The sequence below is a fragment of the Haliotis asinina genome, chromosome 10, assembly GCF_037392515.1.
Source record: "Haliotis asinina isolate JCU_RB_2024 chromosome 10, JCU_Hal_asi_v2, whole genome shotgun sequence".
Lineage (NCBI taxonomy): Eukaryota > Metazoa > Mollusca > Gastropoda > Lepetellida > Haliotidae > Haliotis > Haliotis asinina.
The window spans coordinates 27,846,824-27,991,002 of record NC_090289.1 but is presented as its reverse complement, the minus strand read 5'-3'; the positions used below and the strand labels follow the sequence as shown (position 1 = coordinate 27,991,002).

At 39.3% G+C, this 144,179-nt stretch overlaps 1 protein-coding gene across 2 annotated transcripts; it reads left to right on the top strand.

The window, feature by feature from the left end:
- Positions 1 to 23,267: 23,267 nt before the first annotated feature.
- LOC137298100 (dual 3',5'-cyclic-AMP and -GMP phosphodiesterase 11A-like) lies at positions 23,268 to 106,251 on the top strand. 2 transcript variants are annotated; one of them, XM_067830178.1, is made up of 20 exons: positions 23,268 to 24,147; positions 74,622 to 74,780; positions 76,705 to 76,794; positions 78,128 to 78,277; positions 81,276 to 81,337; positions 83,799 to 83,855; positions 85,484 to 85,598; positions 87,676 to 87,751; positions 88,254 to 88,321; positions 89,291 to 89,383; positions 90,289 to 90,339; positions 90,734 to 90,880; positions 93,334 to 93,441; positions 94,989 to 95,098; positions 95,708 to 95,798; positions 96,140 to 96,240; positions 98,731 to 98,875; positions 102,301 to 102,375; positions 102,690 to 102,773; positions 103,291 to 106,251. In XM_067830178.1, exons 1-20 carry the CDS (start codon positions 23,338 to 23,340, stop codon positions 103,414 to 103,416), a joined length of 2,718 nt encoding a protein of 905 aa, XP_067686279.1. In that variant the 5' UTR covers positions 23,268 to 23,337; the 3' UTR covers positions 103,417 to 106,251. The 2 variants fall into 2 exon arrangements, with proteins under 2 accessions (XP_067686279.1, XP_067686280.1); XM_067830179.1 differs by lacking the exon at positions 83,799 to 83,855.
- The last annotated feature ends 37,928 nt before the right edge of the window (positions 106,252 to 144,179 follow it).

Here is a 144,179-nt window from a genome sequence, read left to right as displayed (position 1 = left end):
TTCCCCTATTTCACAATAAAGGCGTGAAGACCCTGGGCCCCTTTGCACAAAACGATCTTAAGATCGCCGTCGCGCTAAGATCGCTTAGTGCAAGTGGGCCCTGAGGCACTTCCTGTGCCACTCCTACATTAATCTCTTACGCGGAGATATAACTGAAATCCACTTTAAAGGCGAGAAAATGAAATGTCGTATTCCTGTGTTCTCGCCATTTCGTGCTTATGGCCAAAGAAAGAGATTGCGAGATAACGAGATTATCGCAGTCTTTGGATAAAATGTGTCGACTTTGGACATTTGGAATTTGCTTTGTACCAAAAAACACGAGAATGCGTGATCGCGTGAAAGCGAGATTGTCGCGACATCCCGCGTTATAGCCATCTCGCATTCTCTCACTTTCAGTATTTTTGGCAAAGGTCGAGATGGCGAGAATGCGAGATCGCGAGAATGTCCCTTACAGTATATCCATAGAAGAGGCCTTGAACGCAACTGATCTAATGAACGCTACTGAAATCATGCCATGACCAGCAACGAGAGTTCTAAACCAACTGGCCAACATAAGTGAGTGAGTTTAGCTTTACGCCGCACTCAGCTATACTTCGACGGTCTGTACATAACCACATACCAAAACATAAGTCTCATCAACCTATTCAGACACTGACCTACTTTTCAGCTGATCCGAATTTTCTCGTGTGAAAGTGTAAACCGACACTTCAAACAATTCTAGTTAAACTGAATTTCAATTCCTTGTTTCATAAGAAAATGATATTTATAAATGAATTGTAATTATAAACTTTAACAACACCGTCTTTCTATACTTCATGTCGAGGTTCAGGCAGTATATCTTAACTATGGAATCGCAGACTGTATGATGAGGTCGTAAAATGAGTCACAATGCATCTGGCTCACTGGTTAAACCTGTTATGTATTTTTTGCGCTTATTCACCGTAGTCCTGTGACGCACAACGAGGTTGATGTAATATCAGTTCCGTCAGAGACCGCCCAACTTTTCTAACGGCAGAGCCTCGTTTTGAGATTTCCACGATTTCTAGGTTTCCGTTTGTCAGAGCTCGCTGTACGACAGAGCACGCCGTACAACGTGTTTGCTAGGATTAGAAGGAGCTTAGTGTTGCAATATTCAAGTGCACAGACTTATCAAATCATACTGATGAATATTTAAGCATTCAGTTAACTGACATAGTTTAAAAATTCTGGACTGGTTATCGCACTAAGTTGTGCAATAGGACGGAACCAAGTAGACAGGAAACGACACTGTTCTCTAGTCAATGTTTTGACATGGGCTGTACAAGTCAGCGAGCATGACCCCCCACCCCTGACTCTGATGATTGGATGAGTGGCCAAATTACGCAGATCAATGCTTAGAATGTCTTGTCACTCCATGGCAAGCTCTTTATTCTTTAGAAAAGAACACCCACCATGCTACAAGAGCATTTTCTATAGAATATAACATTAAAGGCAGACACATAAATACCTGGCATTATATACACATTTATACGTTGCCGACTTACTGGATTCTGTACGGATCCAAATAGGTGGACTCTATGTGTAGTCCGCCTTAAATAGCAGTCATGTCTAATTGAAAGCGACCCATGAAGATCCGGGTTAGAACTGATCTTCAGTCACACATGCTTGTTGTAAGAGGCGACTAATGGGATCGGATGCTCATCCTGGCTGACATGGTTTATACATGTCACCGAATGCAAAATACACAGATAGATGCTATTAACCACTTGATTGTGGAGCGTATAACTAAACTCACACACTCGTTACGACCTTCGTCGTCGTGGAACAATGCTCAGTAATGCAGTTGTAATGGGAAGCTATCTTATAAGCCTCTGTTGTACTGGGACGGTTTTTAAACGATTCTATTACTAACACCTCAAAAAAATGATCATGGTGAATGAACGGAGAATTGAATATTTCTGGAATGTGCTGCATTGACATAAATATTTCAACCTGAATTCGATTCGTGATTTAAACTTTACAACCAAGTCATATACTGATAGTTATTATGGCACCAGGGAAAAATTGGTGATCTTTACTTTGCTAATATGCGTCATACATTATAATCCCAGCTGTTTGCGTGGATTAAAACCTGCTTCTGAACCTTTGAACCTTTGAACAATGATAACTTCCTGCATGTATACCACTAAGATTCATAGCACGCTCTCATCCAAACAACATTTGACGATTTCACCATCAAATTCAACTGTGAAATCCGTTACAAATTACTCGCCAGTTGATATCAGACTTTTAACTAAAGCATGTAGCAAGCCTAATACTTTGATGATGTCACAGTTAATGGGGAATAGTATTTTCATAACTGATGACAGGAAACTGTCATGCAAACTCCAGCTGCACTAAGGTCTAAACTTCTGGGTGAACATCGTAGAAAACCTAAGATCCTAATGCCATTAGTGAAACAATCGCTTGAAGCATAATAGATGTTCAGTGGGGTAATAGAACTCAAATGATGTGCTTGAAAATTGCAGTCTTTAATATGAGTCTTGTTGCTTGTCTCTGGTGCATCTGTTCGTACTGGGGTGGGTGGGTGATGGGGGGGTGGGGGTGGGGGTGATATGTGTTTCATTTTGGGGATACTTCAGCAGTACATCGAACAAGATGACGCTTTTTTAGCTTCCAATTTCATGTTGTCATGTCAGGATATGACCCGTGAAGGTCCGGGTTAGAATAGCTATTCAACAACCCATGCTTGCCATATTTGCGACTAGGCTTGTCGTTAGAGGTGGCTGACGGGATAGGTTGGTCAGGCTCGCTGACTTGGTTGACACGTCATCGGTTCCCAATTGCCCAGATCGATGCTCATGTTGTTGATCACTGCGTTGTCTGGTCCAGACTCAATTATTTACAGACCACCGCCATACAGCTGTAACATTTCTCAGTGCTGTGTAAAACTAAACTCGTTTACTCGCATGGGGTCGATCATACTCAATCATTAATATGATAGGAAAGTGTTCCAAGTAATCGTGGCGACAGGCTTGTCATGCCTCAGGAAAGTTCTGTTGCTTTAAACCATGGTGTGACAGCATTCAGATTTTCACAAGAAATGCCAACTCTGAGGAAAATAGTCGGTACACAGATGAATAAACCACATCCAGATGTATGATTCAGGAATTAACAATCGTGTGATATATACCTTATGACATCAACGCTTGAACTGTCGTGGAAATCAATATACACATACAATACAGTGACCATGGGAACCGTTTTGTAACTCATGAAGATTTAGTTTCACCACGTAAACAGTGAACATTTCAATGAGTCAGTTCTCTTTGAATCATTTTCACTTATGTTTAATAAAAGGAAAAGTAAAAAGTAAATGTAACACCATCTGCAAGAAATGAAGACAAACATAATTGTAGTTTTGTTACAAGAATGTTGTACTTTATTTATTAGAATTAAAATGAATAAAGATGCCAACGAGGACAGAGGTGATAATCAAGGAGTAAGGACATTGCCAATGTCTTCATCACAACAAGAAAACAGGAGAATTCTTGTGCAGAGGTTACTTGAATATGATATTTCTCTTTTAATTGTCATGACAGTACAAAAGAGGGAAACAATAAAGAAGAAAAGGAAGCCCGAAAGGAATACTTGTGTATTAAAAACAAAATCAACGATGACAAGGAATGAACATGCAGTGGGGGATCTTGAGATATATTTGCAATTGTGTCCTTGGCATGAAGCCATCGGAGACACGTGGGTGTGCTATTTGTGAATAGCTGGCATTTTGTTTCTTGAAAGATGATACTTGTTGGAGAAAGAAGGACTTTAAACTGAGATATAGAATACATGGGGATAATGAAACTGCCAGTCACAATAGACAGAATGACAATTTGGAAGGAATTTATGGAATATGTAGGTAACAAAAATCAGCTCGGCTGCGTTTTCTTGATGCATTTTAATGTCAGCGCGTATATCTTTGTGCATGTGTTTCCCACGCGTACCACCGCTGGGCACGATACGCTCACCTATGGGTTTATAAAATACCTAGTCTCATCAATATTTGATCGGTATCCAAAAACAATGCTATCATACTCTAGACTTCTGAATCCTAGAACTAACGTCGATTTTACTGACATATATATACTACAAGAAAAAGTATGGGAACACCCTAAAATTTTGTGGTCATATATAACCTTACATGTGGTTAAGTCATTGATACTCTAGGGTTAATGCAACTGTTTGTGTGCTTAATAAGCACTATGAACAACGTGCAATAAAGCAATTGATTCAATATTCGTTGAGTAAGGGTGAAATGTGAAAAACAAGGGTGCAGAAATACAGCTGCACCATGTTTGATTCAAACAACGAAACACAACAGCCTAGTGCATATGGAATACACACTTCCAATACAGCTTGTGGCAACGTTTCCTTTGAAAGAAGCCACAGACTGTATTGATGCCTCACAACTTCTTCACCACGCCACACCGCAGACTGTTAAGCGCCCATGTCAGAAGTCGTTCCACAGCATGGTTTACAGGATTGTAAATCCTTTTAAAATGTTGCTGGCCGTCTTCGTGTGCCTCCTTCTGTAATTTACACACCGCGGGACAGGTCCAGGACACTGGTAGAGTGCAAGATAGTCCTCGTTCTGGAAGCATCAAGTTCAGATGATCGATATGTTGAGCTCCAAGCCCTTCGGAACCGATTCACTATTAACAGTGTCTAGTTGCTACAAGTTGCATATGAAGTCTGACTTCCATATGCACTGGGCTGTTGTGCTTGGGCGACTGAATCATGTTTTAGCACGTTCTTCATAGTACCTATTAAGCACACAAAAGTTGCATCAACCTTAGGGTATAAATGACCTCACCACATTTAGGTTTATATATGACTATCACATTTTAGACTGTTCCCATACTTTAAGTTTCCGACGTATAAGTTTATGAATGACTATCAAATTTGAGAGTGTTCCCAGACTTTTTGTTTGCAGTATATATATTTTTTTGTGTCGGTTGCATTTATACGTCAGTTTGCTTAGCCTAAAAGTTTGACTTGAGCATACATCGTAACTTGTCTCCGATTAAAGGCTAATGAATAAAAAAATGTTTTGAATTGTGTCCGGAATGGACAGGCGTAAAATGAACATGACAGTTTCAAGTTATTTCTGATATTAATCGATTTTGTATTCATAATGTGATGGGTGTTCTGAAGACTCTATGTTACTCTTTCACACAAAAGACCTAACATATTTAAAAGTTTAGATTCGTGTAATGATAATGCAAAAGCTTTCTGGGCAGAAGTGAAATCTCATATAAGAAAGCCACTAGTAACATTTTCAACTATTAGTGTTGCACAATGGATTAACTATTTTAAGTTTGTGCTGAATATTACTGAAAATGTAATAGATGAGGACTTTGTTGCATTTTGTAACAGTGTCGTCACAGAACATGAAACTGTGAATTGTAATGTGTGTAATGATGTTAATATCAACAGTTTGTTGAACAGTGATTTTACCGCAGATGAAATAAATGAATTATGATTATTACACAAAAGACCTCAACATAGATAATCGTGCATGTATATTATTAAGGTCTATAACAACACATATAATAGTATTCTTTGTCATTTTGCTGACCATCATATATACAATAGCAATCTGATCGTGTTTAGAGTGATTAAACACCGTGATGAACTGTGTTTAAACTATCCCATATAGAGAGCGAGTAAACTGTCATGAGCAGACTTAAGCTAGTTCAACTTTACACGAATACATATTTTGCAAGAATTAGATTCGAGATGGTTGCAAGGCATTCTGAAACATTAAGCGGATTCTACAGTCTCGAGAAAAGCATGCAAGCATATATTTCTTCAGCATTTTACACCTTCTCAAATACAGAACAATGACTTTTTTCATTGTGCTAACTTGGAATTCGGATTCCACTTAATTATAGCGGATGAGAGAAACTGAGTCGACGCTCCCTAAGAAACGAACGATTACAGATTTTATCAGGCCAAGTGTTTTTCCACTTAAAACATTACGTCAGATTGAAAAGGTCAACACTGATGTAGTTAAGAGTTTTCTTAATCCCAACAAATGCTATAATGTCACACAGATTTTATCTTTAGTTTTAAGGAGACGCTATTATTGCAAAACAGAGAATGACCGAGTTCTATAAAGGGGCAGGAATAATTCATGGACTCCTTCCGCCGATAACACTATGTAAAGGTCAGCTTTGATTTGTAATATGTTCGGTTTGACGTCAGAATGGTTCCAAAGATTGCTCTGTCACGTGTCAAAGAGTTGTTTAGATTTACCCAAGTAAGCTAACGTATTTACAACGGCCTATACCTCATCTTCAATTGCCATCAGTGACGCCCATAAATAAAAAGCAGCAAGAAACTGAGATTGTATACATGTATGACTAGCATGTGTAATATTATTCAAAAGTAGACCAATGTAAAGATTAGAAATCTGTACACATGTCGCCATTAGAAACCCGGACCTTTGTACAGATTAGAAATCTGGACCGATGATAAGAAAAGAAACCTCTAGGCCTCGCACAGACAAAACAAATGGGTGAGCCAGTCGTCTTTGACGTCATAATTGGCTGACTGTACAGATTTACGTCCCTTGGGTGCGCCTGAGGGCCATGACAGTAAATTTGAATCCAGTTTCCTGGGTATGTTTCTAGGTTTGTTGGAACCATTACCATGTTCATAGGTTTCACAAAAGCGATAAATACCAAGCCTTGCATCACTTGCAACAGAAATACTGTTCAATCGGTTACTATTCCCAATTCACGAACTATCGAATTCAAAAACGTTGTGTCAGCAATCTACATAGAAATCTCTTATGTCAGAAACACTGCAATAAAACTGAATTAATATCATTGACCATGCGCGTACCAATAATGCAATATTTCGGAAATATATACGACTTTTAAAATTTTTTTTACTAATCTTACTTAAGTGCTCAGACGATAATGACTGATGATTGTTATACGGTAGCAGTTTGCATTTAAGGTCAAAGCCATAACGCCTAGCCAACGATGTGAACACGACTAGCAAAATTGTTATACCAAATTAATATTGTAGACTGCAGTTTTGTCATCCGCTTTCTTACTGAGTCTGTCTGGATGTCTGATCAAGACTATGGATGGATCTATCACACTGCATTTAGTTAATAATGGGTTCTATAAAACAGTGGTTCTTCAGAAATGATGTCCCTGGGATATCCATAAATATATCGATTAGAATTGGTCGTAAAGCGACCAACGGGATCGGATGGTCAGGCTTGGTTGACACATATAACCGTATCCCAATTGCGTAGGCCGATGATCATAATGTTGACCATTGGATTATGTGGTTCAGACTCGATTATCTACTGACAGAAGACATATGGCTGGAACATCACTGAGTGAGGCAGCAAATAACAATAACAGACAAACAAAACGAGAGCTAAATACGTTCTTAGAAGAAGGCAGCACATTTATATTGTATCCATGCATGGAACCGACCATTCCTTATTCGCAGCATAGGTGGCTGAAACAAATAACATGTGAAATCCCTTTGAGACAAAACGATACCGATGAAGTGCAATCTAACACAAATGTAACTAATAAGCATCAAGCTAAAAACAGACCAACTGTAGAAAAAATGGAATAAATTATGTCACAAGAATAAACAGGTTAACTGTCATCATCTATTTGTGCATTTTCCCATTTTGGTACAAGGGCGCACTGACAACAAAAGAACAGTGCGGTAAACCAGATGAACGCGCGTTAAGGAGTTCTCAACCATTTATGGCGAGATGGCACCCCAGCTGCACATTGTATGCACTTAGTAATTGCATTCTTGGGCCCTCCCCCTGTTCATCCTTGAAGAAATCATAGACTTTGTAAATTATTTAGAGGTAATTTCATTTTTTCTCACTTTGTCAAAATCAGCAGTAATCGTATGTTTCTGATGTCTCTAATGAATGTGCATCTCGCTTTTCGCGCGGTTCCATCAGTTTGAACGGCGCCTTTAATGGGGGATTGAGTTTAGTTTTAAGCCGTTTTTAGCAATATTCCAGCAGTATCACGGCTTGGGACACCAGAAATGGGCTTCTGGATAAAATATATAGGTGCAGCTCCATATCAAAATTTTATAACAATTATTCAATCAGTACCATTACAGTCTCACAAATGACCTGAAAGATTGCTTAATATTTAGCTGAACAGTAACTGCTTCATACCTCCGTTCTGACTCTTCATGATTCTACAAAACAATTTTGGAAGATATGGCTAATCACAATATGTAGCTCTCTGACGGGAAATATCTTCTCGCCCAAACAACAAGAACAAACTAAGGCCAGAGTATTATTCACGAACACCGTTTTCATCAAAATCTTCTCTGGTACGGTATTTAGAGAGTTCCATAAAGTTAGTGAGAAGTCGTACAGAGAAACCTCTGAAGTCAACTACAGAGTGATCTACGAGATCGATAAATGTCTGGCGGGCACAATAGACTTCATTTATCACCACTATATCCTTACCACAGACAAAACATCTTCTGTGTCTGAGGTCGTGTCCTATATTGGCGACACCGGAAATGCAGTGTGTTAACGTCATTTGTTATAGTGCGTAAAGTGAATCTCACCCAGGGTCTTTAACATGAAATATATTGACACGAGTCGATAAATGTTTCAAACCCAACTGATTGTCTGAACCTTGATGTAATTATTATGCTCGCACGCACGTACGCATGACCGCACGCATACACGCACCTTATTACAAAAACGCGTACATAAAATAAGCCCTATTGTATATCAATTTAAAACGACGTCAATCTGTCGGTCTTTCGTGGGATCAGCTTGCTTCGTATTTGCTACGTTTAGAGGTGAGTGAGTGAGTTTTGTTTTACGCCGCACTCAGCAATATTCCAGTTATATGGCGGCGCAATTGGAACCGATGACATGGGGCAACCAAGCCAGCGAGCCTGACCACCCGATCCCGTTAGTCGCCTCTTACAAGCACAAGCACCTTTCCATTTTTATACTAACCGTAGCGTTGCATGGGGGTTAAAGTATTGCAAAATTATTGTCCTCCTGAGAGGGTACGTAAGTCCCGAAACATTCACAGAAAATTTGAATCTAAAAGATTTTTCAGCATTTTGTCATTTATGATTTTGACTAAATTTGACTACAATTGCCAGCTGCTGAGGGGTTTATATAAATTCGTCTAGGGCCCATGCAGGTAGCAAAGGTACCTTAAGTCCCCTGCTATGAACGTCAGCCTGCAGCATGGTGACAGCCCGTGTTTATATTGTACTGTTATTAATAGTGACATACGTTTCTGATAACGTATTAGTTTTAAATTATGACCTGTGATACTCTTATAGTTGTACTGTCCTTCGTTCTAAAGTTATTGATTATAATATTGATATAGATTAAATTATTCTCGTCAATCCTGAGAGGGCACGTAAGTCGAAAACATTTTATGTAAATTTAGTACGACCAAACTTTTAATCGTAATATATTTGTTGTTTTTAATAATGGTTAAATTTCAGTATAATCGTCAATGGCTGAGGTAGTGGTGTAAATCTGTCTGAGGTCCATGCAGGTAGCAAAGGTACTGTAATCTGTAATACTGTAATACTGTAATCTCCCGGAAGTCAACAAATAGAAAACCAAGGGCAAATAACTTCAAAGTACTGCCTTAGAGGCGTACCCCTTAAATAATTCTCTGTAGGAAATTTGACCCATAATAATTAACACTAAAACCTTAAATATTGTGGCCCAATTACAGCTACCGCAATAATAATTAATAACAACTCAAATCACGGAAAATACACTCTCGTAACAGTGTATATTAAGCCTACCTTACCGAAATTGTCTCCAGTGACTGTAATCATGTTGAAAACCCTTATCTGGGCCATAACACAGTTACGAGGGGATGACAATAAGTTTTGAGCCTTGCATAGAAAAACACAAAATATTGGTATGAACCACATTTATTTTTCAACATAGTCCCTTTGTGAGTCAAGACACAATCGTGATGCCATCTCTGTAGAAGGAGCCATTTTGGTCCTCAAACCAAGCCTCAGTAGCAGCAATAAGCTCATTATCATCCCGAAATCTACGACCACGCAAGTGTTTCTTGAGATTTGGGAACAGATCGTAATCACTTGGTGCCAGGTCTGGAGAGTAGTGGGGATGCGGCAAGATTTCGTACCCGCATTCCTGAACAGCAGCGGCTGCAACACGAGACGTGTGTACTGGAGCATTGTCTTGATGTAGAAGAATACCACGTCTGATCTTGCCCCGGCGCTTCTCCGTGATTGACTGTCGCACTTGCCTCAACAAGTTAGCGTAATATTCCCCATTCATTGTTCTTCCTTTTGGTAAGTAATCTATGTGGATGACACCTTTGCTATCCCAGAAGACTGTCGCCATTACCTTCTGCACTGATCTGGAGGCTTTGAACTTTTTGGTCCTGGGAGAAGTGACATGTTTCCATTCCATGGATTCTTGTTTGCTCTCAGGATCATAGTATTGGATCCAGGTTTCATCACAGGTTACTAGTCTAAAGTGAAAATCTTCTGGATTCTTGTTGTATCTGGTTAGCATGGAGTTGCTTATGGTGACCCTTGTTTGCTTCATTTCATCTGTAAGCATTCTTGGCACCCATCTTGCACACACCTTAGGCATGACGAGACGTTTCATGAAGAATTGTCTCGATGGATCCGTGTGAAATGCCTGTGGTTTCCTCTAACTCGTGGGGTTTGATTCGACGATTCTCCAGCACAAGTCTATGCACTCTGTCAATGTTTTCCTGACTAGTGCTTGTTGTTGGGCGACCTAGACGGGGGTCATCTTCAAGACTCTCTCTACCATGCTTAAATTCATTGACCCATCGTTTGATGGTAGCAGATGAAGGGGAGGACTTCCCATACACTGCTGAAAGCCTTTCTTCAATGTTCTTCGCCGAGTTTCCTTCAAGAACTAAAAACATAATTACTGCTCTATACTCAATTTCATTCATTTTCACTGCCGTAAGGGGGGTCTCTTTCTGTCAATGTGAGCTGTTCAATAACTTCTGAGAGTAGGATACCAAAACTTATATATCACATCAGCTACACCCCCAAGGTTCAATCTCGTACCATAGGCTGTGACACATGGGTATGAAAAATGTTCAAGGCTTAAAACTTATTGACATCCCCTCGTAGTTATTTTGTTGTTAGCAATGTTTGTGCAGATTGTATCTATAAGCTACTTGTAAGTTATTTCACATCCCTTTAAGCAATATTCCGACAAGGGACACCAGAAATGGGCTTCACACGTTGTACCCATGTGTGGAATCGAACTCGGGTGTTCGGCGTGAAGAACGGACGCTTTAACCACTAGGCCACCCCACCTATCCCTTGTCATCTGAAAAAAAATGAAACGAAGGAACGGCATCTTGGCATGTATAAATTTCATCGTAAGACGTCACTGTTTGGTGTTATTCTACAGGTGAGATACCGTGGTCATGACACTATTTTATAATAAATCAAGGGTCTTGTCAGCCATTTAAGTCATGATGTTCTTGTTGAATTTTATTTTTTTTAAAACAACGAACATGTAAATACTATGTATATCTTACAAGTGATTTTTACAATGTCTTCCTTTTTCAACACGATTAAGTATTACTTTTCATCTGAACAAATTACCGTGCTGACTATGGCTGGTGTGGGTTTGAGGCTGACGAGTGGGATTGAGTTTTCAAACATATTATGATAATGTCTAATGAGATCGTATACGACACGACTGCCACTTTGTAGGATCCCACGCGGACGTGTTTGTAGCTGATAATCCCAAAATGATATCACAGGTTTCTGGCGTGTCCAAGGGAGGCAACTGTGCTCGCCTCATTACACCTCAGGATCCCCACTGGTTGCTGCGTAGAATGTAGCTGTCAGAAGATACCAGCCAACGAGTATGTTTCATACTATTTAGAAAAATTTAAAAATTAATGTTTTTGACAATGCAACAGTTACATATAAGTGATGCAAGTACACAGATCTACCTAATCGATTTATCAAACCCTATATATTCATTAAAGGTTTTGGGTGGTTTGTTTGTTTGCCACACAGCAATATTCCAGTTATATGGCGGTGGTCTGTAAAAATCGAGTCTTGACGATAACACCCAGTAATGATGAGCATGCGCGTCGATCTGCGCAACTGGGACCGGTAACGTGTCAACCAAGTCAGCGAGTCTGACCACCCGATCCCGTAAGTCGCCTCCTACGACAAGCATAGTCGCATTTTGTGGCTAGCATGGATTGCTGAAGACCTATCCTACCCCTGATCTTCACGGATCTTAGCTGGTATGAACACCCGTTAGTTGCATCATATGAATTCATGGATTTTCTAACTTGGAGTCTTCAAAGGGCATTCGTGACCTTTGAAAACGATATTTAAAATCATGTTTTTCAAACTTCTCAAGACACGTTTCGTTTAGCTTGAAGCGAGATAATACGAATGACAGGTGAACTGAGTAAATTTCTCATTTCTGCTGGCGTATCAAGAACAAATGCGTATTTGATCGTCGATACATACCTATTCATTGTCACAGGCAATCCGTTCGCTCTTTTGTGTGACAGACAGAGTCGTGAAAAGGGCACTATTAAGTAACGAGACCAGATCCATATGTAAGCATTGTTCCAAGTGTACTTGCTTCATACATGAAGTGATAAGTGTCGGGTGATATTATTGAAAGAGTTCACGTAATGGGTGAGAAATAGTGGTAAATGGTCGTCGCCTTTCTAGGAAATGCTAAGTTTGGTCTTATTAAGAAATGTGATAATTCTGTCGTGATGCTCATAGAATGGAACGTAGTGGACGAGGGAATGTTGGGATTAGCAGATGTGTGGCGTTGGCAGATTAGCAGATTGTACGTGATTGGCAGTGGTGGGATTTAAAAATGATTCGATGGTAGAGATTAGCAGTGCTGGGGATTGGTGTTGAGGGAACTGTTAGTGATGAGGCGGTGGCAAGAATTTGTAGTGCTGGGGACTGGTGTTGAGGGAACTGTTAGTGATGAGGCGGTGGCAAGAATTTGTAGTGCTGGGGACTGGTGTTGAGGGAACTGTTAGTGATGAGGCGGTGGCAAGAATTTGTAGTGCTGGGGACTGGTGTTGAGGGAACTGTTAGTGATGAGGCGGTGGCAAGAATTTGTAGTGCTGGGGACTGGTGTTGAGGGAACTGTTAGTGATGAGGCGGTGGCAAGAATTTGTAGTGCTGGGGACTGGTGTTGAGGGAACTGGCAAGAATGTGTAGTGCTGGGGACTGGTGTTGAGGGAACTGTTAGAGATGATGTGGTGGTAGATAGTGGCAGTGCTGGGAGTGAACGAGATGGTTTCTCGGAACTGTTAGAGGGGAGACTGTGGTAGACATTGGCAGTGCTGGGAGTGAACGAGGTGGTTTCTCGGAACTGTCAGAGGGGAGACTGTGGTAGACATTGGCAGTGCTGGGGATTGGTAGAGGTGGGTTGTGGTTACTGTTAGAGAGGAGACTGTGGTAGACATTGGCAGTGCTGGGGATTGGTAGAGGTGGGTTGTGGTTACTGTTAGAGAGGAGGCAGTTGTAGACATTGGCAGTGCTGGGGATTGGTAGAGGTGGGTTGTGGTTACTGTTAGAGAGGAGGCAGTTGTAGACATTGGCAGTGCTGGGGATTGGTAGAGGTGGGTTGTGGTTACTGTTAGAGAGGAAACTGTGGTAGACATTGGCAGTGCGGGGGATTGGTGGTGGTGAGTTGTTGAAACTGTTAGAGATAAGACGTGGCAGAGATTGGCAGTGATGGTGGGTTGGTAGGAACTGTTAGAGATGAGACTTTTTGTAGAGACGAGCAGTGCTTGGGATTGGTGGATATGGTGGGAACCCTTCGCCATTTGATTGTTCTCTTCTACATCTTATCATCTTTGGTGTTCCGATGTTTCGTAACAGTCATGTGTCATATATGTTGCTGTGTGGTCCGTACAAAGAGACATGTGACATCTAAAAGTCTTGTTATGCATACCATACACCTATACTAACACCCACACATCGTACTGAATGCCTGCACGTCACACACAGGTGGGATTAGCAGTGCCAACCATCATGGAAATGTCAACATATCACGAGTTTCCTATCAGTGATTTGAATCCCGATGTTCCCTGATTTCATGGTTTGTCACCACCATACACGTACTTTCACATGAAGCTGACACATCGGGAAGTGATCAACTCAAATATCAGATGTTGGATGATTAAGATATTTTGCTTGATCCAAATATCACATTTTGCATCTCATCCATTTTCGTTACATTCAAGAGAGGTCATAATGTTTTAGTTTAGCATATTGTTGAAATAGCGTATTGTTGAAATAATGTTAAGATTGATTTTAAAAACTGATGAAAAATAATCTCCATCCTACCTTGAGCAAAATATGCTCAGGTTCTAATGAATGCGCTTTCATCAGGTATTACGATAACGCCAGTGGCAATCTCAGAGACCCAAGAAAAATGCACGTTGACATCGCCACACTTGAAACTATGACTAACAGCGTCCACAATTCAGGAATACGCGAAAGCCTCTTCAGAGCAAATCGATACGGATTTTTCTTTATAAAATCGAGTTCAGTTATCTTTCTCATTAAGTTGTCATTTCCTTGATAGTGCATACACTATATTTTTCTACGTTAAACGTGCAGTATGTGATGATTCACTGAATGATAACCTGTGAAAAGACTTCAGGTGGCATACATTGCCTTTGGTATGTGAATAACGACGCATAATGTTCTCTTATTCGTTTTGTATTAAGCAATAATTATTTTCTTACAATTCATAAGTTGCAAATATCGGCATACCGTGTAGACACTGTCGTTGATCATGAATTGTCCTTCAGATTTCTACTTTAAATAATGAGTTGAAATGTCTCATGATTTTTTTCATTTAGTATTATGTTCGTTCTTCTTTCCATCGTATAAGGCAAATAGAGGTTTCACTATTCCGGGTTCAATATTGTGCTCAAGGTTTGAATTCAATATGTGAGTGAGCGAATATGGTTTTACACCGCTTTTAGGAATATTCCAGCAATATCGCGACGGAGACATCGGAAATGGGTTGCACACATTGTACCCATGTGGGGAATCAAATACGGGTATTCAGCGTGACGAGTGGACTCTTTGATCATTTGGCTACCCGACAAATTAAGCACTTTCCCAGCAGAGAAAGATGGGAGCAAGCGACATGCCGTCTCTTCCATGGACAACAACAAGTGCGATGGGATTGAATGTTTGTTTTCGAGGGTTCAGATACTGAGATGAAAAAACTATAACGATCCGATCCAGCGAAAACATCAGACAAGGATAGGACACAAATATCATGTATGTAAACAAATATCAACGACTGGACGCATGTGAGACATGACTTAATCCGCAGTTACTATCCCTACGCTTTGACCCGGAAGCAAAATAGGAGAATATAAAAAACAAAACAATTCACAGTGCAATTATTATTCTTATTTCAGAAAATGTACCTTTGTAATGTTGTTTTAAATATTTATTGTTATTATTTTATATTTTGTATCTGAATATTGTATTGACTCCGTCCTTCTATGTTGTGACCTCAAGTGTAGGCTGCTTTGTGTGTTTTTCAGTTTGAAACTTCCGGTGACGATTTGTGACAGTGGATCCACCCCGACATTTTGCGGTTAAAGTGACAAATGGCAGGGTACTTAGGATGTAACAGGAGAACAACCTACGATATATTTTTATAACGATGTACTGGCAGATAGCAAGGGAGGAAAATAATTTAACTCTGGAGCTAGTATTATATCTCGGACTAAGTCCATGTATCTCAATTCCGCTGACCATGGCGTCCACATCCACGGTAAAATGGACAGAGCCTGTCCGGAGAACGAAAGTGTGGTGCATGTGTTTCGGTCTTTGGCCATACTGTGTCTGACTGGGGTATCTGTTAAGCTTCGGCATGCTATCTCAACGGGTTGGCAAAATAAATCCCGCATACATCCGGTCAAGAGCAAACAGCCATAGCTCTAGATGCACATGTAAACTAATCAAGAACTTGACGGTAAACCACATTTGATCTTTCATCACCCGTTCAAGGATTTGCAGTTAATCCTTTCTTACTCTTTATGCCAAATGACCTTCAAATATACAACGGTAGACAGATCATAGAAGTTGCAATGTAGAATTGTATCTTTCTCACAAGAAAGGTATAAAAGCATTCTTTTTTTAAATAACAACTAAACAATTGGAAAACCTTTTGCAAAAGATATCCAGCAATTTGATTCGCTAACGTATAGTGAAAATCCGAACATGTCACTTACTTATCACGTTACCATGCATCTGTTCGCATTTTCGGTCACCAGATTTTGATTATCAGATAAATACATTTGCCGCGTACAAACATTTCACAAATGATTGTAAGTTGTGAAATCCTTTGGTAAGCAAAGATCTGGTAGAGGACAACACCATTATGTTTCAAAATCACGGCACACCACACGACATAACACCGGACGCAGCATGCATCTATAACAAGAAACCTTCAGGTGTTATGACGAGTTCCTTTAAATAAATAATTATGCTATTGAATATCGAAAGATATTGTGTTAAATTAGATAACGTCCATTTCATTCTTGCAAATTAATGTGTCACTTGCTTGATGTGTGCCAAAAGTAATTGGTTCAAAGCAGAAGGGACCAAAAATGAATTTGCAACGACATGATCCCCGAACATATCAAAATCTATGGAGAAAAGACACTCAAAATTGTTACATATTACATACTCATTTGAGGTTTGTATTATTTTTTGAAAAAGAAAATATGTGTTAGCTTTTAAACAATTAAGTAAATTATAAAAGAATTACATGTCACAAAGAAGTGGTTAGTAACAGCCGGTACAGTTAAGATTTCATGTGCTCGCTCACTTATTATATCTTCAACTGAAAGTAACGTGATACAACCAAGAGAAAGGTAGTATCAGCTTTATTCTCCCGGATTTGAACACTCAAAGAGTGAGTGAGTTTAGTTTTTCGCCGCTTTTTAGCAATATTCCATCAATATCACGGCGGAAATGGGTTTCACACATTGTACCCATGTTAGGGGAATCGAACTCGTGTCTTCGGCGTGACGAGCGAACGCTTTAACCACTAGGCTACCCCACCGCCCCTAAAACGCTCAAAGGCTAAGAAACTCATTATTACCTGTAATCAAAACCTTTCTCAGAATGTCCTTTTCAATATCGGCCGTAAACAGAAATGTCATGTTTAATAACAAGTTTTATTCTTGGTACCTTCCGTTTCATTATATAGTAAACCACACCGTCAGTGGCCAAACATCGTAGCAACTGATTAAGGTTGACGGCAGCTGAACTGAATATTTTTCAAAAGTTATTTCACGTATATATTTTTCTTTAAGGCCAAATGGATCACACACTTGCCAGATACAATTAGCTCTAATACCACAGCACGAACCGAATGTATATGTGTGCGCCATCACGCATTTGAATATATTTTCGTCTGCTGATCTTTTTATTACGGTACGACCACACGTCACAACACCAAAGTCTGTGTCAAGCTTTGGTTTAACATTTATTCTCAGTTTGTGTTTGTGCATTTTCCCTGTGGATTAACTGGTACCCGGATGTAACATCGAGTAATACTGTTCTAAATTGTTCGGGAAGTCTGTGCCCAAGGCACGATATCTGGCTTAACGAGATGCTCCTATATGCTATTATAATTTTGCCGGACATCATCGGCTACATTAAATATCCTCTCTTGTACGATGATATTGGAATCACTGACTGATGCTCAAGTGAGTGTGTCAGTCTTAAAGGGAGATAAGAATAGTGATTGTGAAAGACTCGCAGTAGTTCAGGGCGAGACTCTACTCGAAAACAGGTTCACGATTCTCCCACGCAGTGCCAGAGATCAGCAACGCACCAGTGCATAACCTGGCAAGGAAATACAAATGTTTTAAGGTATGGGAACGATCAGCAGTCCACTAACATACGAACAGCGTCCCTGGCATAAACAAATGACCCACAACATAAGTAAGGATGCACGAGCGGGCTCGTACTGTATAAAGCCAGTGTGTCTCTTCGCCTCATTGAGGTCATAAACGACCATGAAAATCCTGAAGAAGATCATTCTCTCTGATTCGAATCCATCTGTTTTTCAATAAAAATGGTTTGATACATACTCAGCATATTCTGGATGGACCTCCACAAAATCAAAATGGCACGCAATGTCGAAGACGGTGATAAAAGAATCTAGCCATGCCATGGTATCTCGTCAAATCTAATCAACAGATCATTATAACAGTGGTAGAATCGAGTCTGAAGTGACTGGTCTCGAGCATCAAGTAAATGAGGATACGGTAAATGAGGTGTGTAAGGTGTGAATGAGCATACGGTAAATGAGGTGTATAAGATGCGTTAGGATTTCATGCTAACGAGGTCTCAAACTATAACCTTCCTTTTGTTACCAAATGCATGAATGTTGGAACAATAAAGCAAATGCTGAATGAATCGCCCTGAAATATCCCTCTCCCTCATCTATTCCTCTTCAGCACCTAACCATGCAGTTTCCAACCTAATTTCCAGTTTCATCATTTCATTGGTTGACTGAAACAAATCATCTCTGTGGGAGGTTAATACATTTCGTAGACCTAAAAACCATTCGTAAGGTACAAAGTCATCAACTTTTCTGTAGCTTATTGACCTCATTCAGAAGTTATGGTAGTAACGTGTTGTCCCTTCAACGACCATTTTACACAGGGTAAATTGCAATACTTTGTTACCAATAACCTTGAAGAGATCATATGTTGGCAACCTGTTTTCTCTAATGAAAATAGTTCATCGAAGTGTCTATCCCTAGATAAATTACTTAAATTACCTCAAATAATATAATACACATTCAGAAGCAATTTTCTTCTAAAATATCAAAAATATATATATAAAAAGTAGGAATCATCCATATCTTAAAACAACAATCTTACATACGTCTATATTGATAATAAGGTTACATTCATAACAGCACCCTTGCATATTATGCATTAATGTGCCTTTTACATTAGTTGACCTGTGACACTATTAGAAATTAGGAGCGCATTTGCAGATATCAGAATACAAGCTACAAAACCAACCCATGTTCACAAGAAGTCGATTTGGACTAGATGATGACCGCATGATTTCAAATCACTATCAAATACTAAGGATACCACGAGTCGGCACACACGTGAGCGTACCCTCCGATGCCCCCTGTCCTAAACATACGCAAAGGCATGACACTGGGAACGTGCCCGGTTCACTGATGCGTCAAATTTGAAATGAAAATTAAAAACGTTTTGAAAGCCTTCCCGAGCAAGAATACATTGACGCATTTTTAAATCTTGATAAAAGAGTGTTCCTAACACATTGCGAAAAATGGAGCCTCTTCATATTGCTTAATGTTATTGACACAAAACGCAAGTTGACACGTGGAAATTTGAAATCATTTTCTTTATGCTCGGATCTTAGTATGAAACACACATTTACATACTAGATATCATCGATATCCCTTAAGTTTAACTCTTTGCCTAATCGCGTGCATTCTATTTATACAAGAGCAGATTTCCAAGGACGGAAATTCCGTTAATGCCCTTTTCGAAGTCCTATTTCTTTTCTTAATGTAACACACCAAGATATTTTCTGTGATGAACAATTTTGATATTATCAAAATAAAAAGATGACGTGTATCAGGATTCAGCTGAATACCCATATATAACACAGCTGTATTATCATTCAACTTATATAAAAATAAGGAAAACACAGGGACACTCAATGCACAGCCCTGAGGTACACCTGCATTGCAGTCATACATGCACATATCCGGCTGTCTTGCTGTCAAACCTAACTTCTGATTTAACTGGCAAATAATCGATAACATCATACGTGCGCGGAAATTCGTTTCTGTTCTAGGACCAATTCGTAATTTGAATGCAGCAAGCATTTGGATCTTCCTTATTTGTCTAAACATGTGGTCGCATGTCTCACTTCAAGTGGAGTTCATCCTCTGTGGCTTGGTCACTAAAAGGAATCTAATGGAAGCGAAAGTGCAAATACCCCAAACTGTATCTACGCCCCCTTTCCAACTGAACTGAATTTAAATAACCCCTCACGCTTTGTGTCCACCCACGATGTCCACTATTCTGCACTATAGATAAGTCATGACTATTTCCATATTTTTCAAAAGGGAAACGATGTTGGTGTGCATAGTATATATACTACATTCCTGAAAGTATTCGTGTATTAAAACATTATCACACACAAATAACCACCTGATGGATTCCCGTTAAATGACTTTGATCTGAGCATTTTGTGAAATGGACTCTCTCAGTGATCACCTCCTGCTGGCGGTACAGGCTAATCCAACAATCCTTTGCTGTTAGAAAACCAGATATGAAAATAGGGCAGAGTGGTCGTGAAGCCGACATTTTTCGATCTAGTTTTGCTATTGGATACTGAACATAATCCTCAGCTTCTCGCAGCAGGGGAGAAAACAAAGTACTCGGCTTGACAAGAATCTGCGCAACGTCAAATAAAAAGAGACAGAAACATTGCATGGTTGAAGTTAGATAATCGACATGTTCAGAATCCTTGGAATGACACAACAAAACGATCTGAAATCGTCAGTGTAACCGACCGGACCATTACATGATACTATTACATGATATCTATTTCTTTATTACAACTTTATTACAGTACGATGTCAGCTATACTATGAGTATATGTTTAGGGATCATAAGCAAAGAATATTTGTGAATGTACCCTTCCTCAGCAGAATCAGCCGGTACCTGGAAAGTCAAGGGCACATACCTGTACATAATGCCCATACAAACGATAATGATTTTTAAGGCTTTATCAGGGAGATCAGCTACAATCGTTTCATATTATTGACAACGATGACAGTAGAAAAGCTGGTCTCACACTCTGCAGCAGCTTGGATGGCAGTGTATTTGAACGGCATGATGTTGTTGGGAACTGAAATTCAAAATATTGCTGGGCATATGCTTTGTGGTTTGTCAAAGGGACCCTTAGCAGGTTTAAGATGGAGGAACGTTGTCTGTAATATTTTCAATTTAAAGTTACATATACCATGAAAAACACTTCTAAACTTAGTTCACCTTTCCTATGTTAATACCATCAAACCCTGGATTGTTTGTTTCATTTGTCATTTACACATCATCACAATATGTCTGGTGTGCAAGAAAGTAGCCACGTAGAAATAAGGAAGAAGGCTTTTGCGTTACAAGTAAGTTAGAGTAGTCTTTTAACGTCCCCACATTTCAAATAGTTTCGGACCCGGGACGTCCCGGGGTAGAATAGGTCTTCAGGAACCCATGCTTGCCATAAAAGGCGACTATGCTTGTCGTAAGAGGCGACTAACGGGATCGGGTGGTCAGACTAGGTTGACACACGTCATCGATTCCCAATTGCGCAGACTGATGCTCATGCTGTTGATCACTGGGTTGTCTGGTCAAGACTCGATTATTTACAGACCACCGCCACATAACTTGAATATTGCCGAGTGCGGCGTAAAACTAAACTCACTCATTTAACAGACGTCTGACAAACAGACTGTCCAGCACATGTGGCATAAATTTTGGGCTAAAGACGATTTGACATTTTAGCCGTATCGCCGCAACGAGATGAAGAGCAAAAACTAAGCCATGCCTGTATGGCATGCTAATCTGGAAGTCGAACCAAGGAACCTCAGAGGATATCCTTGTCATCACATTTATTTAAGTGAAAGATATATTTTTGTAACTACTCTAATGTGTCGGACAAGTCAGGGGACTTGTACCGTAGACTGCCTATTGATCTGACCCTTCACACTCTAGCACAACACAACCATAGGTCAATATATCCTTACCGGGCTTGACTGTCTGCCCAGGATTTTCACTTACATTTTCTGAGGGCTGTCAGTTTGATTTACTTTGGTGTGCTGTTTCAGGTCGTTAATCTTCGCACACGCACGAATCGCACGCACACACACACACACACACACACAAATGATTACAATAAACATCAAGACGATACAAATACGACCGCACACCAATAAAAACAATGTATAAACATACGCTTATGTACTTCGACTTTAATTGCAACGTGCTGTACATCACAAAGTTGTATTGTATTATTTGTTTGTACACACTTTTACATGTCTTCAGACCCAAAAGCAAAAACAATTATTCGCCATTTGTCTCTAAAACCAACCGTACACATTGCACTGATAGGCAAATCATCATTTAATAATAACATTGTACTTTCATTTTCTGGCTACTTTTGACTGAATCCAAATGTTTTTTGAGAACGATGAAGTTCTCAGGGCAATAAAAATTTAGAACGGAAACAAACTTTTGCTAAAATTGATTATCTTTAAATTCTGACACTGTATTTTTTCTAACTGGAGCATATACTTCTACATGAGGGTATTTGTTAGTGGTACATGATGTCATTATATGCATAAGAGTCTATAGTCTGTAGGTTTGCTGTCATGTATCAGGATGTTCAGCTCGTGTTCAAGAATTGTACACGGAGATCTACGAAACCAGTCTTCATTCAAGAAAACATTGCAAAGTTAATGGCAAGAAGTATCGAAATTACCAACAGCACTAATACAGTGTGGGGAACACATTCATTTCCTTTCATATATATATTTATTGGGTTATACTGTAGCATAATTATATCTGACGGTTTTTGTTAAGTTTCTGTGAATATAGTGGGTGGACGTTCTCGCACATATGTCTTCATGGTGTTAACAGCAGCTGTGATATGTGAGTAACACTGTGTAGATATCGATTTTTGTTCTATTATTTCAACTATCAATCTGAACACCTGTCGACCAGGCAATAGGGGCGTGTGCATCTTTTAAGTATAGAAAATAATCGACACACCAACCAAATCGCTACAAACTGCATAAGTTATACCAATCGACATCTTTATTACTAACCTGCACAGCTCTGATGATGTAAGTTAACCTCCAAATTAACGACCCATCACATTAGATTGTTATCAATTATAGACAGGTTACTACGCGGACTTGCATGCGGAACCTTAGATCAACAGCAGGTCGTTCCTACTGTAGAGTCCGGCTATACTCTCACTGCTTTCTATGGGCTCTGACGTACGCTTTATTATTGATTTTTCTCAATACGCTCAGTTGATAAACTCGACTGGGCCACAGTTGTATCCGTGGCCACGGATCGTAGTAGGCCATGTGGTGTAGCGGAACAGGCTTCATTTCAGGTGGGACAATGTTGACGTGATCAGTTCTAGGAAAAGATAAACATGTCCTCAACACACCACGTAACGGTGATCGAGGAATGGCTGGACTCTAATCCAGATGCCATGAGCGAGTACTTTCTTCGCAAAGCGGACATCGTTCTTGTAAATAAATGGCTTGTACAGCACGGATTTAGCGCCCTTCAGGAGTACAGCTTACCTGCAAGACACAACTCTGCGTCCAATGAAGGAAGCAGTCCAAGTTCTCCCATAGATCTCAAGTGTGGAGATTCAGGATTCTTTGATTCTAGGCATCACAGATCCAACTCAAAGAAACACTTGCGACATGACTATGCCAGATCTAAGATGCGGAATATGTTCAGAACTTATGAACCGACGTCAAGCCCTGAATCTGCAACAGAAGCCAGAAGAAGTAGTTTGAAAGAAATGCGACAGTTCCGCTCCCTCCCCCCAAACTCTGTAAACATGCTCAGTTTATTAATTCAGTCCAAAGTGAGATTACCACGCTATCCAAGCAAAGACATAGATTTGAAAAGAGAATTAAGGCACTCCAACGAACGAGAATTCTTTCTGGAAATTGTCAAGGATATATCCAATGATCTCGATCTACGGAGTCTTAGTTCAAAGATCGTTGCAAATGTTTGCTTACTTGTAGATGCAGAAAAATGTTCCCTATTCTTTGTGGAGGGAAAAGCATCCGGAAGACACAACCTTGTGTCCAAAATATTCGACGTTCACTCTGGGACAAATATCATGCCATCAAGCACTGGAGATATACGAATACCATGGGGAAAAGGGATTATAGGTCATGTGGCGGAAACTGGACACACCGTCAACCTTGAAAATGCAAGTGAGGTAGGGAGCATTTATTTATTGACTTGATGTATGCGCTGAACAGCTGCTGATTACAGCTATAGTTTTATCTTTATTGTGGTCATGCTAGTATTGAGATTGTGTATATGATCATAAATCTACGGTTACACATTCTCTTGACGTAGAAATGAACTCCTGAAGTATACATATGTGTATGTAACATTTCTTTCAGTAAGTCGTCATTTAATCAGTAAATCGAAAGAAGACAACATATTAAAATGTCATCAGCACATCCTTATATACCATCGATGTGAGGAATACTATACACACGCTCCTGTTTCTATATCCAGCATACTACGTTCAGTGTTTCACACATATGTGTGTATGCTATGTTTTATATTTTTCTGATCCTTTGTAAGTGTAACAGCTATTCGAAATACGCTGATGATGAAACAACAGAAAATATTGTGTTGACTTATAGCATCTTAGTATTCTTAGTTTGAGCGCACCAACTCATTCGTGATGATACATCTGTTCTGTGTGTGTCTGTTTCTTCCTTTCTGACGATGTATTCCATTTAATAACAAGCACATAGCACATTACAGATGATATAATCGCATGGACATGACGAAACTCGAACCAACATCCACTGTGTCCACACGACCGTAGAGGTATAATTGCATTGTTGACTTGCACAGGGTAATTGATTGTCCAAAGCGCTACACGATGCTATAAAACCATTGCTTGTAATCTAGTAGCGACTCAAGTACTAAAGCATCTGTGCCAATGACGTATGTCATGAGTGTGTGCCACGGCACAGTAAAGAAAAACATCGCTGTGTAATGGTAAATATTTTACAAGAAATTTAGAATGATAAAAACGCCTTGGAAAATAACCGAAAACTATTTTAGGGCACTGAAGCATTTTTTAGCCCATGCTTCGGACTTAGGGTAAGATCAATCTTCCTATTATTCTGAAATCATCTGAAAAGAAATGCGTAATGAAGCATCTAGTTTCCTGGCGCGTTTCTATTTGACCCGCTGATGCCATAACTGATGCTCTAGCACGCATAAATACTACAGAGCCGAGGAGACGTTCATCGGCAACGAATATGATGGCAGCGATTCCTTCAGAGAGGTGGGAGCAAATGAGGCATTCATACTTGTAGTTCTTCAGTCGGTTTTGAACAGCTATATGTCATCGAAAGGAGTAGAACATCATTCCTCAGAATTTGAACGGTCTTTTGCAAGCCTTGAAGAAACCCTTTGATGTATACAAATGAAATGTCATCATAAGTCATTCTTATTTGAGAACATGGACATGCATTCTCCGATGCCAGTTATACATTTGATTTAGTTTTCAACGTTCTCGAAAGAGAACCCTTTGTTTCTAAAATTCTGTGAAAGGATCTATCTATCTATGATTACCAACCACCATCGAAGTTCTTTGGAATGACGGACTCATGGATGGGCCGATGAGGCTTGTAATGGCTTTGCAAGAAACCTTTGATCGTGGGTTCGAATCCCTGTTCGTTCTAATAATATGCCTAAGTTTGTCGCCACATTGTGGATTTGACGAAGGTGGTAAAAGTTTCAGATTTGCACCACTGCCAGCTTTCCTTACACAAGCTGTGTTTCTCTTCGAAACGTTGTGATGTAACTGTACGAATGTTAAGGCGGTGTAAAAGCCAACTGGCTCACTCATTTTGTAATAACATTCAGCAACTATTATTGCTGAGCACATCTGCGCAATGTCATTATCGTCTAGTGCAGCGTTCGGTTGGTATTATCAGTAGAGCAGTTGCCTACAAACAAGCCATCACTCAATGCGGATATTAATTTCCTCTCTCTAAATCAAAGACGATGTTCCTGTAAGACAGGGATTGACGTTGATAGTATGATTACGGGTACTGTGTGCTGTTTCTCAATGCATTAAACATGTCGGTGTCAGACAGGGTGTATGAAAAGAACGTTATTGATTGTTCAACGTACGGTGGGCTTCAAAGGCTATGCTTGGATACACACACAGATGTTTACATGGATCATACCAGAAATGAAAGATTGTGTTATGTGTAGACAAATATCATGAGAAAGTTATTTGTGCGAGAAATCAAATTAATGTGTCACATGTGTATGAACAATTTTGTTGGCGTGCGTTATGTTGAATCTAATCTCTTCTAATAAACGTGATTCTGAAAGCGTTTACGTGGATATTGCCTACTCGTTGAACGCAGACTTTTGTAAACTTACGACTTTACCAATAAACGCAGTCATTATCAAACGGCTTTGGTCATACCTCCTCTTTGTATCCTTTGGGTTGATGTCCTCTACACTTTGTGTGACCTTTTGCTCCTTTCAACTTTATGCTAGAGGGATAGTTCGCTTTCACTTTGATATCCCAACCAAATATCGGTAGTTTTGTTGACTCGACAATGACATTCCTCACTCAGATCGTAAACCCAACCTCTTGTAAATACATTTTACCTGAACAGAAAATCGCAGTTGCCTGTGTTTAGCTGAAGAAACAACGCTGTCGTTTTATCACTCTACATTCAAGACATATAGCAATGTATATAGTATTACCAAAGTTTGTATATATGTTTCCTTTGTCTTTCTATGGGACTAACTAGTCTAGTGTTGTGGCCTAAAACATTATGTTGGCTACCGTTTGCTAGGTTCCATGACCCGTCTTGAAGAAAGTCTATACGTTCATGACACAAGTGGAGGTCCCGCTGTGACGCTTCTCACAACGTTGTGGGAACGTTGTCCATAGGTAAAGACATGGAACGTTACAGCGTTAGTATTGCGTTACGTCACAACGTAATAACAACGTTTCAGTTTACGTTGAGGAAACGTTATGCGTTGGGTTCTTCACAACGGTGAAACGTTTCTTATATTTTAGTGTCACAGAGGTTTCTGTAAAACTTTTCACACTGAGATTCTTTCTTCACTATTTAGAAACAGATTTAGAAAACACACGATCAAAATAAAAAACTGACGAATAATCGTTCGACTGTTCACAACTCGGAAAACTAATCAAATAGTAACATTAAACACAGAGTTAAGACAACATAAAGTACGTTGATTTCTAAGAAATGTACCTTGAAGCAAGGAAAACTGACGCATCACGATATGCCTTGGGAGGTCACAGTACGGTGTTGTAACAACGTGAAATTGTTAGCTGGGGAACTGGTCGTCAGCAACGCATGGTTGTCGAAAGAGGAGACTATCGGGATCAGATGACCATGCATGTCATGGCATTGCCAACTGATATAAATCATTGGATTGTTTAATCCAGACTCGATAATGCTCAGACCGCAATCAAATAGCTTGAAAATTGCTGCGCGTAGCGTTCAACATGCAAACAAAGAAACGTTCAAGACAATGTGGCAAAACTATGTTTAGAACAATCAGTACGTGAGCATGTGGAGCGCTGTGGGTATTGATTAGCACGTCGAAGAAGTACATCATCATAAGCATAATAAATACTAAACACAAAAAAATGGCATAAAAAGGGATTCGTATTAATGTTTCCACGATGATGTAAATATTCCTTAACCCACGTAATAGTAAATATAGCCCCACCTAGCCTCAGGCAAGAGGATGTGAGTCCAGACATAATTAACCTCACACGCAATCTGGACTCATGCCTGGAGGTGTGCTATCTTACAGACATTGACAGCCTCCCCGAAACTATTTGAGTGAGTAAGTGAGTGAGTTTAGTTTTACGCCGCACTCAGCAATATTTCAGCTATACGGCGGCGGTCTGTAAATTATCGAGTCTTGACCAGACAATCCAGTGATCAACAGCATGAGCATCGATCTGCCTAATTGGGAACCGATGACTTATGTCAACTAAGTCAGCGAGCCCCGGGACTTCCCGGGTCCGAAACTATTTGAAATGTGGGGACGATTTGTATTTATATTGAATATGTTTTCGTGACCGATCACTTCTGCGTGTTTGTGTATGTGTATGTTTATGCATACGTGCGTGCGCGTATTTGTGTGTCCTAATGTGGGTATCTGTATGTATCTGTGTATGCACGTGTGTGTGTGTGTGTGTGTGTGTGTGTGTGTGTGTGTGTGTGTGTGTGTGTGTGCGTGCCTGTGTGTGCCTGTATGTATCCCTATGTAGGTGTCTTTATGTTTTTATCTGTCTGCCTGTCTTTGTCTGTGCATGCGTTTGTCCTTCGGTCGGCATCACACTGATATCATCCAGCTTGCACCTGTGTGAGCTTGTGCGAATGTGTGTATACTCGTGTGTGTGAGGAAAGTGTGCGTACGTGCGTGTGCACGTGTGTGTTACATACCCTAATCTTGAATTTTCGTGAGCCCAAAGGAAATACATCGGGTTGAAATAGAATATATCAATATTTTCAAGTTCATTTTGACTGTAATAGCGTGTCTAAATACAATTGCATATATAATGTATAATGTCTTGATTCACTTACCCAATGTATTCTGTGCCATTTCGTTCATGTATTAAAAGTGACATCTAGGTGAAATGAATTTTCAAGAAGGAAACATTTATCAGGACATCTTATTTTTAAATGTTGTGTTCTATTCGATTGTGGTTGCAAGACCAACTGCGTCATTTTGAAATTGATTCGATCAATATATGTTGACATTATCACACCTACGGCTACTTTGTATCCTGATCATGATGACGAACCTACGCGTGGGTGAGCGATATATGTCACAGTTATAGTTTCGAACTATTGTTCATCTTCAGCAACCTATCAGATTACCATGTGACTTAAAATCTTAACTCAGTCACCATTCACCTGATAAGCGTGCAATATGATCATAATCTTACGGTTAGATTAAACACCTCATTGAAAAATCATTTGCTGATTCTTGTTGTGATTTGATTTTTTTTAACTTGCTTTAATTTAATTTTAGTTTATGTAATGTAATCAGTACGTGGAAACAAATACGTAAAATACGTGCTAAATTTCGTCGAATGGATACCTAATGTAGTTGTACCCTCAAATGGGTTTGATTTAGCGTAAAGTAGATTCTTGAAAGGCATTTAGAAGTTGGTGAATAGAGTAGTAAGACGAGTATATGGATGACAACTTTTTGTCTAACACGACGTTTCTCGGCTACATCTTGCCCCTTCTTCAGGTGATAGGGACAGGACATTTTAGATCTGTCATCTGTGATTTGTTTGTATATACATGTACTTATCTTCTTCCTGTAAACACTGGTATATATAACGTATACTCCTGTCTCCAGAAGTAGCCCAGAAACGTCGTTTTAGACGATAAAAAAGCAGTTGTCATCTATATGAAGGTCTTATTAGTATAAAGTAATTTTCCCCCAGAGAAGGTGCTTAAGAGCAAGCCATTCAAAGTATGTTTATCAGTGCCCAGGGTTTATAATATCAAAATGTATTGTGTGTGTAGGAAAACATTTTAGATACTGCCGATGTGACTCTAAATTTTAACTCATCCCTTCATTATGATGTGCTCTCATGTATTCCGTGTTTTACGCAGTGATACAGTACAGTCAGACGCAGAGAAGCCATACTTCCTACATACAACACACAGATAACAAATACATGCATATAAAGATCAATTATGATTCATAGTACCACGCCTCCATCAAACAAATTAGACATTTCTATGTTGGCTACACCAGTTAAACTATTGACGTAATACTATACCTTCTTGCATCACGTGTGGCAACAATACGTGCTGAATCAGCATATTTCATTCTATAGGATCCGAGACGAGTTATATCAGTATGGCACGTATACATTATTGATAGGTCCCATGGGTTCTCAGGGTATTATCTGTGCGCATTACTGATTCAAGCGTTGTCACCAACTTATGGTATATAATTCATCATTTGTCTCCACAGACTTCATCCCATGCACATTTGTTAGGAAGGGAGAGAAGTCACGGCGGTCTTGTAGGCCGATCGTGGTTTATGTGTTGCGATAATATGACGCTTGAACGTGGACGTCTGAAACAACGATTGTATCAATTATTGACGTTTCTGATTAAGTTTCAGCTATCTGTTCGCGAATAATGTTGGTGTCCGTGTGTGCGTTCTTGCATGCGTGTGGTTCTTTCATGCTGACTGAAGCAGCAATTCAGTGATGTGTTGTTGAGGAATTATAGAAATCCTCATCATATATCCATGCGTTCTGTATACTCTTTCACACGTAAACACTGCCAAATAATAGTTTCAAAATTGTAATAATGTTATGTCAAAAGGCAAACCAGACTAACATCAACAAAAAGAATATGAGTAAGTTAAACAAGCCGGTAAGTATCGCACAATACACGATATTGGAAGGTTTGCTATGCTCCGTGAGCAACATTCAGTAATATCGGCCACTGGTTTGCTCATGACGTTTACTGTCCCCAATATATATAGCACAAATATTGCTGACAACATTAAACAATAGGCATGATGTTGTATAAATTTTATATATCTTTCATAACTTCATGAGCGAGTTTGGCTTTACGTCGTTGCGTTTACTTTAGCAATATTCCAGCAATGTCATGGCTGGGGGCACCAGAAAGGGGCTTCAAACATCGTAACCATATAGGGAATCGAACCTGGGTCTTCACCATGACGAGCGAATACTTTAACCGCTAGGCTACCCCACCACCCCTCATATTTCATGATTTCATGCATGTTTTCTTATACGATGAGACTAACATGAAGAATGCACAAGAATGATTTATTAATGGAACTGCATAACTTTTACAGATTACGTTTACATCAGCTGTATTATATGTATGTATGGTAGCCCACCGTAGACGAAGGTTTGATTTCACAAATGGAAAAATTAGGATCTGTCAATCCCATCTCAGGTGTTCCCCGTCTTGACATTGCTACATTAATTCCAAAAAAGGCGGCATAAAACAATATTCACTCAATCAAATTGAGCGTGAGAAATTTAGTTACTCCTGCATGCAGCTGCACATCCAGTGCTACTGTGACAACATTTCAAATGTTACGTGGACATCAATGTGTGTAACCGATTCATATTGATTACTTCCATTGCTGTGCGAATTCAACAGTGATATTTGATTACAATCGACCTAGAGAACTCATCGCTTTGAGTAGCAATTGAGGAAAGGCTGACATGTTTGAAGTATTGTTCTGTATGGTCCAGTTTCTCATATATACGTTGCTCGGTGGGCCATACACATATTTATTCACTTTCTTTGTCCGTTTGTTGTTAGACACCGCACTCGCCAGTATTACGCTAACGAAGGTGGTCAGGCAGTCCAGTTATTGACGTTGATCTAAGCAGTTGGGATTCGATGGATCAGCGAGCTTGACCACCCGATCCCGTTGGTCTTCTCTTGCGACAGATATGGATTACTGAAGATCAGTTCCATCTGTATTGGGTTCTTTCGGTTACTATAAGTGGCCTTACCGTTATGGGTACCATGAAGCGACTAAAAGCATGTGTGACCTCGTCTTGAGAACTATTCTCCATCACCCGAAGCCCAAAAGTACACCTGGCAATAGATCCCCGTTACATGGAAATGTCATGCTTCTCAAATTACTCGAGAAAGAACTACTTCCTTGACTTTTTCGACCATAATATGTCTACAGGCAAACTCTTCCATGAAAGTTGCCTTGACCTTTTCCAAGACATGTGCTATTGCAGGGAAAACCGAGTTAATCATAATACTTGTGCATGTGTAAATTGGACCAGCAGTTCTATATATAGGATATAAAACAAGGACTTGTCGGCTTAGATTCGTGACAGTGTGTCAGAGTTAGGTATCTATGTTAATCATACAGTAATTCCATTGTTGGTGCCATATAATATCTGGAAAAGTACATGCAGCCGCAAATACCAGATATGTACGGCGATATGTAAGTAAAATAATCTTGCTTGTTTTCACCACGTCTTTCCTAATTAAGCTCACTTACTGTGCATCCATCATCACGTCCACATCTGGAAACAGAAATAGAAAGGCCTCATCACGTTCTGTATCAGAACTCTGTTATGTCGTGACAGAAATAAATCTTATGGATATTCCTGTCCAAGATGCCTCTACTTTAACATAGCACTGTTATTGATAAGGAGTTCATAAGATGTATCTGTTGTTCTTTATATACACATGCACAAATGTTCAGCGCCATTATTTGCATAGTGTCTTGATTTCACCACTGACGATCAGAAATACAAACTATAAATATTTATGACTGAATTAGCCTTCCATACATTCTTGAACCTAAGATTGTCAAGATATGAAAGGAAAACGTTCTGCATGTGCAACTCTATTTCCCTACCTACCATCTGAATCTTGAAATCAAGTTTCACACACTTGGTTTCACAGGTCTGTTGTGAGATTCTCCTTTCAGTGAGTTCGAAAATCACTCATGGAGAGGAGAAAGTGTAACTACCACTGAGAGATGGCATGCGATAGGCATGAAAAATGGTGGCATGTCCTGCAGGGCCATTGCAAGGCAAATGGTTTGTCATAACAGCGTCATCACCCGTTAAGCTGCCAAAGATAATCAAACCAATGATGTCAATGACAGTCATAGATCTCGTTATTATTGTTACCATTGAGTATCCAAAGTAGCAGATCATAAAAATAGTAGGTGACGCCTACCTTTTGTGCATGTGTATGCATTTCGCTTTAACACAAATGTAATAGAAAGATGAATATGTTATGACGTTAATTTCTAACGTGGATGTAAGGGCATCAAATATTATGCTATGCAGTTTCAAATGTTCTGGAGGTTTTCTTTAATTTTTGTCTTAGTTTGCATTTTTATGATGAAATTTACATCATTGTGGAAGGATTAAAATTGCCTTTATACTCAACAATATTAACCCACTCAGACTAATTAATTCTGTCAGATATGAAACATTCTGGCAGGTATAGTCCTCACTTCAGAAGTTATTCGTTTTCGCAGTTTGTTAGTCTTATTGAAAGAAATAGAACCTAATGAATTTCTAATGAACAGAAAAAGCTCTCAGCTAACCCAAAGTTTGTCGTTTGGCTTCCACGGATAAACTGACACAGTACTTTCTACCTGCTCCCAATAACATGATGTGTAAAGAGTAATTATTTATTTCAAAGCTTAGTAATTATTTATTTCAAACATCCATGTTGTGATATTCCTGTGAGTATTCGTCGTTTGTTGGTGGTGATATCATGACGATGTCCGTACAAGGCCATGCTAACGTTTGACTGTAGCACGATAGCACTCAGAGGTTGTGTTTCACTACTTCTTTTTTGTGCAAACACTTACTATTATTATTCTACTTCACATTTCGGGTACAGTTCAAACGTGAAAAGGTTACACCTTAGTTCGCCTCAAACCCAGACATACAAACTACATACAGTTAACTACGCTTTAAAGAACTGAAAGGGACAAATAATTTAATTCAATATAATATTAAGTTAACATAAATTAGCTTTACCCATATTGACTAGCATAAAACTATGTAGCCTTGTCAAAAATATATTCGTCAGTTCCTTAGGAACGTGACTTATAGTACATATAAATGTACAAATGTAAATGGTTTATGTATTGTATTTCTACGTGATATAGGTTTGCTTTTAGATGACCTAAATTGGTCTGACTATTCTGTAGTTTCCATGAGTTCGTAGGCAGGAGGTATACTATCTTCAACGTCTATCATTATCGGCACCAGTTTCAGGACCGGTATCAAAGCTACGACTGGCGCCAATCTATTTTAACTGTTGGAATTACAATAATCTAACCAGCTTCGCCAGGACCCTAGATTCCATTCCCAAAGCTATCTTAGATCATATCCAGCTCGTATAAGTGAAAACACATTCCGACGGTCGTCATGACGAGATTCTGTTGTCTCATGGGCTCTGACAATGTCATCGGTCAGCGACCAGAGCCTGACTTCAAGACTTAACACGCCTCGCACACTTCTAATTACACGATGCTATAGGACAGACGAGGACGTAATTTAAGGGCTTCAAGTGAACTTGAAGTGTAACACCTCAGATATACGGGAGAATGGATTTAATAATGCGACTGTTGATGAGTCCATTGTTCAGAAGGCATGAAGATGTCATTGCCGCCAACTGATGTCTTCATCCACCGCGTTGGCTGTCTTTTGTCCACTTGGTGTTCGTCAGTTGTGAATTTGTTTTCAGAATCTTAACATTATTGCCATGAAATATGTGAGTGATGGCATCTCCTTTCTAGTTTTCCTAAAGACAGAAAAACACATCGGTGGAGTCCAGATTCATTTCTGTCCGTGACAACAACATGTCATAAGTTGTGGTATAAAATTTTATACCATCATGTTTAACATACGATATATATTTGGGATTACACTTTCTTAGTAAAGTGGGGCGGTGGGGTAGCCTAGTGGTTAAAGCGTTCGTTCGTCACGCCGAAGACACGAGTTCGATTCCCCTAACATTGGCACAATGTGTGACATTGGCACAATGTGTTATATTGCTGGAATATTGGCAATGCTAAAAATCGACGTAAAACTAAATTCAATCACTCACTCGTATTAAAGTACAGATTATAGTCTTTTTTTAGTGTAATCATGACTAAAGTTTGCAAAAGAACGGTAGCGATACAATAAATATGTTGTCACCTTCGCATTGATTTATTAATATGTTTTAGTGGCGGTGGAGTGGCCTAGTGGTTAAAGCGTTTGCTCGTCGCGCCGAAGATGCGGGTTCGATTCCCCCACATGTGTACAATATGTGAAGCCCATTTCTGGTGTCCCAAGCCTGCTTTGTTATTATTTATACAAATGTTCAGTAAAGTGAGCAATTCAGTTGCGGTATATCAGTCTTTCATACAACGGATATGGTCATTATCCTTAAAACCTTTATCCAGGAAATTATTCGTCATTTAACTAAAGACGCGTGTTCATTGGCAGCACATGTGGCTTGGACATGTAACATGTCGGTATCAACAATACAAGACAATCCGTTTTCATTCATGATATCGCTGAAATGTTTCTAAAAACGAACCATGACCAAACTCACATAGGGTTTGGCTGCAATTCTGCTCATTATCAAAACGACCGTCATATGGTCGTATATTAAGACATAATAACGGTGGCAACTATTGCTACAATAAAAACCTAACATTGTCACACCTATCTAAATAAATGATTCAGATAAATGTCAGTTATGTGAAAGGCAAGAGCTTGATTTATATGTTTAAGCAATATAAGTTCTCGTTGGTGGATGGTCACTCTGTTTCTCTAAGGTGAAATGACACTTTTGATTGACTGTTATTGTTCTGTTAACGCGGGGGTGTACGGTTTCTGCAGAGAAGCACAATAAAGCAAAGTCAACATTCACTCAATATTGACATCAAAGCACATGGTTTCTGAGACAGTATTATTTGGTTTATTGCAAATAAATTTTGCGTGTCAGTTATGACATGTTTCTACAGAGCATTGCCCTAGCAGTACCTCCATCCGTGAACATCCGGATTTGAACTGATCACCGGCAACTCATGCTTGTCGGGGTCAGGCTTCCTTAGCTGGTTCTTACGTTTCGTCCAATCCCAATAGCGTAGACCGATGCTCATGGTATCAATCACTGCATTGTGTTGTCTTGATTACTTAAAGACAGTCTCCATATAGCTGGAACATTTCTGTTAAAAGGAGACAATGGTTGACTTGTTTTCCCCAAAGGTAGCTATATACAATGACGACCTTTAAATAGAGAACTGGCAGATAAAAAATAGTGAGGAAGCATGAACTATGATCCTCGATGTCACTGTAGTAACATTCGACACCAAATATGTAATCGACCCATACGACAAGCCCGTGATACTAGGATTAGTGTCCCGACGGAATGATTCAGCGGTCATGTGGAGTTTGAACGCCCTTCTCAAATATTACGGACATTGTCTTACCGACTTACTGACGACACCATGTTCCCCTTCAGGTCTCTGCGATAGGTTTGGAAGAGACATTTTCAAGACAATTATATTAGATAAACGTAATACGATGTACATTATAAAGATACAATCATGAAGAGGGACAATTTCAAATAAAGAAACACGTATGTTTCACTTCAGTGATCTAAAGATGTAAGTACAAGCGACAAAGCCATTCCATATTCATGCAGAGGTTTGACGCTTTCTGAAGTCTTCATAGAATGACGGCCGGAGAGGTAGCCTAGTGGTTAGAGCGTCAACCCGTCACGACGAAGACCCGGGTACAATTCCCCGCATGGGTACAAAGTGGGAAGCCCATGTATGCAATAGTGCGAAAGGGTACCGTGACGTAAAACTATACTCACTCGGTAACTCGCAGAATGATTGCATTCGTAATACATAATGAAACAAGAGAGCAATGTACACGTGTGCTATTCAAAATCTGTGTGCTTGTCTCCTCCAAAACCATGACGAAGTTGGTAACTGGAATCGAATACTGCACTATTGCGAGAGGGGTCACCGCAATATTCATTTGGCTAACTATTCATCCCGAGCGGTTAGGCATTAAGTGAAATCCGGTAGTGTTTGTTCAAGGTAATTCCTGTTACATTAAATTTCAGACAAGAGAAAACGTAAGAAAGTCTTACATCTTTGACCTTTCTCGGGTCATTTTCCGACTTTCATTCATGTACGTGACGTTAACTTTTATTATCGACAGTCTGGCGTATGCTGGACTTTGATAGATGACAGGGACGTATATGCTTATACATTTATTGATGCAGTATGTCCAAAGAATCGAGGATCATTCGAGAAAGCTGAGATTTTCAGACTTCGATTTTCCTCTACAGCAAGTACTGAGTTAATTACCAACACGCCTCCATCGGTCGTTATTAAGGTCAGGCATTTAACATGGTCGTAAGCTGCGTGAACACACGGACTATCTTGTTTCTATGATCGATATCTCTTGAACGTGCCTTCAACGTTCAACGCAAGAAGGTATGAAATGTAACAAGCCTCTCGTAAGCAATAATGATGTGAAAATATTTACAAAAACCCATGTTGAGTTGATAGCAAATGCGTTCAAGAGCCGATGGTGTGGTGTTTATTGATAGTAGTCAAGGAATTGATTCCTGTGTGAGGATTTATTTGACTAGTTTCGTTTCATGCAATTGTGGTTTGGTATGCTGTTATATTGTTATTATATAATTGCTAATCTATAGATTTATGTTTGTTAAATATTACTTTTTATTTGCATTCTATTTCAGTCGCAGTTTATGTTTAATTCCTGGGTTGTTGTATTGCAATATTACTGTTATATTATATTGAATGCAATTTCTTCCAGCTTTGTTGTAACGTGCTCAATGTTTATTTTTTTCGATTATTTTTTTCCTTTGGAAAGCCCTGAAGTTTGTAACCATGTAAATAATAAGTATCTTTCCCGTATGCCATTTGGGCCTACGACTTTAGGCTAACCATGTCTCTGTTATCCTAGCAGTGAATGGGTACCCGGTAGGATATGATAGTAATGTGAGTGTTGGGATGTACCCTCGCCAGGAAAGCAAGCATTCAAACCTAGTGAATGCTGATCCATTGTCCGAGGTAATTATGTATAGTTATGAACAGGTTTGAGTGTACGGATTTGACGCAACAGCAATATATACTAACATAATAATCATCATCAAACAACCCAAACTCCAAAGAAAGTTCATAGGATCGCGAATTACGCATTGTTTAATGAGTGAGTGAGCAAGTTTAGTTTTCAGGCGTACTCAGCAATGTTACAGCTATATGGCGGCGGCGTGTAAATACGATTGGCAAATTTTAGGGATAACAAATTCTTTCTTACGTTTATCAGTACCGAAACGTCGCACAATCGTAATAAAGAAGTTGTTAATCATAAAGTTTGTCAATCTTGTACTCCCCAACTTCTAAACTGCCATTCAAAGAAGGCGTGTAAATAATCGAGTTTGGACCTCACTACACACACATCCACTCCCTACGCCATAACCCGAAAATAAAAGAACCCGATAATTCGTTTAGATCCCCCGCAATACCACCCATACTTGATTGTTCAGATACTTTTTTCAAGCAATGTCATATTTTCAGTCTGTACGCAGGCCACAAGGATCACAAATTCTGCGTGTGACTTGAATTTGTGAATGGTTTCAAGAATTCCCAGAAATTCGGTAAATCCTTTAATCTGTCATGCAGAATGACCTCGAAAGCTGGTCAATTAGATTTGGGCAGCATTTGTAAATACAACTGGTGTGGTAGGAAGATGGAAATCGAACATCTGTTTTTTTTTCTATTGTTTAAGTTTGAAATGTGTTTGTGTCGAAGGTAATCGAACCGCTCTTAGAATTTGAAATGCAACCGATCAAGTGATAAAAGCCTGCATGCTGTAACGTGCCGGTCGGGTTATGATCAGGATCACTTTCAGCATGCACAATATTGAATTGTCTCCAAGGTTTATTTGACTAACACTACCCGCTCGTATCTCCTTCTTTGTTTCTGAATATGCTGAACGAATTGCATCAAGTTGCCTTAATTTGTTTTTATTGAGTGAGTGAGTGAGTGAGTGAGTTTGCTTTCACGTCGTTCTATCTCATTGGTAAGGAACCTCTGCGTCACGAAGCAACACCGCCCAAGCAATAAGCTGGATGACGATGTATATGTGACGCTGTATGCTCAAATGTTAAGCAATATGATCGCGTAATTGTTTTCACTGAATACATATCATGCAATGATCATACAAAGGATACATTCAGTAGAATGAGCAAGTCAATTTATGCCACCCTCATAATGGACCTTAGACATTTGTCATTTTAATTTACACAGCGAACAACAGCTTAGTACAATATCATACTGTAGGCAACGAGAATTGGCAACGTATTGAACGCACACTTAAATGTCCTCTTCCATCTTCCCTATCCAATATGGCTCCTGGCAGTTGCATTTATCTCGACGATGTATTTTATTTTTTGCTCTTCAAATAAAAACGGTTGAAAGGTCAACCAGCGACTTTTTTACTTTCAATTGAATCTGTCGTTCTTAAGCAGGGCGTGAGATGCTCGTTAGTATCAATTTCCTCAAGCACTTTCTGAAGATGTTTGTCTTACTTAAAACTGCCGTGAAGACCTTGTGTGATCAATGTCAGCATATAAGGTGAAAAGCGCCCTGGTAGTGCCATGTGTTAACTCACCATACACTGATATCCATTTCGTAAATCTGGTTTCCGTAACCACAATAAGTTGAAGCGAACCTGAACACACCCAATTACTCAGAATACCTTACTGTTAACGAGAGAACCGCTAAGACAAACCGTTATGTGTTACTGTGTTTTAATGATATAGGTACCTGTAAGCATCTACATGTATATCTGTGCCTCCTCTTTACAATCATCAGCATCAATATCGAATATGTGAACAGGGCGATCTCTTTCTTGCCAAAACAAAAGACGAATGAAGTGTGTGAATGTGACCTGGCATATTTCTTTCACAAAAAAATGTTTAAACCTTTGTGTATGATTTGATCGGTTCACAATTGCGCAGGTCGAAGCTGATTCTTTTGATCACTTGTGCTCATGCTGTCGATTATTTAGAGACCGCCGATATATACCTTTGCTGAGTGCGGCGTAAAACTAAAATCACTCACTCACTGACTGCTCCACATCCATTGCTCTTATCGAATCTGTACGGAGGTCAAAACAGGTCGTTCTATAACAGCAAAGTTATTCATCTGTGAATGCTGTACGTACAAATGACCGTTGAAAGGTTGACGTTCTCTCAGACAGTTTTCCTTTAAACTTTTCACAATCAATCCTTGGGAACGGCACTCGATTGAATGGACAGGAGGAAGCATATTGACGTTGCTATTTTACGCTTACAAGTGGTCTTCCCTGTCGTGAAAGGCAGTCTTGGGATGGACCTAAGAGCCATGCAATGTATTCACAGGGCTTCAGTACTAAACTTGACCTTTTCAGGGTTTTCATTTATTTCCTGCCTCTGGGATATTTAAAAAGTTACGTTTGTTTGCTTGTGCTGTAGGTACATATATAGGAATTGATATTGCCGAAGGTGATAATTGTGGGAATCACTTTATTTTTTGATAAACTTATATCGTCATATATGTTTTACGAGCTGAACGTGAAATCAATACAATAGCCCAAAGACAGTATTGACCTGTGAAACCCTTGAAGGTGTGAAAGTTACTTTGAGGTCATGAGAATTGATTTGATTTGTGTTTCTTTATGTACATAATACGCGTGCGCTGACACTCTGTGGTGCAAAGTTGGGTAAGCTTGGCGTTGGGATCATGAAAAATAATTATCTTTCTGTTTCATCCTATGGGAAGTTAAAATATGTATACTAAGACTATGTTGAGCTGCAGAGATTAAGAAATGTCCGCACGTAACATTTTGAGGTGTCTGTAGCACAAGGGCATAGCTACTGCATTTTCAAAATTTAGTTAAATCGTTCATTGAAGCGTATTTTAAATTTCACACCGTCCCATTTATAGCTGTACATGCATATCCTCATTTGACCAAGGCTACAACAATCCCGGTCTTACATTAGTCAGACTGTCATTATTTCAGACAGTTTGATTTGATCGGACATTGCCGAATCACGAATCAGTGTTCCAAACGATATACGATGGTATGCCTTATATTGATTTGTACCTTACATTCCGGTTTTGGTCAACCCTTGTAGATCCGTATAGGGATTGGTCTTCAGCAACCTATGCTTGTCGTAAGAGGCGACTATGCTTGTCTTAAGAGGCGTAAGAGGCCACTATGCTTGTCGTAAGAGGCCACTATGCTTGTCGTAAGAGGCCACTATGCTTGTAAGAGGCCACTATGCTTGTCGTAAGAGGCCTCTATGCTCGTCGTAAGAGGCGACTATGCTTGTAAGAGGCCACTATGCTTGTCGTAAGAGGCCACTATGCTTGTCGTAAGAGGCCACTATGCTTGTAAGAGGCCACTATGCTTGTCGTAAGAGGTCACTATGCTTGTAAGAGGCCACTATGCTTATCGTAAGAGGCCACTATGCTTGTCGTAAGAGGCGACTATGCTTGTAAGAGGCCACTGTGCTTGTCGTAAGAGGCCTCTATGCTCGCCGTAAGAGGCGACTATGCTTGTAAGAGGCCACTATGCTTGTCGTAAGAGGCCACTATGCTTGTCGTAAGAGGCCACTATGCTTGTAAGAGGCCACTATGCTTGTCGTAAGAGGCCACTATGTCTGTCGTAAGAGGCGACTATGCCTGTCGTAAGAGGCGACTAACGGGATCAGGTTCTCTGAATTGGTTGACGCATGTCATCGTATCCAGTTACGTAGATCGATGCTCATGCTGTTGATCACGGATCCAGACTCGATTATTTACAGACAGCCGCTAGATAGTTGAATTACTCTGTGTTAAACATCAGCCAAACCAAACCTGCGTTTGGCCAGATAAACCGCACTTGCCTTCAAATGAATACGCACACCTTCTCGCTCACAAATCTTAACATCATCATTTCATAATGAGAATCACAAAGAAATCTTGCCATGCAGTCATATATAAAACCTCTCACACACTTACCGACACGTCACCGTAGACAAAGTGAATCCGGGTCACTGTTGACCTGAGACTATTCTAAGAGTACAGAAATTAGCATTAAACGACGAGTTAATGGAAGGGCAGACTCCTGAATGATAACAGTTATGTCCATTATAGGTGCTGACGTACTTGTTATGTCTAATACACTCCAACACCAACCACGGGACCAGAGCATGATCTGTTAATAGCACTCTATTGATTTTCCTTTCCTTAAGTCATATCTCACCGTACCTCCGAGAATTATTGCTTTAGGGAAAAGCAAATTAAAACACAATGTGCGTTCCCTGACACTGTACGTGAGATTAAGGTACATATTGTCAATCAATTACCATTAAGACTTAAATAGACAGTCTGACGTATGACCCGTACTGTGGCTATAAATAATACGGACCTAACAAGCTGAGCGTCTTTTGATTTCATTATTATGCTCAGTAAACGTGTAGAAAAGTGATGTGAATAATAAAATTGCCAATAGTCCGATCACCATGGATGATTTAATATACCGACACGCCTCCCTCAAAAATACCTCCCTGCTTCTATTGTACAAAGACGTTAATCTAAATAAGTTTATCTCTTCATTTAATAACTAAGAGTTATTATTTTACACTTAAGCTATATAATAGTATGCTTTACAAGCAAAGTTGGGGAAATTAACTTAAAAGTTCTAAAAAAGTTGAGTATTAGTTTCCAGTGACATTCGTTAACACTAACATTAACAACAACTCACGACCGGCTGTGAAGCGTGCCAGTGGGTATTGTGACCACTAACGATGTTGACGAGTGAGGGAGTTTAGATTTATGCCTCAATCAGCAGCATTCCAGCTATATGGCGGCGGTCTGTCAAGTCTGGACCACACAATCCAGAGATCAACAGCATGAGCATCGATTTTGGCAATTGGGATACGACAAGTCAAAGCCAGACCACCCGATCCTGTTAGTCACCCATTACGAAAATCAAGGGTTACTGAAGATCAACTCTAACTCGGATCTTCATGGGCCCCTTCAGGGCTTAGGGAACAGGAGTATCAAAATGGCCTTTTGATCAGTAGTGGGTATACCGTCGCCATTTGACGAACATTCTTTCAAACAGTCCCACAATACCAGTTTGGGGAAACGTCGTTAGACACGTCTGACCAAGAATAGCATGCCAATAGTCAGGAAATACACCTAGGATGTACTGTACTGTGTTACTACCGCGTTCGGCAAGTGTCAAGAAGTGGATATGTTTTACTTGATGTTTTACAGGAACAAACATTTTTGCAAAGGGGTATCTGTGCCCATACTTTATTCCATACATTCGCACAAGTATTGAGGCTTGGTATTAAACTTTAATCCTCTTCACTGATTTAAGAGTATCGTATATATCGATCAAGGAAACTAAATGTCTCCAGTGAAATTATTGACTATTCATCATTTGTCACGAATACCTAGGCATCCTGTTTTCATTTCAGATGAAATTAATTTTAAATACACATCGAACGATGGATAAAGGTAACTGCATTAAACTGTGCAAATGCAAAAGGAAATCAGTGTTTAGAACTAACTGGATAATTCATATATGACGCGAGTCCAACTGCTCTTATCCGCGGTTGACACCGTCGTGACCCCAAACCATGCCCGCGAATATTAATACGGTATAAAATACCGGCATCCAGCTTAGCGGACCTCGTAATTATCTGTTTGAGAGCACTGTCAGGCCGTTTCCTTGGAAAATGTCACGAGGACTGACAATACTGAATTACCTGACTTCATTAAGCGTGGCAGTGCAAATCAATGAGCTCTGGTTGCCTTGTCCAATATCTCTTCATGTTTTGCAGCAACGTATGAATGTTCCTTTTGAAGTTTTGATCGGTTTGAATTTAACGGATATATTTTTTTTAAAACTTCAATGGAATTTATGAATATCATTCAAGTGCTGATTTTCAGATGGGAACGAAGGTTAATGTATGTACAGCATTGAAAAAATACGGGATGTTTAATTTGCGGTAACGGCATAGAAAGATACCTATTAATTCCGATACTAACTTTAATAAAGTCATTACATAATCTGTTTAATTGCTATTTCATATTGGTAAGCGAATGTATTAATAAATCTGGTTAGTCTGTTCCATAGTCTGTACAATAAACCTATTGTGGCCTACATCGTAGTCTGTCTCACAGTCCTTGGACCAAATTATTTTCACTTCCTAAACGATGTCCTTTTCTAAATCTGCCAACCTACACGGGCTTCATTTTAAAAAAATGCAAAAATTATCTAATTAAATTTACAGACTAAGCGTTACCTCGTGCAGTTGAGTTAGGAAACTGTAAAGAGTTGATATCTTTGAATTCAAAGATTGACGTACATGTTACATTTCCAAGATTTCAGATTGAGTTTTAGCAAAATCAATACAGATGTCCCAAGTGCAAATCAACTAAATTATTAAGTACATTCAAACTAGAGATTGATAGTACGGGCAGCCATTTATGTCGTAGCAATCATGCATTGCGGCCACTGCTGGTCAATATTGACGGAAATTTCTTGTTTGCGTATTGTTGAAATTTTGTGTGGAGGGCATGGTAAATATTTTCTTTGAATGTGGTGAAAGAGGAAAGGGTTATTTTCTAAAGTCTTGACATGCTGTTCACGTAAAGGTACATTTTTGTTTGTTCATCAAAACAATACCCGCCGCCCGGGCAGTGCTTCATATAATTTTTTCCAGTAAATTATGGGGAGTTGCAAACCTTAGGTGTGGATCAGGCAGAATCTATTTGCTTCACACACAGGCAAACTGTAGCGCAAATGGGGTTGCGCAGCATAGAGAAAATGACCAGACTTCCTACATGCGAGCGAAGCGAGCAAAGTTTGGCAGCGTACCTCCCTCGCTTCGGTTTGAAAAATATTTTTCATGTCAAAATAAAATATCGCCACCATCAAAGGTATACACCCATTTCTTCCCTGGGTTGTGCTATCACATTTCCAATCCCATGTTGAACTATTACTCACGTGAAATATTTTTTGTTCAACATTTTAAGGGATTTCGTGGTATATCAGACCGTTCTTCGCCTCCATTCCCCCTTCCAGCTTCCGGTTCAACCAGGATTTGTGAACTAACTGTAATGTTCCCAAGGGACCCCACCAATTGTACAACATGAAAACTATCAGTCACAGATAGCTGTTACCTTTCAAGGCCCATGGAGATCCGGGTTAGAACTGATTTTCATCAACTCATGCTTGTCGCAAGAAGCGACTAACAGGGTCGGGTAGTCAGAATCGCTGGCTCGGTTGACACATATCATCAGTTCCCAATGGCACAGATCGATGTGCATGATGTTGATCACTGGATTGTCTGGTCCAAACTCGATTATCGCCGCCATACAGCTGGAATATTGGTGAATGCGGCGTAACACTAAACTCACGAACTATTAGCTGTCAAAAGCATACTCCTACCTTATCGTTATAAATTATTGTACACATTCAAAGGCAATTGCACCTATATCCAGCATGATGTTCAGCTCAGAAACATCTGCTGTCTGTTGTCATATGCTTTCGGCTTTTTTTCCGTGAAACGTCTTGTTTTATGATTTCAAACTTTTCTCATCCAATCTATGGTTTCTTTATTTCATGTTTATCGCAATATTACAGTATTACTATAAATAACTATGTCTGGAGAAGAAAGTGCTGTGAGTGACATTTCAAACGACGACGATGTAAGATAATCACGACTCCGAGGCTCCCCACCTATCCTTTCATCACCTTTTAATTAGCATCGGTTGTTAGGAACAAATTGTAAGTCGGATTCCCCACGGAGTCCCTCATCACCATATGTAATCTAGCATACTTTGAAGCCAGAAACATCAAACATGATATACTAGCTATAGACGGTTCCAGCTTGAAGATCAGTATCAGGAACAATTCGATGTCCGTGCATGGAAAGGTCGTAAAAAGGGTATATGTTGTTCTAAGATGATTCTAATAACTATTTTCGAATAGAGTCATCGTGATGTCAAGTAAATGCATAAAGAAAATATCCATTGACAGTCGACCAGTTTGTTTCAGTCTTACAAATGGAATACTTAGAAGAATTATTAGTACTTATTAGTAATTATTAGTAATCTAAAGATGAAATCTTGGAGTAAGACCAAATATTGTGGATGTCAGCTTGTTCTGTATTGTATGTACAGCGTTTCTGGGCTATTCCGTGCCCCTTCGTCATTCATCCTGTAAATATAATAAAGGAGTTTGCACCCATAATGTTTTGTCTTATACTTGAATACCAGCTTCTTAATGACCCTAAAGAACCCTGAAATCTGGGTGGTATTGTAGATGATTTATTGAGCCCTATTGATTCTAGATGACCAGTGCATATATTAATGCGTGCATGGCCAGTGGTTCTCGTTATTACAAATGGTCGGTGATTGCTGCTTTGTTGTCATATCAGGATAAGTCTGAGGAAGTCATTGTGCGTCATCGGATCCGATTAGTAAACGTACAACCATTACAGTCATTTGAGTAACTTAATGCAGTCATTTTAATGTGTTTGCCCATTTGTTTCGTGGAATATGGCCACTAGCACGATCTAATGCTAATGGAGTCCGTGGGCTTAATTACCAATATAGAGAGACAACCGGTGTTTCCTAGTTGTATGTCAGGCTGGCAGTCTTGACACATTTTGCCTGCCGTGAAATGAGACCATGTATATATCACGGGAAGAAAAAGGCATGCGTACCACATGCATGATTATTTATGAATCTTAACAAGACCAGAACCAGAGGGGTACGCAATGTCTGTGGTCTTGGCTACCTGGTAATAATAACGGTAATATGTGGACTTATACTGAGACAAATCAAGACACTGAGTGCTTGCCCATAGCGTTGCAAACCAATACTGTCACTACAAAAAGTCACAGGCGGCGTTTTTTTGATAAATTATAGAAAACCCTAAAGAGAGGTTTTGGTGTCGCTCTTTAAAATGTCAAGGGATTCTGCTTCCTTGTTTTGAAGCGGTAAAGGGTTCCAAACATGGCAACCAAATAGGCCACAGGTTCAAATTCTTAAGGTTAGTGTGCGGACAGGTTACACGTGCAGTTTGAAGAAAATCACCACAGATATGCCACGACTGTCACCAGTTGTACGTAAGAGGGCCATAGGTGTTCTAAGATGGAGTCGACACACGTCCGCGTTCCAAGAATCTTCGGCTGCACCCGTGTATAGCCGTCTCTGGACTACTGTAACATTACAGGCAAATGGGCCAGACTCAGGGCAAACCGAAAGTGGGAGACCGCGAGTAACAACACCAGCTGAAGACAGGCATTTGAGGACGTTACACCTAAGAAACCATTTCCTGACGGTAACCGTGTAAGACGATACAGGGTGGCCAGATGTCATCGGGCAGCAGGTATCAGAGCCTACAGACCCTTCAAAGGACAGGTGTTCACCCCTGAACAACGACTGCGTTGTGCCCGAGTTGTTCGGCGTTGGCAGCGTGGACGTGAGGAGCAACGTGAACGTTCTACAGTGGCCTGTTCTACAGTTCTCCAGACATGTCCTCGATCGAGCACATGTGGGATGCGCTAGACAGACGCGTGTGGAAACTCCTTAACCCACCGTAGAATAGACAGCAAATTACACAAGGACGAATGGCCTCGCATCGCATACCACGTGACCTCAGACGGCTGATGTTTTCGGCAATTGGTAGCAATTGTAGACAAGTGTAAAATTTTCAACTGAACCCTTGCTTTTACAGTAAGCACGTGCAGTGATATAAGGACTGGTGAAATGTGTGACGACATCTTAGTCCTGGTGCGGCATTGTGCACAGCTGGAGTCTGGCCAACAGTTCCTTGGAGATATTTCTAAGCAAACAGTTGCAATAATCTTATCTAGATAACACAAGTGTCTGACTTTCTTTTTTGTGGACGTCTAGTGGCTGAGTTTGTTGCTGACTTTGTGTGCTGGCAATTAGGTCCTTGGTTCTGATTCCCAGATGGAGCCCACCCCAACAAAAGTACTAGAATCTGTACTAATCTGTAATCCCAAATGTGTTACGTTTTACCACTTTCTAAATGACATTGCGCATTCAAATCTTACCATGGCCTGAAACTGGCTTGCATAGCTTCAAAATGATGTTGCATTCAATCATGAAATAATGTAAAATGAGTTTTCATGTTTCAATTTTAAGTGCCTTGTGTTCTGCAAGTTCCATTGGGTCTAAATACAACAAGTCAGACACAACGACATTGCCGTGAATTATGTCTCCCATTTGAGGGAATTCGAGTCCCCTTAGACATTTGTATTTAGCAGTGTCAGTTATCTGACAACCAGATAATTCAGTCCCGATAGGCTAGTTGATAAAGACAGAAACATTAACCTGATTCGTAAAGATTTAATCGTTGCATCATCGGTCATATCACTTTACAAATCCAGAAGTCACCCTGTGGAGACCTGTTACAGCGTTGCATCAAAAGAAGTCAAAATATTTCGATCACTGATGTGAAGCTGTGTTACAAAAATGATCTCTTTGAAATTGATGAAAAATATCCGTTATATAATTGAAGCTGTTTGAACCCTTTAAGCTGTCTTCATGGCACTGGTAACAAATACATTATCATCACTCATGGAGGCATTATGCGTTCAGCCTTTCAATAAAACAACATTAAAGGACTGTTGAAAGGTTCTTAATAAAGAAATTGCTGTTAAATGATCCCTACGAGTGTCGTAAGTCACAAACTTTAATCTGAAATCACAATTGTCGTAACCGCAGGAGACAAGAGGAAGTCATGTTTTATGTGTACATTTTTCACAATCGTTGTAAACTGTGACAAACTATTGTCAAGGGTGATTTTCTTCTCAAGAACACAGCTTTCGTGAATCTGGCCGGAGGAGTAGCCTTGTGGTTAAAGTGTTCACTTATTATGCTGAAAACCCGGGTTCCATTAACAAAGTGTTTACAATGCGCAAAGCCCATTTCTTGTATCCTTTTCCGTGACATTGCTGGAATATTGCTAAAAGCGGCGTAAAACGTAATTACCCACTTTTGTCTGAAAAGATGTATTTCTGCGCGCAAACAGCGAAAATCCAGTTATGCGTATAAACATGATTGTTCTTCGCAATCCTAAACTAAACTAGCGGTTACTGTTTACTACTGGAACATTTTATCCTGACCAGTATACATGACAATCTTCTAACAATAATAATTTTGTTGTAGTTTTGTGTGATTTTTGAGCTATGAATATCGATGCTGTGTCCAAATTCAGAAATGTTCAACGTCTCTTTCAATACAGTACCCTTTACTTTTACTGCAAGACGTACATTGTAATGGTGTTGTCTTTAATAGACAAGGTTCACTGAAAATGTCGAAATAATTCAAAAAACGCACGCACGCACACTCACCCACCGACATGTATTCATTCATACACGCACACAAACACATACATACTTACACGCACGCACACCACTCACAAACACACACACACACACACAAACACACACACACACACACCTACCTACCTACCTACATACCTACATACATAGATACCTACCTACCTACATACATACACACACACACACACACACACACACACACACACACACACACACACACACACACACACACACACACACACACACACATACATACATACATACATACATACATACATACATACATACATACATACATACATACATACATACATCAGATTCCATATTTATCGAGTGTCTGGGACGTCATCAAGCCACATTGGGTAGAGATGGAACAGAGATCGATACCTCAGTGATTTAATTACGCAGCTGCAACTGTCCTAGAGAGCAAATAACCCCGGGAACACGGACGTTCCCACCTTACCCGCCTCCCATTTAATTAGCTTCAACTAGTCAAACAATTATGGTCACATCTGTAGACATTCTATATTGCAAGACCAACAAACACGACCACGATACAATCCGCACACACTGCAACCTCACTTCGTGGAGTTCTGTTATGACGTCACAATTTTTAATTCATTTGAACAAGGTTAAATTTCTCCATTCGTTATCCGAATAATATACGGATGTCAATAACTTTTGAGCCTTGAGCATTTTTCATACCCAGGTGTCACAGCCTATGGTACGACATTGAACCTTGGGGTGTAGCTGATGTGATATATAAGTTTTGGTATCTCCTCTCAGAAGTTATTGAACAGCTCACATGGACAGAAAGAGACCCCCCCTCACGGCAGTGAAAATGAATAAAATTGAGTATAGAGCAGTAATTAAGTTTTTAGTTCTTGAAGGAAACTCGGCGAAGAACACTGAAGGCTTTCGGCAGTTTACGGGAAGTCTTCCCCTTCATCTGCTACCATCAAACGATGGGTCAATGAATTTAAGCATGGTAGAGAGAATCTTGAAGATGACCCCCGTCCAGGTCGCCCAACAACAAGCACTAGTCAGGAAAACATTGACAGAGTGCATAGACTTGTGCTGGAAAAAATCCTCGAATCACACTCCTCGAGTTAGAGGAGACCACGGGCATTTCACACGGATCGATCGAGACAATTCTTCATGAACATCTCGTCATGTCTAAGGTGTGTGCAAGATGGGTGCCAAGAATGCTTACAGATGAAATGAAGCAAACAAGGGTCACCATAAGCAACTCCATGCTAACCAGATACAACAAGAATCCAGAAGATTTTCACTTTAGGCTAGTAACCTGTGATGAAACCTGGGTCCACCACTATGATACTGAGAGCAAACAAGAATCCATGGAATGGAAACATGTCACTTCTCCCAGGACCAAAAAGTTCAAAGCCTCCAGATCAGTGCAGAATGTAATGGCGACAGTCTTCTGGGATAGCAAAGGTGTCATCCACGTAGATTACTTACCAAAAGGAAGAACAATGAATGGGGAATATTACGCTAACTTGATGAGGCAAGTGCGACAGTCAATCAAGGTGAAGCGCCGGGGCAAGATCAGACGTGGTATTCTTCTACATCAAGACAATGCTCCAGTACACACGACTCGTGTTGCAGCCGCTGCAGTCCAGGAATGCGGGTACGAAATCTTGCCGCATCCCCCCTACTCTCCAGATCTGGCACCAAGTGATTACCATCTGTTCCCATATCTCAAGAAACACATGCGTGGTCGTAGATATCAGGATGATAATGATCTTATTGCTGCTTATTTCTACAGAGATGGCATCAGCGCCTGGCAGAAAAAATGGAATAATAATAATAATAATAATGCACATTTATAATGCGCCTTTTCCACGCCCTTAGGTATGCTCAAAGCGCTACAGAAATAAATAGAAATATGTACAAAGATGAAGATGGGTTAAATTATGTGAAGTATAATGAGAAAAGGTGGGTTTTCAGTTTTGCTTTGAAACTGTCAAAACTTTTAGAGTCTTTGATATCACATGGAAGAGCATTCCAGAGGACTGGTGCTGTGTAGGAGAAGCTGCGGTGTCCGAAAGATTTCAGTCTGTAGGTGGGTATCACAAGAATATTCTGAGAGTTGGAACGGAGGGTGCGGGCTGGTACATATGGGTGAAGCAGGTTAGACAGGTAGGAAGGGGCCAAGCCACGAAGACATTTATATGTCAGGCAGAGTATTTTGAAGTCAATTCTTGCTTTGACTGGTAGCCAGTGGAGTTCTTTCAGGATAGGAGTGATGTGGGCACATTTGGAAGTTCTACTGATAATGCGGGCGGAGGTGTTTTGTATCCTCTGCAGTTTAACAGCCAGATTGGAGTTAATGCCAGAAAGAACACTGTTACAATAGTCGAGCCTGGATGTTAGCAGAGCTCGAACCAGGGCTTGAGTTGCTGCAGAAGTCAAGTACTGGCGAATGTTGCTGATCGACCGGAGATGGAAGAAGCATACTTTGCTCACTTGGTTGACATGGGCATTGAACGTCAAAGAAGAATCAATGTGAACGCCAAGATTCCTCACAACATCTGATGGGCAGATATCCGCATCTGCAACTTTGAGGATGACAGCTTCCACCTTGCTTAGTTGTTGTCTTGTGCCTACAAGGAGAGCTTCGGTTTTCGTGTCGTTCAGCTTGAGCTTATTTGTAGTCATCCACGACTTTATGTCTAGTGTACAGTCAGCGATGCGTTGAAGAGACTCATTCAACTCTGATGGGTGAAAGGATTCCAGAAGCTGTGTGTCATCAGCATAAACATGGTGAGACATGCCGTGATCACTGACAATGTTTCCAACATGCCCTGTGTACAGTACAAACAGAACCGGACCAAGAACCGATCCTTGGGGCACCCCACAGGAGACAGCCACAGCAGGAGAGCGCTCTCTGCCCACAAGGACCGATTGATGCCGGTCTGTCAAGTAAGAGGAAACCCACTGAAGGACAAGGTCACACAGTCCATAATGATGCTTCAATCTAGTCAGGAGTTTAGGGTGGTCAACGGTATCGAAAGCCGCGGATAAGTCCAACATGACGAGAGCTGAAATCTTACCCTCATCAGTAGCACGTTGAAGTTTGTCTGTTACCTGGAGCAATGCTGTCTCTGTACTGTAGTACTGCCGGTAGGCAGACTGGAAAGAATCAAGGAGATCATGGCTTAATAGATGTTCTTTGAGACAGGAGTGAACTGCTTTCTCAATGATGTTAGATATGAAAGGCAAGTTTGAGACAGGCCGAAAGTTTTTCAGGTCCTGAGGATCCAGGCCAGACTTTTTCAATAGTGGTCTGACCACCGCCCCCTTGAAACTGTTTGGGAACACACCATTCTGAAGACTTGTATTAACAATCATAGTGATGGGGGAGATCAGCAGGTCCAGGTGCTTTATCAGAAGTTTGGTTGGAATTGAATCAGAGTCACAAGAAGTGGGTTTTGACGAACGAATGAGTTGTACAATATCCTGGGGACTAAATGTTCTGAAATGCGACAGGGGGCTACCTACAAACACTGGTTCACTGAAATCGCCGTTACAAGTAAGACCATGACGAATTTTCTCTATTTTTGAGATAAAGAAGGAGTTGAATGAGTTTGCCAGTTCCTTCTGTTCCTCTGCTGGAGTCTGAGTATCTTGGTCTCGTCCCTTTCCAAGCAGTTTGCCCATGAACCGATATAGGGATGCTGGCTTACCCATGCTGTCGGCTATGCTCTGGGGACAATAGTTCCTTTTAGCTGAAATAATCAGGTGTCTGGTATCATTGCAACACTGCCGATATATTTGCCGATGTATCTCTAGCCGAGTACTACGCCATTGTCTCTCTGCTCTGCGCCGAATACACTTCGAGTGACGTACAGTCTCATCGTACCATGGGGCATGAGGACGAAGGATCACAGTCTTCTCAACTGCAGGAGCGTGCTTATCCAGAAGTGATGTAAGAGTATCACAGAAGAGTTGAACAAGTTCATCAACGTCGGAAGGAGGATCACTCAGTAGTTTTGAGTTTAATAAATCAAGCCTGAAAGTCTCAGATGGGATTTTACTGATGTTTCGACAGGGCAAAACCAATCGTTCGTTCTCCGGCTTTGTCAGCCTTAAGTTGAAAAAGACACTGAAGTGGTCTGAAATCTGCTGGTCCTTGACCTGAACGTCACAAACAAGTTTGAGATCACTGAGGGTGATAACCCAGTCCAGAATATTTCCAGACTTATGAGTCGGCATGATGACATGCTGAGTCAAAGAGTGAGAGTTCATGAGTCTGACAAATTTCATTACCTCTGGTTTTTCCTGAGAATTGAAATGTATGTTAAAATCCCCTAGGTAAATTGTACAGTTTCTGGAGTGTGATGCAAAAAGAGCGGACAACTCTTGATGAAAGTCACTGTTTGACAGTTTGTTTTTGACGGAGGGTGGAGGACGATAAATACAGACCAGTCTCACGGTAGTCTGACCAGATGTCAACATTACCTCTAATTTTTCAAAAGATTTAAGATTACTGTTTAAATCTGTAAGACAAATTGTGAGTGTTTTCCTGTAGAGAATCGCAAGACCACCACCTTTAGAGTCCAGTCTTGGATGATGCACAAAGGAGTGAGACATTGGGGTCATTTCAGTTATTTTAGTCTCATCACCAGCATTCCTCAGCCAGGTCTCCGTAAGAATTAGCACATCAATATCATCCTCAATGATCATATCAAAGATATCTACACATTTATTACGAGATGACTGGGCATTCCAAAGGCACATTTTAAGATATTTGGGGGGAGCTTGGGGGTGTACTTGGACTAGATTGTTGCGGTTAACACCACGACATGACACAGTGTCTTCACTCACAAGTGTCTTCACTCACAAAGGGACTATGTTGAAAAATAAATGTGGTTCATACCAATATTTTGTGTTTTTCTATGCAAGGCTCAAAACTTATTGACATCCCCTCGAATGTACACTAATAATAATACGTGCAGTCATAGTGATTTAATGTCCATTCACTTCGTGAATACTCAACAATCAAAGCACAGCAGTTTATTACCCAGAACTACGTAAGCTACGACATAGATTAACCCACCAGGTACCAAATTTTCTGATGGGTGAGCAGAGGTAATTTTGAACAAACGCACTTGCCTAAGTTGCGACTACATGTATCACATGTTCTTCGTTGTGGGGCTGGAGTCAAGTCCTAGAAACTCTCAGGAGCCAAACTACCAACCACGGTCACCCATCCAAGGACTCTCAGAGCTCAACGCTGATTAACATCAACTGATTTGTGATCTTACCTCTGTGTGCAGAACCACACACCACCACGCAGCATAAGTGAAACCTGAACAATGGATTACTCTGAACCAGAGTCAGACCCAGAAGCTCAGCGATGTTCAAGTCAAATCAAAGTTAGATTCACATAGTTATGTAATTAGGTTTGTGTCAGTCTTTAGTCACAAAAGGACGTTTATTGGTTATAAAACTAATCCTACTGAGACACTTATACACATTCTAATATGATTCAATTTTTCGGCCAAAGCCACAGAGCACGTTGATATTACAATGCAATCGTGGGCCTTAGTAGACATGAACACTTGGCGTACTTGTTTATCGATTCAGTAGGCTTGCGTTTAGAACCAGCTGTCCACAAGGCAAAAAGATGGAAGGTCTAAGCCTTTAAATAAAAGTCACAGACAGCAGTGGGACTCCAGATGAACAATGGTAAGCCCAGAGTGGGTTTGATTTGTGTGCAATCATTAACGCTGAACACAAGAAGTCGATATACACAATGAATAGAGTGATGTAGGTGAGTCGAGTCACCAGTCGTGACATGTTATGAGAAGACTGTGGTACGTTGCTTGATAAACAACACTCGTCGTGAGGAAGAGGATAATATAACCAATCAATTAATATCTCTTTATTTTGAAGGAAAATATGGGCTATAATTTGAACATCATACGCCTTTCATCTTTGGAAAGGGAATGTGGATTTGGAGAATTTACTTGAACGTAGTGCTTCATATCAAGGGTGGTGAATAAATTATACGTTCCTGGAGACAGTTAAACGGTAAGTTAAACATCCGTGCTGTTCATGTGATTGCCTAGCTCAATAAATTGATATAATTGCAATCAATTCAAATGAAGGTAGGAAGTTCAATTTTGGACAGTTTACTGTCTCACTAATCGTCCAAATCAAAACAGATATATTACCCCATTAATAAATTAAGGCGATTATGCAAATAAGGTCATGTAGCCGGAACTAGGTTTATACTCCATATATCGATGTAATGTCTCGATACACTATTGACTGCCGCTTCCAATAAATATTGTCAGGGTTTGCTTCAGGTGTGACTGGGAGACACTTGGCACTTTAAGATCATGGGAGGACCGCCAACACTAAAATGGAAATACATCTCAAACATCGATTGCGATGGGCGGATGAAACGCTCGAAGCTTAACCGTGATGGAAAGAATTGATTGAGTTGATTAGCAAAGACGTATTTGCTGAGCATATTCCTCTCCTGCGATCGACGCTGGAGTGCCTGGATCTCACGAATGTTTAAGGCCTCCTTTTTGTGTTTCAGTAACGTCCCCCATTGCAGAAATAACACCATTATTGGCATAACGCAGGCCAGAGAATTCTGTCTTTCATTTTGAAATATGCTCAAATCCGCGAGTGCTGAAACTGATGAAGATAGGTAATGTTCAATGAAATCAAAGTCACATGGGGGAGATATGTTGTCACTGCGTTAATTGCTGCTTAGTCTGACTGAGCGTGAACCCCAAACTCATCAATATAATTACACTCTTTGGAAGAATGATGAATCTCAAATAGGGTGAAGCTGTACCAACCTAATATGCTGAAAAATTTGTCATGCAGAGCTCATTCCTCGGGGAGTTTCTGTCTCTCCCAGGGCGGATACACACCGTATCAGATCATCTTTGCTATCAAAATATTCCTTTGTGGTCTCAGTTGATTCTGAGGTTGGATCATCTAGCTATTTCTTCCTCCACTGAATTCTGCTGCCGATTTTCAACAGCGGCAAGTAAAGGACGTTATCGGGTTCTATACTTCACACAGTAACTTGAATGACTGTGGGAATAGGCTGCCCAATTAGGAACTTGGTTCGATTCCAGCATGTTTCCATTAACTCTGTATAACCTATTATCTTGCCTTCATGTAAAATACTTCAATTGCATTGGTCAGTGACGCTTTAACAAGTTTCCCTGGAGGGTGGCAACTGAAAAAAAATTCCTGCTGCCATGGTAACCGCTAAACGAGCCGCCGAGAAGTTGTATCGCTGATAATCGCATGACGTCATAATATATGACTTAAACGGTGTTCGAAAATCGTTAAATTAGCAGGTTTTAGTTCACTTTGTAGAGGTTTATTTTCCCGACATTCATTGCTTTATCCAAACTAGTTCATATACGTTCTACAAAGAGGCGTACATCAGACCATATTACCACACATAAATACACTTTATACACTTGCTGAAACTATATGAACCGCGCTACTGCTGTTTTCGTGACCATACAAAGGTTTAAATGTATGTCAAGTTGAAAAAAATCAATTACTAATTGAAAGAAGCTGTGATGTCTCCTAGTTCGGATTTGATGCCAGCCTTCATTCAGGTCAGTTGTGATATACTGATATTACAAAGATGTGTCTTGAGCGTGTTCAAGTGTTCCAAATGTATAACCGCGTGTTAAAGAGTAAAATAAAGTGTCATCAGTATTATTGGTTTCGCTTTACACAATTTACTATGGTGGTGAACTGACGTAGCGTGCTTGGCTCCGCATTCAATAGAATATATTTAGTTTTCCAGTCAGGAAAAATAGGTGCGATCGCAGTTGGTTTGACGTCATGAGTGAAAGATTTGCGAATATTACGTGGGATTATCACGCTATTCGTGCCGGAAGACATCATGAGATGTTGCTGGTGTGCAGTGTTTAGACCGTTAATAATTCACATGACCAATACAGACTCCGACACAAAGCATGCTATAGGGCCGGTTATTTATCTGTGGGATGTAAGTGTCTAGCGTGTCCAATAAAGCCATCTGGGGTACATCTTCTTTGGTCTCGGTACAGGTCGTGCAGGGAGTGATTCATTATTAATAACTTGTTGTAGGACGAATGTTTCGTACCGTTTCAAAACACATAAAAAATAAGCTAAAATGACTCCCTTTCTGTTCTGGTCTCCAATATATATGAAGTTACAATTTTAACCCACTACAACCACCAGAAGAAGAAGTAATGAAATGCTTGACATGTCCAACAGTCTCCCAAGTTATTACGAGCGTCCTCAATCATAACTTACACACTTTACACGGTCGCAGTGTTAAGCTTAAGATCCAAATGCCTATTGTTTGTCTGTACATCTTACGGTATAACATCAACGTCCACAAGAAGGGCAGGGTCAGACAAAAATGACCAACAATGGACAGCGATGCCATGCCTTCATGATGTCGCAGATGAGAACTTCGAACAGCAATATCGACAGAACATTCATCGTTTCAAGGAAACCGTCGTGTGACTAATGAAACACGTCAGCCAGACCTTGGGCAGTCACAGAACAAACGGAAAGAGAATGTCTAGTAACGTCACAGTAACGTTTCAGGGTCAGTTCACGGAGATGAGACCACTGCGTGCCTATCGACAATTTCGAGACATGTTATGATCCCATTAGTCTCGACTGAATGGTCTCTGAGGCGCTGGCAATGTTGCATGAGGGTACGGTTTTATACTATGTGTGGTGTTTCGGCAACACAATCAAACAATGAAACTATTGGCATTCTTGCTAATGAAACTATTTCCGGGATCACACGATGATTGTTTCCTTTAAAATGCACTACCTCTCACATTTAACCAACTGTTATGATGACATGGTTGGTTGGTTGACTGATTCGTTAATTTAACGCAACACGCACCAATATCCCTGCTATATGACTGCAGACTGTATATAATCGAGCCTAGACCAGTGATGAATAGCATGAGCATCGATCTATGCAATTGTTATACGGTGAGAAGTGTCAGCAAAGTCACCGAAACTGACCACCCGATCCCCTTCGTCGCCTCTTACGACAAACGTGGGTTACTGAAGCTCAATTCTAACCCAGATCGTCATGATGACACAAAAAAATCACAGCGTTGTTCCTTTTACATTATCGTTGACAGTGTTTTCATCTTGACCTTCTACTCTCACGTAATCTCATAACTGACACAATCTGTCTTTGCATATGACTGGCATGTTGAAGACAGTTTGCAGTAACAGCTGTCATGGTAATGTGATCGTTGACATGACCCTTTATATAGTCGTTATTTTAATAGCATATATAAAAAGGTCATGGACACCGCCTGTTGCAACGTTTCACATTTCCCGCTTTTGCCAGAGCAAACAGAGTGAAAGCAAGCTCGCTTTCAGTCAATAAATGTTTAACGTTACTTTAAACAACCATACAGACAAAATGCAATAACGAGGTGAACGTTTGAAACTTTGGATAAATTATTTCAGAAACAGTATCTGGAACAGCCATGGCGACCAATAAAGTGTGAATCGGAATTGTTTTTAATATTAAATATTTCATGTAGAAAGACCATCCACTGACACCTGTTTGTGTGATATTCCCGGAGGTATCGTTTTTGTATGTGATTTGTCGACTAGTGCTGCAATAGAAAAAGACAAATCCTTTGTACGTGAGAACTTTAGAAAGTCGATAACACCTACACAAATACAGAATCCATCTATTTTTTAAAGTCTGTGATGAAATGTTACTGTTTTCACCTGAAAATTGAAATAAACAGTGTTGAAGTTTGAACCCAGCACGTTGCGTCAACAACACCATCGAGGCCATTGCGTGATAGGGAAAACAATAGTTTACACATTTATAACACGTTGTACATTTGAAACACCTCAACACCATCCACGTGTTATCTTCTTTGAATAGAACAGGCAGATGCCGTGTATTTTAGAATTTGTTTTAAAGACCACAATGCCATCAATACTGCAATAAGTGATTGAGTACTTACTTGAGTAATTTATGACAGGTAACCACAAAGCATTCACGCGCATACTTAATATGTGTTGTGGGTATCGTGTGCTAGGTCATAGAATATGTTGCGCTTTCACAAGATATTTCTTCACAGTATCGAAAACATGGATCAAGATGGACATGTACCAATGCCTTTTATAACAAACGTCACGAACATGTTAATGACTTTTTGAAAAGGTTATAAAACATCGTCACAAATACATTTCAGTAGCATCTACAACAGCAGCACCGATGCTAATGACACTGGTCTAAAACCACGAAGGTTACTTCCAAATTGACAGAGCTTAGCTGTAATTATTCGTATTCTATATCAACCATCCAATAATCCTCCCCCACAACATGGTAGCTAACCTCTTTATTCCTAACGAAGTACCAAGTTAATCAGGCGAGCATTTCGTGACATACAATCTTCTTAAGCTGAGAACTGGAAATGCCAATCCACTGAGCAGCCTTGAGACTTGAACATACCAAAGGCTAGGTTCCAACGATTTAACGGCATTTTATTATCTACATTTGCCTATGTCTATCCAGTCCGAACTATTCCAGTTGGGGGAGCGTTCACGAGACCGTTGGGACCAACACGGAACAGTCTGAGAGGCACAGTAAATAGTCCAGCTCCTATAATTATTTTCTTGGGGCTACTTGCGCGGCAGGACTCGATGTAAATGGGTGATTAGAGACTTATAGGAATGACGAATCAGTGTCCATTTACAGAGATATATGGCTCTTGTTGGGACGAACTAGATTAATACTCACTGGACCTGATGCCTTGGATGACATGCACGGCAATGGTGATACATTCGGTTCGATCCCCCATGTGGTTACAGTGTGTATAGTCTATTTCTGATGCCCTCTTATTGAAATATTGCTAAAAGCGCATTAAAACCAAACTTGCTTATTGAAGATATGTGAAAATGCTTTTTTCAAAATGCTTCTGCAATAGTTGGAATACTACGATGGCTTGTCAAACATTTTCCTGACCGTCCATCTTTTAATTACAGCCGTATCCTGACGAAAAGGTGGTCCGTGATAAAGCTTTTCCAAATGTTACTGATCCGCTTCATTGCCATGAAAGTGTCTGACACTACTGTGTCAAACTTTGATCTGTCGAAGCTATGCTTGTCTCGACGTAGAGGATTGACCTCTGCCTATTTCATCGTTAGTTCTCATTTTGCGGTTATAATGATCCTTGGATATGTATCTGTGTTCCTTGCCGTAGCGTCAATGCAACAATGCTTGCCTACATTACCGATTGCTTTTTGAAGTACAGACGCTTTAGGTACCTCTTGCTTTTCGTTACGTGTTTGCACAACACTATCAACATATAATAACGTTACTTACTTCAGGACCTCAAACGACTGTCACCAGATTGTGCATTAATACAGCGGATATTAAATATTTGCCATGTCAGAAATCACACAAGGGGCAATGGACGCACCCTGGGAAACCCCAGGAAGGTCTATGCCCTCTTCAGAGAGGTCTTTGAACATGCCACCGGTTTCTAAGAAATGGTTCTGGTCAATCAGATGAATGCCTTCTTATGACATGGCACGCATTTAAACAAAACCCTCGAAGGGCATTATACCCAAGGAACAGACGTCGACAAAACTCGTAGCATAATCATGGCAAATCCCCCACACCGTTTATTCAAAACTTTTAAAAGATTTACTTTTGCCCTGAAGTTTGTAATCTTCATCAAGCAACTGTTAGTCAAAACCAACAGAAAATTGCAGAAAGATCACACTCAATTTTACTTTAAAAGTTGTAAAATGTTCACACTAAAGACTGGCTCCACCAGATTAGAATCCACAATGGAAAGTTCAGCTGCTGAAGGCAAAACGGTTTTTGTCATAGATTGAATCTGTATGCTTTTGTCGAAACTTTACCCCGATGATAATCACCTGGTCGCATATGGGAGGAAGTTGAAGGATAGTTTGTGTTTATTGAACGAAATCAGACCACCATTATGATGAGTCATACAATGAAGTAAAATGTCATTGCCCAGCAACACGTTTTGACTTTGCCAATCCGAGCGTAAATCCCAGTTAACATTCATAAATATATTGATGAGCAAGAAAAGAAAACACCACAGCCAAATGGGTTTCCCACTTCTTGCCAACCTGTTTTACCCAGAAATTGCACCGGGGCCGTTTCACTGATTTCTCGACCAGATGGGTAAATAAGTGGAAGCAAAACAGCCATCTGGTGTTTATTTATGAAATCATCGATGTGATGAATCTTAAAATGTTGAATGTCATGGCCCATAAACGTTGATTTGACTTTGCCAATACGAGTATAATTTCCTGTTCACATTCATAAATGAATATATGACAAGAAAAGGAGAAAACGCGAGGCAAATCGGGCTAACTACTTCTTGCCAAACTGTCTTACCTATGTATTGCACAATCGTGGCTCCGCCGAAACATTGAATTTGTTTATCGATTACTTCGAGAGTTATGTAGCTCTACCTAAGTAATTGCATGTTTTATCCCAGTGGTTTTCCTGTCTCTTTGTTTCGCATATATCTGTTTTCTCGATAGGTTATACACTGCATTTGCAGTGTTGTTTGCCTTCTAGAGACCTTGTTAGTCAAGATTCAAGCCATCTCTATTGCAGGTTTCTGAAGATGGTAGCACAGAGAAACGGGTTGGGATTTGCACATAGAAAGTGTTACTGCATTTTAATGACAGTGGACACATGATGTTGTATTATATGTTCCAAATTACCCTTGTCAATCCGAATTATAATTGGTCTTCAGCAGTCCATGCTTGTTTATGAAACGACTGCTAGTCCATGCTTGTTTAAGAAGCGACTAACGGGATGGGATTGTCAGACACACAGACTAGGTGGACACATGTCATCGTATCTCAGCTGTGTAGATTGATGCTCATGATGTTCATCACTGTATTCTGGGCCACCATGTTGCTGGAATATTGCTGAATACAGAGTTAACCAACAAAGCAACCAGCACACCGTTGCCAACTAAATGTGAAATCATTTTTGATTGTGTGTCACATCGAACTAACATTTATTATTTTCTTGATCCAAAAAACCCATATATTTTGTGCAATTCTAACTATGTAAGATACCTAGTACTAGTGAAGATCTTTAGCAGTCCATGCTTCAATGGTGTTCGTGCTCTCTGATTCCTCTTGTGCATGTCATCGCATTCCAGTTGCACAGATCGATGGTCTTGTTGTCAGTCTCTACATTGTCAACACTCGATTATTTACAAAGCGCGGTCACATGGCTGGAACATTGCTGAACAACAAGCAAGAAAATGTCTAGTGTAATATAACATACAGAGTATCCATGATGTGCTTAAGCAACCGAGTAAGTGACTTGCAGTGTTGCGACAAGACAACAGCAACTCTTGCAGACACCAGAGCTTGACGTCATCTCCCACAAACAAGATAACACGACATACGTCGCTGGTTGTTCGTGACGGGAGCCATTATTTGCCCGAGCTTTCATGGAATATATTGTCCTTCCTAAACACTGGGGACAATATAAATCACGGACAGTCAGACAGGAATCGTCCTTGCTGCTATCAGTGTCACCAGGCCCGGATTGCATGTTCAGTATTAACCGATAAACAGTCACGTAATGTTCTAACATTATAGCGTGTTCCTGTTTCCCGGGGTGTTTGATCACTTTTGTAAGCAGACGCTGTTTCATTTATGTTTTTCAAGCTAATTATTGATATAGGTATTTATGTGAGAGGTTTCTTCACTTGCAATGCCATGGTAAATGTACGCTGTGATGCTCACATATATGAACATACACGCACAGACCACAGACGCACATACGCACACAGCGAGAAAGAAAACGGATGTACGGCACTACACTGAGTTGAAATGATAAGCATAATTATGGTGCTGAGGCTACAAAGTAATGACTGAATTTGTGATTCGATCCAGGAAAATACCAGCTCTTGACCACATGCCCCCATCTGCTTCAATAGGTTAATTGTATTTGCTTTGCTATAGTACAAACGGTTTATTTGTATAATGCAATACTCCATGTGTTATTGCGGTTATGGAACCATGACACATTATCACCGAACCTGACCACCGACCCATTTAGTCGCCTCTAACCACCAGCACAACTCTACATTTTCGCCCGGATGTTCTACGACTTCCAAGTCTTTCACAATACTCCAGCGTTTTGAAACTGAATTACAAATCCGAAATGGCCTAGTTATTTAGGCCATTTGATCTGTTTTCTGACTCACGAGACCTATGTTCTTGACACAGCTTTCTCGCAGAAATCTACCTGAGGGAATTTGAACCACTGACTGTGCCTGAAGTCGATTAATTCCATGTAGCTAAAAGCCCGTGAATAATAATGCTTGTTAGTAGGGCGTCCCGGACATAGTCCTAGTGCATGTGTTACGAGACACTGGGGAACGCCGCGATGCCCTTAAGTCTGGCATCAGGTGATTTCTGAAAGTGAATATTAAAGACCACAGCTCGTAGGTTCCAATTACTGTAATGGCTTGAACAGGAGCATGAATTAAGGTGCTTCCCTGTTGCTTATTTCATATCACGTTTCTCTCTCCGTATCATGTGAAACACAGGACATTTCGTGTCATGGTTTGTGTTCTGGAGATCACTCCAGAACATTGCTAATGATCAATAGGAACATATCAGCCGACAACTGAAAGATATTCCAAAGCATATCGATAACTACAGCTTCGTTTTAATAAGATGAATGAATGAGAATCCTTTCTCGTGAGATCTATGTGGTTTACAGACCCACGCAAATGACCAAAGGGAAAGTATTATTGTTGACACAGTGTTGATGCAGTTTATATTTTTTTATCAGACGTCTATATTCAGGTTAGCTTCATAATGAGGTTACACAAGTACATGGATACAGATCCGTTCTGTGTTTGATTGGGGGAAAAGGGTTAGTTTTCAGTCTGTTCTTAAAGTTCTTAAAGTGAACTATGTTTACAAATAACTCGAAAGTTTGTGATATTTGTAATCTGTACTAGCACGACTAGCTTCTCCATGCGGCACTGACATTTAAAGGTAATGATCACAGTTTCATACGTGAATTAATATTGATATTTTAAAAATTAACTACCACATTTCGGTATGTGTTACAAGCTCAAATTCAGATTTGTTGTAGTTGTTTTCTATAAACTCTGTTGTACACATATATTTTGGGATTCTTTTTCGTAATTATCACAGTGGTAAATAAAATTAGAATGCCCTGTGTGTGTGTCTGTGTGTGTCTGTGTGTGTGTGCGCGCGCGTGTGCGCGAGCGCGTGTGTGTGTGTGTGTGGTCTATATGGCTGCAATTTTAACTTGCCCATTCCCTATTAATTATAATTACTCTGTACTTAATGGTCTCATAAGCTGTAATCGATATACCTTTCAATGAAGATAACTGGACTCAATCGCCTCTGATCTGTTCCGTGGTCTCTAATCGCTTTACCATCAATTATCCCGACCAACGAGATTAGAAAGGCTAAAATGAACACAAATCTCTATCTCATATTGACTCCTTACATTTACATACTTGGAGGTCCATAATATTTTATGGAAAATGGATTTATTTTGGAAAGGCTATTCATTAGTTATTCCTATAAATCTGACGGTTTGAAACTATTGTGTGAAGGTAGGCTCACTCCATATTTCTGTCATCGTTGCACTAATAGATGGCTTATATATCTGATGCCTCCTGTCATTACCACGGCGGTTGTCATCGCCCGGTAGAACGCCCGATAGACTGACCACAACCCAAACCCTTGCCAAACTCCTAGAGAACGTTTCATATTCCGATTCCTGCACTAAGTACTATTTTTCAATGTTGAACAAACGTTATGGATAGCAACTTCTTTTATTTCGCGAGTGCTACGTTCCTATACAGATAACTATTCATTAATGGTACATTAATCTGCTTTGAAGTGTCGTACTCACGAAATAATAGAAGTTGTTTTCCATAAAGCATGTTCACTGTTACACATCCCAACTTCTAAAATGCCACTCAAAGAAGTTATATTCAATGGTCTGTGTGCAAATACGTAACTAAAATTATCTGATTCCCAGTCGCATTGAAAGTAAATGCAAACTCAAGTTCACAGCTGCTTCAAGACAACCATTTTACTGTACTGGGCAACTCTGTCATTGGACGATAAATTCATTTACACCTGTGCAAGCGACTTGATACAGTATTGTTGAGTCATTCTTATACAGAAGTATGTCACTGTCAGTTCCGTAAAATCAATGCTGAAATGTTGTCGTGTTCATTAACCTGCATCAAGCAGGTATGTTCTTTGAGTGGCCTTTTTGGGAGTAGGAGGTCAGATGGCAGGTGTGGCAATGCAGAACGATCGTAATTGGGTAATGTTACTGGGTGTACATGCTCTAACCCCATATACACGTTTCCGACTTCCGATACGTCTAATCTCGATCCCAACGTCAGACATTGCGACGTCACTTGGGACAGATGTGTGAATGTGATCATACAGCTTCTTCAGAGCAGCAGTTGGCTTTTCAAGCAGCGAGCGCTTTCCATTACCATAAACAAAATTCTGCGTAAATAAAAACAGTGATACGATTCCGACTGTTCCATTAGCATGTGTCTATAAATCACTGTCAAAAGGTGAACCCGTGACGATCCGGGTTTAGAATTATATCTACACAATGAACTTAGTTAAGAACCCCTTGACATTTCTCACGATTGAATGAGTCCCTTAACCCTTTGGCGCATACCTTGGACATGATTTGTCATCGTATGCAATAAAGAGATGCTGTACAGAGCCTGGCTTAATTGGAAGCTGCTTTACACGAGGAATGGCGTAGACTGTCCCTTCACAGGATCAGGAGGGGTATGTGGAGGAGAGTGCTGGCTTGTTTTGTTTTTGTTTTTTTTTCAGTCAAAGGATCATACGGGACAGGAAATCTTATGTTTATCCATCATGGTCACCACCAGAAGTTTATGTACGTGGTGAAACCCATCATTGTAAAATTACTGGGGGTGCTTGATGAAGGTCTTTTGCGCATTGTTCCCCATGCTTGTTGTAAGAGGCGACTAACTGAATCGGGTGATCAGGCTCGCAGACTTGGTCGACACTTGTTATCGCATTGCAGTTTCGTAGATCGATGATAATGTTGTTGATCACTGGACTGTCTGGTCCAAGCTCGTTTATTTACAGACCGCAGTGTTATCTCTTGAATATCTCTGAGTGAGGCGAAAACATAAACGTACACGCTAGATCCAAGACACATACGTGTATGTGTTCTCCGGTGCTACACTAAGAATTTTGTGACTATATGTAATTAATTGCCTCTGGATCAGACAGTCCCCTGACATATTAGTCCTAGACTCGTGGCTATACCTTATTGGTAATGTTAACTCACCATGCCTAGCTAGAAAGGTCGCCTTTTACTACCATCGCGTGATGCTGGCGATGAGTCCGTACGGGCAGTCCACGGTTCATCAGGCAATGTTAAATGACCCGGCAAGACAGGGAAACATCAGGTGAAATACCATATGATGTTCAGTGTATATTAATTCAATTTACTACTGACCGCACACATTGATAAAAAGGACACGCTAATTACATTCACTGTTTTTGTTCAGCAATCACAACATAGTAACAACACTTATGTTTGATATCACATGTTAAGTGCAAAAATCAGTAGCAATACAAAATGTTATTACAGAAAACACCGAAAGTACATAATACGTTTAAAATTTCATTTGAGGTGTCTTGTATTAAACTTGATGGTATAGAGCATCATATGCATTTAATATGATGGCCATTCTAATGCTTGAAATTACAAGACGGTAGAGGAATACGAAAAAGAAACTTAGCTCTTAAAGCCTGGAAAAGCATATTAAAAATGATTCTGCATCTCATTCCGATCACTTCAGCACAATAAATACCGTACGACTGAGTTGAAGATTAGCTGATCGTTGTGTGATCTTGAAGAATATGTCTCTTCCTTTCTACATCATGAACCAGTGTGACATTCCCATGCTATCACGAAGGAGAAATGATAAAAAGTAGGCGAAAGCTCAAAATCAACCTATAAAACAATTATCGATTCCGTCCACATATTCATATCATCACGCAACATAATTGAATATATCCCCGTAAAATCAATTATTTCATTTGGGAGGGAAATTGAAACCTGGCATAGGTGGCATGTGGAAGATATGTATTGTTAACACACATGTCAGTAAATACGCCCGCAGTCAATAACCTCGCCCAGCTGGTCCTACTGCCGTAGGCCATGTGTGGTCGTAGTCATTTCAGCTTTCACTCATGTACTACATCTGGACATACAAAGGTGGCAATCGACTATGACAAGGTAGCCTTCAGTACATTCGTACTTGCCAGATTGCAAGGCTTGTAAACATTCTTCGCCTGATTATTCCATGTCTTTTACATTAGTAAGAAAATATTTCTGTACAGTTGAAAATTTGCCAACGTTTGCTATTTTTGATTCTCCACGAGCCTTAGATTCACAAATGTCGTAAACCTCAACATTGCGCAACACATCTGTGGAATTCCACTTTTAGCATAAACAACTGTTCAAAACTGAAATTGGTGGCCTTAACGAAAAAAATGCCAATAACTCTTTGCAATTTGCAAAGGCTTGCTTGTACACCAAAAGATTTAGTCGTAGAGCCTGATTTACCATTACCAATCTATTGTTATTGGATCTTAAGGAAAAATATCTATGTTATCCTTAACAATATGTTCCAGTTCATTGTTTTGGTTCCAAAAACATATTTGTGTTTGGGATGGAGCCATCCGTAAAGCAGGATAATATCATAGGGCTTTATAAATCCAGGCTTATGATGTTGCATAATATTGTAATAATGATAGGAGAGCTCCGTTGCTTTTATATTGCAGTAACACGCAATTGACCTTAATTCAGTTGCCAGGGGGTCACCTTTTGGCGTCACCAAGTGCTAGACATTGAAGTAGCAGCTGTGTTATAGAAGCAGCTCTTTCACAGCACTCACGTGTTGTAAGTGACGTCGTTGTATTGCAATACCATGACGTTTGTGATAAGCATACACGCGTACAGTTCATGCCGGAAATGGTAAATTACAATGGGGTATTCTGTGTATGGAGTTAGCTGCTGGCTGCAGCTGTGTTTCAACAGTGGCATTAATTGTCCGTGTGTATTATCAGAGAGGTCAAATGGCTGGGCTAAATGATATACATGAAAATGATATATGGAATGACGTTTTCATAGTTTGGCATGACGTTCACAGTTCTGTAATGTATTCCAAGATTGTACACACTCATGATCAAACCTCACAAGTCTTCCTCACGTACAACTATCTCTTTACACAGAATTGTATATACTCATGGCCACACCTCACAAGTCTTCTTCACGTGCAACCATCTCTTTACACAGAACTGTATATACTCATGACCACACCTCACAAGTCTTCGCGTACAGCTACAAATAATTATATATGCTCACAGTCACAATCACAAATGAACGCGTTCAACTATCTCTTTACAAAGAATTGTATATACTCACGATCATACTCACAAGTCATCTCCACGTACAACTATCTCTTTACAAAGATTATATACACCCACGATCACACTCCACAAATCTTCTTCACGTACAACCACCTCTTTATAAAGAATTGTATATACTCATGACCACACCTCACTAGTCTTCTCCGCGTACAGCTACCTCTTTGTAAAACATGTAAAGGCAGAGTGAAATCACAGTTTTAGTGCAAGAATATTATCAATCCTGTTCATGAGTTTGAAACCTTACTTATGATGTCTCCTAGTTCCAATTTGAAATGCAAAGGAAAGCACAATCTGGTCGTCTGGTGTCGATATGAAATCAGAATAGTAAATAAGAGTGAGTTTAGTTTTACGCCGTACTCAGCAATATCCCAGGTGTATGGTGGATGTCTGTAAATAATCTAGTCAACAATCCAGTGATCAACAGTATGAACATCGATCTGAATAATTGGGAACCGATAACATGTGCCAAACGAGTCTGCGAACCAGATCATCCGATCCCGTTAGTCGCCTCTTAAGACAAGCAGAGTCAGCTTTCATTGCAAGCATGGGTTGCTTATGGCCTATTCTATCCCGTACCTTCACGGGTCAAGATACCGATTCCCATGAAGGTGAATCTTGTGACACAAGTATCAGTTATAACTATTACAACAGTGTGCGTGTGTTTCGTTTGTTTGTTTGTTTGTTTGTTTGTTTATATTTTTGTTTTTTTTGTTTTGTTTGTTGTTGGTTTTTTGTTTGTTTTGGGGAGGAGAGGGTGTTAATAACTCCCCTCGAATTTTGCAATATGCCAAAATATTCCTTGTCAGCAATACTCACCCGTCTGATCTGCTGTACCTATCGAGTAATAGTTTGCCCTTCACATGTCGTGGACTGTGGTGTGCACCGCTTTTAGAAATGTTTTAGCATTATTACGGGAATGCCATGTGGAGAACAGAACCCATACCGTCAGCGTGACGAACGAACTCCTATCTACCAAACCACCGCTCAAGTAGGTCATATTGCTTGTCATAATGTTTCTCAAGAATGTGTTTCCAAGTGGATGCCAATCAGCGATTTGGTTAGTTGCAAATGATACTGACATTGTGATCTTCAGTATCTTAAAACAACAAAGGTGGAAGTGATAACATATAACGCGGGGTGTTCAGACATTGTAGTAAACACCAATCTCCTTCATGGCAACAACGGTCATGCCAACTAAATTCCAGGTCCCCTGCGTCCATAAGACACGATAATTGTAAACGTCGACTTCCAGTACCTTTTACACTGATGTATCGTGGACACAGAGGAAATAGTCGCCGAAGGAATTCCAATCCTGCTGTACAGCTGCGTCCCTCAGACGCGCAACGATCCCATGATTGTTTATTCGAATTCCAGATTCTCGCTAATTGTGGGTTTGCCAGCACTAAATCCGCACTCTTGGCTTTCACAACGGTCGTAAAGACTACGATCAGCAAACCTTCGGGCTTTTCTCACACATTTGGTCGACACGTAACCTAACAAATTCTTTTCAAAGCAACATAAAGCTCCACAAATTCGCTCACGTTCTAAACAAGATAGGTGATCATTAGTTGGTGATAACTTGAATGCTGATCATTTGTTGCTAGGAACTGGAATGATGATCAGTGGCTGCTAAGAACTGGAATGGTGATAATAACGTACAAGTAATGTACTTCATACATACATATACCACGAGCTTCGATTGTATTGGAAATGATGCTGCGGAAATTACCACTTAGAAAATTTTACAAGACGAATGAAAATTGGTTATCGTTCTTGGTCTCTAATTTGCTGTTCTTTTCGATTTTGCCAACGGAAGAAAAAGGAATAATGATATATTTTCAGTCAGGGAGTAAATATATGTGCTTTTTTAGTCTACGTTGGGCGTATCCTGGTTGCAGATTAGGTGGTTCGTGTAGTATTTAAGGTCCCTCTTATTGTTCCGTTGGCGGTTAGATATTATCCACTGATATACATTGTCTGTGTCTGTGTCTGTGTCTGTCTGTCTGTCTGTCTGTCGTTTGAGCAAGATGGTATCCTGTTGTGGAGGAGTGCCTTGGTATGAAATGAAGAACAATGTCTACAAACAAAATTCATATTTTGTCCTTTAAATAAACGGGCTTCAAATCAAGGTAATAAAAAGCACAAAGGTAATGAAAAGCATGCGCTAAGCACAAAACTCTTAAAAAAGACCTCATATTAGTCTCCGACAAAATGATGAGAGTGGAAAACGAAAGCATGTCAGTCACCATGACCATACTATCTTCATATGCACAATATATACTATCATAAAAGTAGCTCGTACCTTAGAATGTAAATACTCATGCTCTCACTGAAGAAAGTGTTTTCATCACTTCCAAGTCGATGGCACCATGGATTGGACGATGTGCTGGTTCGAATCCAAGATTCGACATAACTATGATCCTCCACCGTCAGTTTTCCTAACGTCGTAACCCTCAACACTATGCAACACCAAAGGCTTTCTTAAACGTATCGCCCAATATTTTCAAAGCGGCGTTAACCAATTGAATGTTACATGCTCATAAGATATAATAAGTCCCCAATATTGACAGATATTGATGCAAACGATGCTGTAGTAAATATCAGTAAGAAATCCAATATTATTGTCAGTCTGTCATTTGCTGTTTTATTGACGTTATGGCCTATTGGATACACATGAACAGTGGTGTTATGTGATTGCTCAGTCACTGAAAATGACAACATATAAATGTGGACATGCGTCGTCTGTACACAATAGATTACAGTACATGATGAAACAGGTTTGGCTAGTTGCTGTAGAACGATTTTGTCTGAAAGCAAGCGGCAACCATATTGTAAATGTAGAAGCTACCATCAGTGAAAGATACATGAAATCAGCCTCTAAAGAAGATAAGCCTGTGCACACAATTTATGACGATCAATCAGGATAAAAGAGAAAATTATAACAAATTAGTTTTGAAAACATATTTCGCGGAGATGTCGTAGCACGTGAATCCCCAATAAGTATAATGGCTCTTCTGTTCTTGCTTCATGTAAAGATATTAAAGGTACATCAGATTACATGTTTTATGGTACAGCAGCAAACTAATCGTTCAATGTCTAATTGAAAGGCCAAGAGTGCGGAAGGACAAATGCATTGCACTTCAAACAGGCCAATATCTATTTGTCGTGAGCCACATTTACATTATCGGGTGTACGAAAGTTCTGAAACTCTCCTCCAACGACTTCAGTTTTCTGGCGATGTTTCAGATCCGCTGCATTGTGTATCGACCCTCTGTTTGTTAGAAGTAAGTAGCAAGGTATTGAGAACACTTTCGGTTCTGTGTAACCCAGCGCAGATCAAATATTGTCCTTTGTAGTGAAAATTGTTTTACCGTGTAATTGAAAACAGACTCGTTCAACTCTCACTCGACGATGGGAAGTGGAATTGGCACTTTTGTCACTATATGTTTGTTCAATACAACATCGTCAAGGCAAGGATATTCCTTTGAAAACAAGTCTTATCATTAACATAGCTTTATTGGTTTTGAAACTCTTCGAGCAGGATGCATCTGCACAAGGGTTTTCATGTTACATTGAGACTAAACTATTATATCAGGAACTTAAAGCAAAGATGGGCAAACAATGAATATATATGTTCATTTGTATATTTTTTCAACGTTTGTATGTGTGAACAAATTGCATTTAGCATCACTTTCAACTGGACTCAGACGTGTGCTAGTTTGGTGAACGGGTATGGTGCTGACGAACCTCAAACCATAAAGAGGGCTAACCGAGATTCGAACCCGCCTGCATACTAGGTTCCTGGAACGCCAGTAAAGAAGCACGTCTGTTCGGTGCCTTTGAAGACAGTTCCATCCGTGAAGGTTTGGGGACGAAATGTGAACACATGTGCTCTTTGGTCCGATGACAATGCACCAAATGGAATGTAAGCAAAATATTTCATTTTAATTCAAATGAGTTTGATGAAAAAGGTACAGTTCCTAAGAACATACATCCGGATAGGAGGAGATATCAAACAGCATTGAGACTCGTCCGGGCAATGATATAAATGATACAGACGCCCTGCTAGAATCAAACATAGATCTTTTAAATGCACAAACATAGATCTTTTTAAATGCACATTTGAAACTACCGCTTGTCAAAGTTACTCTACAAATTTATTACATCCCCCTTCCCCTCCCCCAATTCCTGATGACTTAATCATAAGGACATAACTAATGTTCTCACTATTCATACTTGATGCCAAGGGTTTAAACTGTATACGTAATAGTCACCCAAATGTCAGCTCCCAATACATTGTAAACAGTGCCAGCTTGAATATCGACACTATGCTTTTGAAAGATGCCAAATGGGGATGCCCTTTAAAAGCAGCCCCTGTCTAAATCTAAACCAAGCGATCCAAACCTTGGGCTGTTGATTATGACTGCTATGACTGGAATTCATCCAATACCATTCGACAAATGTTCTATATGATATTATCTGAGGACATACCAAATGATATATCGTTTTCATTTTATGCAATTATTTTACAAATAGTATACCCAGATGTGTTGTGATGACTCATGCCTCATGAAGCACATTACCCACATATGTGAAAATGGCTTTGCTAATGAACCCTTCAAAATAAAATGGAAATTTTGGACATCGAGAATATAGATATAACTACTTTTTATATCCCCTCGCATACACATGAAAAGATATTGAATATGCTCATGGGCAATATTTAATCGGACCAGTCCCCAGCAACCTGTGTTGTTAGGAAGAACCTCATCAAGACGTTGACTGGTACTTAGAAATGAAGTTAATTTAATGGATGTCAGCTTCTACAATATGATGAGCACGATGTTTCGAGGTACATTCCGACTCCTTCATCAGAGGAGTGAAAGTTGGGACGCAGATATTAGCATATGTACATGTATAAAAAAACAGGTGGGCGCTTAACAAGTGAATCCAGTTGTTAACTGGCAATGATAGGTAATTATGTGTTTAAATTATGGTCTCTTGTAGCTTCTTTTGAAGCCAGGTGATGTTGCTGGCGAACAAGACTTTAGTATTTAGCCACGTCATGGTGTGGTCTTTGTACTTGCTGATGTGTTTGGAAATGAAGGGTTTCTGGTCGAGTTTGATGACGGAGCTGGTGTTCTTTGAGTCTGGTGTTGAGAAGTCTGAGTGTTGGGACTTGAGCCGTCGGTTCCTCTGGTATTGGGGTGCTGATGTGTCTTAATGGTTTCCTCATTTTTTTATCTCTTTATATAGAGATATGCATTTGGACGAGACATTCAGCTTGTTATAATAACGCTCTATATGTTTTTTGTGTCTTTGTTTGTTTTTGTCTTTATTTATTTATGTATGTGAGTGAATGAGTTTAGTTTTACGCCGCACGCAGTCCAGCTATATGGCGGCGGTCTGTAAATAATCGAGTCTGGACCAGACAAACCAGTGATGAACAACATGAGCAACCACGATCGATCTGCGCAATTGGGAACCGATGACATGTGTCTACCAAGTCAGCGAGCCTAACCACCCGAACCCGTTAGTCGCCTCTTACGACAAGCATAGTCGCCTTTTATGGCAATGTATGTATGTATGTATGTATGTATGTATGTATGTGTGTGTGTGTGTGTGTGTGTGTGTGTGTGTGTGTGTGTGTGTGTGTGTGTGTGTGTGTTTATTTGTTTATTTATAAATTTATTAACTTATTTATTTGGGGGGGAGGGCAGGTTCGATTCCCCCATATGGGTATAATGTGTACAGTCCATGTCTGGTGTCCTCCGCCGTGATATTGCGTAAACTAAACTCACTCTAACGCCATCTACTAAGCTGACCAACACATACAACTCTATAGAGTCTCTATATACTGACTTGCATGAAAATATCCCAGATTGCAAGTGACTTTCCGACCTTTGAAGGTGTTGGTATAACTGTCTGTTTCGCATCTCAAGGATCTTCACCATTACATATCACTGATAACTAACAGCGAGCTAAAAAGCTATGTACTTGTCGATCACATTATACGCAACAGGAACATGCAATATCTGCGTTGCTGTATGCATATATGTTTAACATTCTTTTGTTCTTATTTGTCATGGAAATGTTTCAGGACCCTCGCTACAACGATGAAATTGGAAGAATTACTGGCTACAGGGCGGAGGCCTTGCTTTGTCAACCAATCAAAAATGCAGATGACGAAATCGTGGGTGTGGCTCAGGTCCTCAACAAAACAGGAAGTGAGAAGGTCTTCACCAAAGATGATGAGAATGTACGATGAGCCTCTCTTTCCCATATCTAACACGAGCAATATCAAGACTCGGTCAATAATGCCATTTTCGTCAATATAGGAAACTTCAATGCTCCCGAAATTATCTTTTTTAATTGTCATTTTATTCTTAATTACATTTATCCGTAATGTATACACAATCACCTTCCTAAGTATGAACTCGATGTGATTAGTAGTAGAGCTGGAACGAATCGGTTCGATTCATCGAAAATCGAATCTGAGACCTTAGTTTTGATTTTCGATAAACATTATCTTTATCACGATTCGATATTTGAAACTATTTCCACACATTTGATTTTATATATTTTGTTTTACTTTATTTATTTACGTTTATGGTCATTACCACCTAGAGTTTGATACTCAGTATGAGTTTCACTTTTGAAATCTTTACTGTATGAATGTTTATGGTCCTTCAAGTGGGTACAAGAAATTGAAAAGTGTTCTTCTATGTTTAAATAGCATATTTTATTTGTTTCAATGTTGCATCATTTACATTCCTGATTTCCCCGTCAAATCTCGTAAAAGGTTTCAGTGTGTTTGTTATATTTAAAAAGTTATGACAGTTAAAAGAAATCTGATGGTTTTATATAAATGTATCGAATCGAAAATGATCGAATCGAGGGTTTAATGTCGAAATTCCGGTGGAATCGAGGTCGGGGTGATTCGCAGTTCTAATTACTCAGATATTATTCTCTTGAATCATTACTTAACTCAAATATTGTTGATGCAGGCTATAACATAACATTGCTGTGACAGTAAGACTATGATACGTCTTCGTGGAGGAGTCATGCGCTAAGCAAAATGAACTGTCTTTATTGATGATACTAAAATGAGCAAATGCGCATTGAAAGGAGAAAGGTCATGGAAACAGATTATATAATATACTACGGAGTGATTACCTTCGCACTAATGTTTTGGGGTTTTGTTGTTTTTTTTGGGTTTTTTTTTGTTTGTTTTTTTGGGGTTTTTTGTAAAAAAATCGTAACAATGACCTCTTGAGCATACCATGAGTCTCCAAACCTGATTTCGTGGCTAGGTTATTTCCAGAAGCAAATTACTCCTAAACCTCAGTGTGTAAACGTCGCTCAAGATGCCCTGGATGTGGTACCCAGGGAATATCCACTTATCACCTAGTCTCATGAATAAATGCTATCTTTGTGTCTCAATTCGTCTTCCTGCACAAAGTCGGTGCTCAACGCGAGATTGTCGCGGGACGAAATGAAGATGAGACTGTCAACGGGCTGAAGTGCTACGTTGCTGAAGTCTTCCTTCGTCACCCTTGGGACGATTTCCTTAGCGGAGCGTTGAGTTTACTTCTTTAAAGAAGCATTCAGGTCACTTTTGAAAATATTATCTGGTATACGCTTTAGTTAAGTCGATCCCTTGGGGATATCGAATTCCTTGATTTCCTTAAGTTGGTTTAGTAGATACTTAATATCACTAACCATTTCACAATAAACTATATGTGTCTTCATTACCAGACTGGAGGCCATAAAATATTATGTGTGGAATTTGGGACGGTGGACTGAATACACGTTTTGATTTTTTAGATGTCATTGTGATGCAAATACTATCATGTTAAGCTGGTATTAAACGAGGACGTTTTTAACCCTACAACGCGTTTTGCGAGGGGTATTAAAATGCACCTCGTCCGTCTGGGCACATTTTTCTTTCCCGGAGCAGAACTTTAAAGCCATTCAGCATTACTTCATCAAACTTGGCACATAGATCTGATGGTGTATTAGTGCCTTTTGGTAGTTTGGGTATTCTTAATAAGATATTTTTGCGTTTCCATGGCAACACGTAAAAACATTATCTGGTTTTCTATTATCTATTATCTGACTTAGACTGAAATTGGAGGTAATGCGGGGGATATTGATGACTGTGTATTCTTGTTTTATTTCAGTTGCTGGCAACGTACCTGACTTTTTGTGGAATAGGCATCCATAACGCTCAAATATTTGAGGCATACTCCAAGGAATATGAGCGAAATAAGGTACGAATGGTTTCACAGTGTTTATCCAGCATCGTGTTTGGTCGAATCTGAGATGCAATGTTAAATGTTGAACAAGCGATTATTACCATATTCTCTCTAGCGAGGAAATGTTTTCTGGTTCCTGATTGTAGAAACAGGGACCATAGACCATGTCCACCTGGCGTCTGTAGCACAACGCCATTGGTAAGACTGCGAAGTCTCAGTGGATCTGGACCCAGGCTCGTACAATGTCCACCCTTGATGATTGCTTTTTATCATTCATAAATTGCCGTTCACTGGTTATTCGCTCAGATTTTATTATTTACAGTCGAAATATATTGGTGTTATGTCTGCGGCAAATTACCACAATCGATTCCTGTAATGGTCGTGGCGTTATGCAGTATTCTAATATCATAGGGGCGGTGGGGTAACTGATGGTTAAACCGTCCGCTCGTCGCGCCGAAGACCCGCGTTCGATTTGCCCACTTTGTGTGAAGCCATTTTTGGTACCCCCGCCTAAAAGCGGCGTAAAACTCTACTAACTCATTCAAGTATCCTGCCTTAACATCATGCATTCGTATTTACACTGAGTGCAGCAGGCACTTCGCTAAATAGTGTTATTGTAACCTACAGAATGTACATCATACAAAAATAGAAATATATACTTGCCGTAACGGTTATGAAAAGAAATGATCACAGTCTCCCCTGATTGCGAAAGGTATATTACTATTCCAGGTTCGAACACTTTCAGGCCGCGGTGATCTTTCATATTGTGGAACCTAAATGTACAGAACACCATAAAGAACCGCGAAAATAAACAGATATTTGTTGATGCTATTTGATATGGTTTAAGCTTAATGACAATGACGTTAAATCTACAGTGGATTTCATGGTGGGCGCCCTATCTGCAAAACGACACATCGCGGCGTTGGGTTGATAGGCCTAATGGCGTCCTTGCAGGAAGCCACGATACATTTGCCGATATTTACGCGATGACTTCGCTATGTCGGGGCTCGCTGGAGCGATTTGTTGCGTAACACCTTTCCTAGGAGCCATTATTAGTGCAAATGCATACTGAGTGTCTGTAACAAAATTAATAATGACAATTTTTCGCGTTTATTTTGGTGTTTATTATTGGTCAATGTCATAAATTAGACTAGACTATATATCTTGTAACATATGGCGACACCGTTATATAGGTTATATCAACATTGAAGTTACATTTGTAATTACATCTATATGCTTCGTGTTACATTCCTCCTTCGTTAAATTATTTAACATTTTATCTATCTGAATTCCTTGTATTCCGTACGGTATGTATGGCTATTGATTACTCTGTTTCTCATATTCCTAGGCACTGTTGGAAGTAGTCCACGCTCTCTGCGAAGACCAAACCTCCCTGGAGAACGTCATTCTGAAGATTATGCAGAGGGCACAAACACTGCTAAAATGTGAGAGATGTTCGGTGCTGCTCAGGGATGGAACTACCGAGGTCGGTTCTTCCGTATGTCCGACTTTCTGCATTCTCTCATACTCCATTTGATCATGTCATATAAACTGGAACTGGTAACTCTTGGTCGTTAGATAGTTCACCAGAGCGTCCATTTAATTATCACCCCCATTATCAGCGTATTTAAGTGAGGATTTCAGAATGCTACCTCAGAGCCGGAATTACCTTTTCTTTATAGGGGGAGTGGGGAGGAGTAACGTCCACGTTAAAAGAGTATTTTATCCCGGTACTGAGGTGTATGTTGCATCTATGGTGCATTTATTGTTTGGATGGCATTTTGAGAGAACTAGTACTACTGTTTGTTATTTATTCATAGTGCATTTATATATAAAGAAAAATGGGGCGAAGGTTGGGTTATAGGTTAAAAAATTCGCCGTGTACGCCGAAGATCGGGTTCGATTCCCCCAAAATGGTACAATGTGTGAAAGCCATGTTCGGTATCGCCCCCTATATTGTTGTTAATACGTTACTCACAAATCCATCAACCGAATCCATCAACCACAAAACAACCATCAACCACAACACCACCATCAACCACAATACCACCATCTACCACAATACAGCCATCAACTACAATACAACCATCAACTACAATACCACCATCAACTACAAGACAACCATCCCACCCACAATATAACCATCAACCACGATACCGATAGCAGTTATCCTAGTCACCCTGCTATAAACGCGGGCTTGATTACGCTTTTGCAAACAATCATAAATTTTCAAATGTATTCTCCTGAATATTGTATTTCAAACACACACATATTTGGCGTTCAGGACAATATACATAATAGTATGATGTGAAAATACGTCCTGAAGGTTTGTGATAATTTTGTCCGTTGGAAGCACTTTTCAACTGTTAATGTTTATATTAGATTTATTGACAAATGCACCTTTTCCTATTCTTTCGGAATATTATTCGCCTTACTGCATGACTGGAATCGTCATAAGCTGTGCATTCCCTGTAGGATTCGTGAGCGACAATGTATTGTCACACGGAAGTGTGTCAGTTGTATCACTGCAGGTCAGCTTGAAGCGGGAGACACCCAAAATGACAATGGATTTGCATTTTAACCATTACTTTAGACTATCTTGGGTCATATTATTTAGAATTCTATACCTTATTTGCTTCTATATAGCACTACCATATGCCAGGACGGGTAAAGCGTCCCCACGTCATGCCGAACACCGGGTTTCTATTCCCTTCGTGGTTGTAATCTGCGTGTAAATCATTCATGGCATCCCGGCCGTGATGTTACTAGAATATTGTTAAAGCGGTGTAAAGCGACACAAATACGCATCATCCGCGAAGATCTGGGTTAGAACTCATCTTCACTAACCCATGCTTGTCATAAGAGGTGACTAACGGGTTCGGGTGGTCAGACTGTCTGACTTGGTTGACACATATCATCGGTTCCCAATGGGGTTGATAGATGCTCATTCTAGACTCTCTGGTTCCGACCCGACCGCCGCCATATAGCGGTTAAAAATAAACTCTCTCTCTCACTGTCAAATGATGACATTGCCAGATGTTCCCGAAAAGGTGAAATTATGTTCCAACCGATGGTAAAACAGAAACTGACGAATAATTTCCACTGGAGCAAAGATACATACGTGTATACATGTGTTCTCTTGTGCTACAGTAAGCATTTTCTGGCAGCATGTCATTAATCTGCGTCCCGCAGGACTACATAATATGCACGCCCAGATTTGCTCACCTATATAATCACAATAAACAACAATGAAACTCAAGTACACAATGTCAGTTAACGAAACTTTGTTAAATCGCATGTAACCAAATTGTAATGTAAATAATGTACGCTGGCGGTTTATGATGGGTGTAGCACCCCGTAACGTACATTATGGTTCTCTCCGGAGCACTATAACTAAAGTGAAATGTTTATTAAACATTCATTGCGATTACGCCAGCTGCATTTGTGATTTACATTTATTTGCCGGTGGTTCCGTTAGAACATGAATAAATGCAAGTGAGAGTTCTTTTCAGAACGTATAAAAATAAACATTTTATTATAGAGTTGTGCAAACGAAAACGTTGCAAGGAGATTCTTCAGATCTGGTTTTGAGAAATATGGCAGACAGATCCGGCGTAGCTGGTTTACGTAATATGCAATTAAATTTCAAACGAAATGCATTTAAATTAGGAAGACGTATAGATCATGTCAGTTTATCTTTGTAAACTGACATATCCAAAAACAGTACTCAAGGAAAATAAAGTACAAGTGAGCGAGAGTGAATAATTTGGTAAATACGCAAAGCATACTAATAACACTGCAAGGAGTCTACCCAAACCCTTTTTCCCAAACAACATAGTTAAACACGTATGAACAATAATGTTAATAAAATCACCAGAGGAAGAATAGTCTCCAAATATAAGACAGTGAAAGTCACGTAGTCACCCTTCTGAAAATGTCTCTTACTGTAACGGTTACATTGACCTACAAATGCCACGTATTATCCATTATCATATTTTCAATTATAATACCCATAAAACACGTATTATCATTTACCATATTTGCAATGAAAATACCCATAAAACATCACGTTTCAATACGGGTCATGATCATTTAACTTCTAAGAAAACATCATACGTGAATTGAAAATGATTAAAGATTACAGAGCATTTGTTTTGACAGTTGAAACGGAGTCAGGCTTTCAGTGGGGAACGAAACCATAACACGTAATCTTTTATACGATGTATTCAGTTTTATACTAGTGATGCTGGACTGAAAGATCCCTAGGACAGGTTCAATGTGTCCACTTGTTGTTTTTCGTTTGTTTTAGAATCTGCTTACTTTTGCATATCAGTTAAGGTCGGTTTGGCTTGCGGATACCCAGAGCTGCTTGCTTTGGAGCAATTCAATTAAACAAAGGAAATGTGATTTTAAAAATTTTTTCGTCATGCTGTTGGCTGATATAATCATTAGAGGCAAATCAACTGCACCTTCCCCTCTGGGTCTTATCTTTTCAGACATCTTTCAACAAGGTCTTCGATTTGGCCTGCCCATTCAGAAACGGACACTCAGCAATAAGGTGAGGATGACAAATGGGAGATTGGTGACGGCTCCATAGACACTGCCTTGGGAAATTTAATTTCTTGAACAAGATCACTCCTGGGCATATAATTCAAGCTCGGTCGCTCTGGTTCTTGTAAAGCTCTGCTTTGGCTGATGTCCACATGACCTCCCCACCAAGGTCATGGTGTACGTGGGTTAGAGAAATCATTGTTCGCAATCTGTTGATGAGACTGGGCAGACAGCTCTTACATTTCGATGATAACGACGCTATCATTTTCTCAATAACGTTCAGTGTGATCTATATTCAAACACCGCTGTGTATAACGTTGGTGTGTTGAAGTTAAGGTTATATGAGTTTGGCACCAACATTTTCCCTTTAGATATCAGTTTGCGTTCGTGTCTAACCTCGGTAAACTCGAAGGATACAACCATGTTCAATGTACCATGTTCGTGTTTAGTTAATCTATGATTTCTCATCATGAGAAGGGTACGATGCTGTTTGAACTGTTAAACTCTCAATGACAGTGGGTGATAAAACTGGATGTCCTTCGTATTGAACTGGAAGCAGTTGCAACAGCCGACATTGGTGACGCTAATTCAGAAGGAAATCAATGGTGGCCTGATGTTTATTTTTTTCATTTTATTATTATCAGCTGACTCCAGCGGTAAATTGTAATGAACACGATTGTGTCACTGAATGAGTGTCATGGGTCAAATGACGATCTAAATAATGATCAGGGTCACCTGTTGCCATATGTGGTATTGTTAATCAACGATATGATGTCGTTTGACGTTCATGCCGTCGATAGCGTTAAACTCTCAATAGGAATACATTGTAGGCAGTGATATGAGAAGTCTTCCGACGTTGCATAAATGACGCGGAAGAGATTGGAATAAATCTTGAAGTGATGCCTTTCCAATGTATAAATGGCAGGTTAGAAGTAAATTACGAATGAGACAGAAAGACAAGGGTTAAATGACGCATTGTATACTGGACGAAGTAAGTTAGGGATATTGGTGTTTTTATGACTGATTAGTATGTCAATGAATAAATACATCATTATTCATGATTGCAAAATTTACAAATATCCCTAACTATTTTTGTTCAGTATGTTACAGTTTCAGTCAGCTGAATGTTAGCATAGCCACGATTCCAACTGGAGATTTGATCAACATCAGAACGTTTCCTCTGAATTAACGTGAAGCAATTTGCACTATAGATTGTAATAGTCGTCGGATCTGTCAAAAGTGGGTGATTCTGCAGACGTTGGTACAACCATCATATCCTCTAGCCGCCAACGTTTGATAAGGTCAATGGTTGGCAACAAACAAACACAAATTATACGACTGGTTCTGCCAGTACAGGGACACATGCTTACCTTTGTCACGAACACTGGGTGCTGGTCGTTTCACCCAAAGTTGTTTCACCTGGGTTGTTTCATCCCATTTCTTGATTGGGTCAGTTCGTCCCTTATGAGGGGTTATTGCACCCCTAATCAAGAGTCATTTCACCCAAATAACTTAGCATACATGGAGAATGACATTAGTGCTTAAATCTGCTAATCGTTCTTGTCTTTACGACATTTAGGTGAGTGTCTCTGTCATGAGATGACACATAGGATTTAAGGTTATATCTCATCTGATCTCAATGTCATCACGCTTAAAACCAAAATGAACATTAATATACGTCAACATTGCGTCAGATATTACACTTTCATTTCTGCCATAGCGACTGCATGTTTGGGATGTCTCAACTGCAAGAAGAGAGTACGTGAAGACTTCACAACATCCAACACAGCCGATATGCTCTGAGGCAGTTATTCAAATAATCTGAATATGCCATTTCAACACTAAACATAGATCAATAAAATGCTGAAACAATTTTATATTTGATAATATTAGTAATTTGGTTGAAACGGGGTAAAACAAAAGCTGGGGTTAACGTGTTTGGGGTGAAATAACCCGTTACCTTACCATTGACCCTCAGTGAGCTATTCATGTGATATTCTTTTCTATTGGCCTATACAGTCGATGGGATCTGATGATCTGATGTTTCTGAAGATAATCGAGACTGCCTATTTTGGGGGATATTATATAGATTAAAATGTCCATGAATATTTTGAGACAAAACTGTCAATCATTGTAATATATCCAGTATGAATAACCTTTGAATACTTTCGAAAATGCCCTGATATATTATGGTTGTGTCTTTCTTCAGGTGTATTTACACTATTACACACATTCTAAAATCATTCTTAAAGGTATCTTATCCAACTCTTGCTTTCCACTATCCCAAAGACGCTTGCCTGTTTCCTTGTTGAGTGTTGTGCGATTTATGTGTGTGGTGAACTTGTGTGCCTAAGTAAGACGTGCGTGAATGATAGTCGTACCTGTAAAACTACTTCTCGTGTTTGGCGTGATGTATGCACTAAATTGCTCTGTTCTATCTGCACATCTTCCTGTGGTTGCACCCTCAGACGCAAGATGTTCCTAAAGCCCAACAGCGGAGACAGTCAAGCAAATACCTTTTCCAGGTAAACAGATTCGGTGATGTATATCACGCTAATCCTTCATGGCCCTGTTCTGCAAAGCGAACAGATATCGATGGACTTACCCTCGTGGATTATGCACCATTCATGACATAGGGACCTGTTTCACAAATTGCCGTTGTGGTACTGCAGTCCTATCCCAGACTATAACGAATAATTTGTGAATCTGAATTTGTTTCGAAGGCTCACATGAGCTAATTATGCAATTTCATTCTTAGAGTCATCGGTTTGGAATATTGTGAAGAGTGTCTTCAAGGTCAGACAGGCTCACTGAGCCATCTCAGATTTTCTGTTTAGTTATGGCTTTGTGGAACGGGGCCATAAGGTATACAGCTTTATTAGTCAGCAATCTTGACATATCCGATTCTGTAATTATGTGCAATACTGCCAAATGGCCATGTTAGATCATAAACCTGTTTCACCTTACACTGATAAAATGTGTTTTACGGATAACATGAAGTAGCCTAGTAGAATGGGTTTAACGAGACATCTACTCTGTAAATGCCACATTTTACAATCAATTAAAACTTTTATGAGTTATAGTAGATGAGACAAGTTATAACGATCGATCGTTTTATGATGTAAGACAATCGTTGGCCTTGGATACACACGGGCCATCAGCGTCGGTAAGATTGTATCGGAAGCCACTCTTGGTCACGGCTACCACAAGTTTTTGTCAGAGCGTGGGTGTTTAGACCAGCCATAGTATTTCGACCTCCTTGTCAAACGGAGCCCATTGCAAATCTCGGTTAATACATTTACGTCAGAAATAACCCTGCGGCCGTTCTGTAAACGAACCAATTGCAAGTAAGATCTGTTACATCAGTCCTACCGGTACAAGTGCTTTATCAAACGGAGTTCCGATCCCGCTGAACTAGATTTCTGATGATGAAGACCTGTTTGTGATTATTCATGTATGTCTTGTCCATCACCTTCAGCTTGCTTCGCTGTATCACAATCTTTCCTGTTTTGGGGACCTTTAAGGTTATATTGCATGCGGTGTTTTTATCTGTTGTCGTTTTCAATTTCAACAATATGCCTTTCAAATTATTTGTTTGTGAGCATAAAACATTGACCATTAGCTTTCGTCGTATACCACCTTGAAATTCGCGTTAAGGTTACGGAGTTTGCAGGGTCCACAACTCATACTGGATGCGTTCAAAGATCAAATGACACAGGTAGTCAGGTTTAGACTGGCTTAAGTAATAGTATGTCATCGCTCGCCGACTTCATGAATCGTTGCTCACAATATCAACCACTGGGTTGTCCAGCGTTGATTATATTTCGATAGCCGTCATAGAGTTGCGCCAACACATAGGCACACACCTACAGTAGCACCATGATCAACTTTGGTATTGGTTTTCTGCATGACCCCTGACCGTGGTGATGGGACACATGTCATGTGAAAGGTACCAGTGCTTGCATGACAAGGAAATAGTTGAATTGGAACTTGGTCTTCCTCCGCGTGATCTATCGACTGCCTCATGTACATGTACAGCTATTACCACAAACTATAAATAACTAAGTGTTGTCCGAAATTAACCCGTCGGTCCAGTTTAATAATCAATACTGTCAAGACATTTAATAAGCCAGCATTTTCCCCTATATTTCAGTGCTGAAAGCTGTTCTGATCTCAAACTTGGAAACAAAATCGCTGAACTGGTTCTCATTACTGGCGATACAATCAACATTGCTGACGCCTACCAGGACGCTCGATTTGATCCAGAGGTAGGAGGATGATGTGTTTATATAACGACAGATTGAGGTGTTCTGTGTATTCAAGGCCGTGTCATTCTCCCTGTGTGAATTGCTTTGTTCTGGTAAACCCCCAGTGTGTTTGTCGCTGCGTTAATTGTGCTTTTCTACGTAAATCTCCTCATGTGTTTCTCAGTGTTAATTGTGATGTTATGCGTAATACCCCCCTGTGTTAATTCTGTTGTACAACGTAATACCCCTAGTGTTTCTCCCTGTGTTAATTGTGCTGTTGTGCGTAAAACCCTTAGTGTGTTTCTCCCTGTGTTAATTGTGCTGTTACGCGTAATATCCCTAGTGTGATTCTCCCTGTGTTAATTGTGCTGTTATGCGTAATATCCCTAGTGTGATTCTCTGTGTTAATTGTGCTGTTCTGCGTAAGACCCCTGTGTGATTCTCCCTGTGTAAATTGTGCTGTTTTGTGTAATGTCCCAAGTGTGTTTCTTTCTGTGTTATTGTGCTGTTCACATATCACTTTATTTCCTTTTTCACGAATTCGTATATACAAGGTTATAGTGATCTCTATATCTTTCTGTATTTTTTGTAGATTGTGATCTTATTGTTTAAAGTTTATTTATATTTTCTTTGCGTTTTGTATAACGCCACCTTTAGCAATGATTCAACTATATATTTTCTGTATATAATCGACACGCACATCACAGTGATCAATCTTAGCAATTAAGATAAGACATAAACAACAAAGTCAGTGAAACTGGCCACCCGATCCTGTTAGTCGCTCCTTACCACAGGCATGTGTTCCTAAAGACTAATTATACTCTAACCCGTATCCTAGGGTGTTAAGTAATGTACAATGTTGAAGCTCGATCGTGTGTTTGTTCCACGTGTGTACTCATATAGGCAAGCATACATTGTACGTCAAATATGTACATTACATTGATGGTTTGTTCCCACTTCCTGAATGTTCAACCTTCGGGCGTGTTGCGAACACTTACTCAAGCTTTTGAGGCTATAACGATGATGATCTTACCACTACTATCATACGATCATACGATCATACGATCATACGATCACATGCTTGTGTTGTACAAACATTCATTCCGCCTATCAGGTCCATGACAACTACATTCTTCATTACTTCATGTCAAATGCCAGACGCACACAGATTGTTTATTTATAATCAACCTGACCATGTATTTTCTGAAAAAAAATTAGTTCCATTAGCTTAATGTCTACCGTGAAAGACAATGACAGTCGACGGACATACTGATAGGATAGAACACGCTGTCTTGCAGAGAAGGTAGGTATCAAGATGCCAATGCTGTCTACTTCCTTTTCCTCTCTATGAAATATTACGGAGACATCTGCATTGAGTTCTGACAAGTTAAATTTGCTTTACCTTTGGGAGAGATTCAGAAAATGGTGCAGGGATGATTCCTTTAACAGTAAAACCACTCTGTTAAGACGTGTGCAAGCGTATGTAAATTCTGCCGTGAAATGGTACACTTTAAAGTGACACATATGTGTTAAAAACTTTTAGAAAACTACGACATAATTTCCCTGTTAAGATGATTTCGTCTCCCGGACCCATATACCATTATGGCATTTTGAAAAATATAAAGTAGGTACAATACAGAATATCCTCCCTCGTGTTGGCATATTTTCCTCACAAATTATTGGAAAAAGCTGTGAGATGTCTATAAAACCCAAGACAAATAATTTACGGCAGAGTAATCTCACTAAGTGTCCTCTTTATACAAAATAATATAAGTAACTCAGTGGCTGTGAGCATATATCAAAAAGGCTTTTGCGCCCCCCTTGAAGCTAAAAGCGTTTATCATTGCATTTGACGTGTTTCTTAAGGCCTCTGGCCCGTATATGCCAGTGTGAATAATTGCTATGTGAAGTATTTATCAAACCTCTTGAGGTCTATAACATTACGTCACGCCGATGTGTCTGTGCTGGCATGAAGTCCACGAGCATTCGTAGTAACCATCGATCGAATGTGATAAATAATGTTCCTTTGTTTCATTTTAAAACTTTATACATTGCACAGTTCATTTAGACGTTAGTCGAAAATGATATTTCTTTTCAGATCGACAAAATGAGTGGCTTCCATACAAGAAGTATTTTGTGTAAGCCGATCAGAGACAAAAACTATCAAATCATAGGTAACATTATATTTTCCTCATATAAAAGGATGCTTGATCTGTATAATGTTATTATGTGGGGATGTTAAATGGGGATTGGTCATTGCCCTTGTCCAAACTGGGCGCTTTGAAAATGATATCAGATACATTAATCTGCTTTGAACACACGTTATTAAGTGTAAAATTGTCTTGCATTTGCATGTGTTTGTGACTGGTTCAAGAGTGGACAGGAGTATTCATGTCACTCTTCGTGACTTATTACTGCAGGCTTGTGACATAATCAAACATAGAGGAGGCGATGTTTCAATACATGTCTTATGATCATCGAAATTATTTCCATTGGTCTTATCTATATGGGTGAGTGCTAACAGAAATGGCCATAGCTCTATTGGTACTGTCAGTCTGCTTTTTTCTTGATATCATTGGTCATTACACTGACTGCTACTTACTACTGCTTGATTACCAACCATGGCGAGATGACCCATTACGTTTACGTTGTTATGACCTTTTGATGTCTACACAGGTGTAGCTCAAGTTGTGAACAGAACAGATGGGCTGCCCTTTGATGACCACGACGATCAGCTGTTTGAGGTTTGTATTGCACGTGAAACGCCTTGAGTCCTTCAATAAATATGTAACGAACCCGCGTGGCACTATATCAGTGGACAAACATGGTTGTGTCGAAGTTGAAAGGACTTTAACAGAATGAACAGCAACAAATACCCCAAATTCTGTTTCAGTCAAGTTTTTAAATACAAGACATAAACATGAATACTCACTTTTATGCGATTTTATTTTAAACTTGCGTTTCGTTTGCTCTTTAGTGTTCTTCAACAGAACCAAAAATGATGACTAGATGAGAAAACAGACCAAACATTAACTTCGAGAAAACCATGAGATCGACAAATCAATTTTAGACACATTGGTGCTTGACTGTTAATATAATATTTACTCTCTGTGTGGAACTATTCCAGTGACACGTTTCCAATTTATTTTATGTATAGACAGTAACATTTAGAACATCTGTACGCGATGTGTTCAAACATACACCTGCATACCTTGTTCTGTCTGTCCGGATATGACGAACTTTCCACATCTAATAACGACAACGGCTAACGTCTATTCGACGTATTGCTAGACAAATTCATCCAGCGTTACAAATGACAGACATCAGTCTCCTGTTTTGTCATTTCCAGCATGACAATACGTCTGTATATAGTATCTAGAATATACCAATCCAAATATACAGGGTTGCAAATGAGAGATATCAGTGTTCTCTGTTGATATTTCCATCATGACAATACGTATGTACAAAATATCTAGCACATTCTGATCCAAATATACACCGTTACAACTAACATCAGTCTTCTGTGTTGATATTTACATTATGACAATAAGTATGTACATAGAATCGTGTATATACTGAACAAAGATACCATAAATAGTTTCAATCAAGTTCCGTCTTCACCGTTGGAATTATCAATACATTATCACTTGCATTTTATGCAAACTATACTATTATGTTTGAGACGACTAACATGTTGTATATGTTTTCATCAGGCTTTCTCCATTTTCTGTGGTCTGGGAATTCATAACTGTTTGCTGTATGAGGAGGTGTCCTTATCAGCTGCCAGACAAGCAGTTGCCCTTGAGGTTTGTCGTTGTACGATCCTTAAAGTTAAAGTTAGTAGCACAGCCATGTGTAACCTTGTGCCATTTGTATAAGTCAAGTGCCTGTCTTTTACTTTTGCGTCACATCAATAAAAGCTCTTGAAGTGAGACTAGTCATCTCAGGTTTCATGATTCATCGTCAAGATATACCAATATGTTCATTTACGTATCATGATACCTTTTGGTATAACGACTAATACTATGGTACATATATATGTTAGAAAGTGCTTATTACAGTAATAAAAGTATATTGTCATGTTTTACTGAAAACTGTCCCATAAAAGTTAATGAATTGTCTACTGTGATGTAGCATTGCACCAATACTCGCAATAGGGACAAATCTATCATAACTGATAATTATCTTGCGCTTTAGGGGCAGCAGGCATATGCGAATGACGTTCGAGTGGTGTTTATTTCCTATCCCCATTTATGAAATATTTCGGCAACCTGTTATTGAGTTCTGATGAGTTACAGTTGGTTTTCTTTTGGGAGAGATTCAGAAAATGGTGTCAGATTCTGTGTCGATATCTTTAACAGTAACACCACTCTGCACTCTGGCTAGAAGTGTATAAGCATGTTTATATGCTGCCGTGAAACGGTACGATTAAGAGACACGTATGTGCTAAAACCTGTTAGAAAATTACGACAAAATATGTCAGGTAAATGTCAAATTTTTCTCAAACACCATTATGACATTTACAATAGTATACAATGGGATAATACAGAATAGCCTCCCTCGAGTATACCCAGATTAACTGACGCGCTTAACAATGTCGTATATCTATGAATACACAGACAATCGTTGGATTTTGCTCTATGGATATATGTATTATTTATTATTTTTGTTATTGAATGTACTTTGGTTGACTTGTATATCTCACTCTCAGACGTTGTCCTACCATGCTGGCGTATCATCAGATGAAGTCACTGAAATCAAAGTAAGTAATTATTATAATAGTTGTAGGTTTATGAGAGAATGCATTTAACGCTAAACTGCGATATTGTCAATCGATGTAACAACTTGTTCGAATAGGACATACTTAAGTTCGATGGGGCGGTAGGGTAGTTTAGTGGTTAAAGTGTTTGCTTGTCACGCAGAACACCCGAGTTCGATGCCTAACATGGGTACAGTGTGTGAACCCATTTCTGGTGCCGTCCGCCGTGAGGTTGTTGGAATATTGCTAGACGCGGTGTAAACCTAAACTCACTCATTCACTTACGTCTTACACATTGTTTTGTATAGATGTAGATGCATCTGGAAGAAATATGAAACGCCAAAGTACAAAAACAATTTAATGATTAAATTAAAATATTTTCTTATGTACTAATAAGGCACACAAAATACCAGAGGAATTTGAATGGCGGCTTGGGGATCTAAACTTCAATGATTTCTCCCTCAACCGGGATGAGATGGTTCTGGCAGCTGTGCGGATCTTCCATGACCTTGGGCTGATCCGGAAGTTCCGGATGGAGTACGACGTAAGTCCCACTGCTCAGTCCCCTCATTATCGTTTCTTTTTTTTGCTCGTCCATCCGTGCATGTTTGTGTAGCCTCCGCGCATAATGCTACAAGTTTTTGCATTTGTCAAACTACCTCCTCTGCCTGCGTAAGCGTGAATTCATAGCATACAATGCAACAACGAGACTCATATTTATATCGATCCCAAATTATTTTTATGGATTCCATATTATGAAACGCTGAAAGATTTTGCATATTGTGCATTTCTGTGTAATGACATCTTGACTCGAAAGGAAAATCCAAGCCTGCTTACACAGCAATTACAATGGCGTGACATTTTCGAGATTACAAATGTTATCAGCACTTCCTTAAAAAGTATTACGTCTCATTGTACAGTCATTAATGTCAAATAAAACATGTCACAGAATACAATTTCGCTTTTTGAAAAAGTTTTAACAGAATTTAGAAAAATATCACATTTAAAAGAATTTGGAATGTAGCCAAGTTTTTTCGTCACATCCAAACATGCTTTCATACTTGATTCGCAGAACCGTTGACATTTTAAACCTTACAAATTAAACGCACACCCACCATGTCCGTCATTTGTTGTTGCGTCATTCGGCTTCGCTGTTTATTGTTCAAGGTTGTGCTTCTGAAAAATCGCCATCGTTCTATCTATTATGTCGTACAAATAGCATTGAATACAAAGTAAAAAAAAATCATTGCACCAGCTATCATTCGTGACCGACTCGTAATATTCCGGGACCAACCTCATAGCAACTCCAGTGCCCGTTGACATTTTCACAACTGGGTTCTGTGTAAGCACAAATGGGCAGAGCTGAAAGCACTGTCAACTCGTGGGACTAATTCCAACGTACGTTTCTGTGACAGATCACATATTTTATAGTTGCTTTTACGTTAGGTAATACAGTATTGCTGAACCAAGTTGATGGTATTCTGAGTAATTGTTTGAACACAAGGCGGGTAAAAAGGATACTGTGATCGAAGTATTTCAGATTTCACGCATAGTATGATTGGTTTGTCACACGTAGCTTTCATACATAGGGAGACGAGTTTCTTTGCAGAGAAGCCTAACTTAAGCCTAATGTTAATGTGCACATTTGACCCCTTTATACATGTGAATACATTTATATATGTGAATACGATATTTCGCTTTTCAATCACTCCATTATCACGTAATGCTTTGTCTTCGTTTGAAAAGTTTTCAAACAGTTCTTTGTACAAAAATGAGGTAATTGCTTATGTACTTTCCATTTCTCACAAAGCCACGAAAACGCTAGCAATAAGTACCATATTCAGGGGAACACCTTTCGAAACATTTAGGAACATTTGATAAGGAGCTCACAAAAAGACGGAAGGAATACATTTCGTGTGTTGATATTTGAATCATTGTAGCTGTTTACATTCCATTTGATGGCACCGTCCTCCGTTCCTCCTTATATAAAGCCTGTGTTCTCTGACTGTTGCATGACGTCGTAATGATTGTGAATATCTTAGTGACTAACATGTCAGAAACATGAATTAATTGATATATTGGTATGAGTGAGCCTTATGTAAATGTTGCAAACAGATAAATAATGTATAGTTTACCACTAGGGAACACGGCGTTAAGTCGGTAGTGCATGTCTAGAATAGACATGATATATTAATGCATGAACTTGCAATGGAGCTGGAACTAGGAGTCCCAGGATGACCGTCCGATGACCCGGTCAGATCAGCGGCTGGGGATATGCATCTGGGTTGAGACGGGCATAGCTGTAATTTGTTCGTCTTGGTCCACGATAAAAAATTCGAAAAATACAACCCTGTGATGACGTACTGTGCGATTTACATGTTATTCGCATCTCTGAGGGAGTGGGTAAGTTATACACCGCACTAAGCAATATTCCAGGAATATGGCGGCAGACTGTAAATAATAAAGTCTTGATCACACAACCCAGTGATCAACAACATGAGCATCGACCTACCTAAACGGATCTGCATCTAACAATTTATCCTGTGAAATAAAAAATAAAATCAAAAGCAGGTCAGAGAAAGGTGTGTGAGTGAGTTTAGTTTTACGCCGCACTCAGCAATATTCCAGCTATATGGCGGCAGTCTGTACATAATCGAGTCTTTACGAGACAATCCAGTGACCAACAACATGGGCATCGATCTGCGCAATTGGGAACCGATGACACGTACCAACCAAGTCAGCGAGTCTGACCACCCGATCCCGTTAGTGTTCTCTTTCGACAAGCATAGTGGCCTTTTATGGCAAACATGGGTTGCTGAAGGCCTATTCTACCCCGGGACCTTCACGGGTCGTCAGAGAAAGAAACCTATGTATGAGACATATGAAATGGATAGAATCTCTTGCAGAACATTTATACACCATTATGGGATTTCAGTTAAGGACGATGCTGACTGACGTTTTATGTGAAGTAACTGTCATGTTTCTTGTGTTCTACAGACTCTGTACCGCTGGCTGCTGACAATTAGGAAGAACTACAGAGTGGTGGCCTACCACAACTGGAGGCATGCGTTCAATGTATGCCAGGTTATGTTCGCGTTGATGAGTGTAAGTAAAACATCTACCAGTGGAACACCTGAGTGAGCGAGTAAGTCAGTTTTAACGTTGCTCCCTACAATATATCTAAGTGTGCAGTCTGTGAACCGAATGAAGAACCTGAATGAGCGAGTGACTACTATGCAGTAATAAACCTGAACCTCGAATAAGAAATTGATTAGATATTTCAGTACTGTTAGTACTTTATCAAACATGTTATGTATTTGTATGTGTCGTGTGTAATTTACTGACCTGCCCAGTCAGCGAATACGTAAGACATTTGTGTAATCCCCGAGAAGAGAAAACAGTGACTGTGATTAGATTTATATATGGCAATTTCTAAACAATTAAGTTGTTTAGAAATTAATTATGTGAGGGCATCTAATGTAAAGTCGTAGGACTCAATCTTACATGCATGTTGCAACCAAGAGTATTGACTCGAGGATTAGAATTTTTCATGGATGTTCAATTTATGGCATATTTCAGGCAATTCAATTATTGATCGTTAAGTTGCGATGTGTTTGAGAGTGTTTTAGCCTTATCGCGAACACTTTGTGTCATAGAAGCTGAACAGGTATCCACAGATCACTGAGAGTGTTACTGATGTGTGTGTGTGCTCGTGTGTGTGCGCGCGCGTGTGTATATAAATGTTGTGAGAATGTGATGTTTTAGGATGTTACAATCTCAAAGATCGATCAATTTGCAACGCTTGTTTATAAAGTAATCCCCTTCAGAAATGAAGGAGTGAAAGAAGGGACCAGTTTAAGTGTGAATAATGTGTTATTGCAGCCATTTAAACGACTGACGACTGGAAATAATTTAAGCACAAAACATAGCCTCAGGTTATAATGTCTATGGTCAATAGTCTTAACCGCGAGGTGAAAGGCGATTGGGATATTGACGAAATGTGTCAGCGAGTGCGAATTAAAGTGTTGTAACGATTATCTTGACGTTTCCGAGAGTGTCAATCAACACACTTTGAACAAGGTTCAGGATTCAATTTAAGAAGTAAAAAAAAACGATTAAGAGGTTGGTCAAGTTTCTTCCTAGCTGCTCTTTATTGATGGTCTGACGTCGTTTCTGCTCTGGGAAATATGTTCAAAAGGCTTTCCGAGCGATAAGGAAGCACATTCTGTGATAACAAACGCCAACATGAATATGTGCTATTTGGCAATGGTTTGAGATGGCTTAAATAAAATGATTTCGTAGAAAATTTGAATCATTTTGTGTAATGAGAGCCTCCTTTAATGATTCTCTGTAAACTGTAGACGATTTCAAATGTCAAAGTTCATTTTACGTGTCATATCCCATTGATTGTATCGTCTTTCATAAAAACATCTAATAATTTCACTTTATCCCAAGCTTAACGGTTTCACCTTTTCAGCACATCCAACAGACCTTTGATGTGACCCGTATGAACTAAATTAAGACTGAACTTTGCAAACTGTATATGTAGCACGATGATTTCATTGGGCGTGTTATTTTTGGGACATACGGTATTTGGGGGAAAAAGTCAGATTTTAAAGATCGTCTTCACAACATGAAACTTTTTCTATCAGAAATGCAACATCCGTAAGAACCTGAGTGACAAGGAGTGTCTTGCTCTGATTGTGGCCTGCCTCTGCCACGACCTGGACCACAGAGGGACAAATAATGCGTTCCAACAGAAGTAAGTTCGTTTGTAGTAGCATCATTCATAAAATCATCAAATCATGGGCTGAAAGTCTTCACGCAGAAGTGCATTTGTGTTGATTCTCGACGGAAGCTTTTTCTTGGGCATGGCACGTTGTAAGTAGTTAGTCTGATGCATGCAGGACGTTAAATGAGGACCATAGTCTGCGACGTTACAACAGTTCAGTTTGCATAAACGTGTGGACCTCGTTCCATAATGCTATCGTTGCGCTACGACAGTCGCGAGTCAATGTGAACTTACGGTAGTTACGATGATCTTATCGCTACTGCCGTTTCGAGGAAAGAGGTCCTGGTTATTAGACGCGTGTTTAGTTGAGCCTTATTCTTTAATAGGACAATATCTGTTTCATAGTAGCATATGAAAAACTAACCGAACTCCTATCGGTCTATAACGAATTATGATGTATGTCAATCATTGTTTAAGGTTCGCAAAGTTACGAAATATTTATGAACTGCATAGTGACACTGTATGTCTGTTTCGGAAGAATCCGAAGGAATATATGAACATCAGTTTAGTAGCATAATATTTTGGTGCACAGTTGGAGAGGTTTGTTTCCATTATCGCAATTGTTATATGTGTTACTAGATCGAGTTCTGCCTTGGCGCAGCTGTATGGGACAAAGGCTACTTTGGAGCACCATCATTTCAACCATGCCATCATGATCCTCAACAGTGATGTAAGTTCTAACTTAAACAGATGGTTATCAGATCATTTCAAATACGTGCATGAATCTGTATGAACGGAGGTGGTGGCATCACTGCCAAGAGCTGTAGATTCTTGCCGATCGTCAAACGTTTCAAATGACCTCTTGTAATTATATTAGGAATTGTATGAACCTTTATGGAAGACGTACTTTAACTGTCTAACCTCCAGGTATAGTGAGTGAATGAATGATCTTTTACGCCGCCATTCGCCAGTAAGAATCATCTGAAATTGGTGAACAAAATACAGTCCACTTCGTCACAAATATAATACGTAATACAAGTATTGTATTTCATGTTTTTTTCTTCCCTACAGGGTCATAACATTTTTTCCAACTTTAGTTCCGAAGAATACAGCGAAGTCGTTAATATTCTCAAGCATGCAATCCTAGCCACAGATCTGTCCCTCCATATACAGTGAGTATACTGACACACTGACGGGCAGCGTTTTGTAGACTAATTGTACGCTGACTCGCAGTACACTGTCTGAGCAGTATGGCGTCGTTTAGATACGTACACATGACATTTGCAACGTTTCACATTAACGAGTATGGAATATGCTTTGGCGTTCAAACCTGTTATTTAGATGAACACGTATGCTGTCAAGTGAGTCAGTTAACTTAAAGATATAGCAGTAACACGAAGAGGGCACCAAAAATAAACTCACATTAATACCTTCTGATGATGTAAAATGGAATCTGATCTGACTGTATCTATTTGCAATGATCTAAATCAGCTGTGGATGTTTAATTGGTATCCTACATTAGGCTGAACCACTCCAGTGTCCTTATATATATTGCTAAAGCATGTATAGTGTAGAATTTGGAAGCTGAGGGGATGAGGTGTTGAAAATTCAAAGCTCAACAGCTCATACGCGTGTGTGAGTGTGTGTGTATCTTGTGGATGTGTCCATACGTACATGTATGTATGTATGTATGTATGTATGTATGTATGTATGTATGTATGTGTGTGTATGTATGTATGTATGTGTATGTATGTATGTATGTATGTATGTATGTATGTATGTATGTACAATTATTGCTGTTCGTTATCACAAATATGAATGTTATGATAACATGACCGTCGCTAATTAACTGTAGTTAAATGTATACTCAGTACAACCAGTGACCTGAAATCTGAACCCTGGCAGCATTGGTCATTATGGTGATCAAAATGACTGACAATCCATCGGTGGAGCACCCATGTTAAGAAAGGATCGTTCTGACCCCGTTGAAGTCACATCTGAGTAAATGGCGTCCTCCATCTATCATCAGATCCTCCTAACCGTAATTAAGCGCAGTGGCCATTACGGTAACTGACAGACAGACATAACCTTTAGTATAGTTTGCCTACAGAGAAAGGGTTCTGACAGGAAGACATAACGTCCAATCGTATCATGCTCACATTTCTTTTGCCTTTCCTTAATGAGTCTGCATTGAACTGCTCTGTGGCGGATCAGTTTCTGTGAAGACAGGAGACGCTGTCATATAAGTTCCTCAAATCCTTATTTCCTGCCAACCAATTTATTACAGTGAAAGCAAACAGGTGGCCCGGTCAGAGGCATACGTCTCATCGACGCATAATGGGCCTCTGCCTGCTGGGGTATTATATCACATATGATGTGTCCATTGCACTGTGCTCCAAAACGTGATGAGAAAGAAGCATCGGCGCCAGAGATTTACAAATGATACTATCGAACCATGGCTTCTGAGGATTAAAGTTCACATTCGAAATTAGGAATGGTTAAGGGTTCCAAATTTATACCTTCCACACTTTTCACATGTGTTGCATACAAGGTGGGTAGCAAGATACGAAACCTTGCGAAAACGTAGAATCGGGTCGTCATTTGCTCAATAAATACAATGTTGAGAATGACAACGAATGAACATTCATATCCCAGTCAAATATTTTATTTGAAAATCATATAATTATGAAAAGGCGAGCAGCGTCTCTTGTGAACCCACTTTGCATTGACTTCTAAACTCGAACCTTCTCTCATGCATTTGCTTTATTACGGAACTCTCTATCACATAACTTGAAAACTGCGCCTACGTTCTCTGTGTGTAAATCTGGACTAAACCACCAAACCATCTGGATTTTAGCACCAATTTTTACCGTTGTCTGCCGTCATGCGCTTTGAGAATGTCCCTCGGTGATGTGGAGCTGGCACTATATGAGTACCCATAGTATTCTAATACTGGAATTTGATGATGCACCTATCTAAGTTACATAACGAAATGAGTCATAAATAGCCAACATACATAAGATACGAACATACGTAAGGACCGCTCATTCCCATTGTCAATCTCATTACAGCGTTTTAAACCTCCTTCCAATTTGGCAAAATAATTTGTAACTTTTGTTGTAACTGTTAACGACAGAAAAAAACAAAGATAACAAATGGAGCAGGGAGAAAAGGTCAGTCCTCATTTATCATCAAAAGAAAACTCTGATGTCCTCTGCTCCATGGTTACAAGGAGACAATCCACACTGTCACCTGACAAAATCCTGACTGGCACACTCCAAATGAAAGCTATGTTGATCTTAAGGACTCTTGAGGATGATGGCACCATGACACTTTAGTCTGTACATTGGAAAGACTGTAACTTGTCAGCTTCTGAGGAAGGCTGACAACATCTTTATTACAACGAAGGCGACGTTTCGGTGTAGGTTCCAACACCGCTACCAAGCAAACATCGCTTCTGCTGTAATAAAGAAGTTGTTCATTCATATATGTCTTCCTTCCTTATTGATCCAACTTCTAGATGCCTCTCCAAAAAGTTAATGTGATGTGAGGTCCCATCTTAGCCATACATCAGAGCATAATCCCACAATCTTAACAATGCTGTCGTTATGTCCATGTTGTAATGTCAGCGTCATCAACCAATAATTATGTTTGCTTCACAGGAGGGTGCGGGACAAATTCTTCACTATGGTGAACCAAGGTGACCAAGCCTGGGACGACAGAGAATCTAAGGAAATATTACGGAGCATACTGATGACATGTTGTGATATCGCCGCCATTTCCAAGCCCTGGGATGTTCAGAGAAGGGTACGTTAGCAACGTAACCGAAACCAGAGTTGTAAAGCAAATTTGAATGAAGGGAACAATTTGTACATACATGTCCGTGTTGTTTTGTTCCCGGGGGGAAATGCGTACTGTAATGTCAACTTAGATGGAGTCAAACACCATTGTGCCAAAGTTTGATGTCACGAAGTAAATTTGCATGTTTTTACCACAGAAACCATATGCATTTTTACAAAAGGTTCAAATTGATCTCGAAAACATATTTTGGACACTACCTAGACATTTAGGACACATTATACTGAACTTCGTAGGATCATTGTTCTGACATTTCAACCCTGAATGGAATTCATTAAAGTATAAACGCAGTTAGTGGTGGGAATCAACAAGTGCCCTTCTCTTTTCACGATAACATAAGTTGCCATCACCCATTCATCTCAGTTACGATTGGAACCATATTGTGATATAAACGAATAGTGTTTTCGAAACATATATGCTACATGTTTTCATGTTGTGCTCGTTATGATAAACGGTGCTCAGCTATCCTCAGATTGTCGTCACTGACACACCCTGATATAACTGGAATACTTTTAAGAAGTGTTAAACTCAGCTCTCCCAGTCACTCACTCCTTTGCAATTTACAGCTCGAGGTAGATAAGGCCTTTGTGTTCCGTCTCATTGTGAAAATATTTTTTCACGGGCATTTTACTGTTTGACTTTAAAAAGTTTATTTAGTCCTTGGTATTTATGTACAAGGAAACCGATTTAAGTGACCATTTAAACATTTTACTACATATAGAGGTGAGCTACAGTGCCTATTACTCTTTCTGCATATATATTGTAAACTGATTGTTTCGCTAAAGATGCTACAGTATCCTTACGTAAAAGAGAAGTCTACATTGCCAAGAAAAACAATATGACAATCTCAAAGCAGGATCACCAGGCAATAGGCCATCTCTGTTTCCATGTATGTTATGGCTATCGTGAACCTGTCATGCATATTTGAATAATTAATCGATGCTTAAAATGTCAGATGTTGGTAGATAAAATTTGTATCAAAGGAACTATTAACACAACTGATTCTCTAAGGCTGTCGATAACGTCAATTCCAATCATCGATACCAAAGGATAATAGTAAAATGAAGGATACACACTGTAGATCAATATTCTAAGAGTCGATGAATGTAGAAGTATGTCAGCATATCTTTTTCACAAGAATAAAACTGAGATCAAGAAAGAACCAGTAGATAAGGCGAATGCATGCGTTGAACACCTCTTAAAGGAAGATCACGATACCTATGACAGTGAATGTCAATAATTCTCTCTTAAACGATTTGACATTTCAGAATGGTGTAATTCAGTGAGTTGAAGTGGGAAATGTATCCACGGGGTTAGAATCAAAGAGAGTGGTTCCTAAGTGGTCGGATCTGCCAAAGGCACATTGTAAGATCTCATTTTGGAGAAATAGATTTATACTTTTAATGTTCACCACATAAAAAGCACAAAGCCTTATCGGTGTTCAGATATCCGCTCCACAAATGTGTTCTTCCTTCGAAGGAACCCTTTGTCCAAAAGCCTTTTTAAACATAAGTCCTAAAAGGCGCTTACTATTATCGGATAATCAGACTCGCTGACTTGGGTGATGTATGCTATGGTATTCAGTTCTGTAGATTTATGCTAATTATGCTAGTCAGTGAACTGACTGGTCTGGACACGATTATTTACTGGAATATAATTCCAATATTTCTGAGTGCGGAGATAAACAACATCCAAGCAAATGTTTATCACTGACGGTCCAATACGGACTGGGGTTTCGTGTGTTATGGGTCGGTTCCCAGGATGAAACAATAAGGAAATTAAAAGAGTTGCCTCAAAACCCAACAAACAAGAACGATATTTGAGGTAATCATCCACAATAATCTAACCATAACTAAGTTTACAGATCAATATAAGTCACTTCAAAGGATTTACAATGGCGTCATAGAAGAAGTTCAGTAGCACTACAGATAAACTAGCAAAGTAATTCTAACGATAAAGTGAGAGTAATCATCATCGTGCTTAAACTGCAGGTTTTCTTGTAATTTGATATTAAATGTTAGACGACCGTTTAGATACTGTGCAACCGTTTTGGACCTTTGAATCATCATCTGGATTAGACTGTGATGGAAAGGTCCATGCTCAGACCTAGTTGGTCCAATGGTCTAATGTCTTCAGTTGCTTTCCTTAGGAAGCCCGGATGTGTTCTGGGTTTTTCCAAAGTGGGTAATGTTCAAGACCTTCATCACGTTATGCTTTCTGCCCCCATCAAGCTATCACGACATGACAACTTTGATGTCGTATAGAGTGGCAATTAAGCCAGCTCACTCACTCAGTATCACATGATCCTAAATCATACATTGTACAGTTCATTATATTATGATTTTGTTTTCATTCCACTTTATATCGGTATGATGTATTTTTGATGACTAAAATGTAATCCTGATCATGCATCTGGTTAACAATTCTTCAAATCAAATTATATCAATCATCCATTCTGTTTGAGGTCAGTGTGTTTTCACAATATAGCTCACGAAGATCAGTGTTAGAATTGATCTTCAGTAACCCAACCTTGTCGTAAGAACTAACCTGATCGGGTGGTCACACTCGCTGACTTGTTATCCCAACTGCGCAAATCGATGCTAATGCTGTTGATCACTGAATTATCTGGTCCAGACTTTACAGACCGTCACCGTATAGCTGGAATATTGTTGAGTTTAGAGTAAAACTAAACTCACTTACTTTTGTAATATATGTGAATGGTGCGAATAGATACTGGAATGTGATGGACAATACGTGGGTTATCTTGTTTGCATTACATTGTCATTGCAAGCAAATAAAAACAGCCAGCTGTAATTGAATTCTAAACTCACTGACAGTCATAATGGATGATGTAATTCCTTCCTTGGTGTTCTTGGAAACTTTCAACTAATGGGTTATGTCACTTGCCGAAGATGAATCAGAGTAGCATTATGCCATTACATCGTGAATACACGCTTGATTTAAGGAATTCTATGTGCAGTGTGTTTGTTTATGGATGTTTAATTATGGGACATATGTAAAGGGTAAATATTTGGCAATATTGCCTATTAAAGTGTCTCTTAAACACGTGCAATATAATCAACAGTATTATTGTATAAAGTTTTGTATCGATTTGCCCCAGATTAAAAACAATGAATATTGAAGCGCTGTAAAAGCTAATCTCATATTCTGACATGCTTTGAAAGGCATGTTCATTCATTTGTAATATTTGGCAAAATGGCCCCATGAATTAAGTTGCTTTGTGCATTTACATATGAGACCATTACAATGTCTCAATCTGGATCGAATCTAATTATGTGTTTTAGTTGGATTCTTTTAAAATGCCTGACTATGCGTTTTTGTGTATGTACAACTCCTCGTTTTCTTTCAAATAGAATGCGGAACTTGTGATGACAGAATTCTTTGACCAAGGAGACAAAGAGCGGAATGAACTCAAAATACAACCACAGGTACAATGCGTATATCGTAATTACCATTGAACAACAGATAGCTAGGTTATATAATATGTTATTCTGTTTCTTATTGATCGATGTATGTGTGTATGTGCGTGCGTATGTATTATTAACTAGATGGAACTGACATATGATAGCCTGCATACGATAGCCTGCATTTGATAGCCTGCATACGTTCCGTTGAGGTTTTACTGTACAATTGAATACATTTCTGTCTACTGTGAATCAAGAACAAGGGAACCGCACGCCTTATCGGTGATAAAGAAACATGCAATTTCTTACAACGAGATCATCTTATTTTAACATTTAAGGCATGCATGGACAGAGAAAAACAAGATGAGATTGCTAAGCTGCAACTAGGCTGGATTGATGGAATTTGCCTTCCCCTGTATAAGGTATTGGTATTGGCACATTGGACTTGACGTTCTTGAAAGACATTTTTGAGTTGGACCAACATGAATGCATGACACTTTTTTTGTGGATTACAACTTCTTTTTAGTCTTACGTTCTAAATTCCAATTCTGCACATTCATCAAGTAAATGATGTATTTATTTAATCTGCAGACACTAAAGTCTTCTTCGGCAAAATGGTTTATCGATTGTTTAAACTTCTTCTGAAAATCAATAAGTAACTGACCTTTTGGCTTAATTGTGCACACACCCAATATTATCACTGTTACATAGAGTCTCATGAAAACAATGTCATATTCATGATATAGTAGGAATCGAACAATGGCATCTGCTTTTAACACAGAATTATTTTTGTATCGAAGGACTTTTTTCGTCGAATTTAATGCATTGTCCCTTTTCAAAGAATTGTGATCTGTTTGATTTTTCTCACTTAATTAGACTTAATAAAATGCATGCTGAGGCCGGTTAAAACTTGATCATTGAATCTGCGATCTATTTCAGCATTTGGCTAGGATGGATCCGATGTTCCAAGAAATGGTAGACGGGGTTCTTGGAAACAGAGCACGCTGGGAAATACTTGATGCTGAACGTTTGTCAAAGACGGCAATATTGGAAACTGGAGTGTAATTGTTTATGCACTCAGTCATTGCCATTATTCTTCGTGATGCTTAATTGGAGTTCAAGGACTTGTGTTCTGCTTCACAAAGTGAACAGAACAAGGAGTGTTTTTCATCATCGGAAATGCAAGACTTACATACGGACATTCTAAACACTTCTTCACATTGTGGGTACAGTCATAGGGCCTACAAACCTACTTCAAATTGGAGATGTTTACTTTCTTGTTCTTTAATGCCTCACGCCAATATTCAAGCTGTATGACGGCGGTCTGTATATACATCGGGTCTGGAACTGACCATCCTGTGATTGACATCATGAGCATCGATCTAAGCAACTTGCATGCGATGACATGCATCAACCACGTCAGCGAGGGTGATCACCCAATCCAGTTAGTCTCTTCTCATGATAAACAGGATTGCTGTTCAATTGTAATCCCTATCTTTATGGAAGAAATGAAAATAAGTGCTAAATACTGGTCGATGCCGATTCATGATAATGCGTGCATTTTGAAAAGAATGATTTTCTTTATTTTTCGTATTTTGTTACATGCCTTTCCACACTATTAATGCGAGTACTCCATACGAAGTGCGCTTGAAGTTCAAACTTGAAGGATCTGTGATTTGTGAGAAGTCAACCTCTAATATATCAAAATATAGACACGGAGTCTAAATGCTTGCATTTCACTATCCATATGAACATTAATGGGAAAGAACATATATTATTTGACGTGGGAACACATGAACATGGATGATATAAGCCACTTCCCCAAGATATGAACAATGCTCTGAAGAGATATGAACGGTTCACTCCCATTTGTTAAACATTCCATTAGTTAGACAACCCAATTATCAGACACCGGACTAGGAATATATGTAAATGGGAATGTTCCGATTGAAGATTTCAACCAATATTGTGTGTAAATATCTTGGGGTTATTTTTTATAGAAAATGTTCTTTCAAATTATCCATATCAGATATACTAAAACCATGTAGTCAGACGTCAAACCAGGGAGAATAGAAGACGCTTTAGATTATCCCTGGTTAAACTTGATCCAGTATGAAACTGATCTTGTTGTACGGTTGTGAATACGTTACTTTAAAACAAAAAGAAAATGCACATATATATTTTATGAGAAAATTATTACCAGTGAAGAAAACAATTCATCTAAGTTATCTCAGTCTTTTTATATCTTCTATTGTATATAACCTTCATAGTGAATGTATTCACAGCTGTATCTGAAATACATGCATTGAGTATATTTCTAATTACATTGGTTTACATGTCACTTTCACACTCTCCAATTTCATCATCCTGAATGAAGAATGCACCTCATTCAATTTTAAATGCCAAATTGGCTATGCAATTCACATTTGAAACTCAGAGTGGGATATTAAAAAAATATTCGCTTTTGAAATTTGAATTTGAAATTTACTTAGTGTCCCTGCGCTTTAACAAAGTTATTGCGCGTTATGAATGATGTGAGATAATGAGCTTCGTCATATTCTTAAATGCATATATTTTAGAAAAGAAAGAGCAACGTGTATGCCAGCTTCGTATTTAAAAAAACCAAATGTCGTAAACTTACTTGTAAAAATATATTTCTTATGAAAACTCTCTTTAAATGTTATAAACATATCATGCAAGCTGTAAAATCTTTCGGCTAATCACTATTTTGCCATAATATTACTAATTATTGTCATTTGTACATCATATACCTATGATATCGACCACCGTGTAATAAAGTTCTGTCCTGTTCTTTATTTTAAGTGCAATTCCTATTTCATTAAGAGGTAAGAGGAAAGTGCACTCAACCAGATAGTTTGCTGTTTTATCTGGGATGTCTGACTATTGGGATGTCTGACATATGGGAAGTTACCGTGACAAGATAGTAGTGGATCTTTATGATACGTAAGAGGCAACTCCACGATTTAAATCTTCGCTCCTCGTGAGAAAGACCCATACTATGTGCATGAGTATATACATGTAAGCCCAAATGTGTGTCCCCTGCTGTGATGGTGAAGCATTTACAAATGCAGAGTTAAACCATAATCAACATTATTGCCCGAAAAGCACAGTATCAAACATTCATTTTTTTATTATCAAATGAATATTGTATTTCATCAAATATAGTGATGAATGCATACCTCATATGTTCAAATGGATAGTAAATGTACGGAATCACCAAAGGAATATACTTGTATCTCAAAAGTATCAAATACTAAGGTGTCTCCACAGCTTCCTGTATGAGTTGTATAGGTTTTGAGGTGAATCGTTGCAAGGTTCAGGAGTTAGTTTCAGCCAGTTACATCTCACATATAAGACACATATCTCTATGAATATCGATGGCATATTCATGAGGGTTTCTCTGCAGTGATGGACAGAACTCACTGAAAGGCTGTAAAGATTTTGGGTACCGCTCAAATATTTTACTGTTTTGGAATATTGCTGACACAGCTGTTGCAACGTGTACAACAAAATGAGGAAAATAGTGGTGATTATCGGACTTGGTTAGCAGCATGTAAAAGCAGGGCAAGCCCTTTGGACGCCCAAATCTCTGTGAAGGGAGAAAGTATGTGATTTATGACGCACTGCTAATATCACATTGAAATAATTCTTATTTCATTTAAATGCTTTATGGTAAGGAGGTTTACATCCAAACAATTACTACTGATTTTTCCCTTTTCTGAGAATCAAGAGCTGACTCTTTGCAGTTCAGATGTGCTTATACATGTGCTACTCGCAAGCATCTATGAAGCGAGGTATGCATATGGCATTTGAAAAGAATATGACCGAGGACACGTTATGCTGAAGTTTTGTATGTTCAGATATGTATGAATGATTGCAGTCGGCATTTGTTTCACTTCTTCATTAATAAAATATGTCAAGAAGAAGCTTGAAGTCTTTCAGCGTCATAAATGTGTGCCAGGGTATCGTAGGTGTTCAAGCGTTCGTTCGTCACGCCGAAATAATAGGTTTGTATCAATATACGGACCCAAAATGTAACAACCCGTTTGTTGTGCCATCGTCGTGATATTGAGGTAATATTGCTAAAGGTGGTGTAAAACCTATATACACACTCAGTTATTATCATACACATATTGACTACCCTCAGATTGGGTAGAGTTCATTGGCAACATCCGCCTACCGGACATTAGATATTACATGTTACATTTTTCCACTCCCAAGTAAATGAGTGAGTTTGTTCTTATGAGATTTCGAACTGTCGGAATATGTCAATAATATCACGACATATCAGAATGAAGCTGTATGTCAGCCAAAGTTGGCATATATCGCCTACCGTCTACTTGGAACCCCTGATGGTATGTGAAAGGTTTTCCAGAACCAAGTTGCGAACTGTGGAATGGGTTAACTTTGTGGCAATTATTTGTTATTTGCGCATTGTGCATCAATAACACTAGATTAATTTTCACACTTAATACTGTATATTAATCAATAATAAAATACGGTACATCAAAATATGGTAAATCAAAAATACAGCACAAAGTGGAAAGAAGAAAATGGACTCATGAGCAGAGTGTGCACGTATATTACAATTATTGCCTCTGTGTTCCTCTCGTAATGTTATACTATGCCAACAAATTCACTTTCAAATGTTTGCCTATAACTTTAATGTCGCTGTGTAATTTAAGTCAAGTATAGGAGGTGGATGGATGTTAAGTATTGATCGATCTGTAAAATTTCCTCCAAAGAAAATTTAGAAATATTTGGTGTTTTCCCATGCGTGCTTTCAATGTGGCTCAATTGTAACGGTTTCATTTTCTTTTATGTCCAAAATTTGACATTTAAATATTCTGTTGAAATATTCTATTCATTACATCATAGAAATGAAAGTGACAAAAAGACGTTTCCATAACCAGGAGCTGGATGTCTTTATGACTGAAAGCTTTACAGTTGCTTTTCAAGGATTTATGGACGCTGAGTGTCTTGCACAGTTCCTCCTTGAGATATTGATCAATAGTATATTGTCATGATCAGTATCTATATGACACGTAAAAAAATATCAACTTTGATGAAAGAAATTATTTGACAACATTAAAGCACACAACCAACGTGATGTTTCTTTTATCTCGAAAGGCGCCTATCGGGTCACAAAAACGGTTTCAAAGATGTTTCTGAGAAATATATCATACATTAAAGCACACAACCAACGTGATGTTTCTTTTATCTCGAAAGGCGCCTATCGAGTCACAAAAACGGTTTCAAAGATGTTTCTGAGAAATATATCATGCTGGGTTTTTAAGACTGTGCAGCTCTTTTCCGCATAGTCAGAGAATATGTCCGGCCTAATCCAGCACTGCGTCACTAATCATATGATAGCCCAAGGGTTACTTGACACATATGAAGTGCTGAAAGTGACTGATGTTAAGGGAGTCGCTGCTTTCATTTGTGGAACCTTGCATATCCGCTGTGGCGACATGGAAGACATGGAAGGCGTATCTGGGAACTAAACGTCTAGCGATGATGAACTGTATCAGTGAATGCTGGAAATGGACAGGCCTTGCGGAGTAAGAGGAAACTCAAAAAAAGAGGAGGAAAGGAAATTAGACATGACGTAAGGAAAAGATCAGAGTTCATGTTTGAAGGATCGATTTCAAAAACCAAATTCTTACATTTGTTGAGAATGTAAAAACTTGTAGTGTTTTGTCCAGGCATAATAAAGGTCACTAGATGTAATGAGAAAGAAACAGCCACATTGTTTGCAAGTGCGGGCAAATGGGCGATCTTTTTTGTAATTTATCTTCCCTTCACTAATCCGCAACGTGCGCTGATCCGGACGGTCCAACCTTAAACTGACAGAGCATGTCGTATGCGTGATGTGAGCCATACGTGAGACAGTTAACCAGTATAGCCTTCACCTTCACCGGGAACGTTCACGCTCGTTCATGAACCGTATATCTTTTCCCTTTTACGATGATATAGCAAGTGTTATGTCCTGAAATATATAGTCCGATTTTCTATGAAACAATTGGGATAGTCATGACTGCTTACATTGCAGGAATGTATCGAGAAATAGTTCGGAGCGAGGCGGTGGAATCAGCTAATCGTCATGTTTTGTGGGTTTGTTGGCGTTTTGCAATCGGCAATTTAAGTTTGGCACTAGATGTCTAAATATCGCATTTAAAACTGCGGTGTATTTTCATTGTATATGTTTTCGCTTTAATCGCTTTAGTATTATGGTCGATGTGGCTGCATTCATGGACTTCACTGCGGCGAGGAGCTGATGGGGTGCGCGAAATGAGAAACACTGAAAGTCTTGTTACGTAAATTTTATCGGGTCATACAAGATGGGATTGAGATTTTGACAAAACGAATATTTAGCAGGTAGAGAGAGAAGTGAGAAACCATGGTCAAGTCATTGTAAAATAACACTAACGGACGAATTATATCAATCACCTACATGTAGCCATGCATTTTTTGAAATACGATAAACATTGGCATAACTAAAATCTACTTTTTTGTGTCTGTAACTGTTTGATGATGCATGAAACATAAACGTATGGATAAATAATGCATAAAACAATACAAATTTCTACTACAATTTAATTAAACCTTGAGTTTTGGGTTTTTTTCTTACTTTTTGATAAAAAGGAATAATATTAAAATATTCATTTATTTAATGTAATATTTCAGACACAGAAGAAGTAGTGCTACTAGGATAAGTACATATTCAAGGTCGCATTCCAAATTCTCTCTTTTATTGTATAACTAAAAAAATACATAATTATATTCATACTGATTATAAATTGCAATCTCTAGTAAATTTATAATTTTCTGTTGTGTCTACAGACAGCTTGTCTTCACAATAAACAGATTATTTCAATAGTAATGAACGGTACAATGTTGTGTTTCTATCTGAGTTTTGTATGCTGATGCATGTGTAAATTACATATGCATGGCTATATTCAGCCATTGTACATATTATCTGTTAAACTTGTAAAAATATAAATAAATGCATAAATATATCTCCATAGAATAATATGTGGTTAAATTCGAATTATGTCATCAAAAACATATTTGATTTTAAACCCATTTTCTTTGTTAATTCCTAACAAACCTACATAACCTAAAGCTGCTGGGTTTTTTAAAAATAATTGTTGAATGAAAATCAGAAAACAAAGTTAAAGTTAGATAATATATGGTCTGTCATGTGAAATAGTTGTCAATATATTGTTATCAAAACAAGAAACACATACGTAATTCTATCATACATTTCCTCTTGAGAGGTAAGAATTATATGTTGTTTGTTGAGACAAATCTCTGTAAATGACTATATATATTAAGACCTTCACGTTGTGTTTATTTTTTTGTAAGAAATGAATCAATAAATTCATATATATGAAATGAGTCACAACACTGACTGATGGACTTATTTGACCATTGGTAAATACTTTATTACCAACTATAATGACTGGTGTTTTAATGCAATTGAATAACTGCTGGGATAATAGGCCTGTTGCACTTTTATAAGTATACATTAAAATATACAGTAGTGTCGGAATTTAAAATGGATGCAGATGAGTGAGGAAGTGCTGCTCAAAACGTAATAAATATATTTCTAACTGTTACATTCTATACGGAATTTCTTTAATTGTCAGGGATGTGTAAGAATCACAAATTGGCGATAAAAAACCTTCCAGGGGATAGTCGTTGGTTGGAGGTGCATCTCCGAGTGTTTACATTGTGATCGGTGGTAGTATGTGAACTAACTGTAGAATTTAATGCGGCAATTGTTAATGAATTACCGATGGAAATAACTTAGGGGTTGATAACATATAAAAAGAATTGATGCAACAACACCCAAGACTTGCACTGCCTCATGTGCTGTCGTAGGAAATGCCGTGACATACACCGATTTTTCATTGCGTTTTCCCCTTTATCTGTATCGTGGTAGTGCTTACTGCACTTGAAAATTAAATGATCGATGCCTTTCTAAATTAAAAATCAAAGCGAAACGTGTCAGTTAATGGCTCTTTGTCGTAAACGATCGTTTTTTTTCAATGAAGGTGACCACGGCAACGTGTTTGCTGGGTTCTGTTTTTACATGTAGCAAGTTGTTGCAGAGCACTTTGAGTCCGGAACCAGACCGAAAGTGAAAAAATTGGACCGTCGCTTGTATCCTTTCGAAAGGAGAGTTATCGCCCCTCGCAACAAAAAGATCGCCCATTGATTATGTTGAGTATAGTATAGCAAAACTTGTAAACAATCTTAAAATATAAATTCTACCAATTACTAGAACAAAGATAAGGATAGACGAAATACATTCTTTCCAAGAACGTGTGTCTGTAAAGCCTTTTCTATGGTTTGAACTTCCTGAATGTAAAAGTTTAACAAACGGCGTAATCTGTTATTCCTGATATTGGCACGATTAATTTCTCTTGACAATCATCTCTGTCCATCTTGCTGATTCTGACACCACAAACGGACTTCACACATGCTACCCATGTTAGGAATTGAACCCGGGTCTTTGGTGTTACAGCGACCAATTTAATCTCAAGGCCACCCCACCGCCCTGCCGCACATTGAACGTCTATGGGATATTGACTTCGTCAATACATCACGTGAATAACAATACCAAACAACTCCACAATGCTGGTCTCTTGGTGCACTTTTCACTGCCTTGATAGGTGTTGATAACAGTATGACTGACTGGGTATGAAGAATACATCCAAAAATGTCATGACCACAATCTTTCCTCCATTGAACAGATGTTGGAATGAATAGGCTTGTGTGTCATGGGTAAGGAGGCGTTTCAAGAGGAGTAAGACTGTTTACCAAACCTTGACGGTATTGAGCATTACTGAAAATATACAACCTTACCCTGTCCACAAGTTATAAATTTCTTATCATAATGCTAGAGACAAATATCTATTACAATTTGCTACTTCTCAAATGTCCTTCATGTTTTGTATCCCAACATCTTTGAGACAATCGCTTCTGCCGACATCTATAATTAAGCTAACTGTACCGTATAAGTATCTCACATCTATATGGATGTCATATGCACGTGATAAAGAAAGACAGAAAGAGAGGGAATGGGGGCTGCCGCCGGAACTAGGTCCAACGACACTGGAAACACGATCAAACAGAAAGGATTCCAGGATCATTATCAGCCTTTTCGTAACTTGTTACACATTTTAGCAAGAAATGTGCTCGGAAATCGCTGTCAAGAAATTCCCCTATTGTCGGCTTACGAAGCAGCGCATACAACGTGTGTGTCATGAATAGAGGTCAATACGAGTGATTATCTTGAAAATGTCAGCTTTATCCACTACGCCAGATCTCGGAATATCGGCGATCCGAAAGTAAACCGTTTTGACAGTGGCATGCTTGTCGATTCGTACAAAATAATATCCGGATAACACAACGTCTGCTTTTCGTTTTAGAACTAATAGTGGCAAGAAACAGACCTGGTTTCTGCATGGTCAGTCCGCATTTATCTTCATTTATCTTAATATTGTTACTAGATGTGGGTTATTTCAAGGTAAACACATCAGCATTTGTTGGTTAATGTGGAGGAATTGCAAACACAAAGCGACAAGACTTTACGAGTATGTTATCTAACTTAACATGCACCTCAAACTTAGATTACATGCCCACTCTTGTACTTGAACACAACATCTTTCTGAGAATCTAAACAAATGTAAGGAACTCTCAGCGGCACTTAATAGTATGCGAGTCGCCATTGATTGCTACAATATGTTCATGCTGTATGCAATGTGATGACTTATGGTGTATATACACACACACACACACACACGCACGCACGCACGCACACACACACGCACGCACACACACGGCGTCCAAACAACGCACTGTTTCACCCACCATTTGGATGTGTCAGTACATGCTGATTGGAATTATAAAGCCCTGGACGACAGAATAATTCCATATATTCTCTCCGGGGGTTTACTTTACATAACTCATATTAATATGAATATGCTTGTTGTCCATTACGCACCATTTACTTATTTTTCATGAATATACATAATGTAATTAAATGATTTACAGCCAATAGTCCCTTCATAAAATATGTCAGATAGTTTGAACACGTCATTGCCATCGGAGTTAGATTTTGACAAATGACCTTTGTAAGTATCTCTGCATTTGCAACAAGCATTTGAGGTTCTGATTTTGAGCGACTTTGACATCCATTTCGGTCTCCACAAAATAATGAGCTACCGCCGATCTTAACGGTGCCTGTTTGCGTAATCCCTTCTATTGCATCTTTTTTTTCTTTCTTTTTTTCTTTCTTTTCTGAATATGTATTGCTGGTGGTTGAAATAAACACAAAAGGGACATGTGTTCTTAGATGTCATTTTCAAGCAACTGAAGTTGATCTTAATGGAATCATTTTTTTCAAGGTACAAAATGTTCGATCTCACAGTAACACTGGCGTCCAAATTCTTTTGATATCTTAATTCATTAGAAACCTAATTGTACCAAATTGATAAAATCTTAGACAAACTACCATGGTTTAGACAGGTCTACCGTGAGTTTACGTCTGTCAAATACTATCATCATCCAATGTTTACCAATTACATATCTTCAAACCAACAATGACTACATTGGAAATCAAAGAGCGTTATACCTTTGTATCCAACAAACCAGACGTGGTTAGAACAAGACCTTGAAATGTATTTCTTGGATAAACAACTGAAACGACTTTTTGGTTCAGGTTCTTCTAACACATTTATCAAACAAGGATAACACACTTTGCCCCACAATAATTACATGATAACAATAAACGTGATTGAGGTTGTCACAAATTCCAGACGGAATTGAAAATAAGTCACAGAAGAAGGTATGTCACTATTGAGGAATTCAGTACCTACAAACCGTAAGGATACAGTGAAAGATCAGTTTCTTTTCACACTGAGATGTGACGTTCTTCCGGTGCACAGTACCAGTATTCTTTATAGTGAGGATATTTGGCTGACTCGGACTCGATTTGTTCATAAACATCATACATCTGGAATATTCTGGGCAGCTGACAACACATTGTAGCTATGTGACTGTCGGGAAAGCTAAAAGAGGGGAGTTGTTAAAACGTTTGTTCATTATGCCATTGACTCAACAATGGAGAGAGTGTCTCCTGTCGATGGCATGTTCCTGAAAGAGGCGTGATATTTCTAAAATGATATTTCTGTATAGTACTATTACTATTACTATTGTTAGGAGATTGTATTATTAATTAAGTGATAATTATTATGGGTCACATGTTGTTCAGTGCTTTTAGTACTTTTACAGCAGGCTTGAAGGTAGCGCTTTAGAGATACCTCCCTTTGAGTTTGTGTTTTGATTAGTAGAGCGTATTTCCAGGAGATTCTGCGTTAATGGCGATGGTCGTATGTGCTCGAATATTGAAGAATCGGTGACTGGTTGTGTTGACGACGGGGACACAGAGATGATATCCCACCCACATGTGAAATTCGAGGTAAGATTTGGGCGTTGGTAGACAGGTTTCACGGTATCTTTTGTTCAAATTTTCAGTCTGTTCGGAGAAAGCCCGACATCAAGAATGGAAACATTATCCAAATCTTGATTTTCGTGAATCCTACACCAGTTTAAACGTCTTTCTTTTTGCGCATATTTCATCGATGGTGAGGGAATATTCACCCAGTTAAGTCTTTGTAATTCTTGTCTATGAGTTTCATTCCATACTAGAGGACTTCCTCTATTAATCGTCATATTTCTGATATTCTCGACACTTTTCATTTGTCACTAATCACAATCTGAACTTAACTAACTCCTACTCACTACTCACAGTATTGAACTTCCTTGGCCTCCTTGCCCCCATCTTTTGCCAAATCACTCCTGACGCAATATTCTTTAACTTTCTGTTTAATGTAAACAGAGGAATATCATGTCTACCTGCTAACTCTTTTGCATTAGTCACATCCTATTCAAAGTAACCTGAAACCAGCATGCTTTTCACTTCTACTGTCATATCTACCATGTCAACAAAGGAAACCGTCTGCTACGCCAGGGGAGATAACTCTTGGGGTGGCAAAGTTCATTCTTAAGCCTACACGAGTTTCCTCCTATTTAAAGTACCATACTACGTAATGTAACACCTATTTTAAAATTCTGTTACCGGTATTAAGAGACAAAGATTTTCTCAATAACTTCTGGGAAAACTGTATATGCTCAATACGCACAGTGACCTCAAATCTCAACCGAAAACACTTACAAAATTGGTCATCATAGTGATAAAAGTGAGTGAAAACCCATTAGTAGAAAAGGCCACGTTATAGGGACGTTCTCTTCTTGAAGTCACATCTAAGTGAATGAAATCCTCCAACAATCATCAGATCCTCCTAACCTTGATTGAACGAACACACCAATTACTTACAGATGGTTATGATGGGAAGACATAACATCCAATCATCTCATGTTCACATTTCGTTTACCTCTCCTAATGAGCCTGCATTGAACTTCTATGTGGCGGATCAGTTTCTGTGAATACATGAGATGCTACCAAAGGTTCCTGAAATCCCTCTTTCCTGTCTGCCAATCCATGACAGCGAAGGTAAACAGGTGGCCTGCTCAGAGGCATACGTCTCGTCGAAGCACAAAGGGCCTCCTCCTGCTGGGGTATTATATCATATATGATGTGTCCATTTGGCACTACTCCAAAACATGATAAGAAAGAACCTACCTACCTACCTACCTACCTACCTACCTACCTGCATACATACATACATACATACATACATACATACATACATACATACATACATACATACATACATACATACATACATACATACATACATACATACATACATACATACATACATACATACATACATACATACGACAACACTGGAATTTCAGGATGTGCTTATCTAAGTTCTGCAACGAAGGCCGTCATTACACCGTTTCACACAATTACACATCTTTCAAGTTTGCAAAACATTTTGTAGCTCATGTTGTAACCCGTTAACGACAGAAAAAAACAACGACAACAACTGTAGAAAGGAGAAAATGTCCTTCCTCATTCATCATCAACTGGACATGCTGTGGTTACAAGGAGACAATTCAAAATGTCACCTGACAGATGAAAGCTATTTCAGTCCTGAGGATTCTTGAGGATGAGGGCTCCATGGTACTATATTGTGCACACTGGAAAGACTGTAACCTGTCAGCTTCTACACAAGCATTATGATGGGGAAGGATGGCACTCTATAGATGAACAACGACGTTTCGGTGTAGGTTCCAACACCGCTATCACTCTCGCTTTAATAAAGACGTTATTCATCCAAATATTGTCATCCTTCTTATCAATTTAACTTCTAAATGCCTTTAAAAGAAGTAAATGTGACGTGAGGTCTCACCCAAGCAATGTATCAGAACATGTCTGATATAATCTTACGATCTTAACAATGCTGCCGTTATCACAGTATATGACGTAATCCAGTGTCCTATCAAGTAATCTCTGTGTGAACCAAAGTGACCAAGCCTGGGACGATAGAGAATCCAAGGAAATATTACGGAGCATACTGACGACATGTTGTGATATCGCCGCCATTTCTAAGCCCTGGGATGTTCAAAGATGGATTCGTTCAGAACTTCATGGAAACAAACGTTGCATAGTAAATGTGAATATTTGCATGTTGTTTTGTTCCCCAGACTAATATGTTTCAGTGTAAACATAGATGCATTCACACATCATTGTGCAGAAGCTTGATGTCATGAAGTTACATTTTAAATTGATTTACTTATTTAGTCATTTATCAGTTAACAGCAACTTCGTAAAAAAGGTCATTTTTCTTACATGGAGTGTTGGTATCAAAATCAGTGATTCACAGTACAGTAAACGTCCCATGATGTCGCAATCATGCAGATTATATTGCTCTACAAGTCCCAACTGAAACTGCACGTCGGCAAATAATGTGAGACGGGGGTCTATCCTAACTCGGATTCTCAAGCAGACAAACCTTGTTCTAAGTGAGAAATACCAGTGGCAGTCATAGCTACGAAGTTAGGGATGTGTGTACATCAATAAATCTATGTGCCTTCTTTTTGCATTCATGGACACGGCCGCGGGTGCCTCAATCAGCTACGGCCTTGCCTTTCGTCTTTGCGAACCGTAGACGGCCTAGAAACCTATCACAGTGGGTTCGAATCGCGAATTATGATTTTAGGTTCATCAGCATCAAAGCAAAGTGCGTGTGGTTCACAAAAGATGTAAACGTCTGCACTTCTGACTTTCCATCCAAATTCAACCATTATAAAACTGAATTACTGTAAGGTGACGTTAATCTAGAATGTCAGATGTAGGTAGATAACATGATCTATATCAAAGGAGCCATTACCGCAATTGATTCTATGGAGTTGTCAATTCAACTCATCGACACCAAAGGATAACATTAAAATGAAGGATATACAGTGTGGATCAGCATTCTTAGATGTCGATGAATTTAGAAGGGTGAGAGCATGCAAATATAACTGAGATCAAGAAAAAACCGAGATATACGGCGAATACATGTGTTGAGAACGCTTTGAAGGAGACCATGATACCCATGAGTAAGTGTCAACGGTTCTCTTTAAAACGATTTGACATTTATTTTCAGAATGTTGTATTTCAGTGTGTTGAAGGGAGAAAAGTATCCTTTGAGTTTGAGTCAAAGACAGTGGGCCCTAAGTGGTCGGATCTGCCATAGACACGCTGGAAAATCTCATTTGGGAATAGATTTACACCATTTATGCTCACCATATAGAACGCACACGGCCTTGTCGGTGTCTCAGATACCCGCTCTACAAATGTGTTCTTCCCTTGAAGGAACCTTTGGTCAAACATTTTTTTAAACGTAAGTGCATGCTTAAAGCATGTCTAACGTCCGAGATATAATAGTCAGTGAAGACCCGTCAGAATCTATTTGGCCTAAAAGGTGCTTACCATTATCGATCGTCAGACTTGGGTGATGCATGTTATGATATTTCGTTCTGAGGATTGATGCTAATTATCTCATGATTAGTCACTGGATTACCTTGTTCGGACACAATTATTTACTGGAATATAATTGCAATATTTCTGAGTGCAGAGTTACACGACATCCAAGTAAATATTATCACTGGCTGTCCAATACGGACTGGGCTTTCGTGTGTTATGGGTTGATTTCCAAGATGAAACAATAAGAAAATCCGTCCGTCAAAAGATTCACCTCAAAAACATAGAAACATCAACGAAATCAGAGGTAATCATCCACAATAACTATTTTGGACCACTTCATCATCATCGGTTTTAGACTGTGATGGAAAGGTCCATGCTCAGACTTAGTTGGCCCAATGGTCTAATGGCTCCATGTGCTTTATTTGGGAAGCCCAGATGTGTTGTGGGTTTCACCAAAGTGGGTAATGTTCATCGTGTCATGCTTCCTAAAGAGGTATTTACCGCTCCCTTACTCAGTATCACATGATGCTGAATCATACATTGTACAGTTCATTATATTATGATTTTGTTTTCAATCAACTTTATACCGATACGATATATTTTCGTTGACGTAAAAGTAACCGTGATCATGCATCTGGTAAACAATTCTTCAAATCTTATATATTATGTCAATGTTCCATTCTGTTTGCGGTCAGTGTGTTTTTGCAATACAACCCCCAAAGATCCTTGTCAGTCCTGATCTTCAGGAATCCATTATTGCCCTAAGAGGCAACTTACCTGATCGGACGATCAGGCTCGCTGACTTGTTATCATGCCATTGTTCACTATGGCCAGATTGTTCCAGATTTAATTATTTACTGACCGTCATCATATAGCTGGAATATTGCTGAGTGTGGTGTAAAACTAAACTCACTCACACTTGTAATATATATGAATGGTTCGAACAGATACTAGTACTGGAATGGGATGGGTAAAACGTGGGTTACCTTGTTTGCATTTCACTGTCATCACAAGCAAATAAAAGCGGCTGTAATTCATTCTAAACTCAATGACAGTCATAATGGACGATGTAATTCCTTCTGTGATGTTCTTGAAAACTTTCAACTAATGGGTTATGTCACTTGCCGAAGATAAATCAGTTTCCTCAGTGTAGCATTGGGTCACTACAGCGTGGATACACGGTCGATATAAGGAATTCTAAGTGCAGTGTGTTTGTTTATGGATGTCTAATGATGAGACACATGTAAGGGTAAATATCTGGTAATATTGCCTATTGAAGCGTCTCTCAAACATGAGCAATGAGAGTATTATTGTATAAGTTTTGTATCGATTTGTTCCAGATTAAAAACAATGAATAGTGAAGTGCTGTGAAACCAACTCTCATATTCTGACAAACCTTAAAAGGCATATTCATTCATTTGTAATATTTGGCAAAATGGCCTCAGAAGTTAAGCTGCTTTGTGCATTTACATATGAGATCCTTACAATGTCTCATTCTGGTTTAGATGCTCTTTAGTTGGATTCATTTAAAATAACTGATTATGCGTTTTTGTCTCTGTACAACCTTTTATTTACTTTCAAATAGAATGCGGAATTTGTGATGACAGAATTCTTTGAACAAGGAGACAAAGAGCGGAATGAACTCAAAATACAAACATATTTCGTAATTACCCTTGAACTACAGATAGCTAGTTTATATAATATGTTATTCTATTTCCTTATCGAACGAATGTATGTATGTGCGTGCGTATGTATTTTTAACTGGATGGAACTGACATATTATTTGCTAGCCTGCATACGTTCCGTTGAGGTTTTACTGTACTGTACTGTTTAAACTTCCTTTCCCAAAATCAACAAGTAACTTAGCTTTATCTTTATTGTAGAAACACCCAGTATCATCACTGTTTTATAGAGTCTCATAAATACAATGTCATATTCATGATATAATCGGAATCGTACAATGGATTCTGCGTTTAACATAGATATTTTTCTTTTTTTCGTCGGATTTAATGCCCTTTCCACAAAATAATTCTAATATGTTTGATTTTTCTCACTGGTATAAATTTAATTTAATGCATGCTGAGGCCGCTTAAACTTGATCATTGAATCTGCGATCTGTTTCAGCATTTGGCTAGGATGGATCCGATGTTCCAAGAAATGGTAGACGGGGTTCTTGCAAACAGAGCACGCTGGGAAATACTTGATGCTGAACGTTTGTCAAAGACGGCAATATTGGAAACTGGAGTGTAATCGTTTATGCACCCAGTCATTGCCATTATTCTTCGTGATGCTTAATTGGAGTTCAAGGACATGTGTTCTGCTTGTGAAGAGAACAAGGAGTGATTTTCATCAATGGAAACGTACGACTTAGATACGAACATTCTAACCACTTCTTTACATTGTGGGGCTTACAAACCTACTTCAAACTGAAGATGTTTGTTTTCGTGTTCTTTAATGCCTTACGCCAGTATACCAGCTGCATGATGGCGGTCTGTGAATAAATCGGGTCTGGAACTGACCATCCTGTGATTAACATCATGAGCATCGATCTAAGCAGCTTGCATGCGATGACATACATCAACCAAGTCGGCGAGGGTGATCACCCAATCCAATCAGTCCCTTCTTATGACAGACAGGATTGCTGTTCAATTGTAATACCTATCTTTATAGAGGAAATAAGAATAAGTGTTAAATACTGGTCGATGCAGACATATGATAATGTGTGCATATTTTCTTCATGTTTTGTTACGTGCCTTTCAACACGAATATTGTTAATACCTCATACGAATTCAAACATGAAAGATCTGTGATTTGTGAGAAGTCAGTCTCTAATATATGAACGGTTCACTCCCATATGTTAGACATGCCAATTTTGTCAGACACTGAACTAGATGTGTGTGTGTGTGTGTGATGCTCAGTATCTATATGGAATGTTAAAAAACATCAACGTTGATGAAAGAAACTATTTGACAACATTAAAGCACACATCCAACGTGATCTTTCTTTTATCTCGAAAGGCACCTAACGTGTCACAAAAACAGGTTCAAAGATGTTTCTGAGAAATATATCATGCTGGGTTTTTAAGACTGTGCAGCTCTTTTCCGCATAGTCAGAGAATATGTCCGGCCTAATCCAGCACTGCGTCACTAATCATATGATAGCCCAAGGGTTACTTGACACATATGAAGTGCTGAAAGTGACTGATGTTAAGGGAGTCGCTGCTTTCATCTGTGGAACCTTGCATATCCGCTGTGGCGACATGGAAGACATGGAAGGCGTATCTGGGAACTAAACGTCTAGCGATGATGAACTGTATCAGTGAATGCTGGAAATGGACAGGACTTGCGGGGTAAGAGGAAACTCAAAAAAGAGGAGGAAAGGAAATTAGACATGACGTAAGGAAAAGATCAGAGTACACGTTTTTAAGGATCGATTTCAAAAACCGTATCCTTATATCTGTTGAGAACGTAAGAACCTGTAGTGTTTTGTTCAGGCATTTTAAAGGTCACCAGATGAAACGGAAAGGTGGATCCACTTTGATTGCAAGAACAGTTTTATTTACAGAGGAAATTCATTCTTTGCAAGAGTGTGTGTCTGTAAAACGTAAAGAAAACATTTCCCAAGCTTTGCGCTTCCCGTACGCAGAACCTTCACACACGGCGTAAGGTGTCATTCCTGATTTTGGCACTTTCGAGGACAATTAATTTCCGTTGACCATCATTTCTGTGCAGTTTGCTGATTCCGCTCACCATTCCTTCCTTTATTACATTCGTTCTTAGAGTGAGTGAGTTTTACACCTTTTAGAGCAATATTCCAGCATTATCACGGCAGGGGACATCAGAGACGAGACTTGAAATATTTTGCCCATGTGCGGAATCAAAACCGAGTTTTTGACGTGACTAGCAAACGCTTTAATCACAAGTGATATATCACCACCACTGCTACGCATGAACCATCTACGGGCTTTTGGCTTGGTCACTACATCGCGTGATTACCAATGCGAAAAATCCAGAATGTTGACAATTGGCTCCACTCGACAGGATCCATTGATACGAATGCAGTATTTAAGGAATCCATATGAAACGTTGAATCAAATTGCTGCAAAGTTTTATTTAGTCAGATTTTGTCCACATGCACTTCCTCCCTTTGCCCTAGAAATGTTTCCATTGTAAAAGGACATATTGTGTATAATTCCTTGAAATTAGATAACATTCGCTGGTTATGTTCTATGTTTTCAGATGATTCGTGATGCACTTTTCACTTCTTTGATAGGCGTTGAACATCATTATGGCTGACCAAGTTCGAAGAATACATCCAGAGAATTCCATGACCCAAATCTACTCCCCATTGATCAGATGTTGGACTTTCAAGGGGATATAAAAAGTAGAGAGTCTAACGACATTCCCGATGTTCAATGTTTGCAACGTTTCTATTTTATTCTCACGGAATCATTATGTACAGCCATATCCAAAGTTCCGTTTGTGTGGGTAATGTGGTTCAAGAGATTTGAGTCATAACAACACATTGGGGTATAATATTTGTAAAATAATAAGGGGGCGAGAGAGAAGGAAGAGAGAATACAGTTTATCAGCGTTAAGAATGTCAAAGTCACCTCAGAATGACACTGATGATGTTGGATCCGGTGTTAAGCTCTGTCAATAATAGTTTCAAATTACCCCAAAGAACTACCAAGGCGCCGGAACTAGGTCCAACGCCACTGGAAACACGAACAAACGCAAAGGATTCCAGAATCATTATCAGCCTTTTTGTAAAATGTTACATATTTTAGCAAGAAATGTGCTCGGAAATTGCTGTCAAGAAAATCCCCTTATGAGGCAGCGCATACAACGCGTGTGTCGTGAAAAGAGGAGAATACGTGTGATTATCTTGAAAATGTCAGCCTTATCCACTACGCCAGATCTCGGAATATCGACGATATGAAAGTAAATCGTTTTGACAGTGGCGTGCTTGTCGATACGTGCAACATAAATGGATCGTACACTTATCTGGTTAACTAAACGTCTTTCGGTTTCATTTCAGGACAAGTTCGAATAAAGAAACAGAGTTGGCTTCCACACTGTCAATCTACATTTATCTTCAAGTATTTGGATATTGTTACTAGATGTGTCTTATTTGAAGAGGAATACATGTTTGTTAGTGAATAGGAATTGCCAACACGAAGCGACCAGACATTACGAGTATGTTCGCTAACTCAACACGCATCTCAAACTCTAATTACATCCATCATCTTGTACTTTGGCGAAACACGTTTCGAGTATCTGGAAAAGACAACAAACTCAGCAGTATTTAATAGTGTGTGAGTCACTATTGTGTGTGTGTGTGTGTGTGTGTGTGTGTATGTGTGTGTGTGTTTCTTCGCTATTTTATGGGGTCCGAACAATGTATTGTTACACAAATCAACTGGATGTGTCAGTACATGCTGATGGGTAAGGATGGATAACTAAAACCCTGAATGATCCCACTTTTCTCTCCAAAGGTTTTACTTACATTGATATGAATATGATTATAGATCCCACAGATGAACGTTCCAATGTAAACCATTTCAGTGATTTTATTATACACCTATTTAAAAATATTTATGAGAATATTTCGCAGCTTTCTTTGCATTCGCAGCATTCAGGTTTCTGTCATGCTAAATACATGTTTGTTAGTGAATAGGAATTGCCAACACGAAGCGACCAGACATTACGAGTATGTTCGCTAACTCAACACGCATCTCAAACTCTAATTACATCCATCATCTTGTACTTTGGCGAAACACGTTTCGAGTATCTGGAAAAGACAACAAACTCAGCAGTATTTAATAGTGTGTGAGTCACTATTGTGTGTGTGTGTGTGTGTGTGTGTGTGTGTGTGTATGTGTGTGTGTGTTTCTTCGCTATTTTATGGGGTCCGAACAATGTATTGTTACACAAATCAACTGGATGTGTCAGTACATGCTGATGGGTAAGGATGGATAACTAAAACCCTGAATGATCCCACTTTTCTCTCCAAAGGTTTTACTTACATTGATATGAATATGATTATAGATCCCACAGATGAACGTTCCAATGTAAACCATTTCAGTGATTTTATTATACACCTATTTAAAAATATTTATGAGAATATTTCGCAGCTTTCTTTGCATTCGCAGCATTCAGGTTTCTGTCATGCTAAAGGATATGCATGTTTTTTTGGACAAAATTAAAAATCATTCACGTGACTGTCAACATCGAAACAGTTTAACTGTGATTAATTTACAAACACTAGTCCCTTCATAAAATAAGTCAGATAGTTTGAACAATTCACTGCCATCAGAGATGTGCTTGATAAGTGACCGTTGTGTATGCCTCTGCCTTTGCAACAAGCATTTGAGATTCCATGTTTTGCAGTTACTTGAACATCCATTTTGGTTTCCTTAAGATAATGAGCTACCGCTGTTCTAATGAGTCCTCTTTATATAACCCCTTCTCTCACATCCCTTTTTTGTGCTGTTGGAAATAAACATAAAAGGGACATGCGTCTTAAAATGCCATCTTGAGGCAACCGAAGGCGGGTGAAATAATGATTTTATGAAAGTGTTGCATATAGTTCTTTAAAGTCATAATCGATTTTTATAAAATCAGTATTTTCGTGGTTATAAAAGATTCGTTCACACAATAACAGTGGAATGCCAAGTCCTTTTGATATTTTAAATCGTTAGAAACGATCAAATGTGTCAAATTAATAAAAACTTCATCTTGGACAAACTGCCATCCTGTGTGTACAAATTATTTATATATATCAAACGAACAGTGAATACATTTTAAATCAAAGAATATTATTCCTTGGTATCCAATTATGTAGAGAACGAGACGCGGTAAGAAGACGACCTTGAAATGTGCGTTTTCTTCTGGATAAACAACGTCCTTATTACACGTACAACAAAACGACTTCTTGGTGTAGATTCTTCTAACACGTTTATCAAGCAAGAATAATACCCGTTCCTTTAGAATAATTACATGGTAACAATAAGCGTGATCTCATCACATCTCAAATGGAATGAGTGACAGATAAACGGATGTCACTAGCAAGGGATTCTGTACCTACAAAGCCGCAAGGATATTACGAAAGAACACTTTCTTTTAAAACTGAGATATGGCGGTCTTCCTGTATACAGTCGGACTTAAGATTCATGTCATGTTATTTGTATGATCCAGAATTGTTCGTAAACATAATCGTACAGCTGTAATACTGCTGACACAAATACATAGACATGATGCAGTCACAAATGACTATAGAGATTTCTTATGGTTTTGCAAAGGCACCGTAGCTTCTGTTGTGTTTAGAACAACACGTCGTGTTTTGATTGTTGGGATGTACACGTGCATATTAAAATCATCATGAAGTTTTGCTCTAAGGAATCAAAGGGTAGCCACGTCGTTAAAACCTTTGCTCGTTATGCCGATGGTGCGGATTCAAAATGCAATACGACACAACATGTCAGTGTTTCTCATGGCATGTTGCTGAAATAGACGTGAAACGGTACTTACTAAATCACACTTACTTAGCAGCTAGATACACATACATAATACCTGACGTATCGAATTTCCGTAATGAATGTGATACTGAAATATGTAAGCCACCGAGGGATTTCAGTGACTATGTTCTTACTAAAATATCTCGATAAATGCAGGATGCCGGATCGTCGCTACATAAAGTGCCAAGCATTGGGGGCTCATTAGGCGTTCAGATGGAGACAGTGTCATGTCATATCAGTACTTCAATGCTTCCAAATTCATAGAATTTCTTCACCACACTATATGAACACACCAGCAGGTGTGATTGGTGCTGACATTTAGTAAATTCCAAAGCAAGCCTTAATTCATAGGAAAGGTCTTCTGAGAGGAGTGCCCAGCTAAAATTGAAAAGTCAAAGCTGCATACAAATCGAAGTCGATTATCCGCAACAGATTCAGGTGGGCGTAAAGAGCATAACTAGTTGTGAACATTCTGTGAATTGTATATTACAGATGACACCAGATGTTTGCAAAAAGGGCAACTGCCACTCAAGACATGTACTGTTACACTGGTTTGCTATAGAGCATAGCACAGGGTGGGCACAGCTGCACTGATGTGGGCACGTCAAACCAATGTTCATACTCATGATCAAAGCCCCACTTTCAACCTGCGTTCAGCGGATCCTGACAAAACGAAGGAACGCAACCTCTTGTGGTTGTTTGTATTTATGGATTATTTACTCAAAGCCATTTCTCAGCAAAATATATTTCTGAAAACGAAGACTATAGTATTGATACATTGCGAGCATATAATTCCTCCTCCTCTCTAAGTACATTTAACCATTCATTTTTAGGGTTTTACAACAGAAATGCAACAAAACTGTGAAACGATCGGTTATAGCTTAGCAATCTTAAATACAACATATATATAACAGCAAGCGCTAGTCAAACCTAGATGGAATTCTAAAGAAACTATCTGGATTAACATTGGCATAGACAACGACGTGACGTCATTGGGGAATAGGCAGTTCGTGGTAATATATCCACATAATCCATTAAACTACATTGGAAACGAGGAACAGGTGCGTGGTTATATCACTTCAAACGATGATTACAAGGAAGGTTTGAAGCAAAAGTATTGTCTTGTACTTGATCAATGTAAATGGGCAATCGTTGATCCATCATGCACTAAGTATTCATTGATACATACTGGCAAAGAACTCATAAACGTGCTATTTCATCCAGATGATTTATGATGTGTCAAATGGATGCGCAATATCCGTAATATATTATATATTTTAGACTATGAATGTATGTGCTTGTCTCCATGTGTTGGTAGTGCGAATTTTCTCGGCATTTTAAAAAACAACTGATGTCGACATGTTTTGTTCATGGATAAAATTATGTAAATTGGATGATAAACGGATAGCAGATGTTCTTCAAAAATTTACTCACCAGTGTATACATAATTATATCTTTATTTATGAATTTAGATTGTTTGTTAAATATGGCTCATAAATATCAGAACGAAGCTGACCTTTGAACCTATACTAAACGAAACCATCTTTTTTATATGTTGGGTGATTATATGCTGATCTGAGGAAATGAATGAACTGGGCGTCTGATTCATAAAAGTATGTCTTATTAATATATTCACAGAATTGTGATATATGGAGAACATGGTTTACAATTTGAACAGATATCTCCCACTTTAATATATTGCACCGTATGAATCTCCAGCTATTGTTGGGATACTGACAAGGATATATGATGTATAAACTGACTGGAGGCTTGTTGAAGTGCTGGTCATAATTCACTGACAAAACAACGGCGATATGACATGTGCAGTGCTGATATATTTTGAAAAAAAATGTTATCGACACTGCAAATGGTTAATGCATTTTACACCAGACGGAGTCCATTCGGAATTGATTGTTCCCTCGAGTTACTGGTCCATCGAATTGGTTTGTTCACAGGCCACCATGCAGGGATACTGCTGTGTTGTTGGGACTAGCGATAATACTTACTTTATTTCCAACACGTGTGAATAGTGGTTACTGTTGATAGGAGGAACATGCTTACTATCTTAGCGAAAAACAGATGTCATTACCAATTGCACTTTAATACTCTCTCGGAGTTCCCGATAATAGTTCCATTGCCACAACTGAGGGCAAAGTTAGCGTCACAACACAACCATTCTATAAACTTGGACGTTTTTCAAGATTCATCATCTTGCCTTCAAGCACTTCAAACTCTTACTTAAACCCACCCTACGGCCTGGACATGTTAGAGCTAGATGACGACCTTTTAACTGACCAATGTGACATCGTCTTCTGCTGGTTGCCGGGTCACGTCGGCATAGCAGGTGACACAAAAGCCAACGCTGCAGCTAAAGCCCGTATCTCCACTGTTGATCCCGTACAGTGACTTCAAACCCACTGTCAAAAGTTACACACTGGACCTTATGCAAAAGATGCGACATCCAAGTAGGTAGAAATATATACTTCATGAACTGACAACAATTGCTTACAAATACCTGGGTTGACAGTCAAGACGTGATGAAGTAGTTGTTAGACAGCGATGTCGTATTCGCCACAGATGGTTTACACATGACACTCTGCTGAAAACGGATGTAGATGACATCCTATCTGTGTCTCTTACGATTTAAGTGTCCACCATCAAGCATATACTGCTTGACTGCGTGGACTTTTCGACTGCCAGGGATTCACATTATGAAAGCTAGTGGTCGGACCGTTCGTTCGTCACGCTGAAGACCCAGGTACTGTTCTGCACATGGGCACAGCGTGTGAAGCCAAGGTCTGGTGTTCCCGGTGTGATATTGCTGGTATATTGCTAAACGCGTCTAATAGCATAATGACCATAATGACAATGTCGTTTTAGAAATTGTATGTAAACGTAATATCTGAGCAGGACTAGTTTATGATGTAGAAGACGTTAGTTGTAAAGTCGCAAAAAATAATCATTTCTGGAGGGATGTCAACGGTCTTGCAAAAAAGGTTTTCATCGTCAAGCAGAAGTATCGCAAGATCCCTTGATCACAACGAAGGTGTGAAGCAGAGGTATCGCAAATCCCTTGATCACAACGAAGGTGGTTTAACTATGGTCCCTTGTGGTCAATAACTTAGTTCTAGTTTTCATCCATACTAAATGATATTCTGATATTCTATAGTGTTGCTCTTTAATACTGAATTGGATTGTTTTATATTATAACTTTGATCCTCAACGTCTTACGGTGTCTTACGACAAGTATGTAGACATTGTGAACCTATAGCAGCCATATCTCATCGAGTTGTAGCTGCAATATTGCGGATGCAATGTGCAACTTTACATTGTCTATTTGTTTAAAAGTTAATTTGCGACTCATGATTTCCTTCTTTAAGACGACAAAGTTCTCATTATACGTGTAAACGCTGCCAGTTAGAGGTAGCTGCTTTCTCTATGCCAAGGGTAAGTACCTTTCAATCTATCGCATGACATTACTAGATCGTTGAAGGTCACATGCACCGTAAAACACAACTTTGCAGATACTGATACCTTTCTGTATGCACTTACCGAAACAAACCATCCAAAAAAATTACAATCAACAAACCATCAATTCAACCTATAAAGTTGAAATAAACGCGATGAAAAAAAAGCCCGCGAAATCGGAGTTCAAACGATTCACTAAATTTCCCCCAGCGCTGGGGGAAAAAGTGGTTTTAACAGTTATGCTGCGTTGCGCCCATAACGCATGTGCAGTGAATAGTTTCGCTGACCTTGAAACAGTATGCATGCCCGGAGTATGAGATCGTGAGCAGTAGTCTAATCTTGGTTGTGTACGCAAACAAGTAAATAATCTACTCGTTACATAAAAAGATTTTTGATTGTGGTAAGCAGTCTCTGTCACAGAAAAAGCTCAATGTCTGGTTTATTGACACTTATATGTCTGCCTGCCTGTCTGCTAAAGACAGTATACAATAGACAGCCTCAATCATTGACCACATGCATGCAGTTTGAACTTAACACCTATCGGGCTATACGCCATGAACACAATATACTGATTTATGACTCGGGCACCCGAGTCCCGTGTCTGCCACATTATGTAATTAAGCAGGTGTGATACTTGTACACATGACATGTTTCTATATCTGTGGGTTGCAAACAAACTACATCCATTTTGTCGGATGACTGGATCTGACGGAAACTGGTGCACACTCTTGTCAGTTTCAAGTCCTGCTTTGTACTTGGACGTTTCCAGCCTCGTAGTAGTTTACCATCTCTACTGGGATGATTTTTTATTGGATCGAACGCAAATTTAGAGAACATGTGTTTACAAAATCCAACACCTCTATATACATTCTTTATGGATGCAACTTCTTCTAGTGTATATGATTTTGTTTCACAAAGGTATATGAATCCATACTGAAACGACGCATCAAGTACTATACTAGCAGTTGTTATCCATAAAGAATCTTACTTTCTTGTGACTCGCCATACTTCTAAAATGCCAATCAAACACATCATCTTTCTGAACACACTATGATCCTTCAGTGTATCAGAAAATGAATCAGCCAATCGGAAGCCGTCGTTACACGTGAGTGCACATCTACCCGCTATGACTGGGTTCGGTCTCCCGTGGGCTTCGTTTCAAGGGAAGTAAGCCCAAGTACAAATTATTGCGCTTTCGAATCGCGCGATTATACGCTTAAAGTTTTGTTTATTTGTTTTTTACAAGCAGCAATGTATAATATATGTCATGAATAAGTGATAATTGTGTTTTAATTATGTTTGATTTTTTGGTTGCATTTGACCTTTAAGGAAGTTACTGTTACTGGTCAGGTTTGAAACTTTCGCTGACAAGCAGTAACAAGGGGCAGTTTAGAAATTGCACTGACTTGCATCGGGTGACATTGAGCCCCACCTATTGTCAAGGGTGTTATAGTTCATGTCCCTTATTTCGAGCAACATTTTGGTAATAAGTTTTCCCGGATCGGCCAAGTTAGAGCAAATACCATTTTTGTCGGGGTTTTAGTTCTAGCCTGTGCTGGAAGTTTAGAATTTGCCCGTTCAGTCCAAACGACTTCATATGGTATGACTAGTCGTGTTTGCCTTATCTGAATTGTCCAAGAATCATATTTCAAGGGTTGGCCCACTTGCGTCACCTCTCCTCTACCTAAAACAGTCCGCACTGTAGGAATGGTGAGTTCATAGCCTTTGTAACTGGCTGTCAGGGTGTGTGGTGTCCGCAGTCTTCAGATCCTCACATTAATTGTATATTTCCAAATGGTTAATCAGTGATCCTTGTTATTGTCAAAGGCGGTTTTGAACCTTTAGATCGCACGTTTTTATTTGAATTTAGCTGCTAGTGGCAAACCGGTGAACTGTGGTCTCAATGTTACTTTATTCCAATTCGAGTGTGATCTTGGAAAATCAGTTCTACGGGAAAATTGGTCGCCACCGTCCAATCAATGACTTAAAAGGAAATGTTCTAGGTTCTTTGTTTAACGCTGGACTATCTATATATTCTGGCTATATGGCAGCGATCTGGAGAGTCTGGACCAGACAAGATAGTGTCTCAATATCATGAGTATCAGTCTACACAATTGGGATACGATGACAACAAAACCAACGCGAATGACCACTCTATCGTTGGTCGCCTCGTACGACAGGCATGGCTTGCCGAAGACCATTTACAACTCAAAAAGTGTAAGAGTCGAACTGTCATATTAGCTAATTCGCATACAGTAAGATTACGGGAGGACTTCACCAAGATTTCACGATCTCAGATTTCAGTAAACTCTGTGTCCTTCTGTGACATTTAAAGAAAACGAATTTCTCAAAACAAGTAAAGCAAAAACACACAACGAGGACGACATGAGCGAGGGATAATTGTGCACTGCTCGACATGAAGGAATAATTCACTATTGGAAAATCGAAATCGTCTCTCGTCTCTATCGTTAAAACTAGCCCTGTGCCCTCTATCATACCCTATAACTAGCATTATTAGACAGCACAAGATCTGCCTCTTGATCCGGTGTCCTCAACGGACGTTGCCTAGTTATGTGTGAAACGACCCTAGCCAGGTGCTGGAAGCGAGGTGTCTGGCGCGGTGTAAGAAAGTAAGTGGACTTCATGCAATACTCACTCGATCCCTTCAGCAAGCGTTTACATCTAATGAGATCTATTTTACAATGAACCCAGTACAAAACTAACTTGTGCATCATTTTACCATACGTAAAGAGGACAAACATGCAGAGACAACTCAGCAATATTTTAATGGATAGAGAATATCTTATACACTATACCAAACAGTCAATTTACGCACGGGAGTTATACGTTTTATTGCTTTGGGAATGGAACTCGGTCTATCTGCACGATGATCAAACGTTTCAGTTATCACGTTATCCTACTTCCCCGTGCCTTGCATAATTCCAAAAGCAACGTTAATGAAGTTTATGTGAAGTTCGCACCCAGATGAACGGAAATATCTTTTCGCGACAAAGAAACATAAATGCATGCTCTTGTACAGTTCCCAAGCCATGCCATCGATTCAATGCGCAATAGCCAAACTGACAAGGAGAAATGGATAGTAACATATTATTCTTGACCGCTGTTGTCGCGACTGAAAACAAATTTGTTTTGTATCTGCAAAACACTATCAAAATAGACACCGTTCTAATCCATTCCACACTCTAGAGCAACGACTTCTAAAAACATTCCATTGTAATCGTCCCCACTGCAGTGTCAGCTTGTACTTGAATCTTTGTCAAATAGTTAAATCTCCGGCTGTAGTGAAAAGGTAGCGGATCATGCACTACCCATTAATATGGGGTTATCACGATGATGCAAATATACTCTCAACGTTGTCATGATCTAGCTATCGATTACCCTAGGTGCAGATTAAAAAACGACCATAGCGTTACGACATTCGCAAACTCGTGATGAACCACAGGTTACACAACACCAAATGTTTTCCCACAGACTTTTATAGTAACGTTATATTTTTTATAAAAAATAGTCCATGCCGTCAACAGCCATCCGATAAACAAATGATCTGACCTTTAAACCGCAAGAAAAACACAGATTCCGGCTAACTTATCCTGCCACAGGAAGCTGAACACATCAACCCAGGCACCAAATGCCTCCAACTTGAAACTATCTTTACACACATTAAGCATACGTCATGGTGATAAATACTTAAAATTGTGGTCAATTGTGGATGGATGTGTTTCTTTTTTGAAAAAAAAAACACATAAAAATCTTACAGTATTTCATCCAATCACAACTGTCACATATCTCTGTCTCTTCAGTTGTTAACTCATGGAAGCATGTGATTCTGATTTAGCGTAGTGGAACATGTAGAATTTTAACTACGAACGTTTTGTGGATCGGAGCCCGGGACTAGTTACTTTACAGGACGCCAAGACAAATCTTGAATATTGCTGCCAACAACACAGCCGCAAATAACTCAAAATCTATGATATAATAAATTGTCTTTTCTTGTACTCATGTACTTCCCGTGAAGCGTGGCATGTGCTGTAGACAACATAGGTATCATGCCCTGTTAAGTTTGAAAACACATACAACGAACAATTAAACAACACATGTTATCCATTAACTGACGGGCAAATCAATGCTATGACCTTATGCAATGACCTTTTGAATATTGCAACATTTAGTTGCATTTACGTTCGGCCCTCGTGGGAATAACCATTCACATATCAAAACATCAAACCTGCTTGTTTGAAGAAAGCATGCTATCTTTCGGTCATAGCTAATGGCGTCTCGAGACTGTCGGATCCATGTACTTCAAGGCCTGTCAATTCAGATGACATTTTCAGCCACCCTGACAACCGTCTGCTCATTTGTTCCAGAACCGACAAGGCAGAAATTGAAGATGACGCTCCTGATGCTCAAATGGCCGGGACGACCTGGGCTGAAGACTGACAAGAATACTCACACTGATTGCAATTTGAATAACGACATGACCACTCACACAGAACGCTGAGAATATGATGAGGGAAGACAAAAACTGGTCCAGATCGATATTTTAGATGTTCTCTTTCTGAAAGATCTAAACGAACCCGTTTTTTGATCGGTAATGACACATTCAATTTACATCAAGAAATAACACTATAATACCGCGATTTGAGGGATTTTCCTCAATCAGTTTCTTTCGTTTCGGGCAACGGTTCTGAATATTCCTTAAGTACCCTGTCTATTACCGTCTTCATGACAGGCGTCTTGGTTTTCTTGAGACAGTTTCCGCAGATGATGTGCTGCGGATGTCTCTGCATATATTCGGGTGTGTGTGGAGACATTTTCAAAGCCTACCCAGAGTTCCGAGCGAATGTGTGTAGAAATATCGATACTGCATAATGTGCAATATTTGCCAGCAGCTGCTACACCCTGCATCCCGTAATAGCTATGTCATATAGTGGTTTGTATCCAAATAACACGGTGATCGCAATACAGAAAACACAACGATAGTTACACGCGTAAAGCTACAACCGTGAAGTCCGGGTTAGTATTGATCCTCAACAACATGCTCACTAGACTCGGTGACTTGGACAATACATGTCATCTTATCCCATATGTGCGGATTAATGCTCGTGTTGTTGATCACAGGAGTGTCTGGTCCAGACTCGATTATAAACAGATCACCACCATATAGCTTGAATATTGCCGGGTGCAGCGTCAAACACCGAACCAGCCGAACAAACAACGTGCTATTTCGGATACTGGCTGCTGTGTTATTTTTCAATGACTTTCAGCAAAAGGAGGCATCTGCAACACGTGCAAATACGTGAAACAACCAGATGTTAGAATTCCTCGAATTTGTATAATTGAGAAAATACTTTGTTTCAGTTCGTCGGTCGTGACTATTCTTTATCATGCCCACAACACTGGGGGCTGTTGGGCAGCTTTATGGTTGAAGCGTTTGTACGTATTACTGGTTCAAATCCAGGCTCTTCCTGGTTATGGTTCTAGGTTGGTCAGCACCATGCCCGTGCCCATGGGTTTCGCGGAAATAGTAAATGTCCAAGACCTGCATTACTCAGGCTGAGACACCGTGGAAAACAATCCAAAGCTGGGTTAAACGCAGCCAATGCACGTACTCATTCTAATGTTATTACCATGTTCTCGCTAATGAATTAATGGTGAATGCACCTAACTCAGGTGATCAATAGAATACATCATCAATAGAAGTTTGATGAACAGTTCCTCTTCAGCCTGTGACCTTCATTATGAATAACCATGCTTTGGTCAGTTATTTTTGTTTGGCATTATCATTAAATGTTATGGCACTGCATAAATATCAATGTCAGAAAAAGACAATATGTTTAATGAAAGAACACATAGATCTACGTAATGCGAGAGTAACGTGTATGGTCAAACATTCTAACCGAAATGACATGGTAGTGTTTCATGGAAACTGCACAACAATGCACTGTGTTTGGGAGAGTTGCGTTGCCGCACAGGACAACGACGTGCATTAATCACACACGAAGAAGGAGTGAGTTTGTGAGTTTACGCCAAAGTCAATGTTCCGGCTATACGGTGGCTGGCTGAACCAGGCAATCCAGTGATCAACAACATGACACATCCACCCATACAACAAAACCCATACGACGACATGTCAGCCAGGTCAGCGAGCTTCAGCAGCAGATTCCGATAGTCGCCTAAAACAACAATTAAAGGTTACTGATGATCAATTCTAATCTGGACCTTCACGGGTACACATGAAGAACGATGGGGTAACTTGATGTTGTCATGTGTTGGTGAATGAGATTGTAGTACAGTGGAAGCTGTCAAAACCGGCATCTATCTAATCTAACAAGTTGTCAACAGTGGCATGAAATCTCAGGCCCATCCCTGGCTTGTACATGTATCATCTGCTCTGCAATCCAGCAAATTGTATGAACCGGATTATTTCTTCAGTCCCAATGAGTGCCGGTTTAGACAGCTTCCCCTGTACGTGGTATTTTGTACATTCCACGGGTCATGTCGCTCACGAAGACTTGAGACAGCGTATGCCACTTTGACTTCCTAGAGTTTCCTAGAGAGTTCCAGAGTTTCTTGTAGCTCAATCCTGCCCAAAACCAAACAATCAGCTATGGCAATTGCTTGTTCGAAAAAAATGTCACTTTTCAAATAGATGCGGTCAAATCTTAATAGTCATGTGATATTCTGTTATTTATTGTCATTGGTATAGTGTTTGGAGATGAACAAGATGAATATACTTTTGTCGGCAATCATGGCTATAGTGTTCATGATTATTTCATCTGTTCTCCTGATCTTTCTTAATATATTAGTATGTTGAATATAGGTGATCGATTAGATTCTGATCATCTGTCTTTAGACGTCAAATGCCGATTTCCGAAAATGAACATGACTAAAGGTAAATCAACTACGGATATCTCCTCTAGTGAAAAAAATGTTTGGTATGAGTCTCTCTGCTGGACTTTTTTTAGAAAATCCTCAAGACAGAACTGCTGCTGGTTTTCGACGGTGTTTGATAAATTTGACAGCAACATGGAAGATGCTATTGATGATTTTGTAAATATGTTTTTAGATTCTGCCAGCTGTATGAAGAAACGCGTATCGATCGCCCAGCCTGGAAACAATCCACCTTTAAGTGTTGAGTGTAAGGCTTCACGACGGGCCGTACGAAAATCTCTAAAGCCATTTAGACGTAAACGGCATCAATAGAAAAATGTATTGTAGAGAACGAAATGTATACAGAAACTGTTGTAGAAGATTGAAATCGGACCTGAATAAACGAAATATTGATAACTTAACAAATGCAGCTAAGAGCCCGACGTCATTTTGGAAACAAATCAAGTCGAACAACTCGAAAAAATGTAGTTCCGAAAGAGGAATGATTAAATAATTTTTAAAGTATATTTCATAATGATTCTGTCTTGAATGATGCTTTTGATGATAGTCCTTTACGAGACGATGCAGCACCAGATGTGTCGGACGTCGAATCACTTGTATTAGACTCTTCCATAACAGATAATGAAATATCAGAAGCGTTATTGCATTTGAAAAATGGGAAAGCAGCAGAAATGTTTATAAGTTCACAATTTTTCATGCCCTTTTTGAGTAAGTGTTTTAATAAACTGTTAGAAAATGGTATTTTGCCCCGTTGTTGGGTGCAATCAATTATTGTTCCCTTACATTAGAAAGGTAATGTCACCAATCCAGATAACTAATGAGGAATTTCCCTTATCAGTATTTACATAAAGTTGTCCTACTATATCAATTATAATCCTATCAAACGTAACAGTCTGATATAAAGCTTTGTTGATCCATCATATTTCACTTGTACATAATATACTGCCTCCATTTTCATCAACAGCTCTGCCCCTTTACAGGCAGTACAGACACTGAATGGGATTTCTACCAGGAAACGCTCAGTCGAACCCAACAGACCGCTTTCTGTGAGTGTATGGTGTCCCAAACACTGCGGTATTCTGCATCCACGGCACGTATAGATCAATAACAGTCCTAACGCGCGCGCGCGCACACACACACACACACACACACCATCCCAACACACACGAACGTACACGCACATCCATTGTATTGTATTACCTCAATGCCCTTCACACCAGTCTCGTTAGTACAAAACACCTGTATCTAATCGATAGTAACGGCCGTTCACAATATGAGCTGGATTATATCACGAGGCATATCTTGAATGATGTATGAACCTGAGGCAAGAACAAAGAATAACTGGTGTTTATCTAATGCATGTTAAAGCGTACACCGAGTTGTCCCAATGGTAGACTGTGTTCTGGTTTGTTGGTATTCTAGATTTTCAATCAGCAACATAATTCAGTTTTCTATACGCCATGTGATCTTTTGTTTACCAGTCTAAGTTGCTAAGGGTCGCCATTTTGAAATTAACACGTCAAATTGCGTGCATCAGTGAAATGAGGAAAGACAAAATTGCTGAAGACCTGTTTAATGAACGAAAGTGGATCTCGCTCCACGTGTGGTCAGTTGGATTGCGATTGGGTGACCAAGCAGGCATTCCATGCGGTCAATGGTTTCATGCTTAGACCCATGAAGGTCCGGGGTAGAATAGGCCTTCAGCAACCCGTGCTAGCCATAAAAGGCGCCTGTGTTTGTCGTAAGAGGCGACTCACGAGATCAGGCTCGCTGACTTGGATGGCACATGTCATCGGTCCCCAGTTCCGTAGATCGATGCTCATGTTGTTGATCAGTAGATTCTCTGGTCCAGACTCGATTATTTACAGACCACCGCCACATAGCTGGAATATTGTTGAGTGAGCGTAAAACTAAACTCACTCACTCACTACGTAGTCATTACCACCCGGACGTCCATGAGGATGAAGTGTGTTATGATTGCAAGAGCACATACTGCTAGACACATCTTAGATGATCCTGCGCACTAAACGCATTTGTGACAAGAGAGGCGGTACAACGAATTGGGCGAGTACACTTGGCTGCTACAGGTAGCTTGACGATGCACGACCAATACATGCTAAAAATTTCAGGCATAAGATACTGATATTCCACCCTTAGTTAAGACGAAGACAAATAGATGATTGGGGCTTTGACAAGCATTTTATATATTCAACAATGTCATTTGCTTCGTGAAATGGATCGGTGGTCCTAAACATATTTGCTCAGTATATTGTGTTGATTCAATTCGTTGGGATTGTACCTGTTCCCAAATCGAGTGTGCTATAACAATTCATGCGTGAAACGCACGGGGAAAATGAACTTCTCGATATTTATCAGACAACCTATCTCCCTCTTGTTTCAAGTGGATCGTTCTGTGGGGCGTTCCCAAGTATGCAAATTGGGGTCATTTGTCGGGTCGTGCATCATCTTATATGTGTTTACCAGTTGCTTCGCAAATACATTGAGAACGATAGCGTTACTTGTGTTCCTCTGGTTAATTCTGTATTACGAAAGTTCAGTTACGAAATGACGATGTCTTGCAGACGTCAGATAAAATGGGTTTTTTTCCAATAATGTGGAACATGAAGGACCACCTGCATGGAAACCTGACCCAAACGTCTGATATCTCTGATATGGGTTGGTAATCTGCTGACAACACAGATGAGGGATTAGAACTAGATCTGAAACGTCGTATAAAGACTGAAAAAGAAGTTGTTATTCATAAAACGTGGAATGCCTTTCAAAAACTTCAGATTTTAATCAGGACAACATCAATATCTCGCGAGGAATGATAAAGGAAGTTCAAAATATAAACTATTTCATTCTATTTGCCATCAAGTAACAATAATACTAGTGTATTGTCTAAAGAAAAGAATTATGTTCTGTGCATTGCACTGCAACGGTTACCGTGCCCTCAAGGTCCATCACGGCATTGATTGTCATACATGCTTGTAATATTACAAACCGCATGCTTGTATTCAGCTAAAGGCCATAGCTGTCGCGAGAGAAGCTTGTATCAATTTGGTATTGTGGTCTTCCACATACACTTGATCACGAACAATTACTCAAAACTGAACCTTGTGCTCAGGATATGGAACGAACAGTACTGTACTGATCCACGTGTTTCTACACACCTTCAAACAAATTGGTTGTTTCATGGTTGCGGGTTCTGCTGATATTGTTTTCTATATAACATGTTTAAATGCAAGAATGTAAATGTTAAAACCAAATCGTTCAGAAGGAATAAGAACTGCAAGAACTTACACGGCTAGCAGTCAGTGCTGTTAAGATATACTGCCATCTTAATTGATGACATCACAAAGGCTTCTCAGATCAAGCGTTTATAATTCGGTTAAAACACAATGATGCTAATTATTTATAACGATGTGCTTCAAAATGAATAAACTTTTACCGAGGCATAAACGTGAAACTACACACCGGATTAACCTTTATAATCATCTCAATAACGCAAACATATATTTAAGTCATTACTCAAACAACCACATAAGTTTTAATTCTAATAGAGGTTTGAGCTCGTTAACACAAACGATTTTACAGAATCGGTACCATAAATTTGCTCGATTATGTTTCCACATTTTTTATTTATTTATCGGTGTTTCGACTATTACCTCCTTATATCAATTAGTGTCTTGAAATGTCTAATATTCAAACATTACGTCGATTATGTTCTCGTAATTTCGATTATTTTCTCAAATTTGCGAGTAAAATATCGAAAAATAATCGAATGTATGAAAATATGGTAATAGAAGTTACAAGACGCATATTTAAAGAGAACAAAGATGAAATATTGAAAAACAAGAGGAACAAACTTAAGTAAGGAGAAATTTTGATTTAGCAAAATATGCTTGTACTATTGCTTTAGTATTAAGTCTACATAAAGCCTTAAGCCTTATGTGTTCTTCCCAGCACAGAGTAGTCATACATACGACGTATTCTGTAGAAAATGCTACCCGTTCATTGAGTGGCATATCCCCTCAGAACCTACTGAAGGCGCCATTCATTGTGATCCCCATGCCGATCACAACACAGTTTCAATCAAAAAGGGATTGATGACTTCGGTGTTTGGAATGGTACTTCAAAACTCATTGCTCTGAAAGAACCTCCTGAAGGCGTCAGTCTAATAGGTGGGTTGGCACTGTGTGGTCCATATCCAACACAAGAACTTACGGTTATAATAAACTGACGGAAAAAGCGAGCTGCTCTTTCGAACCTTTTGACTTGTGTGGATTAGTCAAAATCGGTATATCTAACTAGGTTTATGTAACGATAACTATTAATATCTATGATATCTAACTATTTAGTGGTCCCTTTGAGTTTGTCAGAACTGTGGTTAGCTTTATTTCATTTATGGAATTATGTCATGGCGTGCTATTTCACTGCACTCTTGTTGATCAGGAAGACTGGCACTTCCAAGTTAAGTTACTGAAACAGCCAAGACACAAGTTGTGAAAACTCTTCAGGTATTCAGTTCACGTACCGAAATGCTTGGTTCATGTAGCAGCAACTGGCAGTAAGGGGCAGCAATACTCTCACACGATTCAGATCCATGGTTCTCGTTTCCCTGGAGACATGTTTCCTTATGACGTAGTCGTTGACATCCCCAGCTTATGTTGCTACTGTTGCACTTAATAATATGATTAAATTACATTAATACATCGTTCTGCAACATACAGTTCAACAATAAGAGACCGGCTCGGTAAGTATGTATTCTATCTAAACTACAACAACTTGAAAATGTCTGAGGTAGAATTTGCACCTTGCAGCGGATCCTGTAGCGGGTGCTGGACTTCACTGTCCAGTGCATTGGAACCCTGAACCATTCATATTCGTTACTTAAATACATTACAGTCGATGCCATTAACGTTATTTGTCTAATATTATATACTATCCAAATAACTACCCAATGATTGAATGAACATACCTATGCAGTGGAAAACGATTTCATATACTGCATTTGAAATTATGATTATGAAGTCAAACGTCCTCTCAGGATTACATTGGAACATGTTGACTATTATGGTATATTTTCCAACCTACAAAATAATAATCTTACCTACTGGTCACTGGCGTGTGGTGCCAACACGTCTCTGCCGCAAAAGGTAGGTACACAGCATATTTCCTTATTTTTAATTAAAGTATCTAGGAATAGTTCTGGATCCCGATGTGACCATTGACCTTTAAGTGTGAATACGTAAGAGACGAAGTAGAAAATGCCTATAAATCTTTCCAGCCACGATAAGCCTCCATTGCTGACCAACCCCGGTGTGTTGAAGGAACCGTCCATCATGGTAATCTACCTTGGGTAAAGAAAAGACTCATTTCCATGGAACTTCCTAAGATCAGCCAGCAGCTCAAAGCTCATTGTCCCAGCAACACGCTAGAAATCTCCTAGCCAGAATGGTTTCTCCTTCACATCAGTTTGTAATTGGAGCAATGTACCCCTCACCTTCAAGGGATTGTCGTGATTAATCAGCGTGCATTTGAGATTAAAAGAAACGTACGATCCTAAATCATGACTGTGCCACCGTCTGACCTTCTTGTGTATGGCATGAACAATCTCTTGGTGCTGGTATGGTTAACGACACCGTAACAGTATTATTGTTGTTATTTTTAAAGGCATTATAATGACTGAGTTGGGTTTATTCTCTTCAGTATTGGCCATTTATCATGGTGGTAGTGGTAGCTGTATAGTCGGTTTGACGATGTGTAGCGCTGCACTCTATCTGGAGGAGGCCTGTACAAAATCGAATCTGGGTCAGACAATCAAGTGACATCAGTAGTAGAAGAAGACCTAATATTGCGAGACGTATTTGATGTGCCACGCTGATATCTGGTTGACATTGGACTATCTTTAGCCATAATGGACAACGCGACAGCCCTACCCAGATCATTCGTAATCTCTTTCGACTTTCTTCTGAGTAATCAAGCCAGCAAAAAATTCATTGGATCATAGTAACAGTGTGGTTACAAGCACTGCCACTATTCTTGAGTATTGGTGCTTTAATGACATTCTCACGGGGCCTAGTATGGCTAGACGGATATAATCTGCCACGATGATATGTGGATAAGAAAGTGGACTTTCTTGAGCCCGTAATAGACAACACCATAACCTCATCCTTACCTATAATCTTTTGCGACGTTCATCTCGTTAATTCAGAAAGAAGATGAGCAAATATATTCATTGGATCTTGGTAACTGTATGGTTACGACACGGACACGTTTTAGTTGTTAGGCCATAATTGCAATATTTTCTCGACAAGATGTTATCGTTATCGGGGCGTAGGTGTCACTTCTAAGTGATATTCTTTTCCACATGAATTGCAGACAATCAGACATAATATGTGGTTTTTACTGTGAGACATTTAGTGCGAGACATTTTACTGTATGTGAGTGCTGTATTAAATTCAGGTGTGTTCATGATCTCACACACATGCAGAAAGTATACGACATCGATCACAGTATTTATTTCTGGAAGAAAATGTAACAACCCGACGCCATCGTTTCATTTAACATTACCAGCATGAGTGAGTGAGTGAGTGAGTGAGTGAGTTAATGTTTAACGTCACATCGGCAATATCTCAGCCATATCGTGACGAGAACATTTAAATTAAATATATGCATATGGAAAAATCTGTCAACGGAGGACAGTAAAACAACTAGCATATCACAGTTTTAAGTAAAACTAGTATGGAAAGTTAAAACTAATAGCACTATTTAGACAATACATAATAAAAACAGACTATAGATCGCCAACAACTGAAGGTAGATCACCACACTAGGGACCATGGGGACTTACAGTACCTTTGCTACCTGCATGGACCCTAGTTGGATTTACATCATCCCCTCAGCTGCTGGCGATTGTACGAAAGGTTAGCCAAAATTAAAACAACATGAATACTACAATTAAAAACCTGGCAGACTTAAACTGTGAATACCAGCATGAATTAGGTAAATGTGAACAAGCATTCTTTTAACAATACTACAGCGATATTGTAGTGGGGACGCAAGAATGGCTTCAGTCGTACATGTGTACATCAGGAATTGCAATCTGGCCATCGGCGGAAAGCGGGGATGTTTTATTCATTAAGCTAACCACTCCACGCTTCGTCGTCAGGTTCAGAGCCTCTTAGCCATCTCTCGTAAGATACATCAATGTGCGACGGGATAAAATTTAAATATTTATCAAACTGAGAATTCCATGAAAAAGTACCATGTTTATATATACAATAAAGACAATATGTCTGTCTCTTGAAGGAAATCCAAAAACTACATTTCAGGTAGAGTGTATTTATAGATTCTTGTACATCGTTCATGAAAATCTGCAAGTAGCCGCACAAACAATAGCATTTAGTGCAGTTTATCTTTTCAGTTATTTCAAATATAATATAACATCAGTCCTTAAAAGTATCACCTTTCAAGCTTTGATTATTGTTTTGGTATTTCATCAGGTACTTTCTTAACAGCCTACCATTGTTTCCGTCCGAGGACGATCAGACACTGTACTCAAATGTCATGTTGTTTATAATAGCAGGGTTGAAGGTGAACGCATTTGCAGACACATTAATCTTCTCTACTGTGCGATTAACAACTTAGTTCTAGAACGTCTCAACGAACAGCTTTGAGGAAATTAACAGAAAGCCACATGTCGCTCTTAATGGCCAGTGAACTTTCTCGTTCTTACAACATCACTTCCACCAGCTTATGTTGACGACTTTTTGCTGCACATTGTCAATGATATGCTGATACATACTTCCATTCGCTTATGGGGAGGCACATTAGCATATTGTTAAAAGAGTTTTCTCCCAACGATTTACTTCCATATAAATGGCCTTCATGAGAAATAAGCATCTGTGCGAGGCATGGCTTACCAGGTACCAAGGTCCGTTCGAAATGGTCGATATCTTTTGAAGAATCCATAAATAACTAGTGGACTGTTTAACCGTTTACTCTTGGGGAGGTAGAAGTTAAACTCTTAATATTAGCTTCACCACATACATCTGGGGCATCAATACCCGTGATGGTTAGGGGGTATAATAGGCCTTCAGCAGCCCATGCTTGCCATAAAAGGCGACTGTGGTTGTCGTAAGAGGCGACTGACGGGATCTGGTGGTCAGGCTCGCTGTCATCGGTTCCCAGTTGCGTAGATCGATGCTTATGCTGTTGATCACTAGATTGTCTCGTCCAGACTGGATTATTTACAGACCTCCGCCATATAGCTGGAATATTGATGAGTGCGGCGTGAAACTTAACTCACTCACTCTTCGGTATCAAACGCAATCCGTCCAATACATTGGCAAATAAAATATTGATTATGAAATGTCTATAGAGGGACTCAGGGAGAATAACCAGCTGGAACCGCCCTGGAAAGTATAATAACATGCTTGTGTTGAAATGGTTGTCTTTGTTCAGACGTATTCTAGATCTGTTAGTAATATTGAATACAGCAGTGCAGTAAGTGTCTACTCTTACACAAAAATACTATGAAAGATGTCATAATAAAACATTACCGAATCATTAAAACTGAAAAGAAAACAAGTTAGAAATTTATGAAACAATGATTCAAATGTGCATACGTTACACCTTGTTCATGCTAAAGGATATATGTATACTCTTCACAAAACAAGTAGGGATAATGAACTTCCTGCTTGTTTAGGAAGTGTAAACTTTAACAAACTTTTCACGTACAGACATCTTATGAACGCGCTACCATTTCCCTCACATCAGGAAACCTCTCGACAAGTCTGTTCGACAAGAGGAATGACACGAGAAATTTCCAGCAGTCGACTTTCTGTTTATGTTTAACAGAATTTCAAAAAGTTTCAAGTTTTAACTTCCATTCACAGTGAACAATTAATACACTAAGTATCATATAACTTTAAAGTGAGGATGTTTTGA

Coding starts and splice junctions, on each gene's coding strand:
- LOC137298100 (XM_067830178.1), top strand. CDS start 23,338: ATGTCCTCAACACACCACGTAACGGTGATCGAGGAATGGCTGGACTCT. Junction 81,338..83,798: donor AACGGACACTCAGCAATAAG/GTGAGGATGACA, acceptor TTGCACCCTCAG/ACGCAAGATGTTCCTAAAGC. Junction 90,881..93,333: donor AGTTCCGGATGGAGTACGAC/GTAAGTCCCACT, acceptor TGTGTTCTACAG/ACTCTGTACCGCTGGCTGCT.